We start from the raw sequence: 144,179 nt of genomic DNA on the forward strand, positions 1-144,179 counted from the left end.
ACTCACCACAGTCCTTTGCCCATTCACACAGTATGGTCACAAGACTAAAATCATTAATAATAGTAATAGTAAATAAAACAATACTAATTACAATAGCTAACATTTATTGAGCATTTCCGCTGAACCAGATATGTTCTTAGTGCTTATGTTTGTTAACTCACTTAACTTTTCCAACGAACTTTTGAGGGAGGTACTCTTATTTTCTCCATTTTACAATTGAGGAGATTAAGAAAAAGGAAGGACATTATGTAATTTTCCCCAGGGTTACACAGCTAGGAATGGCAGAGATAGAATTCAAACCCAGGCTTTCTGCCTTCAAGCTGTGTGCCACTTCATTTCTTCCCTCAAGAGGCAAGAATAAGTTTTGAAAAGAAGTGACACAATTGGCCAATAAATGTATGCAATACTCAACCTTATTAATAAACTAAAAAATGAAAGTAAAACAATAAGGACACGTCGGGAATTCCCTGGTGGTGCAGTGGTTAAGAATCCGCCTACCAATACAGGGGACATGGGTTCGAGCCCTGGTCGGGGAGATCTCACATGCTGTGGAGCAACTAAGCCCATGTGCCACAACTACTGAGCCTGCGCTCTAGAGCCCGTGAACCACAACTACTGAGGCTGCGTGCCACAACTACTGAAGCCCATGCACCTAGAACCCATGCTCCGCAACACGAGAAGCCACAAAAATGAGAAACCCACGCACCACGACGAAGAGCATCCCCCACTCACTGCAACTAGAGAAAGCCTGAGTGCAGCAACAAAGACCCAACACAGCCAAAAATAAATAAGTAAATAAATTTATAAAAAAAAAATAAGGACATGTCATCTTTGCGAAATGGACAAGATTCTAAAAAAATGATACCAGTGAAAGCAAGAAAGTAAGGAAATGCTTCACAATGAACATAAACAAGTTCAGTTTATAAATATCTACAATAAGCCTTAAAGTTGAGCATATCTTTTTACAAAATTTTTGATTTAAAAATTTAAGACAATATTCAATGATTTACATAAAAATACATGTTCAAGGATAGTCATCCCAGTTGTTTTTTTGTTTCTAGAATATTTAATAACTTTTTGTTTCCAGAATGCTTTATCATATAATACACAGAAAGTATAGAAAATTAAATAACAAAAGCCACCCAACTGAACATTCTTATTGAGTCTGTTTTTCATTCTTTAAAAAATGTTATGTACAAGGAGTCAAGATGGTGGTGTGGAAAGATGCAGAGTTAGTGTCTCCCCACAACTAGGGCACCTGCCGGCCGTTGGTGGGGGACTCTGATGCCCAAGGAGATGGGAGGAACCCCAAAGTGAACAGGTAGGATGTGGGGGGACAGAGAGGAGAGGAGAAGTGGAGGTCAGACAGGATTGGCACCACCGAGGCTGGGGAGATCAGGAGAGGCAGGCGGGAGGGACTCTCTGGGAAAAGCTGGAGAGGAGCAGAGGGCGTTTGCCCTGCCCACTCCAGCACGGGGAGCCTGATGAGCTCCCAGGCCGGTCCCCTGCCCTCCAAGGCCGCCCCTCCTCCCTGGCCGCATTGGTCCTGGGCGTATAGGAGGGAGGCCGGAGAGATCAGGAGAGGCAGGTGGAAAGCGCCCTCTGGGAGGAGCAGGAGAGGAGAGGAGGGCATTTTCCCTGCCCACTTGAGCCCAGGAAACCTGCTGGGCTCCCAGGTGAGGTCCCCTGCCCTCTGAGACCAGGGGTAGGGGGCATGCCTGGGCCCCTTCTGTTCCTTGAGCCTAACTCCCCCTCCTCCCAGCCCCCCAGGGCATTTTCCAGCCCTGTGGGTCCTAAGCATAGGCCCTGCCCACCACCTAAACCTCGCCATTGCTTAGGCCTCGCCCTCCACAGCTGAGGCCTTTCCTCCCATTTTTTTCCTTTTCCCTCCTCCTCTTTTTTACTATTGTGGTACTGATGTACCTTCCATTTGTTGATTCATCTATATTTTTATTTTTGTATTCTTTCTAACACATCTGTTAGTTTCCTAGTCTAATTTTATTTTTTACTTTGTTATTGTTCTCTCTCTCTCTCTCTCTCTCTTTTTTTTTTTTTTTTGTAGCCCCATGCAGCTGCAGGATCTTGGTTTATGAGCTGGGGGTTAGGCTGAAGCTCCTGTGGTGGGAGCTCTGAGTCTGAACTGCTGGAGCCTTAGACAGAGAACCTCAGACCCCAGGGAATATGCATTGGAGTGAGGTCTCATGGAGTTCCTCATCTCAGCACCAAGACCTAACTCTACCCAACAGCCTACAAACTCCAGTGTTGGAAGCCTCAAGCCAAACAACCAGTAAGGCAGGAAGAAAATCCCACTCATTAAATAAATAAATAAAATGAGAAAAAAATATGTCACAGATGAAGGAGTAAGGTAACCTACAAGACCAAATAAATGAAGAGGAAATAGGCAATTTACCTGAAAAAGAATTCAGAGTAACGATAGTAAAGATGATCCAGAATCATGGAAATAGAATGGAGGCATGGACTGAGAAAATACAAGAAGTGTTTAACAAAGATCTAGAAGAACTAAAGAACAAACAAACAGAGATGAACAAAACAACAACTGAAATGAAAAATACACTAGAAGGAATCAATAACAGAATAACTGAGGCAGAAGAATGAATAAGTGAGCTGGAAGACAAAATGGTGGAAATAACTGCCGTGGAGCAGAATAAAGAATGAAACGAATTGAAGACAATCTCAGAGACTGCTGGGACAACACTAAATGCACCAACATTCAAATTATAGGGGTCGCACAGGAAGAAGTGAAAAAGAAAGGGTCTAAGAAAATATTTGAAGAGATTATAGTTAAAAATTCCCTAACATGGGAAAGGAAATAGTCACCCAAGTCCAGGAAGCACAGAGAGTCCAATACAGGATAAACCCTAGGAAAAACACACCAAGATACATATTAATCAAACTAACAAAAATTAAATTCAAAGAAAAAATATTAAAAGAAGGAAGGGAAAACCAAAAAATAACATACAAAGGAATCCCCATAAGGTTATCATCTGATTTTTCAGCTGAAGCTCTGCAGGCCAGAAGGAAGTGGCAGGATATACTTAAAGTGATAAAAGAGAAAAAACCTACAATCAAGATTACTCTACCTAGCAAGGATCTCATTCAGATTTGATGGGGAAGTCAAAAGCTTTTCAGACAAGCAAAAGCTAAGAGAATTCAGCACCACCAAACCAGCTTTACAACAAATGCTAAAGAAACTTCTCTAGGTGGAAAACACAAGAGATGAAAAAGACCCACAAAAACAAACCCAAAACAATTAAGAAAATGGTAATACATACATATCGATAATAACCTTAAATGTAAATGGATTAAATGACCCAACCAAAAGACACAGACTGGCTGAATGGATACAAAAACAAGACCCATATATATGCTGTCTACAAGAGACCCACTTCAGACCTAGGGACACATACAGACTGAAAGTGAAGGGGTGGAAAAAGATATTCCATGAAAATGGAAATCAAAAGAAAGCTGGAGTAGCAATACTCATATCAGATAAAATAGTCTTTAACGTAAAGACTGTCACAAGAGATAAGGAGGAACACTACATAATAATCAAAAGATCAATCCAAGAAGATACAAAATTATAAATGTTTATGCACCCAAAAGAGGAGCACCTCAATACGTAAGGCAAATGCTAACAACCATGAAAGGGGAAATCGACAGTAACACAATAATAGTAGGGGACTTTAACACCCCACTTACATCAATAGACAGATCATCCAAACAGAAAATAAGTAAGGAAGCACAAGCTTTAAATGGCACAATAGACCAGATAGATTTAATTGATATTTATAGAACATTTCACCCAAAAGTGGCAGAATACACTTTCTTCTCAAGTGCACCTGGAACATTCTCCAGGATAGATCACATCTTGGGTCACAAATCAAGACTCAGAAAATTTTATCCAAGAGATCACTGAAGAAATCAAAGAAGAAATTTAAAAAATACATAGAAAAAAATGACAATGAAAACAAAATGACCCAAAACCTATGGGATGCAGCAAAAGCAGTTCTAAGAGGGAAGTTTATAGCAATTCAACCTCACCTCAAGAAACAAGAAAAATCTCAAATAAGCAATCTAACCCTACACTTAACACAGCTAGAGAAAGAAGAACAAAGAAAACCCAAAGTCAGGAGAAGGAAAGAAATCATAAAGTTCATAAAGATCAGAGCAGAAATCATAAAGATCAGAGCAGAAATAAATGAAATAGAAATGAAGAAAACAATAGCAGAGATCAACAAAATTAAAAGTTGGTTCTTTCAGAAGGTAAACCCAATTCATAAACCCTTAGCCAGACTCATCAAGAAAAAAAGGGAGAGGACTCAAATCAATAAAATTAGAAATGGAAAAGGAGAAATCATAACTGACACTGCAGAAATACAAAGGATTATAAGAGACTACTACAAACAACTATATACCAATAAAATGGACAACCATGAAGAAATGGAGAAATTCTTGGAAAGGTACAATTTTCTTGGAAAGGTACAATTTTTCCTGAACCAGGAAGAATTAGCAAATATAAACAGACCTATCACAAGTAATGAAATTGAAACTATAATTTAAAATCTTCCAACAAACAGAAGTGCAGGACCAGATGCTTCACAGGTGAATTCTATCAAACATTTAGAGAAGAGCTAACACCCATACTTCTCAAACTCTTCTAAAAAATTGCAGAGGGAGAAACACTCCCAAATTCATTCTATGAAGCCACCATCACCCTGATGCCAAAACCAGAAAAAGATATCACAGAAAAAGAAAATATAGACCAATATCACTGATGAACATAGATGCAAAAATCCTGAACAAAATACTAGCAAACAGAATCCAACAACACATTAAAAGGATCATACACCATGATCAAGCAGGATTTATCTCAGGGATGCAAAGATTCTTCAATATACACAAATCAATCAATGTGATACAGCACATTAACAAATTAAGGAATAAAAACCATATGATCATCTCAATAGATGCAGAAAAGCTTTTACCAAAATTCAACACCCATTTATGATAAAAACTCTCCAGAAAATGGACATAGAGGGAACTTACCTCAACATAATAAAGGTCATATATGACAAACCCACAGCAAAAATCATACTCAATGGTGAAAAACTTAAAGCATTTCCACTGAGATCAGGAACAAGACAAGGATGTCCACTCTATCCACTCTTATTCAACATAGTTTTGGAAGCCCTAGCCACAGCAATCAGAGAAGAAAAAGAAATAAAAGGAATACAAATTGGAAAATAAGAAGTAAAACTGTCACTGCTGATGACATGATACTATACATAGAGAGTCCTAAAGATGCCACCAGAAAACTATTAGAACTAATCAATGAATTTGGTAAGGTTGCAGGATACAAAATTAATGCACAGAAATCTCTGACATTCGTATACATCAACAATGAAAAATCAGAAAGAGAAATTAAGAAAACACTCCCATTTACCACTGCAACAAAAAGAATACATTACCTAGGAATAAACTTGCTTAAGGAGGCAAAAGACTTGTAGTCAGAAAACTATAAAACACTGATGAAAGAAATCAAAGATGACATAAACAGATGGAGAAATATACCATGTTCCTGGATTGGAAGAATCGATATTGTGAAAATGACTATACTACACAAAGCAATCTACAGATTCAGTGCAATCCCTATCAAGCTACCAATGGCATTCTTCATAGAATTAGAACAAAAAATTTTATAATTCTTATGGAAACACAAAAGACCCCAAATAGCCAAAGCAATCTTGAGAACGAAAAACAGAGTTGGAGGAATCAGGCTCCCTGACTTCAAACTATACCACCAAGGTACAGTAATCAAGACAGTTTGGTACTGGCACAAAAACAGAAATATAGATCAATGGAACAGGATAGAAAGCCCAGAGATAAACCCACGCATAAATGCTGGAGAGGGTGTGGAGAAAAGGGAACCCTCTTGCACTGTTGGTGGGAATGTAAATTGCCACAGTGACTATGGAGGACAGTATGGAAGTTCCTTAAAAAAATAAAAATAGAACTACCATATGACCCAGCAATCCCACTACTGGGCATATACCCTGAGAAACCTGTAATTCAGAAAGAGTCATGTACCACAGTATTCACTGCAGCACTGTTTACAATAGCCAGAACATGGAACCAACCTAAATGTCCATCCACAGATGAATGGATAAAGAAGATGTGGCACGTATATACAATGGAATATTACTCAGCCATAAAAAGAAACGAAATTGAGTTATTTGTAGTGAGGTGGATGGACCTAGACTCTGTCATACAGAGTGAAGTAAATCAGAAAGAGAAAAACAAATATTGTATGCTAACACAAATATATGGAATCTAAAAAAAAAAAAAGGTTCTGAAGAACCTAGAGGCAGGACAGGAATGCAGACGTAGAGAATGGATTTGAGGACACGGGGAGGGGGAAGGGTAAACTGGGACAAAGTGAGAGAGTGGCATTGACACATATACAAGAGGTAAAACAGATAGCTAGTGGGAAGCAGCCCCATAGCACGGGGAGATCAGCTCCATGCTTTGTGACCACCTAGAGGGGTGGGATAGGGCGGGTGGGAGGGAGACGCAAGAGGGAGGAGATATAGGGACATGTGTATACATATGGCTGATTTGCTTTGTTGTGCAACAGAAACTAACACAGTATTGTGAAGCAATTATACTCCAGTAAAGATCTATTAAAAAAAAATGGTATGTACAGTACAAGGCCAATCTTAATTCAAAATAATTATGAGTAGACAAAAGATTAGGTAGAGAAATTTGTTTGGATTTTATTTTCCTCTGTGTGACTTTATGCATTTGCAAAATTTTCTCTTCGAATATGTATTATAATAAAAAATGTGACTAAGAATTTTTAAATATATCTTTCCCTTGAGTTTCCAAAAAAAGTGAACAGAGAAGATACATTTATTTGTACTCCCTGTTTAAATCACTATTGAAATGAAAGGAAATGCATATAATGCGAGCGATGGGGAGCAGCAGATGAAGCTTCCATCACTCACCAGCCGCTCACCTCCTGCTGTGCTGCCAGGTTCCTAACAGGCCGCTGACCGCTATCGGTCCGCAGCCCCGGGGGTTGAGCACCCCTTATTTAGATCTTGCTACTTTCAAAAAGCACATGAAATTGTTTATAATAAATATCTGTACTATAAACAATAAAAATAGAGATAGGAGTGAACTTTTTCAGACATAGAATTAGAAATAAAAGTCATTTATTTCTCCTGTTTTAGACCTGGCCAGTCATTAGTTATCTGTTTTAAAAACAAACCCAGTTTTCACTTTGGCACTCAAATGAAAACCAATGGTGACAAATGTCAAATCCGAGGAGGTGAGGGAATTTTTGTGTTTCATCTATGGGACTCATTCCTTCCCAACTGTATCAGATCCTCGGAGACTGTATATTCTTCAACTCAATGTCTGTGAAGCAAGGTCTCTGGCACCTTGATGATTATGCCTGTAAGAAAAATAAAGAAAAAGACTTTGTGTCAAACGAAGGCGTTCACACACAAAAAACTGTTAAAGAATATTAAATAGTTGTCTTTTTTTTAAATGCATGGATCCAAAATATAAAACGATCCCCAAATGTTTCGACCCAGAGATTTCTGCTGGAGCAAAATCTTTTTCTCTCTCTCCTTCATTCACAGACAGACGCACGCACGCACGCACAGTATTATTACAGTGGTTAAGAGAACGGCAATCAGAGAACTTTAGCGCTGTAGAGACTGCTGAGCCCAGAGCCCTGGATGGAGAATGCGCCTGGCCTCGGAAACCTTTAACCACACTGTCCAGGTCGCGGTGGCTAGTGGTCAGCGCGCGTCTGGACAGGAGGGAACTTTCGGACTCTCCCCGACGACCCAGGGCTTCCCTAGAGACAGGGCGTTGGAACCTGGGACAGAGTGGAGGGAGGAAGAGACAGTGTGAGTCGGCGGTGACGGCAGCAGCGCTCTGGATCTGTCGCCCTCGATACCCCGGGCTGCGGGACAGAGAGACTCGGAAGAGGAGCGCGAGCGCCTCCCCGCCGCCCCTGCAGCCACTCCGGGCGCGCACGGATCCACTGGGCGCTGGAGCCGCGAGTCAAGGCCGGGACTCGAGCAGCTCTCCCCGGAAGTAGCAACCAAGGCGCGAGCCTCCGCGCGGCAGAACGGAGACCGAAAGGCACGGGGCTCGGACAGCCTGGCCCCGGGCATCCCCGACTAGTAGCCTCGAGCCCGACACCCCAGCTGCGCCGCGCTCCCGGCCACAAGTTTGCCTCGCGCCGGCCAAGTTGCGAGTGTGAATCTTTCTTCGGGCTTCGGGAAGAGTGTCCCTGTTCCTCGCTCGGGCTGGCTCGGGTATGGCCGGACCCCACCTCTGGGGGTGGCTGCTGCTCGGCGGCTGCCTCCTCGCCAGAGCCCAGGTAAGAGCCCCTGTTCCACGGCACCTGCTTCCCGGAGCCTCCGGCCGGTGTTCAACGTTAGGGCGGCCGAGACCAAGGCGCGCGCGGGCGCTGACGCTTACACATTCACGCACTAACACACTCAGAGAGAGACAGACACACACACAAGTACACCCGGCAAGGTTTGACAGGCATTCATTTAGTGGAGCTAGGATATTTATTAACAACGGGGTTCTGGGTCAGGAGGGTTGAGAGGTGAAGAACTTTTCTTACTTTTAGTCTCCTTGATCCCCGTTTAATTAATTCAAATTATTTTTTGTCTGCTGGCAATTTACCGTCCCCCCCCTTTTTTTTTTTTTTTGCGGTACGCGGGCCTCTCACTGTTGTGGCCTCTCCCGTTGCGGGGCACAGGCTCCGGACGCGCAGGCTCAGCGGCCATGGCTCACGAGCCCAGCCGCTCCGCTGCTTGTGGGAATCTTCCCGTACCGGGGCACGAACCCGTGTCTCCTGCATCGGCAGGCGGACTCTCAACCACTGCGCCACCAGGGAAGCCCTACCGTCACTTTTGAGAACTTAAATTTCTAGGATTGTTTGTGACCACTGTCTGAAAGGATAATTGACTCTTCCTGTTACAGAATCACGTTTCATTAAAGCGAGGAGACTAGATAGAAAAATACATATAACTTGTTAAAGCTGAGTTATGTTTAGACTAAATGGTAGTTGTCATTTTCGTACTGCTAATATCGTTTAGAGATTTTCTGGGTGATCTTTCACAATGGACCCTTTCTAATGCGCAATTCATCCTCACATTTTTTTGAGTCAAATAAAATGTAGGATTTACACTCAGCTTTTTAGATGAGCTAGACAGAGTTGCTTGTAGTGTAATGCAGTTTAAGAGCCCTGTAACTTTAAATGGAAATCAACGTTATTTCTCTTTTCTGTTCGGGAGGGGGCGCACTTTGACCGTCAAATAAAGCCCCAAATTAGGTTTTTTAAATTCTTTCCCCATGAGAAAATTAAGGCATTAATTTATGTACTGGTACTGTCTAAACTTAATACTATGTTCTTGGCTTTCAAATGGCCAGTTTAAATTTGTTATTCTAAACGTGCAGGTTTTTTTGTTTTGTTTTTTTAACCACATAGCTACATACGTTAATAGAAATAGGTGTTCTCCTAAATACTGGGCTTTATGTAATATGACCAGGATATTTCAAGTGAACTTAATATGTTAAAAAAATCAAACGATGTGTGTTATACATTGACTAATAAGATGGTCAGTGAATGCTCAAAAGTAGAGTATGCTCTAACCTGAACAATTTCACCAAGGTAACAGAAGGAATTATGAATGAATGGAAAAACTCTTAAGAATTTGGTGACAGTTATAGAGCTCGGGTGATCTCTAATGTATTTCCTGCATTTCTCTCTCATAAGATATTTGGATAATATGCTTGAAAACTCCCCTTCCTTGTATAAGGGACAAGTGACCTCTAGCCATTTATTTTATTCAGCGTTCCAGATTACTTTTTCTAAGGAAATAGAGAGACATTGTTTAGTACAATGGAGAAGAAAATCACTGTGCGATTATGGGAAGAATATTTAGCTTTCAAAAAAACAATCAGGACATTGAACGCTTTTTCTATGATTTTAAACCAAGGTTTCTCAACATTTTGGGCCACATAATTCTTTGTTATGGGTGCTGACTTGTACATTGCAGGATATTTAGCAGCATTCCTGTCCTCTCCACTAGAAACCAGCAGCAGCTCCCAACCCCTGCCTTGTGGTAACCAAAAACGTCTCCAGCTATTGCCAAACGTCCCTTGGGAGGCAAAATCGCCTCTGGTTAAGGCCCATTGCTTAAAACCCATTTCCATTTATATTTATAGATTAAGAATTATGTGAAATGAGTTTGTGATAATACGTTAGATTTCTGGCACTCTAAACAAAATCTGAAGGTTACATTAAAGTGATTTACGTTGACACGCTGACACCTTCTTTGATCTTCAGTTTCTTCATTCCCAGCAAAGACACATATTAAAAAATGTAATATATTGATAGAACAACAAAGGAAACTCGTCCAAGCAGAATGAGCTTGTGTAGAATAAATGTTTACTATCTGGCAAACGTTGGATTACATTACACAATAGGCAACATAGGCTAGTACTTGGAATTGTTTTAAATATCCCTGTGGTTTTTGGTTGGTGAAGATGCTGCCTTTGCCTCAGTGCACAGTTCAAAAGCCATGAATTCATGCGTCAGGCATCATTGAAGAGCCCAGCAATGCAGTTCCTAGAGTCAGAGTGAGGACAACTGTGTGAATATGTGTAGTATTTTCTTTATTGGAGGGTAAAACCTGAGAAAGGTAACAGGGTGAGGAAGCAGGATTGGACAAGGAGAGCCTCAGACTGGGCTGCAAACCTGACAAAGTCTTGGCCAGCCCCATGGAGAGCTCGGGGGCAAAGGTTGCCCATCATAGGCATCCCACATGGTGAAGAAATGGCCACGTCCTGGTTCTTCCACTGTGCTCAGTCATCGGCTAGGGTTTTTTGTATGATTGTTGACTGAGATCCAGAGCTGAGACAGATGCTTGAAAGCACGGCAGCTGGAGGCTGTCAGCCAACTGCACTCCTTCCAGACAGGTAGCTGGTTCCTTCTAGAAGGACTGTCTCAGGGGTGTACCTCCATGGCTGTTCCCTCCCTTACAAAGTTATCCAGGAACAGCACTGGTTTTGCTGGGTTTGAGAATGGGCTGACGCCACGCGATGCAGGCACCTTCTCCAGGCTCCAGGGCTGCAGATCAGTGTGGCTGTCAGACAGTGTGTGAGAGGAAGTGAGTACAAATCCACCACCACAACTGGAAAAAGTTCCCAGGAGCTCGTGACATACTGAGTGGAAGTACCTCAGTTCCATAGAGTACCAGGTGTGAGCAGATGCCAACGCAGGGCAGGTTTCGTTTTCTAGTTATTACTCATTTTTGCCTGAGTGGAATCCCAGCGCCACCGTGGACATTCTGGTACAGGGGAAGGAACACTGGCCTGGGGGCCGGGAAAGCTGCATTCAGATCCCTCCTCTGATAACATACAGCCTCCTCAGGCATGAAACTTGATCTCTCCATTCTTCCTCTGTGCAGTTAGGAGGATGGGCTTTACTGACCTTCCAGTGTGGCAATTCAGGGTCTCCTGGAAAGTCAGAAATCTCTTACTGGGTGGGAAGAAAATGATGACCACATACCACATACTGTGGTAGGCACTTTATCATTATTTCCTTTAATTCTCACAGTAACTTTATGAGCTAGGCACTGTAAATTGTTCACGCTTTATAAATGAGAAAATGGGGCTAAGAGATGTTAGGTAGCATTCTTGGATCACACAGCTAACAAGTAGAGTAGCCATGAGTCACACGGGGCCTTCTGCTCCTGAACCCACCCCTCAGACTGATGCCCTCATTGTGGAGATCAGCTGGGCACTGACTAGCTGGATTATGTGTACACACATGCTCTTTCTCAGCAATATCCACCCTGGGTCTATTTCCCCAAGAATTTCTCACACAAGTCCATAATGGTTATTGCAGTAATTCTGTGGTGTTAGAGAGCTGGGAACAATCTGGGTGTTCAGTGGGGTAACAGGCAGCAATAAAAAGCAATGGATTCAATGTACACAAAGCAGCATGAATGAGATCCTTAAAATAGGCTGAGATACAGCACAGAAACAATGAGATGTATATCACCATTTACGTACATTCAAATACATGCACATAAAACAGCAATACATATTATAGCAACATATTTAGTTAATATTTTGTATATATATTTCACGTAAATGGTTGTGTATGGGAAGGTAGAGAAGGAGGAGTGGGGTATAGAGATGCAAGGGGATAGATAATCAATCAATCAAATAAACCAACATGCTGTATTGGAAATTGTGGTGATAATAAATGGAATTACCAACAAGCCATTATTGGTAGACTTAACAATGAAGACATAGGGCTTCCCTGGTGGTGCAGTGGTTAAGAATCCGCCTGCCAATGCAGGGGACACGGGTTCGAGCCCTGGGCTGGGAAGATCCCACATGCCACGGAGCAGCTAAGCCCGTGCGCCACAACTACTGAGCCTGTGCTCTAGTGCCCACGAGCCACAACTACTGAGCCCACGTGCCACAACTACTGAAGCCCTTACACGTAAAGCTGGTGCTCCCCAGCAAGGGAAGCCACTGCTCCGCAACAAGGGAAGCCACTGCAACGAGAAGCCCGTGCACCGCAACAAAGAGTAGGCCTCGCTCGCCACAACTACAGAAAGCCCATGCACAGCAACACAGACCCAACTCTGCCAAAAATAAATAAACAAATAAATAAATAAATAAAATGGGGGCAATAATGACATTTATCTCATAGAATGTGAGAGTATTAAAATTAAAAACATATAAACAACAAAAGCCTTAAGGTGTCTGATAATGAAAATGTCAGCTCTTTCCTTCTATCAGCCAATTAGTAAAGAGCTTTTTAATGGAATGATTATTAGATTGAGATAGTTTCTAAACAAGATTGGGGGTAAGTGAAGGCTTTTCAAAGGTGTGTGTGTGTGTGTGTGTGTGTGTGTATGTGAATTTTGCAAGGCTATTCCCTCTGCCTGCAACACTCTTCCGTCTATTCCTTATGCTTTCTTTTTCAGAACCCAACTCCTTCAGATAGCAATAGGACATTTTATTCATAATGCTGATAGATTTTATAGTTTGCCATTTATTAATGAGTCCTTGATTAACATCTATCTCCTCCTTTGAAGAAGTCGTTCTGAAGACAGTACAGCTAATCATAAGGCAGTTGCAGCAGTCTTATAATCACTGGTGTGTCCTTGTAGAAGTGGAGATGCAGGGAGGCAGATGGATTCGAGAGGTAGAAGGTACATTCAGCTGAAGGAAGAGTGGGTTGGGGCAGGTATCATCGATGAGTTAGATTTTTAGATAAGCTGAGTTGGTGGAGCCTGTGAGATATTTAGGAGATGGTTGGATATTGGATTATGGAGTTTAAGAGAAGCTCTGGATTTAGCATCATCCCTTTTTAAATAGGGAGTACTTGAAACCACATGAAAGAATGATATTCTCAGTGAGAGTATCGTGGAATTAAAAGGGTTGGCTAACTAGTTTGAAAAAAGACATGCAGATTGGTTTTCTATAAGATTACCCCTGAATTGTAAATTCACAGGGGAAAAGGGGCTAATAAGCAATTTGGAACCCTCTGTGACAATTAGCATGGTGCCTTTGAGTGGTAGCTCTCCATAAATGTTTGATTAAGGTAATTTGTATTTCTTTTATTCATCTTCTTTGATCCCACTTGGTACTCAAGTCTCTGATCATTTACTCCAGTTTTTTTTGTTTTTTTTTTTGCGGTATGCGGGCCTCTCACTGTTGTGGCCTCTCCCGTTGCGGAGCACAGGCTCCAGACGCGCAGGCTCAGCGGCCATGGCTCACGGGCCCAGCCGCTCCGCGGCATGTGGGATCTTCCCGGACCGGGGCATGAACCCGTGTCCCCTGCATCGGCAGGCAGACTCTCAACCACTGTGCCACCAGGGAAGCCCTACTCCAATTTTAATTGAAAAAATGTCATTCTATTCTAAGGATCAGAGATGACTGCCCTGGGTACCAATGATGCAGTGGAACCTATATCTGGTCACAAAGATGGAGGAAAGAGAGCTGCTGGTAAAGCAACCCTGAGGGAGTTGGGTGTTTCCAGAGATCTCTTGTCTTAATAACTGACAAACTAGCAGGCTAAATGTTGAGCTTGCCAGTTAGTCCACTGGATGATAGAATTTTATAGACTCTCAAAGAAAGTAAATCATGGCTTTCTGGAGGAAGAGGGAACTACACAAAACGGTCAGGATTATGGACCTTCTAATCGGAACTGAATTTGGAATCTGTGTTTCCTATTCTCATGCTATTACTTATCTCAAAAACTCAGTTTCTTCTTCCCAAAAAATGGGGTGAAAAATAGGAAAAAAATGGGATGACCTAATGCAAGTTATTTTTTTTTGACATGTGTATTACATGAAAACCTCAGGAGAAGCATTTAATGTAGTGCCTGTAACAGAGTTTGCTCACTGTACGTGTCAGCCATCAGTGTTGTCGTCATCATCATCATTACCATAATTTCTATCACATTTTAAATTAGTTATTGTTGGTATAGAGAATCTCTATTATTTTTATTTATTGATTCATACCTATGAAGTTTATTCCTGAACAGTAACAATTTTCTCCAATATCTGTATCTGTTCTTTCTTTTTTTTAGAGATAACTTCTATTTACAATAATAACATTAATAACAAACAGTTACTGAGCACTTCATCTGTGACTGTGTTTTACCGTCATATTATTTATCTCAGATTATAGCCCAATAGTGTAGATTTTATTTTGTTCACTTTGTATAGATCAGGACTATGAGAACTAGTATTTCATGAATTTCTAGAAGGTACATCTTTTTTGTTTTGAATACTTTATTTATTTTATTTTTTTGTAATTTTTATTGGGGTATAGTTGATTTACAATGTTGTCTTAGTTTCAGGTGTACAGAAAAATGAGTCTGTTATACATATACATATATCCACTCTTTTTTAGATTCTTTTCCCATATAGGCCATTACAGAGTATTGAGTAGAGTTCCCTGTGCTATACAGTAGGTCCTTATTAGTTACCTATTTTATATATAATAGTGTGTATGTGTCAATCCCAATCTTCCAATTTATCCCTCCCCCCCTTTACCCCTTGGTAACCGTAAGTTTATTTTCTACATCTGTAACTCTGTTTCTATTTTGTAGATAAGTTTATTTGTAGCCTTTATCTGTTATTTCTTTTTATCTTTTTTCTTACATTACATTAGCTAGAAATTCCATATAAAGTTGAACGATAACAGTAATTATTGTGGGCATCTTACCTTGCTTATTACTTCAGTGGGATGCTTCTAAAGATTTATCATTAAGTATGATAGTTGCTCTAGGTTTTTAATAGAAGTAACATCATTGCTAATTTTGTTAAGTTGTTAAATGTAAGGCTAGTATAGAACTTTTGAATGACAACATGTATAATTTTTAAGTCACAAATGATACGTTATTTCTTTAAAAACTGTCATATTTGTTGTATTGAGCTCCTGTCACAGGTATTGGACTACTTGAGGGCAGGAACTGATTCTTAATCATTTTTCTAGAGTGAATGGTACCAGTAGATGCTCATTAAATATTGGTAAGTGTTTTCATAATCATAGGTAGAAGGATTATTATATATTGCTTCTTAAATTAGCAACTAAGTCAAATACTTTTGTTATTATGAGATACAGGATAACAAATTCAAATGTCTAGCAAACAAACAAAAATGTTGTTATTTGGCCAACTTTTCAGTCCCTTGTCTGCCCTCTCTCAAGAATTTCCCTGGATTCTTTCCCCTGTGTGCATCACCAAGTTAATTTCCAGTTTGTCTTCTAGATATCAGCTCATGTGTACCTTATTCAGGAAAGCCTGGCTTACCCAGTAAGGCAAAAATGTCCTTACAATAAGCTCTCAGAACCCTGTATATCTTACTTTCTCTTGTAGCATTTTTCAGAGTTGTAACTTAACATTTTCTGTGATCATGGTGTAATTACTCTTTCTCCTTTTCTAGACTGCACTTTTCATGAAGGCAAAGGCTGTACTTGTTTTTGCTCCTTTTTGTATCCCAAATGGCCAGCACAGAGCAAGGAATCATAAACACCACTTGAATAAATGAACATTTAGTCAAGTAAAATAAACATTTCTCTGTAATAAAATGTAGTTCCCAAGTTTTCTTGGTCCTGCAGAGATTATGAATATTTTGGTTGATTGAAATGGCATTAATTACACATTAAAAATTGTGTTCTGATTTTAAATTAAAAAATACTATTTGGCCAAATATTTATATGAGAAGATTGGAAGAAACTTATATGTATAATTAAGGTAATTAAGGTAAAACTGCCTCTCTTTTATGAAACCATTTACATCAAATTGCAAACTGGCTGAAATTTCCGAGATGAGAATAGTTTATACTGCTTGTTACTTTCCTTACTTTTATAATCAGGTTAGTTCTGTTTCCCGTGATAAAAAGTTTCTCAGTGGGCTTCCCTGGTGGCGCAGTGGTTGAGAGTCCACCTGCCGACGCAGGGGACGCGGGTTTGTGCCCCGGTCTGGGAGGATCCCACATGCCGCGGAGCGGCTGGGCCCATGAGCCATGGCCGCTGAGCCTGCACGTCCGGAGCCTGCGCTCCGCAACGGGAGAGGCCACAACAGTGAGAGGCCCGCGTAGTGGAAAAAAAAAAAAAAAAAAAAAGTTTCTCAGTTATTTTTTAAAATACATTTTTTTTGACAGCAGAGACTGTATTTAACAATGCAATTTTGTGGCCATGAGATATGCCTAAGCTTGAATATTCTTCTGTTTACACTGTAATAGAGTCTGCCTTTAGCAAGCCACTCGTGCATGTAATGAGTACCAAGGCAGGACGTCTCCTCTCAACATATATTCTGGCATCTCATTTCTTAGATGAATAAAGTCTGTAAGACACAATATTCAGAAGCTTTTGGTAGTTATCTAAACAAAACTTAAGCACAATTTCATGTTGATTAATTGAGCTTAGAGATACCTAAAAACTGGAAGAAATCGTGAGTAGATACGTGGGGCTTTCCTGCATCCTCAAGAATGCCTTTTAAAATCATTCCAAAGACACAGCATACTCTGTTTCCCATCAGATTGGTAATATTTAGTTATAACATTTTGTTTGTGAGTTTATTGCATTTCTTACCACTCATGGTTATAGTGTAGTCTGAGAGCCACATTGTACCCCTTGACCTACCCCCAGGCAAGATCCATGGCTTGAATTTCTTTTATGTCTACCTTTTGCCACAGTATCTTGCCCTTGGGAGGATTCAACGAATACTGTTGAAATAAATACTCTCAACACTCCTCAGTGCTAAACCAGAACAATCAGTGTAGAATGAGTAGATGACTGGCCGAAGGCATTTCTGTGAATTTGAGGAGTTGCCCCCAGTGAAAATTCGTTTTCCCCAGGACTTTTTTTTTTTGCGGTACGCGGGCCTCTCCCGTTGCGGAGCACACCGAACGCGCAGGCTCAGCGGCCATTGCTCATGGGCCCAGCCGCCCCACGGCATGTGGGATCTTCCCGGACTGGGGCACGAACCCGTGTCCCCTGCATCAGCAGGCGGACCCTCAACCACTGCGCCACCAGGGAAGCCCCAGACTTCTCATTTTTAATTCAATAAAATTGCACTGCATTACTAAGTATTATGTTCATTGTGCAGGTTCTGAAAGTGGTTAAGAGATGGCTTTGTTCTCCAAGGAGCTTTCACTCTATGGGAGGAGACAAGATTGCCACTACTGCAAAAAGGAGCTCTTGGCCTCTGCTCGTGACTTCTGTCTCCCCTCCCTGCAGGATCTGTTCCTTTTCCTTCTTTCTAATATATCTTGTCTGTCTTTGACTTCCACATTTTTGCAGTGTGAATGGTAGATACTCAACTAGAGCTGGGAAAACCTCTGCCAAAGGTTTCTTATGTTCAGCCTTTTTTTTTTTTTCTTTTTCTTTTTCCTTCACTAAGTTTATTTTGGTCGAATATATTTAGAATGTAATAAAAGTATAGGCTTGGTGATAATAGCAGTAGTAATAGTTAACATTTTTACAGTGTTCACTATATAAAGGTATTTAATTAGGCATCTCTATGCATTATTTTCTTTAATCCTCACAACAATCTTATGAGGAAGGTAATGAGCACTTTTATTGCCTCTCCAAAATCCACTCCATTTCTTACCAATTTTGTGGCAAACAAGGACAAGTGGTAGAGTAAGTGAAAAAAAAATGCAAAACTGAAAATCCCTGCCCTCATGAATTTTACGTTCTCCCATTCTCCTGAAGCCTGCTCTACCTATGGAGTCAGATATGTGCACCAAGAAATTTCCTTATGTTATCTAGTTAAGCATATTGTTGGCACAGTCTTATGCTGAAATTACATAAGATCTGTGCTTTAATTCTGTAGATATGGGAAAACAAAGAATAACTTACCTATTAACGTCTTCTCATTAAAATTTCAGCCATGCTAGATGACTAAGTTCTAGAGATTGGCTATTCAACACAAGGCCCATGGTTAGCAATATGGTGCACTTTTTTGTCCCCCTTAGCTTTCTTAGTTTTTTTTTTCTTGACACTTAGTGCACCTAAAATTTGTTTAGAGGGTAGATCTCATGTTAACTGTTCTTACTACAAAAAACCGAAAACTAACAAAAGGGTCAGAAGTACACTTTGGGAGATGTTGGCTACATCTTTTATTTTGATCATGGTGATGGTACTAGGAGTATTTGCACATGTCCAGACTCATCAAATTGCACACATTAAATATGTGCAGCTCTTTGTATATCAATTATACCTCAAAAAAGCTGTCTAAAAAAAAGGTATCCTAGGGCTTCCCTGGTGGTGCAGTGGTTGAGAGTCTGCCTGCCGCTGCAGGGGACGCGGGTTCATGCCCCGGTCTGGGAGGATCCCACATGCCGCGGGTTGGCTCGGCCCGTGAGCCATGGCCGCTGAGCCTGTGCGTCCGGAGCCTGTGCTCCGCGACGGGAGAGGCCACAGCAGTAAGAGGCCCGCGTACCGCAAAAAAAAAAAAAAAGTATCCTATCTAATTAAAAAAAACAAAAACCGAAACAAAAAACCCCATAACTTTTTATTCATGACAGTTCCAATCGGCAAGTATTGATACTTTGATGGTCTCTCATGCACCAGACAATGTGATAGTCACTGGAAATATAAATATAGTGAAATACGTGCTCACGTTTACAAGCAGAGCACGTTCAGCATTTTCGTAAATGTTTCTAAATTTGAGTTAATGTTTAAACCAGCCTTTGAGTGATGATGGTTCCTTTGGGAGAGGAAATCAACTTGACAAAACATCTTATTGTTGAATTGTAACCTCTTGTGTCTCTCCCCCTAGTCTCTCCAAGGTTTGTGTCCCAAGTTACCCTGATCTCTCACAATGTTATCAAATATAGTACCCCCCTTTTTGCCCTTAGTGGGTTAAGTTTTGTTGGTTCAAAACCTCAGGAGCTCCCCCAGTAAAATGTGAAACTGGCTCCTGTACACAGAGGGCAAGGAGAGATGGAAGAAAGAGGCAGATCACTCCACATTGGTAGGTGGCAGGTTTAATAAGCAAGGGAACTTAATATGAAGCTTGTCTTGGGCAGCAGCAAGATGAGGAGATCTCCACACTCACCTGCCACCATCTTTTAAGTTGATATGGAGGCCTTACCTAGGTTCAGTCACGTGTACCATCCAGATGGTCTCAACAACATGTTCTCTCAAGGCTGCGTCCATGAAAACAGCTCTCACTGTGGGAACAGTGGACAGAGTGTGCATTCCAAGGGCAGGGGAGGGGGTGAGGAGCCTCTGATTGCCTGGGTCCAGCCCTCGGCTCTACCTGTGGTCATGTCCTCTCGATGACCTCCCCCAGCAGTTTTACTTTACCTACAGTAAGACCATAGACTTTCACTTCTTACTTGTTCAGAACCCCTTTATCATTCCCAATCTATTAACTAAACTGCTCAATACAGCCTACCTTTTCCTCCTTTTTTCTCCTATTATTCACTCAGCTATCTAAGAACTGTTACATCTTGGCCTCCTCTTTTTCGTTCATAAAACTAGCTGTTGTCTGATGGAAAACTAGCTGTTTCTGATATCATTATATCAGAAATTAGGGAAACCAAAGTTTTATTCACACCTTTTTTGAGAGGCCTTAGAACATTGTATAATTTACAAGTTCTCATTGTAATTTTTCTTTATTCGCTTAATAAACATGCACAATTTTTATAGCTAATGAGTGCACAGTGTTTCTACTATGTGAAACTTTACCTTATAGTTTGTTGACCTATTAATGGTGATTTTACTTCATTGCTTTTGCTCAAAATTATTCTCTTCACTGCTGATGATATAATACCAAACATGTTAATTTTCCAAGCCACTACTCTTTCCCAGGATCCTACAACTGTGCCACATGACAGATGTGTTGCCTGGGGTGGTAACACCAATTATAAATGGCATATTGGACACTGCAGTTTGGCCTGTAGTGTGATTTTTCTGTAACTCAAATTCTGGTTGCCTACTGCCTGAAGGAAATGATCTTCTTGATGATTTGTTATGTCCCCACAAAGGTCAACACTGTGTGTGTGTGTGAGGAGTGGCTTATTTATTTATTATTTTATTCTTTTTTATATTATATAATGTGATTTGCAAAAAGGTGTACAACTTGGTGATTTAATATCTCTATATATCGTGAAATGATTACCACTGTCAAGTAACCCATTCGTCACCTCACATAGTTATCTTTTGTGTGTGTGTGTGTGTGTGTGTGTGTGTGTGTGTGTGTGTGTGATGAGACCACTTAAGATCTACTCTTAGTGGGAATTCCCTGGCGGTCCAGTGGTTAGGACTTCTGGGTTCAATCCCTGGTCAGGGAACTAAGATCCACAAGCTGTGCAGTGTGGCAAAAACAAACAAACAAAAACTACTCTCTTAGCAAAATTCAAGTATACATACAGTATTTAACTCTAGTCACCATGCTCTAGGTTAGCTCCCCAGAGCTTATTCATCCTATAACTGGAAATTTGTACCCTTTGACCGGCAGCTCCACATTTTCCCCACCCCACAGCCCCTGGTAACCACCATTCTAGTCTCTGGTTCCATGAGTTTGACTTTTTAGGTTCCACATATAAGTGAGATCATATACTATTTGTCTTTCTGTCAACACAGTTTTGATAGTGCTAATTATTGTCTGCTTTCCTTTCCACATGAGATGGACTCTGTCATAGTGCAGCACATTATCGAACAGGCTTGAATGACAGAATCAGTCCTGTGTGAGAACATTTCCTTGGGAGACAGGAAACTTGGCTTTTAGTGCACATTTTACTATAACTGAGCTGGGTGACCATAGATAAGTGGCTAAACTCTGGGTTTCATTTTTTATTTGTAAAGAGTAGAAGGTTTTGATCTTTAATATATTAGGGATTCAGACTTCTTCAAATTATCAATATAGTTTTAACTTTTAGAAAGAACTTTATTGAAATTAGTATGTAAACATAATAGGAATCCAAGACAAAATCTGCCTACATTCTCATTTAGTCTTTGGCTATGCACATATCCAATGAATACATACTTTCAGTTATGTTATAAATGAAACTTTATATGTTACTTTTTCATTTGACATACAGTATATATTTTTCCAAAAAATGACTTTTTTTTCTGTTTGACACACACTTTTCCTCCTTCTTTCCTCTCACCACCATTCCACCGTCCCCATCCCACTCAGGTAATATGTGTCCTTCCACCTTTTTCTCCATAACTCATTTGATTGTATAAAATATAAACATATATGTAGGGGTGAAATAGCATTTTGTTGATGGTTTCCTTTGCTGTACAGAAGCTTTTTAGTTTGATGTAGTCCTACTTGTTTATTTTTGCTTTTGTTGCCTTTGTTTTTGGTGTCAAATTAACAAAACAAAACAAAACAAAAACACCTGCCAAGACTGATGTAAAGGAGCTGACTTTGTATATTTTCTTCTAGGAATTTTATGGTTTCAGGTCTTGCCTTCAAGACCTTAATCCATTTTGAGTTTATTTTTGTATATGGTGTAAGATAGTGGTCCATTTTCATTCTTTTGCATGTCCAGTTTTCCCAACACCATTTATTGAGGACACTATCCTTGAAAATTAGTTGACCATATATATGTGGGTTTATTTCTGGGCTCTGTTCTGTTCCATTGATCTTGTATCTGTTTTTCTTCCAGTACCATACTTTTTTGATTACTATAACTTTGTAATATAGTTTTAGATCAGGACGTGTGATGTCTCCAACTTTGTACTTCTTTCTTGAGACTGGTTTAGCTATGTAGGGTCTTTTGTGATTCCATACAAATTTTAGAAAAATTTTTTCTATTTCTATGAAAAATGCCATTGAAATTTTGATAGGGATTGCGTTGAATCTGTAGATTATTTGGGTAGTATGGACATTTTAACAATATTAATTCTTCTGATCCATCAGCATGAAATATCTTTCCATTTATATGTGTTTTCTTCAATGTCTTTCATTAATGTCTTATAGTTTTCAGTGTAGAGGTTTTTCATATCCTTTGTTAAATTTATTTCTAAGTATTTTATTATTTTTGATGCAATTGTAAATGAGATTAAAAAATATTTTTCTTTCTGATAATCCATTATTAGTGTATAGAAATGCAACAGATTTTTGTGTATTAATTTTGTATCCTACAACTTTATTGAATTTGTTTATTAATTCTAACAGTTTTTTTGGTGGAGTCATTAGGGTTTGCTATATATAATATGTCATTTGAAAATAGAGACAGTTTTACTTCTTCCTTTCTGATTTGTATGCCTTTCCTTTCTTTTCTTTCCTAATTGCTCTGGCTAGGAATTCCAGTAGTATGTTGAATAAAAGTGGCAAGAGTGGCCATTCTTGACCTTAGAGGAAGAGCTTTCAGCTTTTCACCTTTGTTTTGTTTTTAGCAAGTAATTAGGTTTATTTTTTTCAGGTTTCTATTGACTTTATTTTTTAAATTTTTTATTTTATATTGGAGCATAGTTGATTAAAAATGTTGTGTTAGTTTCAGGTGTACAACAAAGTGATTCAGTTATACATAAACATGTATCTGTTCTTTTTCAAATTCTTTTCCCATTTAGGTTCCCTGTGCAGTGTTCCCTGTGTTATACAGTAGGTTCTTATTGGTTATCTATTTTAAATATACCAGTTTTCCACCTTTGGGTATAATGTTAGCTGTGGGCTTGTCATATATGGTCTTTATTATGTTGAGGTACGTTCTCTCTGTACCCATTTTGTTTAGAGTTTTTATCATGAATGGATGTTGAATTTTGTCAAATGCTTTTTCTGAATCTATTGAGATGATCACATATGACTTTTGTCCTTCATTTTGTTAGTGTGATGTATCTCATTGATTGATTTGCAGATACTGAACCATCCTTGTATCCTTGGAATAAATCCTTTGATCATGATGTATGACCCTTTTAATATATTGTTTAATTCAGTTTGCTAATATTTTGTTGAGGATATTTACATATATGTTCATCAAGGATGTTGGCCTGTAATTTTCTTTTCTTGTAGTGTTCTTATCTAGTTTTGACATAAGGGTAATGCTGGTCTCGTAAAATGAGTTTGGAAGTATTTCCTCATCTTCTGTTTTTTGAAAGAGTTTGAGAAGGATTGGTATTAATTTTTCTTTAATGCTTGGTAGAAGCCACCGAGTCCTGGACTATTGTTTGTTGGGAGGTTTTTAATTACTGATTCAATCTCCTTACTAAAATTGGTCATTTCAGATTTTCTATTTCTTCCTAATCCAGTAGTGGTCAGTTGTATGTTTCTAGGAACTTATTCATTTCTTCTAGGCTGTTTAATTTGTTGGCATATAACTGTTCATCATTTAAGTGTAGTTTCAATCAAAGCCAACAGATTTCTTTTTCCTAATTGGACTAAAATTTAATCTTTAGTAATCAATATGGAAAAATTGCATAAATAAGGGACTTTTGCTCAACTAGCTGTTAAAACTTACGTATGGCAGAAATAAATACTTGGGTGTAGACAAAACTTGAGAGAGAGTAAAAGTGTACCAGTTTCCTCATTTTCCAGAAAGGTTAAGGTCAAAGGGCTAACTAAACATTTACCCTGGAAACTTAATCAGGAAGAAAGTTAAATGTTAGAATTGTATAGTGGTAAATCCAAGATTAAAAAAATACCAAAGAGGAAGGTATAATTTACAATAAATACACAACTGATATACAATTGTATATGACTAATAACAGTACTAATATTTAAAGACAAGTAAAGGACAAATCCAATTAAAATACTACTACCCAAAGCAATCTACAGATTCAATGCAATCCCTATCAAATTACCAATGGCATTTTTTACAAAACTAGAAAAAAACTCTTAAAATTTGTATGGAGACACAAAAGACCCCAAATAGCCAAAGCAGTGTTGAGGGAAAAAAACGGAGCTGGAGGAATCAGGCTCCCTGACTTCAGACTATACTACAAAGCTACAGTAATCAAGACAATATGGTACTGGCACAAATACAGAAATATAGATCAATGGAACAGTATAGAAAGCCCAGAGATAAACCCATGCACCTCTGGTCAACTAATCTATAACAAAGGAGGCAAGGATATACAATGGAGAAAAGACAGTCTCTTCAATAAGTGGTGCTGGGAAAACTGGACAGCTACATGTAAAAGAATGAAATTAGAACACTCCCTAACACCATACACAAAAATAAACTCAAAATGGATTAGAGACCTAAATGTAAGACTGGACACTATAAAACTCTTAGAGGAAAACATAGGAAGAACACCCTTTGACATAAATCACAGCAAGATCTTTTTTGATCCATCTCCTAGAGTAATGGAAATAAAAACAAAAATAAACAAATGGGACCTAATGAAACTTAAAAGCTTTTGCAAAGCAAAGGAAACTACAAACAAGACGAAAAGACCACCCTCAGAATGGGAGAAAATATTTGCAAACGAATCAATGGACAAAGGATTAGTCTCCAAAATATATAAACAGCTTAATGCAGCTCAATATTAAAAAAAACAAACAACCCAATCCAAAAATGGGCAGAAGATCTAAATAGACATTTCTCTAAAGAAGACATACAGATGGCCAAGAAGCACATGAAAAGCTGCTCAACATATCACAAATTATTAGAGAAATGCAAATCAAAACTACAGTGAGGTATCACCTCACACCAGTTAGAATGGGCATCATCAGAAAATCTACAAACAACAAATGGTGATGAGGGTGTGGAGAAAAGGGAACCCTCTTGCACTGTTGGTGGGAATGTAAATTGATACAGCCGCTATGGAGAACAGTATGGAGGTTCCTTAAAAACTAAAAATAGAACTACCATATGACCCAGCTATACCACTACTGGGCATATACCCTGAGAACACCATAATTCAAAAAGACACATGCACCCCAATGTTCATTGCAGCATTACTTACAATAGCCAGCTCATGGAGGCAACCTAAATGCCCCTTGACAGATGAATGGATAAAGAAGATATGGTACATATATACAAAGGAATATTACTCAGCCATAAAAAGGAACAAAATTAGGTCATTTGTAGAGACATGGATGGATAAGAGACTGTCATACAGAGTGAAGTATGTCAGAAAGAGGAAAACAAATATTATATATTAATGCATATATGTGGAACCTAGAAAAATGGTGCAGATGAACCAGTTTGCAGGGCAGAAACTGAGACACAGATGTAGAGAACAAACGTGTGGACATCAAGGGGGGAAAGTGGCAGGGGTTGGGGTGGTGGTGTGATGAACTGGGAGATTGGGATTGATATATATACACTAATATGTATAAAATGGATAGCTAATAAGAACCTGCTGTATAAAAAAGTAAATAAAATAAAATTCAAAAATTAAAAAAAAAAGAGGGCTTCCCTGGTGGCTCAGTGGTTGAGAGTCTGCTTGCCGATGCAGGGGATGCGGGTTTGTGTCCCGGTCCAGGAGGATCCCACGTGCCACAGAGCAGCTGGGTCTACGAGCCATGGCCATTGGGCCTGTGTGTCCAGAGCCGGTGCTCTGCAACGGGAGAGGCCACAGCCGTGAGAGGCCTGCATACTGCAAAAAAAAAAAAAAAGAAAGAAAAGAAGTAATACAGAGATATTGTATACCTTTCACACATTTTCTCCCGTTGGTAACGTCTGTCATAACTGCAGTGCAATATCCCAAGCAGGAAATTGACATTGATATAATCCACCTACTTTATGCAGATCTCACTGGGTTTACATATACTCATTTATTTGTGTATTTTGTTTTATGCAGTTTTATTACATGTTGATGCACGTGACCACCACCACAGCTAAGATATAGAACAGTTTCAGTACAGGAATCCCTCCTGCTACCCTTTTATGGCCACAACCACTTCCCTCTCCTCTCTTGCCTCCCATGCTCCCCCAATAACTGGCAACCACTAATCTGTTCTCCATTTCTATAATCATTATATGACTCTTAAAAGAATTAACTGTGCTTTGATTCTAATTATTAATTGGAGGTCTATAAATACCTACAATAAATTCATGTGGTTGAAATGAAAGAGAAAGAATGAATAATAGGTGTGCAGGATGACAGCTCTATGTGATCGCATTCCGAATGCTGTCATCTTAACTGTTACTGAGCCATGGTGTAGATAGACACATTTTATTCTTTAAAGAAATTCTTTTTTATTAAAATTTAAAAAAAAAATTTGTATTGTAGTTGATTTACAATGTTGTGTTAGTTTCAGGTGTACAGCAGATTCATTTCCCATATAGGTTAATACTGAATATTGAGTAGAGTTCCCTGTTCTATACAGTAGGTCCTTGTTGATTATTTTATATATAATAGTGTGTATATGTTAATCCCAACCTCCTAATTTATCCCTCCCCACCACTTTCCCCTTTGGTAACGATAAGTTTGTTTTCTATGTCTGTGAGTCTGTTTCTGTTTTATAAAAAAATTCATTTAGATACATTTTATTCTTAAACTGCTTTTAATTTGCTTCTCATATGAACAGGGTCATGGGGAATTTTATACAGCCAAATGTGCAAAATGGCCTGGTCTTCAGATTTAGTTCTGGGTTAGAGGTCAGTTTGTGAAAGGATTATAAAACTTGAGAAGTATGGACACTTTTGTGGTTTTTATGGTATTTATGCTTGTATTTTATACATATTGCTTGTTTTTCTTTGAATTAAAAAAAGGACAAATTGGGGGAACACTTCCATAGTTGGTGATTGAATTAAAGGTGGGTGGTTCAATAATATTTTCCCCCAAACTATCAGTTTATTATGGCAGATTCCTGTCTCTATTCTAACTGAATATTACAGACAATACATTCTAAATAATTAAAAACATGTTTCATTTTCAAACTCCCTTTACAATATGAAAACTTTGGCCACTCTCAAGGGAATCATACTCTTGAGAGTGACAGCAGCATTTAAGAATGTAAAATAAAACATTAATAGGTATATATGAACTCTTTTGAGGCCTGTGTGAAAACATGGATTAGAGAGTTAATAAAATGGATTTATTATTTGGCAATCAATTCTAGAGTATACGAGAAACCCTAAATTACAAGCAAAATACTTTATATTAGGCCAGCTCATCCTTCTCATGGACTATGGAAAATAGAATGTCGCCTCCAAGGGAATTCATTCTCTTTAAACGTATTCTTTTTTAAAATGTATGTCCTATGAGCTGATTATCAGCCTTGCTCTGAGGGTCAGCAGCTGTCCAGATCCCATTCCTCAGCAGAATTCAATAAACATATTCTTCTAATCCTTTCCAAATTATAGTCTAATTTGATATATGAATGTTATAGTAACTTTCTAAGAGGACTTTTAAACATTAAAGAAACTTCACTTTATGAGAAATGTTTTTGCAAAATTATAAAATAATCATATTTGAACAATTCTCACTTACCTTTGTTTTTTACAACCACCTTGTGGCAAATCTTCATTTACTAGAATGAGGTAATGTTTTTACATATTGTGTTTTTTAAAATTAGGACAAAATAATTCTTTTTTGAAAAATTAACTTTTGAGATAATTGTAGATTCACATGCAGTTGTAAAAAAAAAATGCAAAGAGAACTGTGTATCCTTTACCCAGGTTCCCCCAGGGTAACATCTTATAAAGCTATAGCACAATACACAGATAACACATTAACATTGATATAGTCAAGATACAGAACATTTCCATCCCAACAAGGATCCTTCCTGTTGCTCTTTTATAGCCACACCCACCTCCTTTCCACTCCTCACTCCTCCTCAACCCCTGGCAACCGCTAATCTGTTCTCCATTTCTATAATTTAATATGTCTGCTCTTTTTCTTCTTTGTCTGCTTGCTAGAAGTTTATCAACTTTATTGCCTTCTCAAAGAACCAGCTCTTTGTTTCATTGATAATCTATATTGTTTTGCTGTTTCAATTTCACTGATTTCTGTTTTTATCTTTATTGTGTCCTTCCTTTTATTTTCTTTGGTTTTATTTTATTCTTGAGGTGGGAGATTATGTTGTTGATATATGACTTTTCTTCTTTTGTAATATAGGTATTTAGTGCTATAAATTTCTCTCAGCATTGCTTTATCTGTGTCCTATACATTTTGATATGTTGTATTTTCATTTCCATTCAGTTCAATGCATTAAAAAAAAATTTCCCTTAAGCCTTTCTTTTGACCCAAGGATTATTTAAAAGTGTGTTTAGTTTCCAATGTTCGGAGATTTTCCTGGTATTTTTCTCTTATTGATTTCTAGTTTGATTCCACTGCGGGCTGAGATCATATTCTGTATGATTTCAGTTCTAAACTTGTTGAGATCTGTTTTATGGCCCAGGATATGGTCTGCTTTGGTATCTATTCTGTGAGCACTTGGAAAGAATATGTATTCTGCATTGTCGAGTGAAGTGTTCTATAAACGTTTATTAGATCCTCTTGGTTGAGTTGTATCTTTGTTGATCTTCTGTCTAGTTCTATCAGTTGAGAGAGGAGTATTGAAGTTTCCAACTATAATTGTGGAATTGTCTGTTACTTCTGTCACTTCTATCAGTTTTTGCTTCACATGTTTTTCTCTTTTTTGATGTGTACGCATTTAGGATAGCTATGTCTTGGGGGAATGACCCTTTTATTATTATATAATGTCCCTCTTGGTCTCTGGTAGTTTGCTCAGAAGTCAACTATCTGGTATTAATATAACTGAGGAAATGGGGGCATCTCTTCGTTACCGCTCAGTGGAGGTAGAAGTTGAGGTTCCCCAGCCAGCATCTGTTGCACTCAAGTTGGAGAGTTCCTTGTTACTGCTGGGTGGGGGTGTGAATTCTGCTCCCCACGTGGTCTTCACCAACACTACAGTGGGGTAGCCTCATTGTTACTAGACTGACTCTCCACTAGGTCTTCTCTGACACCACCCCAGTGCAGGGGATGTAGGGGCATCTCGTTACTGCCAGCTCGGGGTGAAAGTCTAGGCTCCCCATGTAATCTCCACTGATACCAGGGATGTGAAGGGCCTTGTTACAGACCACTGTGGGTAGGAGTACCGACCCTCTACTTTGCTCTGAAACCACTCTGGGGAGGGTGTAGGGACCCCTCCTTACAGCCTGGCAAGGATGGAAGTCTAGGCTCTCCACTTGGCCTTGGTAGGTATGGGTTGGGGTAGGACTGCAGTTTTTCTGTGGTGTTTGGCTTGGATTAAGCTGTTATTGTCTAAAAGTTTTCTGTCTTGTCAGGCTGCCCCTTTCCTTTCTTTGCTATAGAGAGCAGGGTTTTCTTGAGGCCTGTTTTTTTTTTTTTGGCCAGCACTTGTTGATATTTCAGAGTTGCCCACTTTCTCCAACTCCAAGTTGGGAATATATGAGATAAAAAGAAAACCCAGAGCATTTACCACAGTATTGTTCTTCAGGATCTGAGGTCTTTAGCTGGTCTATATTTTGCTCTCCACTTTTCAGATTCATCTTATGTTCATTTTATATATAATGTCCAGAGTTTTTAGTTGTACTCATTGGGAGGAATAGAAGGAAATGCATATACTCCATCAATGCCAGAAGTAGAAATTCCAGAATGCTTCTTTTTGTATACTACATCTAATTTATGGATTCATGGTTGTTTGAAAATGGAACATATGTGAATATTGTAATTATGAAGATTCACATGTACTGGCAGTAACAATTAATATATATAAAGATAACTACGTACTTTTAATAAAATATACATGATCAAATTACGGCTTCTTTTAGTCGTCAAATATGTGACAGATTGAAATTTAACATTTACTTTCAAATTGTAAATGATCACTTGCCCAGGAAAAATTGCTAACATCTGTTTTTCTAAATGTACCACTTTGTTTTGGATGCAATTTTGCTTTTGGAGTAATAGACATTGAATATGAAGACTGTTCTTCTCTTTTAAGTACACTGTGATTTTAATGTCCCTCTATGGTAAAGAACACTTGTTTCTGTAACAAAGGCAGAAGAGAAAACAATATAAAGGAAACAGTTTCTTACTCTCATTTGAAATGACTAAAAATCAATTTAACAGGTCATCAATTAGCACACGCTAATCAAACTTGCTCCTGGTTAAACTGGCCACATTTTTTAGAACAAAATTATCTTTAGAAGCTGTAGTTTATTTGATGATTATGTGCCTGAAAAGGTTAGCCCAGTAAAAAGGCTACATCTGCACAAAAGGAAACAAAAATGAATTTGTTCAGGTAAAAATGGTACAAGGGGTGATTTGAAATGTTCATGTTTAATATTTGAGGTCAGATTTCTCTGAATCAAATTTATAGTTCTGAAACTTGGTCACAGATTACCCAGTGTTTTCTGGGATTGAAGTAAAAGAAAGTAACTATTGAACTGAAAAAACAGCCAGAAAAAATTAAAATAAAATAAAAATAAAGCCAACCGATTTGAATGGTGCCTGACTGTTTCTAGAAAATAGATGGGAAGAAGTCAGTTTTTCCTCCTGGCCCATTCACTTGGCTTGTCTCTTTCCATTTTGTTCTCCCTTTTTGATAAGTGAGACTTTTTTTTTTTTTTTTTTTTTTTTTTTGCGGTACGCAGGCCTCTCACTGTTGTGGCCTCTCCCGTTGCGGAGCACAGGCTCTGGACGCACAGGCTCAGCGGCCATGGCTCACGGGCCCAGCCGCTCCGCGGCATGTGGGATCCTCCCGGACCGGGGCACGAACCCGTGTCCCCTGCATCGGCAGGCAGACTCTCAACCCCTGCGCCACCAGGGAAGCCCGATAAGTGAGATTTTTATGGCTCACTTTTAATGTAGCTGCTTTTAACTCAGAATCTGCATTGTGTTAGCCTGATACCTAAATTATGGTGTGTATTCCAATCCCCAAAACTAGTTTTATTTTCTCCTTTCACATTAAAATAAATATGGGCATTGAACTATGACTACTATCCAGAAATCTTTAAACTACATACCTTTTTACTGATCTACTCTTTGTATTACAAATACATTAGAAAATAATAAATAATAAATTCATAATTTTCAGGAATAAGGCAATTTTTTGATGCTAAAACTAGTTCTTATGATAGATATTCTTTCTGTATCCTTCATTTCAGTTTAACCTGCCAGTCTATAATTTTATGTAATTTAAAATCATAATGATCAATAATCTCTAAGTGTACTTCCTATAGCTAGTAGTGTAAACATCTTTCTATTTCTAATGTTCAGTCCATAATGTCTTATTGCACAACATTAAAAGATTCGTTTTCCCACTTTCCTTAAAGAACAATTCTAGAGGATAATTTTATTTGCAGCCTGATATTAAAGATTTGGGGTTGGCAAAGGATTGTATCATTGAGAGGCTATCAATTTAGGTAAATTGATAGGTTTTATTATCATATTTGATTAAAGAATCTCTAAGTCCCTAACAGAAAACAGAAATTCAAAGCTCTGGACCCTATTATTGTTAACAAATCCACAGAAAACATAATTTTCAGTATTCTCTTTCTAGAAAACAGATGACCACCTGCAGAAAATTGTGATTGTTTAAAAATATCTTGCCATTTGTGACATCACAGACCTTGAGGGTATTATGCTAAATGAAATAAGTCAGACAGAGAAAGATAAATACCTTTTGATTTTGCTCATATGTGGAAAATAAAAAGAAAAAAAAATCAAACCAAACAAAAACAAATACATGGCTACAAAGAACAGAGTAGTGGTTATCAAGGGGAAGTGGCAGGGAGAGGGCAAAATGGATAAAGGGGATCAACTGGAGACTTCCCTGGTGGTGCAGTGGTCAAGAATCTGCCTGCCAATGCAGGGAACACATGTTCAATCCCTGGCCCAGGAAGATCCCACATGCCGCGGAGCAACTAAGCCCATGAACCACAACTACTGAGCCTGTGCTCTAGAGCCCGTGAGCCACAACTACTGAGCCCGTGCATGCACAACTACTGAAGCCTGCACACCCAGAGCCCGTGCACCACAACTACTGAGCCCGCATGCCGCAACTACTGAAGCCCACGCACCTCAGCGCCTGCGTGCCACAACTACTGAGCCCATGTGCCGCAACTACTGAAGCCAACACGCCTAGAGGCCATGCTCTGCAACAAGAGAAGCCACCACAATGAGAAGCCTGTGCACCACAACAAAGAGTAGCCCTCACTCACCACAACCAGAGAGAAAGCCCATGTGCAGCAACGAAGACCCAATGCAGCCAAAAAAAAAAAAAAGGATCAACTGTATGGTGACAGATGAAAAGTAAATTTTTGGTGGTGAACACATTATAGGATATACAGAATTAGAAATATAATGTTGTACACATGAAACATATAATGTTATAAACCAATATTATCTCAATAAAAATTTTTATATTACCTCAAAAATTTTTTTTAAAGAAAGAAAAAATATATTTATAGATATTTTGATACCTTTCTTTAAGAGGTAGAGATTAATTCCTCTCCCCTGGAATGAAAGTTGGTGACTTGCTTTTAACCAGTAGAATCTGATGGGACTGACTGTAAGTGATATCTGAGACTGGATCATAACAGTCATCGAAGCTTTCTCCTTTTTTCTCTCTAGAATCACTTACTCTGTAGGAAGCCAGTTGTCATGTTGTAGACACTCAAGCACTCAAATGGAGAGAAGCATCAGCTACTGAGGAACTGAGGCCCCCTGACAATAGCCATGTGAGTGTGCCATCTTGGAGGTGGATCCTTCAGTCCTAGTCAAGTCTTTAGTTAATAGCATCTATGGGTAAATTCTTGACTGAAACCTCATAAGAGACTCTAAGCTAGAAGCACCCAGCTAATCCTCTCCTAAACTGTGAGATAAACAATGTTTGGTGTTTTATGCCACACAGTTTTGGGTTAATTTGTTACACAGCTATAGATGACAAATACAGATTTTTCCCTCCTTAAAATTCTGTCCCTCTGGAATCACTCTTGGTACCAAATGAATTGTATCGTGTTAGATGGAAGCATGACTTTGTTATGGAGTTTTCTGGAAATTGTGTGGTTTAAAGAGCTGTTTATGGGTGCCAAGTTGACAGATGTGGATTTTGGCGGCTTTGTAATGTCAACTTGGCTATGTTAAACTGTATTACCCAGAATTCCCTTCCCTTCATATTTTTGGCTAAGATGAGCCACAAGAGACATTTTTTCATGAGTGTTTGAGGGCAAAGGTGAAGCAGCAGCTATTTTGTTTTTTACACTCAGATAGTCAAAGCAGGCACTTCTGTATCTCATGGACATTGTTGCTTGTCTGCTGGCTGATCTCATGGGAGAGGGATAGCAGCCAGGCCTGCAACTATGTCATCTTTCTCTGGGTCCTCCTTTAACTCACCTGATTCCTTGGCAAAGTATATATTTAGGTCCATGATGAGAGTGCTGGCTTCTTCTGCTTGGCACCCCCATCATGAAGGTTGGAGGCACCAAGAATTCCCATGGATTCCAGTGTGTCCTCATGGTTTCTAGCTCATGCTGATGGTTCCAGCTTGTTTTCACTCTCCTTCTCTTTACACTCATCTTCTCTTTTTGACTCCTGACCTACAGATTTCTAGCTTCAGCATCAGACAAAAATATTAGCCTTCTGGAGACTGTTAAACCAGCTCCCACAACTGTATAGGTCAAATCTCTGTAACACATACTTTATTCTATTTCTAGCTTTATTTCTATTTCTACCTCTATCTTTTTATCTATAATCTATTTCAATCTCTTAATAGTTCTGCTCCTCTGAATGAACCTTGACTAATAGCGTGATCTTCATCATCAACTTGTACCTTCAAATATGTTTGTTCTCAAACCCATTAAAGTAAGTTTAAGAATCAGGGGTTCCTGTGAAACATGAAAATTACCAGCCTCTACCTCCAGAAAAAAATTCTGATTCACTGGGTGGGTGTGCAGCCTAAGAATCTACATTTTACATAGGCATCAGATTCAGGTGGTCCAGGCACCATACTTTGAACACATGCTTATGAATGTTTTATCATATTTAAAAGATATTTCTTTGAAATTGAAGTTTTCCAATAATAGAATTTCTTTTTAATGCTAGTAGTGTTAAAACCAAATCTAGGTGAATTCATCCAACAAACATTTATTATTCGTGTGTTATATGTTAGAAACATGCTCCAGGGTGGGAAAATGTATGATGGTATCTAGTGAAAGATACCCAGTAGAAAGAAGCATTGTGTTGGAGTCCTATAAAATGTTGTTATACATCTTTCTATTCCTATTGATAGTGATTTTTTCTGACAATGCTTTAAAAAGCCCTGTGGTTTTTCAGAGCAAGTTCAGGTATAAAGGAAGGTACAGATTAGTGAGACAGTGTGATTCTGCAGTTGCCTCTTCCTAGGTTTAGGCCAGGGAAGTACTGTTATTTTACACACACACACACACACACACACACACACACACACACGAGGTTTTCTCATGAGGTATTTTATTTGAAGAAAATGTACTACATAAAAATAATTGAAAATGAAAATCTTTACTATAAAATATTAAGCGTATTATTTTTCACATTAAAAAGTATTTAACAAATATTGATTAAATGGATAATGGATATGTTGATGCATTTTACCATTATAGAGTCACAGTATTAATGCAAAAAGGACAAACCATAGCTAACATCATATGCAATGATGAAGTGTTGAAAGTTTTCCCTCTAAGACCAGGAACAAGACAAAAGTGCCCACTCTCACCATTCCTATTCAACATAGTACTGGAAGTCCTAGCCAGAGCAATTAGTCAAGAAAAAGAAATAAAAGGCATCTAACTCAGAAAGGAAGAAGTAAAATTGTCTTTAATGGAACATGCTATGATCATGTATTTAGAGAACCCTAAAGATGCTATCAAAACTAATAAATGAGTTCAGTAAAGTTTCAGAATACAAAATCAACATACAAAAATCAGTTGTGTTTGTATACACTAACAGCAAACTTCTGAAAAAGAAATAAGGAAAACAGTTCCACTTACAGTAGAATAAAAGATAATGAATAAATTTAACCAAAATGGGTAAATATCTGTACACTGAAAATTCCAAGACATTGATGAAATAAACTGAAGAAAACAGAAATTAAGGGGAAGATATCCCATGTCCATGGATCAGAAAAATTAATATAGTTAAAATGTCCATACTACCAAATGCCATCTAGAGATTCAGTGAAATCCTTATAAAAATTACAATGGCATTTTTTTACAGAAATAGAACAAATAATCTTAAAATTCATGTGAAATCACAAAAGTCTCTGAAGAGCCAAAGCAATCCGGAGAAAGAAGAGCAAAGCTAGAAGCATCACAATTCCTGATTTCAAACTTTATTACAAAACTATAGTAATCAAAACTGCACAGTTCTGGCATAAAAACACACATAGACCAATGGAAAAGAATCAGGAGCCCAGAAATAAACTCACACATACATGGTCAACTAATCTGTCACAAGAGAGCCATGAATATCTACTGGAGAAAGGACAGTCTCTTCAATAAATGGTTTTAGGAAAACTGGGTAGTCACATACAAATGAATGAAATTGGACCCCTATTTTATACCACTCACAAAAATTAACTCAAAATGGGTTAAAGACTTAAATGTAAGTCTCAAAACTGTAAACCCACCCGAAGAAAACAGGGAAAAAGCTTCTTGACATTGGTCTTGGCAATGATTTTTTTGGATATGACACCAAAAACACAAGCAACAAAAGCAAAAATAAACAATTGAGACTACCTCAATCTAAAAAGCTTCTGCACATCAAAAGAGACAATCAGCAAAATTAGAAGGCAACCTATGGAATGGGAGAAAATATTTGCAAACCATCTATCTAATAAAGGGTTAATATCCACAATATATAAGGAACTCATACAACTCAACAGCAAAAATTAACAATCCAATTAAAAAATGGGAAAAGGACTTGGATAGATATTTTTCCAAGGAAGACATACAGATGGTCAATAGATACATCACTAATCATCAGGGAAGTGTAACTCAAAACCACAGTGAGATATCACCTCACATTTGTTAGAATAGCTATCATCAAAAAGATGAGACAACAGATGTTGGCAAGGATGTGAAGAAAAGGGAACCCTTGTGCACTGTTGGTGGGAATGTAAATTGGTACAGCCACTCTGGAAAAAAGTATGGAGTTTCTCAAAAAATTAAAAACACAACTACCATATTATCCAGCAACCTCACTTCTGGATAATATCCAAAGGAAATGAAATCACTATCTCAGAGTTTAGATATCTGTACCCTCTTGTTTATTGCAGCATTGTTCACAATTGCCAAGACATGGAAACAACCTAAGTGTCCATGGATGGGTGAATGGATAAAGAAAATGTGACACACACACACACACACACACAGAGGAATATTATTCATCTGTAAAGAAGAAGGAAATCCTGCCTTTTGTGCAAAATGGATTGACTCTGAGCATATTAGGCTAAGTGAAATAAGTCAGAGAAAGACAAATACTGTATGTTCTCACTTGTTTGGAACCCAAAAAGGCTGAACTCATAGAAATAAGAGAGTAGAATGGTGGCTGCCAGGGTCTGGGAGGTGGGCGAAATAGGGAGACGTTGGTCAAAGCATTCAGACTTCTAGCTATAGGATGACTAAGTTCTGGGGATTTAGTGTATAACATGGTAACTATAATTAACAGTACTTTATTATATACTTGAAAGTTAAGAGAGTAGATCTAAAATATTATCATCACACACACACACAAAAGGTAATTATGTGGGGAAGGAGGTGTTAACTAACTTTATTGTGGTAGTCATTTCACAATATATAAATGTATCAGGTCATTACATAGTACACCTTAAACTCACTTATGTTATCTGTCAATAATATCTCAATAGAAAAAAGTTAACTAGAGACCATTTGGTGTAACCCTCTTATTTCATAGATGAGTAAACCAAAGCCCCAAAACATGGAATGATTTGTTTCACTGGTAAATTTTCAGTAGAGCTAAGCATAGTCTTCTAGTCCATTTCTCCTTTCTATGTGCCATAACTGACATATTGTAAGAGGATTAATAAATATTGGTCTTTGTAACATTTCAGGAAATTTTCAATATGTTTATTATTTTTTCTGATTATATTATGTCTATTAGACTTACCTAATTAAATTAAAAATTTCTGGAGTTTTTTAACAAAGGGGATTTTTTTCCTTTAGGCTAATCAGGGTAAAAGTATGATTATTCTAAAATCTTATGCATTGATGGATTTTTGAATTTTGATTCAGATAAAGAACTATTTCAGATAGCTTCACATCAAAACTAATTTTTAATTATATTAGAAGATGAAATAATGAAAGATTGTATCGTGGCTTTAAACAAAAGTAACAGGCATGTTTTTCTCTGCTTGTATTTTGTTCATGTCTACAGCTGGATTCTGATGGCACCATTACTATAGAAGAGCAGATTGTCCTTGTGCTGAAAGCTAAAGTGCAGTGTGAACTCAACATCACAGCCCAGCTCCAGGAAGGAGGTAAAGATGCTGAGAACACTGGTCTTCACAAAAAATGCAAATTTCCTCCTTAGTGAGTATTAGGGAGTTCCTCATCAATCATTCCATGTTTCCATGTGGAGAGCTGCGTAGCAGAATAACGCTCTTTTCATCTCCTTAACCTACCAGCTCTTCGCTCCCTGTGGATGAGTGACTTGCCTGGTTTGTGAGTTTGAGAATGACCGGGCACGTGCACATCAGTGTCTCCCTCAGACCTGTCTTTGGGATCTGTCTGTCTGCAGAGAGCATGCATATTGTTTTGCCCTTGACTGTGCAGTAAGCTTGGAGGAGCAGGCTCTGTACTTGTGGGTATCACCTGCAGTTTTAGGTAGTATGTAAAACTCAAAGGAGCCCATAAGCAAGCCCATTGATACATACATAGACCATGTTCTCCAAAAAACTTTCTGCTTAATAAAATGATTATTTTATCTTCATCTGCCTGACTCCTTATGTAATTTCTCAGTTAGCTCCAAGTTCAAGTGGGAAACTACAAAAACAAAACTACAAAGCTGCAGATGAGCTTGTGGTAGTGTTGGTGCTCTTGTGCGCCTCTACTGTTGCAGCTGCACAGGGACCTGTGGCTTGTGTTCCTTGGGGTCTGATGGTCACTCACAGTCCTAAATGGGGCCACTGAGTAAAGTCATTTATTGAATTGGAGTAGTGGGAAGATTATAATGTTTTATATAGTGAAATGCCTTGATAGTTGAATATATTCAAAGACATTTTTTAAAAAGAGGGAGGTGCTACTTACTGAATGCTTTAAATTCCCAACAATCTGAATGAAGTAGATAATGTCCTTAAAGCTATGCTTTAAAAAAAAATTGTGATTGATTTCTCAGTTGGTTATGATCAGAGAATGTGGTCTGCATGATACTAATTTTTAAAAGTATGTTGAGACTTAATGGCTTATATTGGGGTCAGTTTTGATAAATATCCTATATGGTCTTCAAGAGAATGTGTACTGTCCAGTTTCTGAGTACAGTGTTTTATAGTGTCCACTAGGTTAAGCTTATTGGATGTGTGGTTCATGTATTCTGTGTCTATGATTTTTCATCTATTTGACCTATTCTTTCCTGATATATATATATATATCTTAAAATATCCCACTCTGAGGATGAATTTTCTTGCTTCATATATTTTGAAAATATGTTATTGAGTATATACAAGTTTATAAATGTTATACTTCCTAGTAAATCAAACATTCCATTGATATGAAGCAGCCTTCTTTATTTCTAGTTTACTTTTGTTTTAAATATTAACTAATAAACATCCCAATCCAAAAATGGGCAGAAGACCTGAATAGACATTTCTCCAAAGAAGATATACAGACTGCCAACAAACACATGAAAGAATGCTCAACATCACTAATCATTAGAGAAATGCAAGTCAAAACTACAATGAGGTATCACCTCACACCAGTCAGAATGGCCATCAAAAAATCTACGAACAATAAATGCTGGAGAGGGTGTGGAGAAAAGGGAACTCTCTTGTACTGTTGATGGGAATGTAAATTGATACAGCCACTATGGAGAACAGTATGGAGGTTCCTTAAAAAACTAAAAATAGAACTACCATACAACCCAGCAATCCCACTACTGGGCATATGCCCTGAGAAAACCATAATTCAGAAAGAGTCATGTACCACAATGTTCATTGAAGCTCTATTTACAATAGCCAAGGCATGGAAGCAACCTAAGTGTCCATTGACAGATGAATGGATAAAGAAGATATTGCACATATATACAATGGAATATTACTCAGCCATAAAAAGAAATGAAATTGAGTTGTTTGTAGTGAGGTGGATGGACCTAGAGCCTGTCATACAGAGTGAAGTAAGTCAGAAAGAGAAAAACAAATACCGTATGCTAACACATATATATGGAATCTAAAAAAAAAAAAAAAAAAAAAAGGGTTATGAAGAACCTAGTGGCAGGACAGGAATAAAGATGCAGACGTTGAGAATGGACTTGAGGACACGGGAGGGGGAAAGGTAAGCTGGGAGAAAGTGAGAGAGTGGCATGGACTTATATATACTACCAAATGTAAAATAGATAGCTAGTGGGAAGCAGCTGCATAGCACAGGGAGATCAGCTCGGTGCTTTGTGTCCACCTAGAGGGGTGAGATAGGGAGGGTGGGAGGGAGACGCAAGAGGGAGGGGATATGGGGATATATGTATATGTATAGCTGATTCAATTTCTTTTTTTTTTATGTAAACACATACAGTGTATTGAGACCATTTGGGCAGGAATTAGTCTCACTCTACATATAATGGACAAAGTGATCATTATTTCATTAGTCATTGTTGATTCAATTTCTTATAAAGCAGAAACTAACACACAATTGTAAAGCAATTATACTCCAATAAAGCTGTTAAAAATATTAACTAATATATAATATAAATTATTATATTAAAATAATAATATTTAATAAACAACATTAGTTCTTTCTTCTTTGGTATTTGCCTTGCACATCTTTTCCCATCCTTAAAAAACCTTTAATTATTATACAATACACATAATATTAAATTAATCATACTAAATGTTTTTAGATGTACAGTTCAGTAGTGTTAAGTGTATTCACATTGTTGTGCAAACCAATCGCCAGAAAATTTTCATTTTCATTTCATTTCATGTTAAACTTTTCTGTTTACTTATGTTTGGGGAGTATCTTTTATAAAGGAGACACAGGTGGACTTCTTGTTATTCTGTTAGGCTTTGTCTATTAACTGAAGAGTTTAACTAGTTACATTAATTATGGTAATGAATATACAGTATTTGAATTTAATTTTACCATCTTATTTGGGCTTTTAATTTCACCAGCTCTTCCTGTGTGTCCCTTCTACTCCCCACTTCCACCTTCTGTTGGCTTCTTTTGAATTGATTGAAACTTCTTTCCTTATTTTATCCTCCCTCCCCCTACTAGTTTGGAAGATATATGTTATATTTAATTCTTTAGTGATTAACCTAGAATTTTTTCATGTATATTTAAGAAAGTTTAATGTTATCAATAACTTCCCTCTCTCAAATAATGAAAGCATTTTGAAATACTTTGCTGCCAAATTATGTGCTATTATCATATAGTTTTATCTTAATTGTATGTTTTTATAATTTTTCTTCCTCCTGAAATCCATCTTTTTTTAATAGTATTTTATTTAATTAATTAATTTTTTTAACATCTTTCTTAGAGTACAATTGCTTTACAATGGTGTGTTAGCTTCTGCTTTATAACAAAGTGAATCAGTTATACATATACATATGTTTCCATATCTCTTCCCTCTTGCATCTCCCTCCCTCCCACTCTCGCTATCCCACCCCTCTAGGTGGTCACAAAACACCGAGCTGATCTCTGTGTGCTATGCGGCTGCTTCCCACTAGCTATCTATTTTATGTTTGGTAGTGTAGTGTATATATGTCCATGCCACTCTCTCAATTTGTCCCAGCATACCCTTCCCCCTCCCCGTACCCTCAAGTCCATTCTCTAGTAGATCTGCATCTTTATTACTGTCTTGCCCCTGGGTTCTTCTGACCATTTTTTTTTCTGTTTTTAGATTCCATATAAATGTGTTAACATACGGTATTTGTTTTTCTCTTTCTGACTTACTTCACTCTGTATGACAGTCTCTAGGTCCATCCACCTCACTACAAATAACTCAGTTTCATTCCTTGTTATAGCTGAGTAATATTCCATTGTATATATGTACCACTACTTCTTTATCCATTCATCTGTCAGTGGACACTTAGGTTGCTTCCATGTCCAGGCTATTGTAAATAGAGCTGCAGTGAACATTGTGGTACATGACTCTTTTTGAATTACGGTTTTCTCAGGGTATATGCCCAGTAGTGGGATTGCTGGGTCGTACGGTAGTTCTATTTTTAGTTTTTTAAGGAACCTCCATACTGTTCTTCATAGTGGCTGTATCAATTTACATTCCCACCAACAGTACAAGAGGGTTCCCTTTTCTCACACCCGCTCCAGCATTTATTGTTGGTAGATTTTCTGATGATGGCCATTCTGACCAGTGTGAGATGATATCTCATTGTAGTTTTGATTTGCATTTCTCTAATGATTAATGATGTTGAACATTCTTTCATGTGTTTGTTGGCAATCTGTATATTTTCTTTGGAGAAATGTATGTTTAGGTCTTCAGCCCATTTTTGGATTGCATTGTTTGTTTTTTTGATATTGAGCAGCATGAGTTGCTTGTATGTTTTTGAGATTAATCCTTTGTCAGTTGCTTCATTTGCAAATTTTTTCTCCCATTCTGAGGGTTGTCTTTTCGTCTTGTTTATGGTTTCCTTTGCTGTGCAAAAGCTTTGAAGTTTCATTAGGTCCCATTTGTTTATTTTTGTTTTTATTCCCTTTTCTCTAGGAGGTGCGTCAAAAAGGATCTTGCTGTGATTTATGTCATAGAGCATTCTGCCTGTGATTTCCTCTAAGAGTTTGATGGTGTCTGACCTTACATTTAGGTCTTTAATCCATTTTGAGTTTATTTTTGTGTATGGTGTTAGGGAGTGTTCTAGTTTCATTCTTTTACATGTAGCTGTCCAGTTTTCCCAGCACCACTTATTGAAGAGGCTGTCTTTTCTCCACTGTATATTCTCCTTTATTAAAGGTAAGGTGACCATATGTGTGTGTGTTTCTCTCTGGGCTATCTGTCCTGTTCCGTTGATGTATATTTCTGTTTCTGTGCCAGTGCCATATTGTCTTGATTACTGTAGCTTTGTAGTATAGTCTGAAATCAGGGAGCCTGATTTCTCCAGCTCCGTTTTTCTTTCTCAAGATTGCTTTGGATATTCTGTGTCTTTTGTGTTTCTAAACAAATTGTGAATTTTTTTTGTTTTAGTTCTGTGAAAAACGCCAGTGGTAGTTGGTAGGGATTGCATTGAATCTGTAGATTGCTTTGGGTAGTATAGTCATTTTCACAATGTCGATTCTTCCAATTCAAGACCATGGTATATCTCTCTATCTATTTGTATCACCTTTAATTTCTTTCATCAGTGTCTTATAATTTTCTGAATACAGGTCTTTTGTCTCTTAGGTAGGTTTATTCCTAGATATTTTATTCGTTTTGTTGCAGTGGTAAATGGGAGTGTTTTCTTGATTTCACTTTCAGATTTTTCATCATTAGTGTATAGTAGTAATGCAAGAGATTTCTGTGCATTAATTTTGTATCCTGCTACTTTACCCAATTCATTGATTAGCTCTAGTAGTTTCCTCGTAGCATCTTTAGCTTTCTGTATGTATAGTATCATGTCATCTCCAAACAGTGAGAGCTTTACTCCTTTTCCAATTTGGATTCCTTTTATTTCCTTTCCTTCTTCTCGGATTGCTGTGACTAAAACTTCCAAAACTATGTTGAATAATAATGGTGAGAGTGGGCAACCTTGTCTTGTTCCTGATCATAGTGGAAATGGTTTCAGATTTTCATCGTTGAGGATGATGTTGGCTGTGGGTTTGTCATATATGGCCTTTATTATGTTGAGGAAAGTTCCCTCTATGCCTAGTTTCTGGAGGGTTTTTATCATAAATGGGTGTTGAATTTTGTCGAAAGCTTTCTCTGCATCTATTGAGGTGATCATATGGTTTTTTCCTTCAATTTTTTAATATGGTGTATCACGTTGATTGATTTGCATATATTGGAGAATCCTTGCATTCCTGGGATAAACCCCACTTGATCATGGTGTATGATCCTTTTAATGTGCTGTTGGAATCTGTTTGCTAGTATTTTGTTGAGGATTTTTGCATCTATGTTCATCAGTGATATTGGCCTGGAGTTTTCTTTCTTTGTGACATCTTTGTCTGAGTTTTGTATCAGAGTGATGGTGGCCTCGTAGAATGAGTTTGGGAGTGTTCCTCCCTCTGCTATATTTTGGAAGAGTTTGAGAAGGATAGGTGTTAGCTCTTCTCTAAATGCTTGATAGAATTCTCCTGTGAAGCCATCTGGTCCTGGGCTTTTGTTTTTTGGAAGATTTTTAATCACAGTTTCAATTTCAGTGCTTGTGATTGGTATGTTCATATTTTCTATTTCTTCCTGGTTCAGTCTCAGAAGGTTGTGCATTTCTAAGAATTTGTCCATTTCTTCTAGGTTGTCCATTTTATTGGCATATAGTTGCTTGTAGTAATCTTTCATGATCCTTTGTATTTCTGCAATGCCAGTTGTTACTTCTCCTTTTTCATTTGAAATTCTATTGATTTGAGTCTTCTCCCTTGTTTTCTTTATAAGTCTGGCTAATGCGTTTTCAATTTTGTTTATCTTCTCAAAAAACCAGCTTTTAGTTTTATTGATCTTTGCTATCATTTCCTTCATTTCTTTTTCATTTATTTCTTATCTGATATTTATGATTTCTTTCCTTCTGCTACATTTGGGATTTTTTTTTTTTTTGTTCTTCTTTCTCTAATTGCTTTAGGTGTAAGTTTAGGTTGTTTATTTGAGATGTGTCCTATTTCTTAAGGTAGGCTTGTATAGCTATAAACTTCTCTCTTAGAACTGCTTTTGCTGCATCCCATAGGTTTTGGGTCATTGTGTTTTCATTGTCATTTGTTTCTAGGTATTTTTTGATTTCCTCTTTGATTTCTTCAGTGATCACTTCGTTATTAAGTAGTGTATTGTTTAGCCTCCATGTGTTTGTATTTCTTACAGATTTTTTCCTGTAATTGCTATCTAGTCTCATAGCTTTGTGGTTGGAAAAGATACTTGATACAATTTCAATTTTCTTAAATTTACCAAGGCTTGATTTGTCACTCAAGATATGATCTATCCTGGAGAATGTTCCATGAGCACTTGAGAAGAATGTGTATTCTGTTGTTTTTGGATGGAATGTCCTATAAATATCAATTAAGTCCATGTTGTTTAATGTATCATTTAAAGCTTGTGTTTCCTTATTTATTATAATTTTGGATGAGGTGTCCATTGGTGAAAGTGGCGTGTTCAGGTCCCCTACTATGATTGTGTTACTGATTTCCCCTTTTATGGCTGGTAGTATTTGCCTATATATTGAGGTGCTCCTATGTTGGGTGCATAAATATTTACAATTGTTATATCTTCTTCTTTGATCGATCCCTTGATCATTATGTAGTGTCCTTGTCTTTTGTAATAGTCTTTGTTTTAAAGTCTATTTTGTCTGATATGAGATTTGCTACTCCAGCTTTCTTTTGATTTCCATTTGTATGGAATATCTTTTTCCATCACCTCACTTTCAGTCTGTATGTGTCCCTAGGTCTGAAGTGGTCTCTCATAGACAGCATATATACAGGTCTTGTTTTTGTATCCGTTCAGCCAGTCTATGTCGTTTGGTCAGAGCATTTAATCCATTTACATTTAAGGTAATTATCGATATGTATGTTCCTATTACCATTTTCTTAATTGTTTTAGGTTTATTATTGTAGGTCTTTTCCTTCTCTGTGTTTCCTGCGTAGAGAAGTTCCTTTAGCATTTGTTGTAAAGCTAGTTTGGTGGTGGTGAATTCTGTTAGCTTTTGCTTGTCTGTAAAGCTTTTAATTTCTCCATCAAATCTGAATGAGATCCTTGCTGGATAGAGTAATCTTGGTTGTAGGTTTTTCTCCTTCATCACTGTAAATATTTCCTGCCACTCCCTTCTGGCTTGCAGAATTTCTGCTGAAAGATCAGCTGTTATCCTTATGGGGATTCCCTTATGCGTTATTTGTTGTTTTTCCCTTGCTGCTTTTAATATTTGTTCTTTGTATTTAATTTTTGATAGTTTGATTAATATGTGTCTTGGCATGTTTCTCCTTGGATTTATCCTGTATTGGACTCTGTGCTTCCTGGACTTGATTAACTATTTCCGTTCCCATATTAGGGAAATTTTCAACTATAATCTCTTCAAATATTTTCTCAATCCCTTTCTTTTTCTCTTCTTCTTTTGGACCCCTATAATTTGAATGTTGGTGCATTTAATGTTGTCCCAGAGGTCTCTGAGACTGTCCTCTATTCTTTTCATTCTCTTTTCTTTATTCTGCTCTGCAGTAGTTATTTCCACTATTTTATCTTCCAGGTCACTTATCCGTTCTTCTGCCTCATTTATTCTGCTATTGATCCCTTCTAGAGAATTTTTAATTTCATTTATTGTGTTGTTCATCACTCTTTGCTTGCTCTTTAGTTCTTCTAGGTCCTTGTTAAACGTTTCTTTATTTTCTCCCTTCTATTTCCAAGATTTTGGATCATCTTTACTCTCATTATTCTGAATTCTTTTTTTGGAAAACTGCATATTTGCTCTTCATTTGTTAGGTCTGGTGGGTTTTTGCCTTGCTCCTTCATCTGCTGTGTGTTCTCTGTGTTCTCATTTTTCTTAACTTTCTGTGTTTGGGGTCTCCTTTTTGCAGGCTGCAGGTTTGTAGTTTCCGTTGTTTTTGGTGTCTGTCCCCAGTGGCTAAGGTTGTTTTAGTGGGTTATGTAGGCTTCCTGGTGGAGGGGACTAGTGCCTGTGTTCTGGTGGATGAGGCTGGATCTTGTCTTTCTGGTGGGCAGGTCTACGTCTGGTGGTATGTTTTGGGGTGTCTGTTGCCTTATTATGATATTAGGCAGCCACTGTGCTAATGGATGCAGTTGTGTTCCTATCTTGATAGTTGTTTGGCATAGGGTATCCTGCAGTGTCGCTTTCTGGTCGTTGAGTGGAGCTGGGTCTTGGCGTTAAGATGGAGATCTCTGGGACATTTTCGCCATTTGATATTACGTGGAGCTGGGAGGCCTCTTGTGGACCCTTGTCCTAAACTTGGCTCTCCCATCTCAGTGGCACAGCCCTGATGCCTGGCTCGAGCACCAAGAGCCTGTCCTCCACACGGCTCAGAATAAAAGGGAGAAAAAAAAAGAAAAAAAGAAAGAAGAAGATAAAATAAAGTAAAATAAAATAATGTTATTAAAATAAAAATAAACAATAATTATTAAGAAAAAAAATTTTTTAAGTGAATGAAAAAGAAAAAAAAAACGGACAGACAGAATCCTAGGACAGATGGTAAAAGCAAAGCTATGCAGGCAAAATCACACACAGAAGCATACACATACACACTCACAAAAAGAGAAAAAGGGGAAAAAAATATATATCGTTGCTCCCAAATTCCACCTCCTCAATTTGGCATGATTCGTTGTCTATTCAGGTATTCCACAGATGCAGGGTACATCAACTTGATTGTGGACATTTAATCCGTTGCTCCTGAGGCTGCTGGGAGAGATTTCCCTTCCTCTTCTTTGTTCGCACAGCTCCCAGGGTTCAGATTTGGATTTGGATCCACCTCTGCATGTAGGTCTTCTGAGGGCGTCTGTTCTTCGCTCAGACAGGACGGGGTTAAAGGAGCCACTGATTCGGGGGCTCTGACTCAGTCAGGCCGGGGGGAGGGAGGGGTATGGATGTGGGGTGAGCCTGCAGCGGCAGACGCCAGCGTGATGTTGCACCAGCCTTAGGCATGCCGTACGTTCTCCCGGAGAAGTTGTCCCTGGATCACAGGACCCTGGCAGTGGCAGGCTGCACAGGCTCCCGGGAGGGGCGGTGTGGAGAGTGACCTGTGCTCGCACACAGGCTTCTTGGTGGCTTCAGCAGCAGCCTTAGCGTCTCATGCCCGTCTCTGGGGTCCACGCTGATAGCTGCGACTCGCGCTTGTCTCTGGAGCTCCTTTAAGCGGCGCTCTTAATCCCCTCTCCTCACGCACCAGGAAACAAAGAGGCAAGAAAAAGTCTCTTGTCTCTTAAGCAGCGCCAGACTTTTTCCCGTACTCCCTCCCGGTTAGCTGTGGCGCACTAGCCCCCTTCAGGCTGTGTTCACGCAGCCAACCCCTGTCCTCTCCCTGGAATCCGACCTCCGAAGCCCGAGCCTCAGCTCCCAGCCCCCACCCTTCCCGGCAGCTGAGCAGACGAGCCTCTCGGGCTGGTGAGTTCCGGGAACCGATCCTCTGTGCGGGAATCTCTCTGCTTTGCCCTCCACACCCCTGTTGCTGTGCTCTCCTCCGTGGCTCTGAAGCTTCCCCTCTCTGCCACCCACCGTCTCCACCCGCGAAGGGGCTTCCCTAGTGTGCGGAAACCTTTCCTCCTTCACACTGGTGCAGACCTCACACTGGTGCAGGTCTCGTCCCTCTTCTTTTGTCTCTGTGTTTTCTTTTTTCTTTTGCCCTACCCAGGTACGTGGGGAGTTTCTTGCCTTTTGGGAGGTCTGAGGCCTTCTGCCAGTGTTCAGTTGGTGTTCTGTAGTGGTTGTTCCACATGTAGATGTATTTCTGATGTATTTGTGTGGAGGAAGGTGATCTCTGCGTCTTACTCTTCTGCCATCTTGAAGCCGTTCCCGAAATACATCTTTTTAAAGGATTTCTTTACATTGGAATCTACTTATAGTGAATTCTCTCAGTTTTTGTTTGTCTGAAAAGGTATTTATTTCGGTCTCAATCTTCAGAGATACTTTTTCTGGATTTATGATCCTTGGATGAGAATTGTTTACTTTTATCTCCTAAGGATATTGTTTTACTTTTCCACCCTGGCTTCTATTGTTGTTGTTGACAAATCAGTTCTCAGTCTTTGTTGGTGATTTGTTTTTCTCATTGGCTCGTTTTAAGAGTTTCTCTTTGACTTTGATGTTCTGCAGTTTCATTCTGTATCTAGGTATGAGTTCATTTGATTTCTGGAGTCTAAGGTTCTGTGTCTTTTTGCAGTGGTGGGAATGTTTTGCTGTTTTGTCTTTGAAAATTTGCTCTCCCCTATTCTCCTATTCTCTGTTTCTGGAACTTTAAGTAGACAAGTATGGGAACTTCTCACATTACCCTTTGTATCTTTATGTCTTATATGATTCTTTGTTTTTCTACTGCTGTTTTGTTAATTTCTGCAAATATATTTTCCAGTTCACCAACTCTTTGTTCAGCTTTGTCTAATGGCTCTTTACTCCATCCATTAAGCTAATTTTGATTATTCTATTTTTCAGTTTTTTGGGATCTTCCTATTTAATTTTGATAGTTTCCTTATCTTAAATATTTTAATCTCTTTTCTTTTTCCTTCTTAGACACATTTTATATTCTGCATTTGCTATTAAAAGAACCACAGACTTTGCTTGTCAATACTGACTACCACACATGGGGGCTTATTTCCTTGTGTGTCTAATGACTTATGATAAAGAACTTATAAGGTATTCATGTAATGAGGTACTCTTCCAAAATTTCTGTTTTCTGCAAGGTGCCTAGTGGAACTGTTGATCTATTTCCAGTTTAAACTAAGACCACATATTAGACCACACATGAATGTGAGCTTGTGGTTAGAAATTGACAGAGAAGAATCGTTTTCTCCATTGTTTCCTAGTCCAACTCTAAATGCAGCCAGGAGTGAAACAAGCCAATCTCTTTCTGAAAGATACTTTTGTTTCTTGTTCACTCACTAAGGCGTTCATATTTTGGGGATCCTGGAGTTATACAGGAGTTTCCAGTCCAGTTTCCCACTTCATCAGGTCTCAGACTCATCTTTTGTTACCAGAATACAATCAAAATCCAGGCTCTTAGCCAATAAGTCAGTAGAGGCCTCTAATGTAAGCCCCAAATGCAGTGCCTACTGATCCTACGGAATAATTTCTGGTCTCAGATTTATTCCTTTAATTTGTAGCCAGCTAAGCCATGTTTTAACAAAGAAGGTTTTTATATTAATTCAGCCTTTGTAGGTGTCTTATACTAGGAAAGAGTTCTCTGAATGGCTAGACTAATAATGTCAGGAAAGGGAATCACTTACATTACCTTTAAAGAACACTGACCCTGATATCTCAAACATGTAGGTCTACTAACAAAGAGCAACACTGTCATGAAGGAATTTATAAAGATTGTTATCTAGGAGGGCTAAATGAACTATTTTCTATGAAGTCTCATGTAATTTTGAGCTGGAAGACATCTTAGAGACTATCTAGTCCAACATTGTCATCTTTATTGTCCCTTTAACAGTTCAGCAAAGACATTATGTGCCTACAGTGTGGTGCTTCTGTAGTAAGCACTGGAAAAAATGAATCAAAGTCTGTCCTTACCCCATGGGAATGATGATCTAATAAGGGAAGTAGACACCTTTCAGATGGTGTGTAAGTGTAACAACAGAGGTATCACAACTATGGAACCACTGAAAAAGCATCTTAATTCATCAGGGAGGAATCAGAGAAAGCTTTCTGGAGGAGCAATCTTGAAATTAAAGGAGTAGGATTTAGATGTGTACAGGAGGAAGTAAAAAGACATTCCTGGCAGAGGGAATAGGGTCGGCAAAGACAAGCAACTGGGAATCAGTCACACACCACAAGAGTTAAAAAGAGTAAGAGATCTGGATGTAAACTTATGTAACATCTAAAATTTGTGATGGTGCAACTCATGTGAAATGTGTAGATGAATAAATATTAAAAGAGAAAAGGCACTTTCTTTGAGATCTTTCTCCATACAATAGGATAGAATTAAATCTGGACGAACTTTGGTCTCCCTTTCAATGAAAAATGTCTATATATGTAAATTGACTTAGCATTTCTTCACTTTACAAGTGTGAAAAGATAAATGACATTTTGAATTCACTAGTTAATTTAAGAAGTTTTCATTTTAAAATTCTTCTAAAATTGAGAGATGCATATCAGAATATTTAGGAGTGAGCTGTTATGCTGCCTGCAACTTACTTTAAAATACCATAGCATTCATTTAGATGAAATAAATATGGTAAAATATTACCAACTGTAAATTCTAGATTGTGGGTATATAATATCCTCTGTTTTATTTCTGAAAAAATTTTATAATAAAAATAAAATATAATTTTTCTTCTTATCTATGAAAGAAAGAAAAGAAAACGTAAATGCAAATACCTCGTTATACAACTATTTAGGTATTTAAGAACAAAACCCAAAATATTAATGATCCCAGTTTTATTTCACAATTGTATGGTTGTATTATGTTTTGGGTAACTGTAGAACTGAAAAGAGTCAAAGTTATATTCTCCAAATTTTAGTTTGCTCTGTGTAAATTTCATGGTTTGACAAGTTTCACTAATGGTCAGTTTGTCCTGGCACACACAGAAGATTACAGGGAGTGTAATTAATGGTGTTAATTTATAAAGGGAGTTTGGTGACTCATTAGGAAATTAATTAGTTTCTTGCTAAATAATGAAAGTATTTACTCGCATAGAATGTGAAATGATGATCAAAGAGATGTTATTTAAGATCTCTGTATTAGCTGTATGAGGGCATGGCTTTCACAATCTTTTCAACCTTTTGTGAATATTGATTATTCTCTTTGTCAAAGAGCCACCAGAGAGATGATTACAATCTACAGAAACATTATTCTGGGGGAGTGTTGGTTTTCTGAATTTTGAAATATGTCTGTTTGTGGCATGGTATTTTTTTTTTTTAAAGGACATGCTATTCTATTTTACTTTTTAAAATTTCTTAAAATTGAAGTATAGTTAACTTACAATGTTGTGTTCGTTTCAAGTATACAGCAAAGTGATTCAGTTTTATATATATATCTATGTTATATATGTTGTTTCCATTATAGGTTATTACAAGATATTGAGTATAGTTTCCTGTGCTCTACAGTAGGTCCTTGTTGTTTACCTATTTTATATATAGTAGTGTGTATATGTTAATCCTAAACTCCTAATTTATCTCCCACCCCCACCTCACTATCCCCCTTGGTAACCAATAAGCCCCTTTGGTAACCAATAAGCTTGTTTTCTATGTCTGTGGGTCTATTTCTGTTTTGTAAATAAGTTCATTTGTATCATCTTTTTAGATTCCACATATAAGGGATATCATATGATACTTGTCTTTCTCTGTCAGACTTACTTCACTTAGTATGATAATCTCTAGGTCCATCCATGTTGCTGCAAATGGCATTATTTTATTCTTTTTTATGGCTGAGTAATATTACATTTTATATATATATATCACATCTTCTTTATCCATTCCTCTGTCGATGGACATTTAGGTTGCTTCCATGTCTTGGCTATTGTAAACAGTGCTGCAGTGAACATTGGGGTGCGTGCATCCAGGAGTGGGATTGCTGGGTCATATGGTAGTTCTATTTTTAGTTTTTTAAGGAACCTCCATACTGTTCTCCATAGTGGCTGAACCAATTTACATTCCCACCAACAGTGTAGGACGTTCCCTTTTCTCCACACCGTCTCCAGCATTTATTATTTGTAGACTTTTTGATAGCCATTCTGATAGGTGTAAGGTGATACCTAATTGTGGTTTTGATTTGCATTTCTCCAATAATTAGTGATATTGAGCATCTTTTCCTGTGCCTGTTGGCCATCTGTGTATCTTCTTTGGAGAAATGTCTATCTAAGTCTTATGCCCATTTTTTGATTGGGTTGTTTTTTTAGATATTTAACTGTATGTATATTTGGACTGGTATCTTTTAGGGAACAAAAACACGATTCCTTTTAAAGCATAAGGAAAATATCAGCAGTGTTCTTTATTGCAATTTAAAAACTACATAATTATAGAATAAACTGATCATTGACTTTTAGACTTCTGTGAAGACCTTAGTCCATCACATGATCAACTCTTGTCAGAAAATCTCACACGACATTGCAGCATACATTTTAGAGGGACAACTAGTTACAAGAACACAGGAATATGTGTCTGGGTCCATTTTATGTAGATTGCACCATAGATACTGTATCTGGTAAAGGATTGGATCCAGATAAATAAGGATGCATGACTTATTAAAGTTAAAGTGAATGGATGGGAAGCCATATGGAATGCTATCAAGACGTAGAAGAGTATCTAGTGCAAAGTTTATGGAAGAGATTGATTCATTATACTCTGTTTAAACAAGAAGGAAGATAAACACACACAAAGCATGTCATGGTGGAAAGAAGTAGGTGAAGCCATATACCAGAAACAGGAGCCAGCGTAATGAGTTCCCGGATTACTTGCAATATGTAAAGCCCAGGCTTTTATTATGAGAGCAAAGTGAGGCTGTTTCCAAGAAACATTCTCTTCTACGAGAACAATGTGGTGAGGGAAGATATTTTCTTTTTCTTATTGCTTCAGCAATTCACAAAGCAAATCAAGTACTTGTTTCCATGTGATATGGTGGACACTAGCAAGTTAATTTCAGGTTTGTGCTGAATTCTTTTCTGTAGAAATCGGTGTTTGCATGAGGTTCTATCATGCTGACTATTCAAAACTGAACAACTCGACATAACGAATGTTAGCTATAACAAAAATGCTCAGCTACAGTTAGTGTAGTTGGTAACTAAAAAATTGAGAGAGCTGTAATGGTACTTGTGGTAGCAGAATAATGTCCCCTCAAAGATGTCCAAACCCTAATATCTGGTGTTCTGCCTGTGTATGTTATATTACAGGGCAAAAGGGCATTGCAGACGGAATTAAGGTTGTGGACCTTAAAATAGGAAGATTATTCTGGATTATTTGGATGGGACTAATGTAATCACATGGGTTCTTAAAAGTGAAAGAGGAAGGCGGAATAGTCAGTAATGGAAAAAAAGAATGGAAGAGAGACTTGAAATGTGAGAAGGACTTGATCTCCCTTGCTGACTTTGAAGATGGAGGAAGGGGGCCATGAGCCACGGAATGCAAGTGGCTTTCAGAAGTTGGGAATAGCCCTCAGCTGACAGCCAGGAAGGAGATGGGAACCTCAGTCTTATCACTACAAGGAAGTAAATTCTACCAACAACTGGAATGAGTAAGGAAATGGATTTTCCCCCAGAGCCTCAGAAAGCATCACAGTGCTGCCCAGCCGTTGATTCAGCCTTGTGAATCTATAAGCAGAGGTCTGGCTGAGCTCACCGGACTTCTGACCTATAGAAAGAGTGAGATATAAATTTGGGGTATTTGAAGCTGCTAAGTTTGTGCTAATTTGTTATGGAAGCAATGGAAAATGAATACAGCACTCATGAAAAATAGTCTCTTTTGGGTAAGTTGGAATATGACATGGCTGATAGGCTCTCTTCTTGAAAGTTTCATACACAACTAATGGAGGGGAGTCCTGAAAAACAGAGTGGCAAACGCATGAAACAAAACAGGAGAAAATATTTGCAAAGGAACCAACTGACAAAGGATTAATCTCCAAAATATACAAATAGTTCATGCAGCTCAGTACCATAAAACAAACAACCCAATCAAAAAATGGGTGGAAGACCTAAATAGACATTTCTCCAAAGAAGACATACCGATGGCCAAGAGGCACATGAAAAGATGCTCAACATCACTAATCATTAGAGAAATGCAAATCAAAACTACAATGATGTATCACCTCACACCAGTTAGAATGGGCATCATCAGAAAATCTACAAACAATAAATGCTGGAGAGGGTGTGGAGAAAAGGGAACCCTCTTGCACTGTTGGTGGGAATGTAAATTGATGCAGCCACTATGGAGAACAGTATGGAGGTTCCTTAAAAAACTGAAAATAGAATTACCATATGACCCAGCAATCCTCTTCCTGGGCATATACTGAGAGAAAACCATAATTGAAAAAGAGTCATGTACCACAATGTTCATTGCAGCACTGTTTACAATAGCCAGGACAAGGAAGCAACCTAAATGTCCATCAACAAAGGAATGGATAGAGAAGATGTGGTATATTATATACAATAGGATATTACTCAACCATAAAAAGGAATGAAATTGGGCCATTTGTAGAGATGTGGATGGACCTAGAGACTGTCATATAGAGTGAAGTAAGCCAGAAAGAGAAAAACAAATATCACGTATTAATGCATATATGTGACACCTAGAAAAATGGTATAGATGATCTTATTTGCAAAGCAGAAATGGAGACACAGATGTAGAGAACAAACATATGGATACCAAGGGGCAAGCGGGGGTGGGATGAATTGGGAGATTGGGATTGACATATATACACTATTGATACTATGTATAAAATAGGTAACTAATAAGAACCTAAAATATAGCACAGGGAACTCTACTCAGTGCTCTGTGGTGACCTAAATGGGAATGAAATCCAAACAAGAGGGGTATATGTATATGTATAGCTGATTCACTTTGCTGTACAGTAGAAGCTGTCACAGCATTGTAAAGCAGCTATTCCAATAAAAATTAATTTAAAAAAACAGACAAAATTCCTCACCCTCAAGCTCCTTAAATCCTATGGTTTAAGAAAATGATAATAAAATAACACTTAATAGTGGAAGGTGATGAGAGCTCAGGTGAAAACTATAGTAGGAAAGGGGATAAGGAGTATGGGCTGGGGTGGGTGAGTGGGGAATAAGCCAGGGGAGAGAGAAGATCCTGAGGGGCCATTAGGCCTTGGAAAGACTCGGCTTCTGCTCAGAGTGAGATGGGAAGCCTTTGGAGGATTTGGGGCTATTGTATGAAGAATAAATGAGAGGAGAGCAAGAATGGAATTAAGAAGACCCATTGGGGGCCACTGCAGTAATTCAGTCTGGAGATATGGTGGCTTGGACCAGGGGTTTGACAGTGGACATTGTGAGAAGTAATAAGGTTCTGGATTCATCTCGAGGAGAGTAGAGTTTCTGAGAATTTTGTGTAAGATGAGTGTGAGACTCAAAGAAATTACTAGTAATTGGTAAAAGGGCAAACCCAAATCTTGGAGCTTACCTGTGAAGCTCAATCTATTTCATGTGTCACATGTTTTAACAGCAGTTAAAAAAAAGTCTAGGGTAAAAAATGTAGCTACAACTATGATAGACTTTTACGAACAGAAATTGTTCTTATCTCCCGATTCATCCCACCCCGCCCCCTTCCCCCCTTAGTATCCATACGTTTGTTCTCTACATCTGTGTCTCTATTTCTGCTTTGCAAATAAGTTCATTTGTACCCTTTTTCTAGATTCCACATATAAGCGATATTATCCGATAGATAACTAATGAGAACCTACTGTACAGCACAGGGAACTCTACTCAGTGCTCTGTGGTGACCTAAATGGGAAGGAAGTCTAAAAAAAGGGGATATACATATAGGTGTAGCTGATTCACTTTGCTGTACAGCAGAAACTAACACACCATTGTAAGCAACTATACTCCAATAAAAATTAATAAAAAAGAAATTGTTCTCAATGAATTCTGATGTTTCTTTTTTTAAACATCTTTATTGCAGTATAATTGCTTTACAATGGTGTGTTAGTTTCTGCTGTATAACAAAGTGAATCAGTTATACATATACATATGTTCCCATATCTCTTCCCTCTTGCATCTCCCTCCCACCCTCCCTATCCCACCCCTCTAGGTGGTCACAAACCACCGAGCTGATCTCCCTGTGCTATGCGGCTGCTTCCCACTAGCTATCTATTTTACATTTGGTAGTGTATATATGTCCATGCCACTCTCTCACTTTGTCACAGCTTACCCTTCCCCCTCCCCATATCCTCAAGTCCATTCTCTAGTAGGTCTGTGTCTTTCTTATATATTAATTGCTATAACTCATATATATTGGAGTCACTAAAATATGTTTAATTTATGCAAATCAAATGTTCCTATCAATGGGCCTTTGATGAGGCTAGGTGGATGAGTTTTGGGGTATTTGCATCAAATCTACCCCATTCTAGTTTCCAAAACTACCGATTTGTTTTACAGTGCCTGTGTTTTACATAGGCAGTGACCTGAAATTTTGTATTTTGAATGCATTCATTCTCTGCTTCTAACTGCATCTTTGTTTATTTGCTTTCTAATTTTTTTCCTTATCAGAGGGAAATTGTTTCCCAGAATGGGATGGACTCATCTGTTGGCCTAGAGGAACAGTGGGGAAAATGTTGGCTGTCCCATGCCCTCCTTATATTTATGACTTCAATCATAAAGGTATTGAATTTTTCTGAAATGATTAATTTGGAATAGAAATATATTTTTTTTTATAATGGACTCTACAAGAACTGAGCAGTCTCAGTGTTTTTCTTCATGTCTTCACAGGAGTTGCTTTCCGACACTGTAACCCCAATGGAACATGGGATTTTATGCACAGTTTAAATAAAACATGGGCTAATTATTCAGACTGCCTTCGCTTTCTGCAGCCAGATATCAGCATAGGAAAGGTAATGGTATCTTTGTATTTGTGAACCCCTAAGGGAAAGCAAAAGTCTTTATACAATTCTTGATTGTCAACCACTATTATAAAAATCCTTATATTATATGACACAAAGATCAAAAAAGATAAAAGCAAGTTTGGAATCTTTTCAGATACCTAGTTAAGGAAAGGTCTAGGATCTGAAACATTTTTTTTTCCTGTTTTAAGAAGTTAGTATTTTATTTTATTTTTTAAAAGTTAATTTTTATTGGAGTATAGTTGGTTTACAAGGTGTTAGTTTCTACTGTACAGCAAAGTGAATCAGCTATACATGTACATATATCCCCTCTTATTTGGATTTCCTTCCCATTTAGGTCACCACAGAGCATTGAGTAGAGTTTCCTGAGCTATACAGTAGGTTCTCATTCATTATCTATTTTAGGACCTGAAACATTTTGATATTTTCTTTAGGTTAGAGTGACCTGGCTGAGATATATGCATATATACTTATAAATATGTGTCTGTTGTATTATATTATGTTTACATTACACTATATGATGCTACATTATTTATGTATAAAAATTCAAATTGGTAGTCAGCAACATGATGCATGATTTTTTTCTTGGTTACCTATGAATGGCTACATCTCATCTCACTCTGTTCCTGGAGGAGCTTTGTATTTTTGAGATGTATTTTCCATATCATAAGATTTGCCAGCAGGTGATTTCATTAGTATATGAACGATTAGAGTTTCAGAATTAAAGAGGAGCAAGGGGTGTCTTATAGGTCTTCTCACACAATACCTTAATTTTACACGTGTGAGGCAATTCAGAACCAAAAGTTAAGTGTTGGTCAAAGTGACACAGCTGGATCATGGCAGGGTCAGTGCTGTTTCCGGTATGGTAATCATATGTAAATTTCAAAAACTTCTAGATAGTTACTTTTAGGTTATATGTGGTGGATTAAAAGTTATGCCTAGGGGCTTCCCTGGTGGCGCAGTGGTTGAGAGTCCGCCTGCCGATGCAGGGGACACGGGTTCGTGTCCCGATCCGGGAAGATCCCACATGCCATGGAGCGGCTGGGCCCGTGAGCCATAGCCGCTGAGCCTGTGCATCCAGAGCCTGTGCTCTGCAACGGGAGAGGCCACAACAGTGAGAGGCCCGCGTTCCGCAAAAAAAAAAAAAAAAAAAAAGTTATGCCTAAATTCCTATCACGCAGACCTCGTCAGTAAAATGCATGATGCTATAAGCATATGATGCTAGGAATGAACATGGTAAGTTGATGTATAAATGATTTTATGAGGATCCTAAGAACAGTCATAATACATAACTCTCCTAACATTAGACATTTTTCTTTATGCTTGATGACATTTATTTTTTGGTGGGGAGGGAAGGAGAGCAGTGGCAGAAGTGGTAAGTTGGAGTTTTCTTCGTTTGATTCATTTATTTTTGGCCGTGCTGAGCGGCATGTCGGATCTTAATTTTCTGACCAGGGATCAGACCCACGCCCCCTGCATTGGAAGTGCAGAGTCTTACCCAATGGACTGCCAGGAAAGTCCCTGTTTGATTTTGCATTAATAGTCAGAACTTCTTTTCTTAACTTTTTTTCTAGCACAAATCACTACCACCTTAATGACTCTTTAGTAAATTGCCAAAAGACCTCAGTTTTATATTTCATTGTTGATATGCTTCTTAGATAAAATTAGTCAATGTGAGGAGACAATTATGTACTCTACAATGGAACCAAAGCCAACAATGAGTTAATATAAACTACTTCAAAATAATTTCAATTTCATTGATATAAATAAACATTCACAATAGTTAGTATACTCAGCTATGAATTTGTGCATTAAATGATAAGGGCAAGTCTTCACAGCTTTTAAATGGCCATTAAATTATATCATGATTTTATTTACACTTAACTCTATTCAGAATATTACAACCATTCTTTTTAATTACTATGTATTCCAAGAATCAAAATAGCTAAGGATGGTGAAATACCCAAAATATATACTATTTTATATAAACATGATTTAAAAGTTAACTGAAAAATTTGATTTTGTTAGTGTAAGTAATTTATCTCCTTAATCAAAAATATAAAGAGTGTTTTCTATTGTTTACAACCCTTAAGCAATAACTTGAGAAAACTTAAGAATGTAAATATCTTTTAATAAGAAAACTGGATACCTTCTAAAGTTTTGATATAGTGTAGGGCAAAATGATATTACTTATGAGATATTAATTATTAATGGTTATAATCAGAGTTTTTGCATAAAAAAAGGTAAAAATGAAAAAGTGCATTTAGAATAAATGCCACATCTTTATAGGGGACAGAAGGTAAAGATTTTTAAAACATCTATTGTTTTGTTCTTTAAATAATTTCCATATCATTGACTTGACAAAATGAGCTAATTACTTTCAATAAAAAAAGCAAGAAAATTCTTATGCTGGGCCATGAGGTTGTTAAATTCTTTAGAGTATGATATTTTAAATAGTAGCATACTGTAGAAATTACCATATATCTCATGTCTAAAGGTTATATGGACTTTTGGACAGTAATTTAACAAGATATATTAAGAAATTTCAAGGGGGTCATATCCTTTGATCTTAAAATTATACTTCTAAGATTCAAGCATAAAGATTTGAAGTGGGGGGAACTGAATGGAATAATGTTCATTGAACCATTAATTATTATAGTGAATATTCTGAAGAATTTAAATTTCCAATGAAGAAATGGTTAAATAAGCTCAAATATATATTTTGTATAAAGAGTTTGTGGTCTTGGGAAATTCCTTTGTTATACAGTTACCTGGAAAAAAAAATCAGATAATAAATTTGTATATAAATTGGGAATGCAAATATTCAAAACAGTAGGAAATGATACATAGAAATAGAGTGAAAAGAAATACATGAAATACAGTGTTTCTTTTTGCTTGGTGGGAATTAGGGAATTTTTTTCCTTCTCTTTTTTGTATTTTACACATTTTCCAGATATGTTCTATAAAAAGTTTAACATTTTATTAAGAGAAAATAATATGTAATAAATGTTTTAAAAAAGAAACAAGAGACAAAGTCAGGATGTGGGAAGTTGCAACAATAAGAATAAGTTGAGTAAGATACAAAATTAATAATCTGTAAAAACCTATCAGTAAGCTGAGGATGCCAAGAAATCTAAATGAACCTAATTGCAGAAGTGGGAAAGCCCTTCTTATGAGAGAAAAGACCTATGGCTGCATTTATCCCTGGCTCTGCGCCAGAATAGGAGCAACCAGGCTATGGAAGGGGGTAAAAAGAAAAGAACCAGACTTTTAAAACAACTTTTATCAGACAAGGACTGGAATAAGGGCTTAGAATTCCAAGGAATGAACCCCAGTCACAGTGAGCTATTACCCATCATCCAATTCTTTCCCATAAGCCTTCACTGAGTGTCTAGAGCCAGTGTGCCAAAGGCTGGGGTGTAGCAGGTGGGCCAAGAGAAATTTCCCAAGATGTGCGTAGGACCCTCACAGAATGAGAGTGAGATGAGATGTAGCCATTCATAGGTAACCAAGAAAAAAATCATGCATCACGTTACTGACTACCAATTTGAATTTTTATACATAAATAATGTAGCATCATATAGTGTAATGTAAACATAATATAACAGACACATATTTATAAGTATATATGCATATATCTCAGCCAGGTCACTCTAACCTAAAGAAAATATCAAAATGTTTCAGGCCCTAAAATAGATAATGAATGAGAACCTACTGTATAGCTCAGGGAACTCTACTCAATGCTCTGTGGTGACCTAAATGGGAAGGAAATCCAAATAAGAGGGGATATATGTACATGTATAGTTGATTCACTTTGCTGTACAGTAGAAACTAACACCTTGTAAAGCAACTATACTCCAATAAAAATGAGTTGTAAGCTGAAGGCATGGCATGGAACAGAGGAGCTAAGAGACATCTCTTGGGGTATCTGTGGCTCTCTTTAAGTGCATGACTGCTGCAGCTCATAGACCGGGGGGAGGGCAGGAAAGCTGAGACAGACCCCCAAGATGACAAATCTCACTAAGTGAAAGACAGCAGCCTGACAAAATAGAACTGAGAAAGATCTTTCCTAGGCACATGATGTCGTCATCCAAAGCAAGGCAGTGGCTAGCTGAGAACTAGAGCAGAGCAGCATAATGGAGTGACATCTTCTGAGATGCAGAAAGCCCAGGGCAGAGCTGGAGAGCAAAGTGAAATTTCCAGCAGCTCCAAAGCTGATGGATGGTTCAAAAAGCAGAAAGAGTCCTTCTGTGGCTTGGAAAACTGTCAGATGGACTAAAACCCATATACTGGCCACTAGAGGCTGCTGGTGCTCAGATCCCACAATCTGCTGAAGGAAAAGTCTTGAATCTGCTCTCAAAACCTAAAATCAGGATAAAGGGAATCATAAAAACAAAAAAACCAAAGCACTACAGCAAACCCAATCCCAGTTTAAAAACAAAGTAATCCATCCTCCCAACCCAAGAAGCCTGGTAGAGGAAGAGGACTGCCCTTTTCAGGCTGTTAATATTACATACTCCAGTCCTTACTCTTCTTTTACCTACAATGCCTGTAGTGTAATAAAAAATTACAAGGTAAGGACCCAAAATCTAGAGTAAAAACAAAAGCAGGAAGAAACAGATGATCCAGATGTTGTAATTTGCAGATGAGGACTTGATAATTATTATAACTATGTTAGATGATTTAGTGAAAAAGGTGCATAAAACAGGTGGGAAAATCAGCAGAGAAATGAAAACTTAAAGAAAAAGGAAATTGTAGAATTGAAATATTCAATTAAAAAATGAAGAAGTTATTTGATATGCTCAACAGCAAACTGGACACAGCATGATAAAGATCAGTGAACCTAAAGAGAGGTCAGTAAAAATTATCCAACTGAAGCATTAGGAGAAAAAATAAATTAAAAAAACAGAACCATCTGAGACTGTGAGATAATATGTAATTGTCTTAACATATGTGAAATTAGAGGTAAAGAGAGAGGGAAAGAATAGGACAAAATAAATATCTGAGAAGGCAATAGCCCATAATTTTCTAAAGTGGATGAAATAAATCAATCCACAGGTTCCAGAGATTCAGCAAACCCTATGCAGGGTAAATAAAAAGAAAACCATACTTAAACACATCATAGTTAAACTGCTGTGAATCAAAGTAAAAAGAAAATCTTAAAAGCAGTGAGAGAAAAAGGGCACATTATATTCAGGGGAGCAACAACTAAAAAGATGCTGTGTTTTAGTAATAAACAGTGGAGGCCAGAATACAATGGAATGATATCTTTAAAGTGAAAATATTCATTAAGACAGAGGCAAAATAATGATATTTTTCAGACAGAAAATATCCGAGACAGGTTATCTTCATCAGCCTTTCAGTATAAGAAATGCTCAAAAGAATTCTCTAGGCAGGAGAGAAATATACCAGATGGAAGCATAGATTGTCAGAAAGGCATGAGGAGTACCAGAACAGGTGTATATGTGGATAAAAATAGCAGACTAAAATAATAAACAAAACTATATACCTATCCTTATTTATTGCTATGTTTATATCTATCGTTATATCTATAATTTAATTCATTTAAAATTTGTTGACTGCTTAAAGCAAACATAATAGCCTCTTATTGGGGTTTATAAATTATGCAGAACAAAATCTAAAAGGGACAAAGGCTAGGGGAGCAAAATTGAGTACATGATTGTAAAGTTCTATTTATATGGTGAAATAGTTCAATATTACTTAAATGTAAGCTCTAATAAGTTCAGATGCATAACCAAGTCTCTATAGTAACTGCTAAAAAATAACACAAGTTTTGGAATTCCCCGGCATTCCAGTGGTTAGGATTCCAAGCTTTCACTGCCAAGGGCCAGGGTTCAACCCCTGGTCAGGGAACTAAGATCCCTTAAGCTGCCCCCCACCCCAAAACAAAACAAGACAAACCCACATGTGAAATACTAAGAAATACTTGATTGATTTCCCCATCCCCTACCCCCCAATAAAAGGTAAGGAAGTAGGTACAGAGGAACAAAGAAGAGATAGGACATTTAGAATGCAAATACCTGTATGTTAGATTTAAACCCAGCCATAGGAATGATTGTATTCAAGGTAAGTGAACTGAACATTTTGCTTAAAAGGCAGAGGTTGTCAGAATGGATAATAAAAGTATGAATCAGTAGTTTGCTGTCTTTGAGAAATGTACTCTAACTATAAAGATACAGATAAATGTAATTACCAAGACGGAGGGACATTTCAAATTATAAAGAATCAATTTACCAAGAGGAAATAATCCTAAATATACATGCATTTAGGAGCTTCAGATTACATGAAGCAAAATTTGTCAGAGCTAAAGGGAGAAATAACCAAATTACAGCATGTTGACATTTTAAAGAATGCCATTTTCTTAGTAATTGATAGAACAATTGGACAAAACCTTCTATAGAATATATTTCAAACAATTTGAATAAATTGACATTTATAGATTAGTATTCACAATAACTGCAAAATTTACGTTCTTTTAAAGTACTCACCAAAGTTTTATCAAGACAGAACATATGCTGGGCTATAAAACAAGTTTCAGTAAATCTCAAGATTAAAATCTTATGGAGTATGTTCTCTGACCACAAAAGAATTAATTGAAAATAAATTAAAATATGTATACAATTCATAAATAGTTGGAAATTATGTGACCAATGGCAAAAGTTTGAACTGAATAAATATGAAAGCTCAATATATATAAAAAATTGTGGGAAACAGCAAAAGCAGAGTGTAGAGAAAGATTTATACTTTTCAATGTTTAATTAGAATAGAAGAAAGGTGAAAATTCAATGATCAAATCTTCCACATTAAGCTACATAATGTAATACCGAGAGCCACCACCGAAAGCACTATACAAAAATATAAATCAAAATGGAATTCTACAAAATGTTCAAGTAACCAGGGATGGCAGGAAAAGCAAAACACAGAAATGAAAAACATAACAGAAAATAAAAATATAAAATGATGGACTTAGCCTTAACATATCAATATTATATTAAAAGCAAATGGTCTTAATATACCAATTAACAGAGATTGAAAGAGTCTATAAAAAACATGACCCAACTTTGTATGTTATCTACAAAGTTTGAAACTCTTTTCAAATATGGTATATGTAGGTCACATGCATACCATGCAGTACTATGCAGCAATAGAAAAGAACAAACTTGGTATGTGTAACAACTTGAATGCATCTTGAGGTTATTACTCTGAGTGAAAAAAACCAATCTCAAAGATCATGTTCTGTATGATTTCATTTCTATAACATTTATGAAATGACAAAATTATCGAGATAGAAAACAGATTAATGTTTGGCAGGTGATAAGGATGGTGGAGAGGAACAGGGTAGGCATGACTGTAAAGGAAACAGCACAAGGAACATCTTTGTGATGATGGAATAGTTCTGTATCTTGATTGCAGAGAAGGTTACAAAAATTTTCATATGTAATAAAATGACACAAAACTGTAAACACATGAACTGCACCAATGCCAAATTCCTGGTTTGATATTTTAGTGAACTTATGTAAGATGTAAGCATTGGAGGATACTGCGTGAAGGGTACATAGGACCCTTTTTACTATCTTTTCCACTTCTTTTGAATCTAGAGTTATTTTAAAATACAAAAAAAAAAAAAAAGGAATGAACCATTGATTAATGCAACAATATCAGTGAATATCAAAACAGTATATTGACAAAAAGAGTATATACTATGTAATTCTAAGAAATATAAGAACAGTTGAGAAATATATGAAGTACGTGAACAGATAAAGCCAATTTGTGGTGACAGAAATTGGAACAGTAGTTACCTGGGGGTGGATGGTGGGTGGATTTTTGACTAGCAAGTGGCACAACGAACTTGGTTTGTCAAAACCCATCAAACTGCTCATTTTAAATCTGCACATTTTGTTTCATGTAAACTACAGCTCAATAAAAAAGCTAAAGAAAACTAGAAGTAATATTCCAAAAGTGACATATTTTTTTTACCAGTTTTAAAATAGTCTGTAATATGTGTTTTATTTACTCCAAATATCACATGTTAGATATACAGTTCCAATTAGTTAAAATGAACACTGTAAAAATACATGAAGTAAATTTTGTAACATTGAATTTGGCCTCACTTAAGCAAGAAGAAATGCCAAATATTTTAATTATATCTTTAACCCTGACTTGAATTTAGGGAGTAAAAGGAAGGCCAGAAAAATAACCTGTATATTATACGAATGTGGTCACACGTTGCCTATCTTTAAAGAGGTTAAAAGCATGATTTTTAAGTTTATCTACATCAAATTATTTGTTCAAACCTGCTTTTCTGATTAAATCTGTTGCCCTCCAGCAAGAATTCTTTGAACGCCTCTATGTCATGTACACTATTGGTTACTCTGTCTCCTTTGGATCTCTGGCTGTGGCTATTCTCATCATTGGTTACTTCAGGTGAGTGATTCCCAGTCACTTTCTCCATGAAAGGGTAGTTCTGTTCTTATTCATCAAAGACACAGACCTCTCATAATCTGTACCTCCAAATACTTTTCCCAAACACAAGTTTCTGAATTCAGCCTAGTGTAAAATTATTTGACTTTGTAGTGTAAAATTATTTGACTTTGACAATTTATTTTTGATGAAAAATTCAGGGTTCTTCTTTGTTGTTTGTTTGTTTAAAAACTTAAAGCATCAAAGCAGTATGAAACCATTAAGCCAATAGATCTGCATTGTAGTATAGTTTTGCAAAGTGACGTAGACTATTGTCAAGTGAGTTACAAAAATTTTCACTCATGATGTAAAGACTTATTTCACTTTTCCCAAGTGATTTTGGTGCCATAGGGCAGAAATTCATTTTAAATAATCTCTAATTGATTTGAGATCATATATAAAGAAATAGTATTTATTGCTTTTGCTGTGGTTTAATTTTTATCCACTTAAACTTTTGTCTAATTCAATTCAACTTAATCTAAGTCAACACAGAATTTTGAAAGCCAATATGGTGATAAAACAGTGAACTACGTGTATAGGCTGATGCTTGCAGCTGATTTATGACACAAATAGCTGAGAAAACAATGAGTTTACAGTTTGAGAAGTGCTGTGATTCAGGTGGCTTATAGTGATTTGGGAGGACAGAGGAGGGACAAGAGAGAAGACTTCCCAAATGACACATGAGTATACACAAAATTTAACCAAAAGAGGAAACTGAGGAGAGAGTTCCAAACCTAAGTTTAGATCAAGAAAAAACATGGAATATCTGAGAATTGAGAATTTTGCTGTAGGCAGGTGATGGACACAGAGGCTAGAGAGGCAGCCTGGGAAGGTATTGAGACCTGTATATGGAATCTGAACTTCACCCTAAGAGCCAGAGAGGAGCCATGAAGGATTTTAAGCAGAGGAGTGACATGGAACGTGCATTGTAAGGTGGAGTGTGAACTGGTGGTAGGAAGCCCATTTGGAAGATGCTAGTAGAGTCATCAGGACAAGAAGACTGTTGCCTGGCCTAGGGCAGTGGCCTTGGGGATTGGATAGAAATGGACAGTTCTGAGACATATTAAATTAAGATTGTACAACTGAAAAAATTTAGTGCTAAATTATATGCAGGAAAAGAAGGAGTGAGGTTAGATGATACATTAGAAAATGGAAATAGAGGATTTAGAAATTAACAGAAACTATAACTAAAAGAAAAATTTTATATTTTGTTTCCTATTATCTTACAATCCTGTCTTCCTTGAAACTTCTCATACCTATTTCCTAGTTTACTTTTCTCCTCTGATTTATAGCTGTCTAATGTATTATCTGATGTTTTACTTATTTATCTTTTTATTTTTTGTCTCTCCCTCTAGAATGTAAAGCCACACAGAGTAGGCATTTATTTTTTTCTGTTTGCTCATTGCTGCACTCTCAGTAGTACTTGATATGTCCTGGTGCTCAGTAAATGTTTGTTGAATTAATAAATAATGACTAGTTGTAATATTCCAACCACTTCCAGCAGTTTCTCATATAGTAGTGGTATAGTGGTGTAGTTTATATATCCAAAGCATTTGCTTTATTGATTTACTAGTCCATTGGTTCAACAAGCGTTTTTCTCTATCATGTGATAGTCCCTTTTTGGTATTGATGGAGGCCAAGTTAAGATATGTTGAAGACCAGAAAAGTAGTATATACACCATTGAGAGACACTGACACATTAGATGATTATCAATTAAAATACTATTAGTACTGTAATGCAGGTTTCATAAAGGGCTTTGGGAATACTAAGGAACTAGTCTAAAACTAACAAGATAAGGGAGAGAGATTTCCCAGAACAACTGGTGTGTGAGCTGATACTGAATGATGAGAAGGAATTTGGCACATTCCAAATGATGGGAACAGAATGTACAAAGGTCAGAGGCACAAAGGAGCAGAGTATACACAGGGAATATAGAAGGGTCCCATGTGAATGCAGCATTTGATGCGTAGGGAGGAGTGGCCATATGGGAATGGCCAGGGAGAAACTAGATTTTGTAGCATTAGGTTTTACAGGCTCTTGTCAAGGGCTTTGAATTTTGTCTTATAAGGTAGTGTACAGGGAGCCAATGAAGTTTTTAACTAGAAGGGTAACACGATCACATTTCTGGGGTTGTAGAGGGGTTCCTCAAAATAACCTCGTGAAGTTGGCTTGGCAGGGATGATCTCATTTGAGAGACAAGAAACTGAAGCTCAGTGTTCAAACTCACAAGGTCATAGGTGGTCCAGCTGGAAACAGAACCTTCATCTTCTGACTCGGATCCAGAGTTCATTCCATTACATCAAAGTTAGCTGTGGTTGTTCAAAATAATAGATAGATATTTATGAGAATAAGAGTTACATGAAATTTCAGGAGGATACAAATGACTAAGTAATAATTCCTCAGTTTACATAATAGTTTATCAGAGTATTTAACAGTAGATTCTTTCTATATTATGAAATATAAAAATATATTACTGGATTAAAACATTTCTTCTTTTTCTTCTGGATTAAAACATTTCTTACTTCCTTATACTTGAGTACTTTGTCTTTTCAGGAAGAGACGTAGTATCAGTGTGTTCATTGTACACGAAAGCTCAGCTTTTTTCATAGTCAAGCAATGGTAGAGCTGGGCCTTTTGACCAGATTATACATCCCTTTTCCTGGTGTTTTTGATTTTGTTTTAATCAAACTTAAAAGAAATCTTTTTTTTTTGGAGTTACCTTTCTGTACTAGTTGATGCTGCTATATCTACTCCTGTGTATGTTACTGACTTAACTTGTGTCTAAGATCCTTTTATAATTCCAAAGCTTTTTATATTAAAGGAAGCTTGTTTTCTCTCTAACATTCCTAGGAAATAAAACTGTGTAATTCTATCAAAATATCTTACTTTTTCATATAGAGAATATATTGAAAATGTGAACATTCCAGTTTTAATAAGGCTTATCCCTGTTCAAGGTGGTTCTCCATCGATTATTTATGACCTTAATATATAGTATAATGTAATGCTATAGTATAATGTAGCATAATATTTAACACTGCATAATCTGGATAACCATGGTAGCTGATCAGGATAAATTTGTAATTAAGTCTCAAAAAGCTACATTTTAGTTTTTGACCCCAATTGTTTCTGTCTTTGTTCAGGTTTATTTCTTCTTTTTGGGAGGAGTTTGAGCTCATTTATGTATTTTCTTTCTCCATTTCTAATTTTATTCAAATCTAAATACTGAATATTTTCTCTCCATAGACGATTGCATTGTACTAGGAACTATATCCACATGCATTTATTTGTGTCTTTCATGCTGAGAGCTGCGAGCATCTTTGTCAAGGACAGAGTGGTCCATGCTCACATAGGAGTAAAGGAGCTGCAGTCCCTGATAATGCAAGATGACCTACAGAGTTCCATAGAAGTGCCTTCTGTGGACAAATCACAATATGTAAGTGTTTTCACCATGAGCCCTTGCATGGCTCACCACTTTCAAAAGTAAAAAGCCCACCTGCAAGACCAGGAGCTTGGGATTTAAAAACCCAGGGCATTTAGTTCCTTTATTGTAGCCTCAAAGACTTGTTCCCAAATAAGATTCCATGGTACTTGATTCTGCTCTTAAATGTCCTGTTGTTATTTAGTAAGTAGAATCACCCAATAATTCAGTTAATGAGAAGCATTATCACCATTGAAGCAATATATCTGGAAATTAGGTAGAATAGATTGATTGTATTGATGGTGTGAATTAATGCTGTTGGTATCTTTGCCCTTTGCCCTGTAGATCGTTGTTGTCTCTGCTGATTCTAATTCTGGATTGGCTTTGTGACTTTTTAAATGAACTAGAATGAAGTAGGTGTGATGGTGTGTCAGTTGCGGGTAGACCTCTATGAGTGAGCCTAGCCAAGATTAGCTGAGCTTTGCCCAAATCAGCAGAATCATCTAGCCAATCAATCGATTCATAAGACATATTAAATGTTTATCATTTTAAGCCATTAACTTTTGGGGCATAAAAAAGACCAGAATAAAATAAATTCATGGTAGAATGATGGTTAAGTTTTCCTCTTTATGCTTTTCTTTACTTTCCTAATTTTCTCTGATGATCAGGTATTTTTATAAACAAGAAAACTTAAGGAAAAGTGATTTCTTATAACTCCTAAAGGAATAAAAATCTTATTTTAAAAATAGAATCAAGCCAGCAGTCTTAGAAATGCTATGTTAAAATAACTTTGTTCTGGTCTCTTTCAAAAGTCTTGGCCTTCCCAGGTATAAGAGATATTAGATTATAAAAAAATAAATGGAGGAACTGCTTTTTAGTGGTCTAATGTTGGAACCGGTACGATTAGGAATTCTAATATGGTGCAATGTTGGTTTATTTGTAACAGATTGGGTGCAAGATTGCTGTTGTGATGTTTATTTACTTCTTGGCTACAAACTACTATTGGATCTTGGTGGAAGGCCTCTATCTGCATAGTTTAATCTTTGTGGCGTTCTTTTCGGACACCAAGTACCTGTGGGGCTTCACCTTGATAGGCTGGGGTAAGGCATTTCTGTCTCCTTTCCTTTTCAACTGGATTATGGGTTGTAGGGCTTTCTGTCTTGCCTGTCATTAGCATTCTTTCTGTCATTTTCCCGAAAGAATCCCTCCCTATTCTATCTTTATCCTTTCTTTCTCTTTAATTATTCAGGAAATGTATTAAGATCAAGTCTATAATCCTCCTAGTGGTAACAAACTTTTCACTTTTAACTTAGGGTTAGTGTTCTTAGGCCAGATTCTTGAGAGGATTCTTTGGGGGAAATACCTTGTTAGCCATGCACATTTAGAACTGCTGTGCTCATCGTATCTTATGTCAATATCTTGATTTAACAATAATTTCATCCTAAAAATTTTGATTTTTGAATTTCTAAGCTATAATGATGCACCTTTGATTTGTAATTCTAGGTCATATGATGAGAATGCCAGAAAGGAATTTATAGGACCATCTTGACTGCATTTAACAATGCAAATTACAAACTAATTACGTGGATGTCTTTTGGAAGGAAATAATTCAAATTACTTGCGGCATAAATAATTTTAAAAAAAGGATATTCAGCTCACATTCCAAAAATGCCTTGTCAGTACTAGAGGGATTACTGAATTAGGCACTAACTTAATGTGATGTGGAGAAAGGATGTTGTTTGTTTGTTATAATTTAAGAAAAATTAAAACTCATACGTGGTTAAAATTATGAAGTGTCAATATTAACAATTGCTATTTTAATATCCAAATTATGACGTGCTCAGCACAGGGAAAAAAATCAACTAAGTGGCTCAAGATTAAATTTGAAGGTTTTTTTCACATCAAAATAAGAATTTTTTGGCCTGTTTTGTCTTAATATTGTCTTAACATTTGAAAACATGAAGTAAAGGATATTGAATTTCCTGTTAGTTAATAACCTTTAAGAAGACAAAGGGTCAATTTACTGTCAAGCGATATTTATTATGAAATAATAATTGTTGTGAATAAAAATTTATGAAAGCGGTTTGTTTTTAGGCTCTCCCTTATCTTTGACTAACAGTTACTAAAATAAAAAAAGATACACTTTATTTGTTTAGGGTACTTTGGAAATTTTTTCAACAGTTTTTGGTAGTTTGCGTTCAAGGCAAAATTATATCTGTGTACCCACATAATTACTAGAAGTTAGTAAAGATGTTGATAGAAAATTCAACAATGAATTTGTCTGAGTTCCATTTTATTTTTTGGTTTTCTATGACATTGGTCACACTGGTAATAAACTTGTTTTTCTTTATTTACATATTGATTTGATAGCAAATTCCCCTGTCAGCTCTTATTTGGGCTGTATCACTCAGTCTGTCGCTCTGTAAAATCAGGAGTTTGCCTCACTGAAACCCAGGAAACTAGTTTTCAAATCTGTCTTTGAAAATGAGAATTAAAAAAACAGTGAGGGTTCCAGTGAGCTTCTATGCAAGTATGAGGTTCTCACCTTCCTTTACAACTTTAATTATTTGTCCACAAAATTTTGTCATAAGAGTGACAATTACAGTAGAGAAGCATCACAACTTGAAATCTTCATTTCACCAAATGGTTTAAGAACATGCATGAAAGCAAGTAGTATCTACATGGAAGATCACGTTACAAAAAGCATCTTACATGCAATATTATGTAATTAACCACAATTAAAACAGTAACAAGTAATATTTACAGAGTTATGGTGCTATAGTTGGTCTGTCTTCTGGCTTCTCTCTTTGCAACTCCAAAAAAATAAATGCTCTAGGCTAGGGCATATATAATTAAAAAATAGTAATATTCTTTTTTTTTTTTTTTTTTGCGGTACACGGGCCTCTCACTGTTGTGGCTTCTCCTGTTGCGGAGCACAGGCTCTGGATGCGCAGGCTCAGCGGCCATGGCTCACGGGCCCAGCCGCTCCGCAGCATGTGGGATCTTCCCGGACCGGGGCACGAACCCGCGGCCCCCGCATCGGCAGGCGGACACCAGGGCAGCCCCCCAAAATAGTAATATTCTTTTAAGAATTTCTCTCTGCTACTGAAGTAAATATCCAAGTCTATTTGATTAATAGACTCTTTTCTCTTATCTCAACACTGAGAGTATGATTTTAGAATATCATTTTTATTTCAAACTCATTTTTCCAACTTTCTATAAGAAAAATAAATATCAAAACATTATAGCTGCTTTGGAGGATCCTTTGCTAGACTAATCCATAGTGAACCCAGTTTCAGACTTTCTTCCAGTGATTTATTGGCTTCACTAGAGAAGTGAATTTGCTTGGATTCCTTTGTTGTTCATTTGGACCCAATTATTATAACTTTAAGCTCTCTTCAGCTAGGTAAATACTCAGCACTTTATTACTCACTTTGTAATGATATGTGGAGTTGCATTATTTACATTGATTTTGCTGGTTCTTAATAATAAGTTGGCAGGAACTTATTATTAAGTAAGGAAGGAAAGGAAGGAAGGAAGGAAATTACCATCTAAAGAGGAACATATGCCATGTCTGCCTTAGTAAATTGAAGGCAGATATTTAAAATGACCTTTTTGTATATCTTTATCACAAAACAAGATGTATAGAGGAGTAAAGGCAAATTCTAATGATGACTATGCTTCTTTTCTTTCAACTAACCATTTTCTTAATTTTTCCTATCCCTGCTCAATTTTCTCATGAATAAGGCACTTTATTCTTGGTTCCAACTACATATTTAAAAAATATATTTAATTCTATATTTAAAAGGTCAGTCAAAAGGTAACAAACTTCCAGTTATAAGGTAAATAAGTACTGGGGATATAATATACAACATAATAGGAAAAAAAGTGTCATTCTTGCTTCTTTATCCTTATTGAATGTGGTAATTTACCTCTGTATTAGCAGCCATTCTTAATTTTCACCTGTCAGGTGAGATGCCAGAATGTATGTATTATCATATAAAAACACCTATCCTGGTTATACCACGTAGTCACGTCCCTGTTGCCAAGCTTTCTTGTAGAATATTTTCATATTTTGTATTATCTTAAAATAATCAGGAGAAAAATAATCAGAAAACACTTCCGGTTTTATTATCTCTGTATAAAATTATTTCAATCCAGCAAACGTTTTTTGATCATCCATTTGGCAGCATATATAATTGAAATACAAGGTATATGTTAAAGTCCCAGCACACAAGAAGCATGGAGTCTGACCCTTTAGGTTATTTTATTTTTTGTAGGCCTATTCTCATCATATGTATTATATTCAAAATATTTAATTTATAAAATCTGTTCTTCATAAAATTATTTATGATAGTCAATGTGACACCTTTATACAATTAAAAATCTTTGTTGTTTGCTTTAAGCTGAATTTAAAAATCTAGAAAAACTGTTTCTCCCTTGCCCTATGATTTTTAATGCCACTATTAATTCTACCTTAAAGTTATCTTAAAGTTAAAATTATATTTAACCATTAGAGTCAATAAGAGATCTATATTTTGGCCCTACTTTATGAAAGATAAGGAATTTGGTTCTCCCTGCTTATTACTTTTTCCAGACCTTCAAGATGTAATTTTGGGTTTTACTACTTATCATTAAAAAATTCTACAGGTTATTATCTGTTTAAAAGAAAATAAATTATAGTCAAATTTATATTTGTAACCATTATGTAGATTTATCTCTGTGGGTTCACCCGGTTTCAAGATTCCACCTCCTCTCCACCAATTGATCTTCTACAGTTTCTGCCCACTGGCAATATTTAATTCAGTAAACATTTTCTTTTCTATTGTAGCTCTTCTGTTTTAGATTGGTCCTTTTTCATAATGCCTTACTCTTCTTCTAGAGCAGATTTTAGACTATGAATTAGATATATTTTTTAAAGATTTCTTTTGTTTACTGTAGTAATTCCATCTCAGGGGAGGGTAACTCTTCTGAAGTTTCATAAATAGACACTCACCTTTGTAACAATGGAAAACTTTAAAGGCTCTGCAGTTTTCCTTACAGAGAGGAAAGACTCATTCAGTATTGGCCTTAGAGTCCTATGAGACTTGAGAACAATTCTATCAAAATTATATAGACGAATTTCTAGGTTCCTCAAAGAATGAATCAGCAAGTGATAGATACTAAATTCTAGCATCCTGCAGTGAGTAGAGAGGGAACTGAATACATAGCTTGGAGCTTCATGTCTGACCAGTCAACATAGACTGGATTCCCAGGGGAATCAAGGTTTCTGGTAAGACATTGTATGTCTGTAGCAAATCTGGGAATCCCCATGTCATGATGGGTTTCTAATTTTTAGGGTTAACTCTACACTTTATGATCAAGCTATGACTTTGCAATGCCACAGTAGCATTTCAGGAGGATGGTAAGGCTGAGGTTGGGTTCTATGAAGACTCTGAAGTGTCCAAAACAAGATAAAATTACATGGGCCAATATGGCAAGACCCTTTTACCCCACTTTGGCTTCAAGGCATCTCTGGCTTATGCAGTGGGCTGCAGAATAAGTTTTTATTTGAAGAAAGTGTTGAATTGCTAAAGTTTTTTTGACTACTATTAGTCCAAACCTTCATTTTAAGGGAGAATAGTAATGAAGCCACACCAAAGCTCGAGTCTACTTATTCTGAGACCAGAGATTGCCTCCCTCTCAGAATCACTTATTTATACTGATGTATTTTATGAAAATAACTCAGCTCTTAAGATAAATGCAAATATAGAATAACATTCCAATTTACATTAAATTTACTTAAAGTAACACTTAAATTGAAAATAACGTCTAGATTTCAAAGATTTTTCCCTTTGTTTATATGTTCTTAATTACATAATAATGTGATACTAAGATTGGTGACCAAAAATTCTTAGAAAGCCTCAAGGTGGTTTCTATTCTTTATTCCTCTATGGTTGTCTCTGTGCTCATCTTGTGAATGAGGGTCTTCCAAGAGGATGAGAAAAGCAATTTCATTAAGACATGGTGTCTGATATAAAGTATTTGCTATAATTATCATTTAAGACACAATTCCAAATCCAGCACCATTAATCAATGTTCTATATATAGAACATCATTCAGGAAATTGCCTGATCAGGAGATTGTAAAGGAAGCAGAAGATGAAGACCTGCAAATGAGAAAATGTGAACATTTTGATCAAAGGCAGACATTTTTTAAAGATAACCAAGGCAGTAGAACAGCAAAGGGATCCATGTCAGACCTTTTTGAACCATTCTGTCAGAAGGAGCCATGCTCTCTCCATTACATAGTTATCATTCTTGTTTTTTCTTCATAGCGCTAATTGATAACTGAAGTTGTGTTATTAATTTTGCCTCCCATACCAGGATATAAGTTTCAGGAAAATGGAGATATTGTTTATTCTGTTCTTTTTTTTAATCTTCTGAGACTATAACAGTTCTTAACAAATGAAAAGGCATTTAATAAGTGCTTAGTGGATATATGTTTATACAGATGGATGGATAGGTGGACTAGATAGATAGATAGAATAGCAAGCTGAACCTAAGAATTAAACAGAATTGGGTAGATCTCTTTTGACAAAAATTTCCTAGAACATAGAATTCGAGCAGAATTTTTTAAAAAGGAGTTATATAAAAACAATAAATAAAATTGGAATATAGAGTCATAAAATTAAATAGCCACACAGGCAGGCTGAGGTTAAATTCAATTAGATCACTAAGGAGAACAAAGAAATTCCCTTTTGTGGGATATCACCTTATTTTAATTTTTTTTTCATCTGAATCTATTTTTATGTTTACATTTTTGCTTAGAAAATATATCTGAAAATTTAAAAATGTGTTTTTTAAAAGGTAAAGAATATTGTGTTAAAAAAATGTTCTGAGTTCAATTTTTTTTCTCTCTTTGTAAAGTGCTTCCTATGGTTTCTCTTCCTTTTTTTAAAACTTCTTTCTAAAAGGCCACATAATGAAGAGTTATCCATTAAATCCTTTGATCTTCTATTGCAGTGCTGCATAAAAGTTATGGTTTGTGATTTTTTGTGATGTCAGAGTCCGGGTATAGCGTGAACTGAGCAGTCAACCTTTACTGGGGGCAAAGGACTCATGGAAAGTCAGTATAATAGAGTTGATGTTGCAAGCTCATAGGTGTTTATTGTTTATGAAGGACAAATATGTCATGCTCAAATCATCAAACTAATATAGCACCACCCTTTGCTAAGCTTTCAGTGCCTGCAAATGCTTCTGTCTGGAGCCGATACGAACAAAAAAAGAAGGGCTAAACTGATCAAAACTTCCTAATTTTGTAACTTGCAGTATAGCCTCTCTATGCCTTCAACTTTTAGAATGAGAAAATTTGAGTATTTTAGAACAACAGCCCTCCTGCCACTTCTCATGAGTCCCTCTTGTTGCTTCACTCCTCTTGGAAAGCATGTGGCTTTCGGCATTTCAAGAGGCAAAGTTGGATGCACCGACCACCGCCTGCCTTTGACCCCGGGAGCTTCAGTCCCCTCCATACATGGCTTAACCTTACACCCTTCAAAGGAAAATAGAGCCAGTCTTCATCTTCAGACTTTTGAGAACGAATAACATCAGTGTACCACTACCTTCTCAAACGGACAAGATGAAAATTAAGTGGACTTTTCATATTCACATAGCAACATTTTTCATGCCTGTGTTTCTCTCTCACCTTTTAATAGTATATTTTTATGTGATGAATATAAGAAAAAATCCCTTAATCTCAAATGAAATATGGTCTCTGAATCCTTTTCTGATTGTCTGAATCCTTTTCTGATTGCAGGGTTCCCAGCGGCATTTGTTACAGCCTGGGCTGTGGCACGAGCAACTCTGGCTGATGCAAGGTGAGTGGAAACAAGAAGAGGTAAAGCAAGAGCCTGGGATTTTCTCAAGACTTGCTGCTGTTCTTGATGACATTGCCCTTTAGGGACGTTATGTGGGAAATTACCTTGTAGCCTCTGATACATTACCAGCAAGCTATCCATCCCAGAGTCATGGGACAGAAAGACTCACAGACCCGATTAGGATGGTCATAAACTCCATGGTTTATGAAATCAATTTGAAACATACAGTGAGAAGCAAAGGGAAAGAGATGGGTAAGTTAACACACTTAGGATACCATGCACACAGGTGAAAGGACTGCACTACCTGAGTCCTGGGATAGGCAGTGCTCACATCTCCTCTCGGTCTCTCTCTCACTCTCTCTGCCACATCAGCCTTCCCCACTGATGGTGTGGTTATGAGGACCAGAAATGTGGTTGCAACAAGGGGACCCACAGACAGAAGGTGCCTTGGGCCGGAGACACACACTTGCTGTCTCAGAGAGATATAAGGGCGAGTTCACCTGGCCATGGCTCTAGCTTGCCACTTAGCCTGCTGAGCAGCTCTGGGTTTTTTTTGCATTCTTTGGGCAAAGGATATGTGGCCATGGGTTCCACCAATCAGTGGCTGAATTAAGACATCAAGACTATCAAGTACTTCCTGCATATTTGGGGATACTTTGTGCCTCTTATATATTTAGCGCATCGTGAATATTTAGTGCTCAGTTGCCCCAGATATTTAGTACCTGTGCTTAACATGCATGTGCTCTACATTTAATGCAAACTGTAGGTTTAATCCACCCCATTTGTTCTCTTGTCTTCTATAGCGTAATTAAATATTCTTAAATGATAAAACAAATGCACATTAGAAGTGGAATCCATCCTAGGGAATCACTAGCCCCCCAGTTGTCTGTTTCTCTTTGGATGCTACATGATGAATGGAGACTGAAACATTCATTTTTTCATATTATTTCTGTTTTTAGTAATGGTGAGTCAAACAAAGAAAAGGAGAACATGGAGAAGCATTCAGTGCCTGCTCTTTGCTTTCATGGTCAAACTTATTGCTTGGAATGAATTGTGTCTCCCCAAAATTCATATGTGGGAAGCCCTAATCCCCAGTGTGACTGTATTTGGAGATACGGCCCTTAAGGAGGTAATTAAGGTTAAATGAAATCCTAAGGGTATGGCCCTGATATGATAGGATTAGTGTCTTCATGAGAAGAGACGTGAGGGAGCTCCTTCTCTCTGTGTCTGCACATGAAGTAAAGGTTTTATGAGTACACAGCAAGATGACAGTGCCTTGCATTTTGACCTCAGACTTTAGCCTCCAACTGTGAGAAAATAAATGTCTGCTGTTTAAGCCCTCAGTCTATACTACATCGTTATGGCAGCCCGAGCAGACTAATACACTTATGATACATGAAAAGGCGATTTAAGAGAGACACTTTTAACTTATAGATGTAGTAATGCTGAGCATTCTTCCCTGTTAACAGAATACAGTTTAATATCCACAGATCGTGTACATTTCCTGACAGCAACTCCTTTTTGTTTGCTTCTTTTTTTCATTGAGCCCATACCTTTGTTTTGAGTCACTGAGTATTTCCTTCAGAAGCATTTTGTCAGTTGTGCAGTGAAAAAAATGCCACATTATGTGAGCACCTGAATTCTACAAAGAACTACCACTGTTCCACAAATCTGAAGTCTACAGATCATTATCTTTAGGTGCAGCCTTGCTCCAGAACTCCCCATTCATCAGCTTTCCCTCAGTTCTAGAACTTAACTGGCTTTGCTCTTTTTTTTTTAACATCTTTATTGGAGTATAATTGCTTTACAATGGTGTGTTAGTTTCTGCTTTATAACAAAGTGAATCAGCTGTACATATGCATATATCCCCATATCTCTTCCCTCTTGCGTCTCCCTCCCTCCCACCATCCCTATCTTACCCCTCTAGGTGGTCACAAAGCACCGAGCTGATCTCCCTGTGCTATGTGGCTGCTTCCCACTAGCTAGCTATTTTACATTTGGTAGTATATATAAGTCCATGCCACTCTCTCACTTCATCCCAGCTTACCCTTCCCCCTCCCCGTGTCCTCAAGTTCATTCACTATGTCTGAGTCTTTATTCCTGTCCTGCCTCTAGGTTCTTCATACCATTTTTTTTTAAGATTCCATATATATGTGTTAGCATATGGTATTTGTTTTTCTCTTTCTGACTTACTTCACTCTGTATGATAGTCTCTAGGTCCATCCACCTCACTACAAATAACTCAATTTCGTTTCTTTTTATGGCTGAGTAATATTCCATTGTATATATGTGCCACATCTCCTTTATCCATTCATCTGTCGGTGGACACTTAGGTTGCAGCTTTGCATTATTTTTACTGAGCTGAACTTTGGGTTCACTCACCCGATGAGCAGCAAAGCGAATCTACTGACACTGGATTGTAGTGAGGAAAAGTACAGCTTTTATTTGCAGGACGCAAAGCAAGGAGAATGGGCAACTAATGCTCAAAAGACCTTAACTCCCTGTTGCTTTGGAGCAAGGGTTTTTAAAGGCAACATTAGGAGTGAGAGTCATAGGTGCATGGTTAGCTCATGGACATTCTTCTGACTGGTTGGTGGTGAAGTAACCAGGTGATGTTTTAGGAATCTTAATCATCAGTTTTCTGGTTCCAATCAGTCCAGGGTCTACATGCTTGTGGTCAGCATGTAGTCAACATCCTCCACAGGGTAGGGGTCTTAGTTTCTGCAGAACAATGCAAGATATGCATCAGATTGTTACCTGTATCCCTTCAGGAGGAACTAGGAGTCCTGTGACTCTGCTCTTCAAGCTACTATTACTTTTCTTGCTTGACTGCTTTTCCTTTGTTTCTGCATTTTCTCACTTCACTAATTAGTAACTGTTTGAGTCTGCTCTTTGGAACTTGGGGAAACCCTTGGAGACTAAAGCTTTTTTCTACAAACAAGAAGTGGGGACACAGAGGGGCTTGTACCCAGTAGGGTCCCGCAGGGTTTTATTTTTACTTGCTTTATCTCTTTATGCCATTTGGATTTGTTGACAATTGGGGGTTAACGTTATCTACATTGTTATCATTATTGTTCCATTTACACAGCGATATTGGAAATCTCAAAGAAAACTTGCAGCATTGCTGTTTGATTTCTTAGAGGAGGGAGGGAGGTTGAGTCAGTAAAGAGGTGCTAAATAATGCTAAATAATTTTACCCTGAGATGTGTAACCAAATCACTTAGATTTGGAATTTTAGAGAAGGTAGAACGGAAGGCATTGTTTGGTCCAATCCCCACATTTGAGAGATGCATAGAATGAGACCCAGAGATACCAGGTTACATCTCCAAAGCCTACAGCTAGCCTGGAGCAATTTTGACGCATTCATCCATTCAACAGCTATTCTAGGCCTTGAGCAAGGAAAGAAAGCAAATATATTCATAGTACATTTTATATTGAATTAATTAGTTTTCTTAGTTATCTTGCATTTTTAAAAAAATCATAAACTAGATATTAAGTCATTAATAATCATAAGTCTTTTTGCTGAAAAAATAAGAAATACATGTTTATCATTTTTGAGAAAAAATCCATTAGGTACGTAATACTTTGAAAAATACAGCTGATACTAAATATTGCTCTAAACCAGCTGTATTAATGTAAAAATATTAAATATAAGTTAGATCATGTGACTCTTTTGCATAAAATATTTATTCCTACCTTACTTAGAATAAAATCTTGAATTCTATAGTGCCCTGATCTGAGTGCGATAATTGGGTTAAGGGGTCATTTTATATTTATTTTGCATAGAAAATAAAACTGTATTACCACATTCATGGCATGATTTTATAATTGCCAGATTTGATTTTTCATGAAATTCAGCTTGTCTAAGTTAAAAAGTTTTTGTGGGTTTTCTTGAGTGTCGTCATCTGACCTATGTATAGTGCCATGTCACAAAGTTCAAGTGGAGAGAGCAGACTTGGAGCACCTCCAAAGGACAGATGGGGCCCCTGCTCATGTCTCTTATAGTTGCGATTTATCTTTTTCTGATCTGGCCTTTCAAAGCTAGAACTCTGATTTTCTCTGTATCTTGGACATTTAGAGATAAGCAGATAAGACCCAGTTTTAGAAGGTACTCTAAACTCTATAGAATATACAAAAGAAGTCTCTTCCAGTTCTAAAATTCTATCAAAGTGTTATTTGACTAAGGTAGGGTAAGATAGTTGGGTAGTTTAGATGGGACAAATGATTTAAAAAGTGAATAATTTTGTTTTTACTTACAAAAGCAAAAGCACCTTACAAGATACCTTATTACCTTTTCCCTGCTCATTCAAAGGAGGTAAGAGATGCCAGCAGGAACCTTAGGGCTTGCAATTGAAAGGACCAAGAAAAGATACACTCCATCATTCCTAGGAAATCTGCATGGCTCTCAGGGAACTTCACTTCCTCTACTCTTATCAGAGTGTGAGTTGTGGAGACAATGCAGTATTCAATCAATATAATTCCCTGGATCCCTCTGGTGGAACAATGCATTTCCTGTTTCCAGTCCTGGCTGCAGGAAATCCTACTTTCTAGTCTGTCAGCATACCATTCAGCATACAGACTACTGTGTTTCATGCTCTACCATTCAGAACTACGTTTTTACCGACATTTAGTCCTGCATTTCCTAGAGTGTTAAAATTTATTTTAAAAAAATCTGGACAGAGGGTAGTTTCTCAGCCATGTTAACAAACACGGTGTGAGCTGGGACATTGAACAATTAATGAAAAATAAGGATTAATAGCATTTTCTTTAAAATATCTGAAACCTCAGTTGCCTCTTATCAAAGGGCAAATTTGAAACTTTGACATTGAAAATGATCAGAGTCAAGTTTTTCCTGTATTTAGAAGTAGCTGGTTTGACCTTCTTCCAGATAAAAGTATTTTGTAGAGCTGAAATTGTGTAATTGAATTCCAGTGTGTTAGGAGACACCACGATGAAATGTCATTGAAACAAAGAGGGAAGATTATGAAGATATTACCAGATGTCAAAGCTGAAAAGAAAATTTATGAAATCCAAATTTATGAAATCCAGAATTTAGTGAATCAATGTTCAATTTATATTCTCACAATATGTACCACTTTCCTTACAGTGGGAAGCCTTTTTAGCGTAGTGTGATAGATGTTTTGCACGACTCTAACACTTTTATCTTTCTTGTCTGGCTGAACAATGTGGAAAATAGATGCATACAAATAATATGGGCAATGTTCAATAATGTGTAAACAAGTAAGGTGTATGCAAGTATGAAATGTCCCTGTGTTTGATTTCCATTCTTATTCAGTCTTCAAGCCCATTGACTTTGCAGATTTCAGTGTGGCTGGACCAGAATTACACTTTGGTCTAGGGGTCTGTTTGATTTAACTGTGGTACCTCTTTCCAATGGAATGCTGGGCTACTAAGCTCTTCTTGGTACTGATATGGAAAGAAATTAAAAATATACTATTAAAAGGAAAGGGCAAGTTACAGAACAGAGTGTACATTGCATTTTTGTAAGATGGGGAAAATAAGATTATAATATTTGTATGTGTTTGTATATGCATAAAGAAATACTGAAAGCATATACAATAAAGTAATAAAAGATGTTACCTGTAAGGAGAAAGGCAAGGTCAGAGGTATACAGGAACATGGGGAGGACTGAGATGTCTCAATGTCTATCTTTTTATATAGTTTGTTTTTTGAAATGAGAATGTATTGCCTATGTACAAAATTATATTTAAAAAATATGTTGTTATTACATGTGTACTGAAAATGTTTTACCTTCAAGGAATAGTTGAAATAGCTTTTTATTATCCATAATTTGTTCATTAATTTAAAAGTAACTTTCTTAATAAGTTTATTATCCAGAAATTAAAAATTATATCATTAAAATTTCTTTATAAAATTTCATTTACTGTTGCCACAATCAATGCTAGGTTTTGTCTAAGGAGAAAGAAACTGAAGGCTTTTATTTATGTATCTTTAATTTAAAAAAACCATTTAAAGTGCTACATTAAAGTTTCAAGTGGAACTAGTTTTTCTCAACTCTGTTCCATTTATTCTAGTGTAAGACCTTTACCACAAACCAGATTGGGTGAGGTTGGGTCTAACTTACTTTGAATTCAATTCAATTCAACAAATGTTTATTGACCTCCTACATGCTATGTACTGTTCTAGGCACTTGTAACAGAAAACAAAAACAACAATGATCCCTGCCTATGTAAACTTAAATTCTAGTTGGAGTGAGCAGGAAGCAGAAAATAAATATAACAAATAAGTAAATCAAATAGTGTTTTTATTAAGTACTGTTAAAAACTAACTTTTTAAAATAGAAGATAAAATCATGATCTAATGCAAATATAAAATGAGCACCTATCAAGATTTTTTTAACTCACTAATTAATGAGGAAACCAGTAAGATGTTGTAACTTGTTCAAAGGAGAAATAAAAGAATTACATGTTTATATCTAGTAATATGTACACTGAAATAATTTTACAAATAAATGTAAAAACTGGTCAATATTCACAGATCACTGAGCAATTACATTCCACCAAACACAGCTAATTTTCCTTTCTATGGACAAAAATCATTTGCATTCACTTTTCTTCTACATTCCTATCAACAAGAATCATTTGCATGATTGTCAGTTTTCTGTTGCATTTCTGTGGATAAGAATGTACTAATGTCAATGTTCTACAACCAATGGAGTAACTTCTGAAAGTGAGAGGACTTTCTCTATCAACAAGGTTTAATTGTTATGGATCTTTCCAGTGATAACAAAAATAAAGAATCAGTGGTACCACATTTAGAAGACTAATTTTTTTGTGGCTCTAGAAACATAGTTTTGACTCTTTCATAAAAATAATAAACCACTATTTATAATACTTTACTTATCCCCAAGTAGTAGCTAATAGTATGGAAACCAGGACTGTTACACTTTTTTTTTTTTTTTTTTTTTTTACTGCTTTGGGTGTTTTAGGAGATTTTTTTTTTTCCCTGTCTACTTGTTTCTTAATCAAAAACCTGGGTCTGGAATTTTTGGTAAAACAAAATGTTACCTCTCACTGCTTATTTGCTTTGCTGATTCTTTAATGGAAGTTCTTTTTCATGTCTCAGATGCTGGGAACTTAGTGCTGGAGACATCAAGTGGATTTATCAAGCCCCAATCTTAGCAGCTATCGGGGTAAGTTTAAAAACCTGTATAGTTTAAATAAAGAAGAAAAAGATGCATAATTAAACTACTGCTAAAACCCAGAGAAAGTTTGTCTGTCACTTTGTTTCCTAAACCTCACATTACAGCAATAGCTGTTGGGAAAGTCTGGATTGGGGATCAGACCCTTATTCATGGCTGACACTGCGATCCATGAAGAAAGCGCATACCCTCCCTTTAATCTGCCAACATGTAGGGAAAATTCCGGGACTTCAAAATATCTATGAGCATTTATAGGTTCAAGCAGTTGGGGCGGTCCTTAAACTCTTCCCCCTTTTCAGCCATTATTTTATAAAGTTCTGACCACCTGATCACCTGGTAATAGGTAGGAGGAGGGCACGAAGATGTAATAGCAAGAGAACAGAGGAATTATCGAGAGAGAAAAATGATAGTGTGATTTATTATAAAACATTGCCTAAAGCTTTTATTTCACATACTTTCCCCAAGGAGTTAAGAGGATTCCATACTCTTTTGGACTGTCTAGTCCAAAAAAGACTAGAGTTCGCAGTCGTATTGCATGGGACTTATCTGCCTGTATATTATGTCTGTGTTACAAAAGAAAACAAAATCACACACTTTGTGTCTAACAAAACTCACCAAAATGCTCAATATTCTGTAATAACCTAAATGGGAAAAGAATTTGAAAAAGAATAGATACGTGTATATGTATAACTGAATCACTTTCCTCTGCACCTGAAACTAACAACATTGTTAATCAACTATGCTCCAATATAAAATAAAAATTAAAAAAAAAAAGAAATGTTTACTCTTGACCTTCCCTGAAGAGTTTATGGTATTAGCTTCTCTGTGGTTTGATGAAGAAATTATACCACCTTGTGTTTTCCTGGTTTTCATGTATTAACCCAAGATTATATACATCTTTAAAAAAGGACTGATGTCCCAATATTAAATGTTAAATAATTTGAAAGTAATATAGCAGCCTGATTTTTTCTGTCTATTTTTTAATTGAAGTATAGTTGATTTACAATGTTATGTTAGTTTCAGGTGTACAGCAAAGTGATTCAGTAATACATATCTATCTATATCTATCTGTCTATCTAGCTATCTATTCTTTTTCAGATTCTTTTCCATTATAGTTTATTACAAGATATTGAATATAGTCCCCTGTGCTATACAGTAGGTCCTTGTTGTTTATCCATTATATATATAGTAGTGTGTATATGTTAATCCCAAACTCCTAATTTATGCCCCCCCAACCTTTCCCTTTTGGTAACCATAAGTTTGTTTCTATGCCTGTGAGTCTATTTCAGTTTTGTAAATATTTTCATTTGTATCATTTTTTTAGATTCCACGTATAAGTGATATCCTATGATACTTGTCTTTCTCTGTCTGACTTACTTCACTTAGTATGACAATCTCTAGGTCCATCCATGTTGCTGCAAATGGCATTATTTCATTCTTTTTTATGGCTGGATAGTATTCCATTGTGTGTGTGTGTATACATATATATATATATACATATATGTATACACACACACACACACACACACACACACACACACACACACACATATATACACACACACACACACCACATCTTCTTTATCCATTCATCTGTTCATGGACATTTAGGTTGCTTCCATGTCTTGGCTGTTGTAAATAGTAGCAGCCTGATTTTTAACCAATTTTTTCAGTCTTTCTTTGTTCTCCAGTTTCTTACTTTTCTCATTTTGTTTTCTTTTGGACAAGGTGTGTCAGCATGTTGGCATGATGGATCCAGAAGGACAGCCATTAATGTGGTTGAGGTTTTGTAAGATCTATCCAGATAGTCAGGTAAAAACTTATTTATCTCATAGGAAAAATGCAGATAGCAAGGTAGAAGAGATTGAAGAGGAATCTTCACTTCAGAAGCTCATTGATGTAAATATTTAGAGGGGAAAATAAAGTATAGAAGTTTTAGAGAAGCCAGTTTGTACCCTTGCTACAGCAGCCTGTTATCAAATTAGACCCAATTCTAAGTCTTAGGGGAAGCTCAAAAATGGATTGTGGAAATGAACATATCTACAAAACAAAAACAGACTCACAAATATACAGAACAGACTTGTGGTTGCCAAGGGGGAGGGGGTGGGGGAGGGAAGGATTGGGAGTTTGGGATTAACAGATGCAAACTATTGTATATAGGATGGATAAACAACAAGGTGCCTACTGTATAGCCCAGGGAACTATATTCAACATCTTATGATAAACCATAATGGATAAGAATATGAAAAAGAAGATATATGTATAACTGAGTCACGTTGCTATACAGCAGAAATTAACACAACGTTGTAAATCAACTATACTTCAATAAAATTTAAAAAAATGGATTGTGGATAAATGAATGAATGAATGACTTCAGTTTAGAAACTCATATTAATTTTAATGAAGTGCTGCTGTATTAATGTAGTGATAAACCATCCCATCAAACCTAGTGATAAACTAGATCCCTGAGAGATTATCAATAAACTTAAAGAAGATAATTAACTTTATAAATTAACTGGGGTTTACTACTCTGATTTCCCTTTTATGCCCTGATATGCTAACCTTATCTGCATTTCCAGGCCTTTAACTTTCCTTTCTCTCTCTTCCTCCTTTATTATGTTTGCTCCTCCATCTCTTACTACCATCTTTTTAAAGGGATAACCCATGTCTTAATACTTTTTGTGTCTTCAGTACCTTGTACTTGAATTGATAAATAAGAGGTAATTAAATATTATAAAAATGAGGCAAATTTAAGAACATTAAGTTTGTGTTTTCTTTTGATGAAAAGGAAGGGCTTATTAAAATCTAAGGGATCCTTGTAAAATTATTAGGAATTGAAGCAAAGAACAGTGGAGAAAAAAGTAAATCATAGGACATTTTCCACTGAAATAGTTGAATTTTATCCAAAGCTTTGTTGTTTATTTACAGATCTTAGTTACTCACATCAGCAGTGTGGATGAGAAATTTATTTGCTGAGGTTTCTAAATTGCAATGTGAAACAGTACAGTTAGGTGATTATAGAGGTTCTGAAAGATTCACCATTGATGAAAGAGAACCAGAAATGATGATACACTCAATACATTTTGAAGGAAACTTAGGTGGGATGCCATTTTCGTCTTCTAGGACTAATATTATGAGCAATGCAAAGCAAGAATTCTTAAATATTTTCCCAATATCATAACATCCATTTAATCTCAAAAATCAGAGAAGAGATTCAAGAGCACCTTTCTGTTCACTTAAAGTTACCTTTTTGTTTCTTTATTACAATTCAGGGTTATCTCAGTTCCTTTTAAGGTTTCCTCACTTTACTGTGGAAACAGCCTGTATGGGAAGAGATGCACCTGGAGCCCTGGTCTCAGCACCTGGAGTGTAGTACTCCTTCCTCTGAGCTCTTCTGTGTCCTGAAGCCAGGAAGAATGATGCTAATAATAACAACATACACAGCAAAGTGCTTACCACCATTGGGCACTGTTTTAAACACTTCATTTACATTGATTGAGCTAATCCTCCCAATAACTCTAAATGAGGAAACTGCCCAAGGTCACTCAGCTAGTAAGTGGTGGAGCTCAGATTCTAATTTCAGGGTCAATGTCCCTACCTAGTAAGCTCACAGTAAATAATGTGAGCTCTTATAATAAAAAGCTTACATCCCGCACTTATAATAAAAGCCAACATCCCTGATAGTCCAGAGGAGACCCTGTCACTCTTGCCTGCACCCCTTTATGCTCTCTGCCTTAGCCTCGTTGTTTCCCTTTCGGTTCCTTGAACTTGTCCATGTCTGCCCCTCTCAAGACTATTCTTCATTTTGCCCTGTACCCCTGGAAGGCTGGGATATGCTTCCTTCTACTCCTCACTTTAAATGTCACTTCTTCATTGTGGCTTCCTTGTTGCCCCCAATCAAAATTAGGTCACCTATTATAATCTGCAGAGCACGGTGAGGTTTTTATTTCTCAAGATCATCATCAAGTATAATGCTTCTGATTGTTTGTTGAATGTCCATCTTGTCCACTAAACTGAAAGGCTTTTGTGAACAAGAACCATATTTTTCTCAACTTCTATATTCTAATGCCTTGTAATTTTCCTGGCACAGAGTGGACACTCAATAAACACTTGCTGAAAGAATAAAACATGCGTACAAAGTAAATATTCTGGGACACGGTAAGAGGGAAGAAGTGAAATAAGAGCAGAAAGCCAGTATAATTACAGAACTTTTGAGTCCATTTTACCAACCTTTTTATTTTCTAGAGAAGGAAACTAAAGCCCACACAGATAAAGGTCACACAGCCAGTGTAACAAAACAAAGACTATAACCTGCATTTTTGGACCATGTTCTTTTCACTTAACATTCCAAAGCATGTCAAAATTTTTTCTTGAAGTTATGGGAAAATAATCTTTTCAATTTTATGGCTACATTGATAATTTTTTATATGTTAACTTTAGAATAAAAGGTTTGTGTGTTTTTTAATCTTGCATTTCGTAGTATGGATGAGCGTTCATAGGTTCTAACTTGAAGAAATCATATCAAGAGAATTGAATTTCAGAGATAATCACAGACTTTAGTACAAATTTGGAAGGAACAACTTGATTTTGGAATCATAGAATCTAAAATTGTAGCACGATGGTTTTCTGTGTTTTGTTCATATGTGGTAAAATTATGTTTAAGAGAATTAGGGTAATTTGAAACATTAATTTTTGTTCTGAAAATAAATGTCTCTAAATATAATTAATTATTCACCCTCAACATCTTGCTGTTGATTTGAAGATGATTTTAAGTTCTATATAGCATTAAAATATGAAAGGAATGGGCTTCCCTCGTGGTACAGCGGTTAAGAATCTGCCTGCCTAGGGGACACGGGTTTGATCCCTGGTCCGTGAAGATCACAGATGCCGTGGAGCAACTAAGCCCGTGCACCACAACTACTGAGCCCGCGTGCCACAACTACTGAAGCCCGCATGCCTAGAGCCCGTGCTCTGCAACAAGAGAAGCCACCACAATGAGAAGCCTGCACACCACAGCGGAAGAGTAGCCCCTGCTCACCGCAACTAGAGAAAGCCTGTGGCAGCAATGAAGACCCAACGTATCCAAAAATAAATAAATTTATTAAAAAAATATGAAAGGAATATTTCCTAATTGACAATGGGACATGAAGCATTGTTTTGGTCCTGGGCCTCCCAGAGCAGCATTAGGAGGAACAGTGTGCTTGGCCCACAGAGCAGGAGAAGCCACAGGCAGGGCAGAATGGATTAGAAGTGGTGAAGGTGAAGTTGGCAGAGGTGATAAATCCCGACCAAGCGGGACACTGCCCCCTGACACCCGAGAACCTACGTTTTCACTGGTGTCAACCAGAAGAGACTATAATAGCTGAAGAGAAATAAAACCACAGACATAAAAATACAGATTGTAAAATTGAGCAGATTTGCTCCTGAGCATTTACAAGATGGTCTTTGAAGAGGCCAGTAATACGGGGTGGAGAGAGCTTTGGTCTTAGTAGAAATCTGAGATCTTGGAATTACAGGTTAGGGAAAAGAAAAACAGAAACTCTGTGGTATTTGTCTTTACTTGTTTCCTTCATCCTGTATTAGTCGCCTTCATCCCTCCATCCTTTCATTTATCATCCTCTGATGTGGGATCAAATGGTCTTTCTAGTCCCTGCTCAATTTCATTTTTACCAAAGTGTCTTTTCTTTTGTCCCTTGACAGAGTTAAATCTCTTTCTATTTATCATTTGATGAATAAATATTTTGGAGTGCATTTTTTGCTTCATGTTTTATCTCAAAACATTTTCTTCATTAACCCTCAAACAACTTTGAGATTGGTATTTTCATTATTCTTGGTTTGAGTCCAAGAGCAGTTATGCAACTAGCTTAGGTATATACATTTAGAAAGTGCTGTAGTCGGAGTCAGGTTCAGGCAGCGTAGTTCCAGAGCCCCCAGTTTTCCCTGTTTGTGGTAATTGAATTTAAGCTCTGCCAGTGTTTGTCAGGGTGAGAGCACATACCCTGGTGCATACGTGCAAGGTTATAAAGTAAAATCAATTAACATTGAGAATATTGGTCCCTCTCCAACCCTTCTGAACACATCTTGGAGGTCTCATTTTGATACTGGTCTTTAACACTTTTCTAATGTGTGTGGTGTCTTCCTTTGGGGGATGGAGGTGGGGGACAGGCAACCCAGTCTAGGTAAAATTTCATATGACTTGTTTCCATTGTATTTTTACAGTTGCCTCTTGCTTGTAGCAGCTTCTGTTGGTTTTCCACTGATGGTAATGATATGAAATTTAAATTTTAATAATTTAATAAAATGGATTGCTTGAAGAAGGGTATTAAGTAAATAATAGTAGATGAATAATATTGATATGGCCAAAATCATGGTGGTGACACCCTAAGCCACTTGGAAAACGCTGAACTAGATCAGTTCCTTTGACAATGAAATTTGGAGTTACTGAAAAAGGCCTGACCAGTGCAACCAGTGAGTGTCCACATGGTTGTGGGAGGACAGACATGTGTCATGTGTTCAGGAACGTTAAGGGTGTAAATGGACAGGTCATGTTTTCTGTGGCTGGAAGGATGCGTGCATCTGTGGAAAATGCAAGAGATCAGACTGGAAGTGGATGGGGGTTGAATCATGATTGGACTCGTATTCTGTGCTATAAGGACATTGGAATTTTCCTTAAAATTATAAGACATTGAAAGATTTTAAGCAGGATAGTGATCTGATTAGATTTGGGTTTTGGCCTTATGGGGATGGTGCCCCAGGCACAAGATGCTCCTAACCCTGGAGATGCTGCAGAGAAAATCTGTTCACCGCAAGCTCCCAAGATGAAGAAGGATAGGCTGAGTCAAGCAAACTCGGTATTCTTCCCACATTCACTCATCAAATACGTCAACCCATCCTCTCCAGGGATGGAGACAGTATGGGGGACTGAGGAGCACAGACATGCACATCAGTTGAGCTGCCTTCCCTGGAAGGAAAAATCAGGAACAGGGATTAAATGAACTAGTCTGGAGGTATGGCAATCTATCTAAGAGAGCTATTGGCTATTCACTTTTTTAAAAAAATTTATTTATTTATTTTTGGCTGCATTGGGTCTTCATTGCTGCATGCGGGCTTTCTCTAGTTGCAGTGAGCAGGGGCTGCTCTTTGTTGCGATGTGCAGGCTTCTCATTGCGGTGGCTTCTCGTTGTGGAGCACAGGCTATAGCGCGCAGGCTTCAGTGGTTGTGACACGTGGGCTCAGTAGTTGTGGCTCGCGGGCTGTAGAGCGCAGGTTCAGTAGTTGTGGCGCACGGGCTTAGTTGCTCCACGACACGTGGGATCTTCCCAGACCAGGGCTCGAACCCATGTCCCCTGCATTGGCAGGCGGATTCTTAACCACTGCACCACCAGGGAAGTCCTGGCTATTCACTTTTAAGTACGTAATTCTATCTGACTGACTCTGACATCAATTATGATATTTTAAAGGTCCTCAGATTTCTATATGAGAGGTCATTTTCTTGATGCAGGCTTCCAAAGAAAGATACAGGAATTAAAGAGTTGCATTAAAATTGGAACAACCAGGACTTCCCTGTAGTCCAGTGGTTAAGACTTTGCTCTCCCAGTGCAGAGGGTCCAGGTTCGATCCCTGATGAGGGCAGTAGATCCCGTATGCCACACCTGAAAGATCCCGCATGCTGCAGCTAAAGACCCCGCACGCCACAACAAAGATCCCACGTGCCACAACTAAGACCCAGCACAGCCAAATAAATAAATATTTAAATTTGGAACAACCATAAACAGTGTTAAACTAAGGTGAGCAACAAAAGGACATCAGTGCTTCAGCAGTTGGTGACCATGAGCAGGGTGACAGCAATCCATGTTTTTTTTTTCTTTTGATAGGAGTCAAGCCCATATCTTCAATTCATATAAATCCATTCCTTTGGAGAGACCACAAACTCCCAAAATATTTCTCTATACAATGTGTTGCTTCATCTTAGCTGAACTAAAATGCAAATGTGCAGTAAGAACTATTTTTTAAAGGTGCCAAGAAAAGGTAAATATCATCAATAAAAATGTAAATGTATTACTAATTTAATTACTAATTTTAAAGTATTACTATTTAATAATATATCTTTTATACTTGGAGGGTCGAAATTTCTTCCAGTTACTTTTCTTACGGTACATACATCTAAGCAATGTTTATACCGTGGGAGTGGTAAAATAGAAAATCCAAGATTCAGTCTTAAATCAACCCAAAACTTTTATTTATTAAAGACACTGAAATTGGAAATCAGGGCCAGTCACTCATGGAGACGTTAGAATTTATGTACTTGTTTTTCTATAGACAGTAGTTCATTTTCTGGTAACTCCTCAAAAGTAAGCCATAGAATCAAAAAATGTCCATGTTGGCAAGCATTCTGGGGGGGCTCTTGCCTGATGTTGATCTGGCAACACTATTGCAGAGATTTTTGAGCTTTAAATAACCCTACAGAGAACTTATAACTGTGAGAGTTTATAGTTTGCTTTATATGTGTTGATGGATTTTAGGAAAATACAGGGCAATAGTCTGTCCCTCCTTCCCTCTCCCCTCCCCTCCTTTCCTCCCTCCCTTCCTCCCTACCTTTCTCTTTCTTTTCCTTCTTTCCCTCCCTCCCTACCCCTTCCCTTTTTCTTTCCCTTCCTTCCTTCCTTCTTCCCTTTCTTTCTTTCTCTTTCTCTTCCTTCCTTCCTTCCTTCCTTCCTTCCTTTCCTTCCTTCCTTCCTTCCTTCCTTCCTTCCTTCCTTCCTTCCTTCCTTCCTTCCTTCCTTCCTTCCTTCCTTCCTTCCTTGTTATTGGTATATTTGCTTGTTTTTAGATGTCTACCATGGCTTACAGCACCACTGTGTACCCAAGCTAAGGACTAATGTCTGTGGTCAACAAGTAGTTTGTGGTGTTTGTCATGGGCTTGCTCATTCTATGAATAATGATCTAATTTGAATGACTAACTAAGTAGTGGCCCCTGAGGAGACTGCATGCTACTCAGAGTGCATTAAATGGAGAGCTCCAGACTTTCAATTTTTTTCTTATACATGTTTTGTTCCATGTACCTGTCAAAGGATATCTCAGGGAATTCTGGCAGATGGAATAAGATGGTACTTCTAATAAATTCCTTTAAGAAGAATTCTAAAGCGATATGTTTAAAAAATCATATCCAGTGCATTTTATAAAATATGAAAAGAAGGGGACAAACAGAACATAAGCTTCTCAGCTGCTGTTGAGTCAGTGATTCATTTCCACCCAGTTGTTATTAAAGGAGGCTCGATCATGAAGCACAAGAAGGGAGCATGAGAGGGATGACTGGTAAGGGAGAAGTTTTAAGTAAAATGGATAAAATTTAATCTCTGATCTTTGATGGAATTACAAATACAATTTTTTTTTTTTACCCAGAGGAAAATCTCTGCTCCATAATCTCTTTCCTCTTCTAAATCAGTCAACTATAGAACCTTGAGTGAAATGAAAGCTCTAGCATTTACCCCTAAGTTATAAATTGAATTCCAACGGATAAGAAGTGAACTACATATTTTGTCTTCATATCTATTATACAGATAATCAAATTATAGTAGCTGATATAGATTAAGGAGTTTATTATCTATCACTTAAATGTTCAACATTTAGAATTGATACACATATAAACAAAGCAAAAATGTTTCTCATGTTCATGATATTGAAAAAGAAACCAATATATGGGGTGAGATGTGATGTATTCAGAGAATCTCTGAGGGCAGCTAATACATAGCATCCCTCTTTGCTGCTCAGATTCTCAATAAGTCGAGATATAAAACAAAGGAGGAGAGAGAGAAACAAAGTAAAACCCTTATAGCTGTTAGAGTCTGGGTTGGAAGTTGTGATCTTCGGTCTGTTAGCCAAGTGGGCCAGTTGAAGAACCCCATAATTAGGCAGGATCTGCCCACCCAGGCACATATTGCTGAGGGGCAGGCTCCTAAGCCTGGAGATGCTGCAGATAAAGTCTGCTCACTGCAAGCTCCCAAAGAAAAGAAGGATGGGCTGAGTTAAGCAAACTCAGTATTTATCCCATTTTCACTCATCAAATACTTCAATCCATCTTCTCCAGGGTTGGAGACAGTAAGAGGGAGTAGGGAGAACAGAAGTGCACATCAGTTGACCTACCTTCCCTGGGAGGAAACATCAGGAAAGGGGAGATAGCAAATCTTCCCCATCGTGTATCCAAAGGCATTGATGAAATTTTTAAGTGTAAATAGATAGTTTTAAATATATTTTATAACAGTGGAATTTCTTGTACATAAATTTTGACTTCTTTCTCTACTTATGTCTTTCGTGATAAACACCTAGAAGTGAAAATTCTACCTTGAAGGGGGATATGCTGATTTACCTCAATATAAGTAGGGTTTAGAGAGTGCACATTTCATTCACTCATTTATTCATTCACTCATTTAACAAATCTTGATTAAACACCAAGAACATGGCAGGTGCTGTGTGAGGCAGTGGGGATGAGATGGGGGAAACAGGCATCAATTTCTCCTTAAACTTAAGCATAGTGGGTGAGACAGACATTGAAATGTGACGAGTGCTGTGGTGGGGCTTGGGTGTGGGGAATAGCTTTTGAGAAGTGACATTCAGCTTAAATCCTGAGAATGAGCTGTCCTAGTAAGGGTGAGAGAGTGGAGGGAGTAGGGCGAATGATCCAGGCAAAGCTGATTCTAGGAGCAGTCTCTGAGATGGCCTGAGGAGCCAGAGGTTTCATGGCTGAAATTTTGACTTTGAAATTCATCTGTGGTTCACTTTGAATAAATCTTTAAAAATTTAATTGACAGAGACTCTAATGTTTATATTTGCATTATTTTAAAACCACACTTGCATAAAATTTATTCTATGCACTACTGGCTTATTAAAACCACCCTTGCATAAAATTTATTCTATGTGCTACTGGCTTATTAACAGCTTTAAGCAAAATTTTTCCTCCAAGAAGATTACTTGAGATATGCAAGGACTCTCTAAATGATTTTTTTCTCTTTGAATGATATTTCACTTAAAATTTTTAAAAAAATCTCACGAGAATGTGTTCTTTTTCATTCCATTTACCCATATATAGAGTCATTTTTCCTCCTGCAGACTTGGATCTTTCTTTAGAGCAGGATTTTTTCTTTTATGTCTTCATTGATTTGTTCTATTTATCACTTCCTTCAGAAAGAGAAATAATCTTCATAATGACTCTGAATTCCATGCTCTCCATGTAAGCATCTATCCCTCATCACAGAGGTCTTTGTTCTTCATCCCTTCATTTGGGAAGATTCTTCAAGTGTCTTCTAAATTGCTAAATCCACTTTCCTACTCTGTTAGACCTAATGTTTAGGTTTCTAATACTGACTTTAAAACTGGGTTATAAGTTAGATTCTTTACAATCTTTTCTTAACCCATCCTGCTCTTTAAAAACTTTCTGTCTCCATCTCAATCTGCTATTAACTCTATTTTATGGGCAGTTTGGTGCAGTGGTTAAGAGTCCATGCTATGCATCCAGGCTGCATGGGACTAATTAGGGCTCTGACGCTTGCTGGCTCTGTGATCATGCATAATTTGTGTAAGCTGTGACTCAGATTCCTCATTTGTATAATGGGGGCAATACGCCAATCTCATAGAGCTGCTGTGAAGACTAAGCGTCAATTCACCTAAAACACTTAGAATAGTAAGTAAGTAGTAAATAGCTTAGTTTCTAGTTAACCTATATTCTATACTTTCCTAAATTATTTATAATAATTTTTTGGAAATTCATTCAACTGTTACTGCGTGTATCAATATGTGTGTGTGCATGTGTGTGTGTGTATGTGTGTATTTTGTTTACCTATCTTTTAAGGCAGCAAGGTCTATTTTTCTTAATTCTTAATTCTTTCCATAATCCACTTTGCTGTCCTTTGAGTTACAAAACCTATGGACTAATTGGTTTGTATCTTCTTTAATAAGTTTCTGGGAGTTTGCAGTATTTACTTAGTATGGTCTACTGACTTGAGTACAGAGTCCCTGGTCATGGGCATTTTAATATGGACGGAGTTTAAGGTTGGCCCATCTGAAGCCATTTGTAATTCTTTATTTTTTCCAGGAATAAGGAATGGCAAATGACAATACCCAGCTAACATTGCTTCCACAGCGCTGCCAGCTTCAGCTCCTAGCACTTGGTCCTTCACACAGTAGTTACACAGCATCACTCCCCACTATTTTCACTCCCAGCTGCATTTGTATTGCCAGGGAGTATAGTCTTAGGGAGAGAGGAATTAATGAAGCATGAAATAAGTTTGGCCATATAGAAAGTAGCACTCATGTGATAGACAAGTAGTAGTTTCTCACCTTCTTATTGAAAAAGATTATGTGGACATCAATCAGGTGTTGTAGTGGGTGAGGATGAATGAAAATCCTCAACTCTCATGTTTTTATCCTCCTGAAACGAAAGTATAAGATAGTGGTTAAGAGTGACATCAGCATCATGGCAGTGTGTGTCACTCTCTTTGCCTTTCCCCTTCAATCTACAACCAGTAAAAACATCCATAACTCAACAAAGGTGCCCTTTCCCCTTCGATCTACAACCAGTAAAAACATCCATAACTCAACAAAGGTGCCTTTGCTCAACACAGCAGGACATCAGAGAATCCCACACATCTAAAGGTGGGTGGGCTGAAACACATGGAAGAGGCAGAACTGGGCAGAACAGCAGAGGTGGTGCCTATGATCCTGGACCCTCAGCCATGGTAACTGAGCCTGCAGCCCCAGAGAACCTGGTAATATCAGGGGAAGCAGAACATATGACTCCAGCCCTCCAGCCAAAGTGGTGCCCCTGGCCAAAGAGATCCAGGCAACAGTGACAGTGGCCCTATGACCCTGTCCTTCCAGTTATGGAGATGCCTATTACTCTGGCTCCCCCTGCCTGCCCCTATCCACAGTGGCAGTGCCTATGAGCCTGACAACCCTGGACATGGTAAGGACACCTGGGACCCTGGCTACCTACCCTCCCCACCCTGCCGGGGGTAGTGGAGCATGAGCCCATGGACATAGCAGAAGTACCCACCAACCCAATGTCCCAGGTAGTGATGCCAGTAGCAGCAATGCATTAATGACCCCAGAGGCACAAGCAGCGACAACCAGGGCAATGGATGACACCTCTGACAGAGGTGGTGGAGAGTGGAAAATGCTGATGCTCAAATATAACCAGAAGCAGCTCAGATAAGTGACCAAAAATTTGTGCTATATCACCCCTACTGGAAAACAAGAGAGGCCTCTAGTTACTAATCTGTTGAATCTTTTGAATCAAGTTTTTTTTTTTTAAAAAGCTTTACCTAAAGAAGAAAGGTGTCCTCTACTTCAAATATGCTGGTAGAAGAACAACTCATCAAGCTCAATGAAGAACCATGGTAACACTGTATCACAAAAAGAAAGTGACAGTTCTCCAAAAACCAAACTTAGAGCCACAGAATATTGCAATCTTACTGATAGAGAATTCAAAGTAGCTGTCATAAAGAAACTCAGTGAACTAAAGGAAAATACAGGAAGGCAGTTCGATAAGCTCAGGAATAAAATTGATGAACAGAAGGAATATTTTTCCAAAGAGACTGAAACTCTAAGAAAGAACCAAAGAGAAACTCTGGACCTGAAGGACTTGATAAATGAGATGAAGAAAGCACTGGAAATAGAGCAGATGATATGGAAGAGAGACTAGTGAGCTTGAAGATAGGAATCTAGAAATGATACGGACAGAAGGAAGAGAGAATTAAAATCTTAAAAAAAGAAGACATTCTTTGAGAACTATTTGACTCTATTAGGAAGAGCAGCATTATGTTAATGGGTATCCCAGAAGGAGAAGAGTGGAAGAAGGGAGGAGAAAGTTTATTTAAAGAAATAAGAGCAGAGAATTTTCCAAACCTGAGGAAGGAACTGGATATAGAAGTCCATGAAGCTGGGAGAACAACTAATTACTTCAATGTGAAAAAACCTTCTCCACAACACATTATATTAAAGCTGTCAAAATAAATGACAAAGAATTTTAAAGGCAGCCAGAGGAAAAGACTGGCAACCTACAAAGGAACCCCAGTTAGGCTATCAGCAGATTTCTCAGCAGAAACTCTACAAGCCAAGAGAGAGTGGAATGATGTACTCAAAATATTGAAAGATAAAAACTATCAGCCAGAAATACTCTTTCTGGCAAAGTTATCATTTAGATATGAAGGAGAAATAAAATTTCTCAGACAAACAAAAGCTGAGGGAGTGCATTTGTATCAGATTTGCCTCATAAGAAATGTTGAAAGGGGCTGTTCTTCCTAAACGAAAAGGTAAAAGTGTGCAAAACTTTGAGTAAAGTGATCAGTAGAATCAGAAAATTGCAACTCTATGTCAGAATAACGCAGAGGTTAAAGGGGAAAAAAGCAGTAAAAACAACTATAGCTATTGCAAGTTGGTCACAAACTCACAACATATAAAGGGATAATTTGAGATGACAGAAACATAAAAATGGAAGAGGAAAGTACAGAAGTCATGTAGTCAAATGACGATAAGATGCTATCGGCAGAAAAAGAACAATTTTATCTATGAGAATTTTAAACAAACATTATGGTAACCAGAAAGCATAAATCTAGAGCAGAGACATGAAACATAAAAAACAGGAAACTGAGAAAATATCATAGAAAACCATCAAACTAAAATGGCAGTCAGAAACACAAGGAAAAAGAAATAATGGAGATACAGAGCAACTAGAAAATAAAAGATAAAATGGCAGTGCTAAGTCCTCATTTATCAATAATCACTCAAAATGAAAATGGATTCAGTTCACCAATCAAAAGACACAAAGTGGCCGGATGGATTAAAAAAACATGACCCAATGAAATGCTGTCTCCAGGAGACTTATGTCAGCTTTAAAGACAAACATAAACTCTAGTGAAGGGATGGAAGATGATACTCCAAGTAAATGGCAGCCAAGCGAAAGTGGATGTAGCCATACTCATAACAGACAAAATAGATTTCCAGCCAAAAGAGGTAACAAAAGACAAAGATGGACATTATATAATGATAAAGGGGACAACACCAACATGCACCTAACATATGATCACCAAAATATATAAAGAAATTAACAGACCAAAAGGAAAAAAGTGACAGCAACACAGTGATAGTTGGGGACTTTAACACCCCACTTACATCAATGGATAGATCATCCAGACAGAAACTTAACAAGCAAACAGCAGCTGTAAAACATTAGACCAGGTAGACTTAGTAGATTTATACAGAACATTCCACCCAAATGTAGCAGAATACACATTCTTCTCAAGTGCACATGGAACACTTTCAAGGACAGACCAAAAGTTGGGACCCAAACCAGTCTCAATAAATTTAAGAAGATTGAAAAAAATAACAGCACTCTTTCTGATGAAACTAGAAATCAACTACAAGAAGAAAGCTGGAAAAATCTTAAATATGTGGAGACTAAACAGCATGCAACTGAACAAATATTGAGTCAAAGAAGAAATCAAAGTAGAAATTTAAAAATACCTTAAGACAAATGAAAGTGAAAATACAACATGCCAAAATCCATGAGATGCAGCAAAAGAGGTACAAAGAGGGACGTTTATAGCAATACAGGCCTACCTCAAGAAAGAAGAAAAATCTCATATAAACAATCTAACTTTACACCTAAAAGAACTAGAAAAGAAAAACAAATGAAGCCCAAATTCAGCTGAAGGAAGGAGATAGTAAACATTAGAGTGGAAAGAAATGAATAGAAACTAAAAAGGTAACAGAAGAGATTAATGAACCTAAGAGCTGTTTCTTTGAAAATGTTTAAAAAAATTAACAAATCTTTAGCTAGATTCACTTAGAAAAAGAGAGAAGGCTCTGATAAATAAAATCACAAATGAAAGAGAAGAAATAATAATGGATGTCACAGAAATGCAAAGGATTAAAATAGAATATTATGAACAGGTATATGCCAACAAATTGGACAATATAGAATAAATGGACAAATTTTTAGAATTATACAACCTTCCAAGGCTGAATCATGAATAAATAGAAAAATTGTAATAGACTGATCACTATTAAGGATATTGGAACAGTAATCAAAACCTCTCCAAAATCAAAAGTCCAGAACCAGACGGTTTCACAGGTGAAATCTAGCGAACACTCAGAAGATTTATTACCTATCCTTCTCAAGCTCTTCCAAAATATTGAAGAGGAGAGAATGCTTTCTAACTCATTTTATGAGGACATTACCCTGACACCAAGGACAACACACAAAAACAAAACTTATACGCCAATATCTTTGATGAACCTAGATGCAAAAATCCTCAACAAAGTATTAGCAAGCTGAATGCAATAGTACATTAAGATTATCATATCTTATAATCAAGCGAGATTTATTCCAGGGATTCAAGGATGATTCGATGGCTGCAAATCAGTCATGATACACCACATTAACAAAATAAAAGATAAAAATCATATGATCATCTCAGTAGATGCAGGAAAAGCAACTGATAAGATTCAGCACCCATTTGTGATAAAAATTCTCAATAAAATAAGTATAAAAGGAACATACCTCAACATAATAAAGACCATATATGACAATATCATAATCCCAGCTAACACATCCAACAGGGAAGAACTGGAAGCTATCTAAGATCAGGAACAAGACAAGGATGCTCACTCTTACCACTTTTATTTAACATAGTATTGGAAGTCCTAGTCAGAGGAATTAGGCAAGAAAAAGAAATAAAAGGCATCCAAATTAAAAAGGAAGAAGTCAAACTGATGCTACTTGCAGATGACATGATTTTATATATAAAAACCCATGAAGACCCCACAAAAAACCCTGTTAGAACTAATAAACAAATTCAGTACAGTTGCAGGATACAAATCAACATACAAAAATCTGTTGCATTTCTATACACTAACAATGGACTAGCAGAAAGAGAAATTAAGAAAACAATCCCATTTACAATTGCAACAAAAAGAATAAAATACCTAGGAATAAATTTAACCAAGGAGGTGAAAAACATGTACACTGAAAACTATAAGACAGCCTGAAAGAAACTGAAGGCTATGCAAAGAAATGGAAAGATGTTCTATGCTCATGGATTGGAAGAAGTAACATTGTTAAAATGTCTACATTACCTAAAGCAATATACATATTCAGTGCAATACCCATCAAAATCCCAAGGACATTGTTCAAAGAACTAGAATATAAAAATCCAAATATTTGTATAGAGCAACAAAAGACCCCTGAATAGCCAAAGAAATCCCAAGAGAAAAGAACAAAGCTGGTGATGTCACACTCCCTGATTTCAAACTGTATTACAAAGCTATAGTAATCAAAACAGCATGGTATTGGCAGAAAAAGCGTCACACAGATAAATGGAACAGAATTGAGAGACCAGAAATAAAACCACACATATATGGACAATTAATTTAAAACAAAGGGGCAAAGAATATACAATGGAGAAAGGATGGTCCCTTCAATAAATGGTGTTGGGCAAACTGAACAGCCACATGCCAAAGAATGAAAGTGGACCACTATCTCACACAACACACAAAAATCAACTCGAAATGGATTAGACTTAAATGTAAGACCTGAAACCACAAACTCCTGGAAGAAAACATATGCAACATACTCTTTGGCATTGGTCTTAGTAATATCTTTCTGAATACGTGTCCTCAGGCAAGGGAAACAAAAGCAAAAATAAACAAATGGGACTACAGCAAACTAAAAAGCTTCTGTATAGCAAAGGAAACTATCAACAATAAAAAAGACAACCTACCAAATGGGAGAAGATATTTGCAAATCTTGTACCCAATAATGGGATTAATATCCACAATATATAAAGAACTTGCACAACTCAACAACAAAAGTTGGGTAGAGGAGCTGAATAGACATACAGGTGGCAAACGAGCACACAAAAAGATGTTGAATATCACTAATTATTTGGTAAATGCAAATTAAAACCACAATGAGAGGGCTTCCCTGGTGGCGCAGTGGTTGAGAGTCTGCCTGCCGATGCAGGGGACACGGGTTCGTGCCCCGGTCCGGGAAGATCACACATGCCGTGGAGCGGCTGGGCCCGTGAGCCATGGCCGCTGAGCCTGCGCGTCCGGAGCCTGTGCTCCACAACGGGGGAGGCCACAACAATGAGAGGCCCGCGTACAGCAAAAAAAAAAAAAAAAAAAAAAACCACAATGAGATATCATTCCATGCCCATTGGAATGGCTATTATTAAGAAAAATGAGAAATAACGGGTGTTGGAGAGGATGTGGAGGAAAGAGAACTCTACATATTGTTGGTGGGAATGTGAATTGGTGTAGCTATTATGGAAAACAATATAGAGATTCCTCAGAAAATTAAGAACAGAACTACCATATGACCTAGCTATTCCACTTCTAGGTATTTATATGAAGAATACAAAGACACTAATTCGAAGTATATGCACCCCTATATTCATCACAGCACTTTTTACAATAGCCAAGATATGGAGATAACCTAAGTGCCCATTGAATGGGTATAGAAGATATGATATCCATATCTATATCTGTATCTATATATCTATATCTGTATCTATCTATCTATCTATCTATCTATCTATCTATCTATCTATCTATCTATCATCTATTCAGACACAATGAAATACTACTCAGCCATAAAAAGAAGAAATCTTGCCATTTGTGACAACACTGATGGACCTTGAGGGTATTATGCTAACTGAAATAAATCAGAAAGACAAATATTGTATGATTTCACTTACATGTGGAATATAAAAACAAAAACAATATCTCCCCAAAACAAAATAAATGAACAAACCGAATAAAAACAAACACCTAGATATAGAGAACACAGGAGTGTTTACCAGAAGGGAAAGGTGTGGGGAGGACGAAATGGGTAAAGGGGATGGATAGAAACTACCTTTTGGTAGTGAGCACGCTGTAGTATATACAGAAGTCTAAATGTTGTACACATGAAACATACAATGTTATAAACTAATGTTACCTCAATAAATAAAAAGTTAAATTTAATTAAAAAATAAAGGTAGTGGTTAAGAATTCACAATACAGACTCACATAGGCCTGGTTCAAATTCCAGCTGATAGCTGGGTAGTCTAGGTCAAATCAATTAATCTCTTTGAGCTAGAGTTTCTTCATTCATAATGAATAGGCATAATAAAAATTCCTGTATCATATTTATGTGAGCGTTTACACTAGGCAGTGTTCAATAACTAGTAGCTCTTATTAACCTGAAAACATCCTTCTTCCACAATTTCACAGCACAGCTCTGTCCTTCCCCTAGGGTATGGGGCTCAAGACCCAGCCCCCAGTTCTTTTTTTTTTTTTAGTCTTTATTGGAGTATAATTGCTTTATATTTTTGTGTTAGTTTCTGCTGTTTAATAAACTGAATCAGCTATATATATATATACATATATCCCCATATCCCCCTCTCTTGCGTCTCCTTCCCACCCTCCCTATCTACCCCTCTAGGTGGTTACAAAGCACCGAGCTGATCTCCCTGTGCTATGCGGCTGCTTCCCACTAGCTATCTGTTTTACATCTGGTAGTGTATATATGTCAATGCCACTCTCTCACTTCGTCCCAGCTTACCCTTCCCCCTCCCCGTGTCCTCAAGTCCATTCTCTATGTCTGCGTCTTTATTCCTGTCCTGCCTCTATGTTCGTCAGAACCATTTTCTTTTTTTCTTTTTAGATTCCACATATATGTGTTAGCATACGGTATTTGTGTTTCCCTTTCTGACTTACTTCACTCTGTATGACAGTCTCTAGGTCCATCCACCTCGCTACAAACAACTCAATTTCATTTCTTTTTATGGCTGAGTTATATTCCATTATATATATGTGCCACATCTTCTTTATCCATTCGTCTGTTGATGGACACTTAGGTTGCTTCCATGTGCTGGCTATTGTAAATAGTGCTGCAATGAACATTGTGGTACATGACTCTTTTTGAATTATGGTTTTCTCAGGGTATATGCCCAATAGTGGGATTGCTGGGTCATATGGTAGTTCTATTTTTAGTTTTTTAAGTAACCTCCATACTGTTCTCCATAGTGGCTGTATCAATTTACATTCCTACCAACAGTGCAAGAGAGTTCCCTTTTCTCCACACCCTCTCCAGCATTTATTGTTTGTAGATTTTGTGATGATGGCCATTCCGACTGGTGTGAGATGATATCTCATTGTAGTTTTGATTTGCATTTCTCTAATGATTAATGATGTTGAGCATCCTTTCATGTGTTTGTTGGCAATCTGTATATCTTCTTTGGAGAAATGTCTATTTAGGTCTTCTGCCCATTTTTGGATTGGGTTGTTTGTTTTTCTGATATTGAGCTGCATGAGCTACTTGTATATTTTGGAGGTTAATCCTTTGTCAGTTGCTTTGTTTGCAAATATTTTTTCTGATTCTGAGGGTAGTCTTTTCATCTTGTTTATGGTTTCCTTTGCTGTGCAAAAGCTTTTATGTTTCATTAGGTCTCATTTGTTTATTTTGGTTTTTATTTCCATTTCTCTAGGAGGTGGGTCAAAAAGGATCTTGCTGTGATTTATGTCATAGAGTGTTCTGCCTATGTTTTCCTCTAAGAGTTTTTTAGTGTCTGGCATTGCATTTAGGTCTTTAATCCATTTTGGGTTTATTTTTGTGTATGGTGTTAGGGAGTGTTCTAATTTCATTCTTTTACATGTAGCTGTCTAGTTTTCCCAGCACCACTTATTGAAAAGCCAGCCCCCAGTTCTTATAGGAGGCTGTGAGATTGGTGAGAGTTGCCTATGGGGTAGTCAGTGGTAGGATGGCCAAGAAGGTGGTTGGAATTAAGGGCTGATGCAGATAATCAACTAGTTTGGGCAGTGGGGCACATGAATCACCCAATACCAAAATTCTCCAAATTCCAGAAATGATTGGAGACTCTGCAGGATAATTTATCCCCAGGAATGCAGAGTTTGATGGGTCCTCTCTTCTAGCTGTTGCTCTGGCATTAACAGAAAGCCACTCTTGGCAATCCACAATTCCATTATTCCTAAGTACTAGCGCTTCCTGGACTGTAGACATCTCCCTGGATTAAGGGACCCAAGGGGTTCGGGCTTCTACCTCCTTATGACCCCTGACCTGGAGATCTTTTTTTCCTCTTCATTTTGGACCTCTTCACTGATCCTTGAGACCCTTGGACATAAAATGTCTTATCCCACCAATACTTTCCCTTCCCTCCCCCCACCTTTTTTTTTGTTTTTTTTTTTTGTTTGTGGTACGCGGGCCTCTCACTGTTGTGGCCTCTCCCGTTGCGGAGCACAGGCTCCGGATGCGCAGGCTCAGCGGCCATGGCTCACGGGCCTAGCCGCTCCACAGCATGTGGGATCCTCCCGGACCGGGGCACAAACCTGTGTCCCCTGCATCGGCAGGCGGACTCTCAACCACTGCGCCACCAGGGAAGCCCTCCCTCCCCCTTTTTAAAGCCAGAATGTGATTGTCTGGTGGTTCCCACACCTCAATTTAATTGCCTACACTGAGACTATTTCTTATACAGCATCTTACCTGGCTTTTTTTTTTAACCTTGTATACTTCACCCAGTGCTTTTCATACATCATAATAGAGACATCATCCCCAAAGCAACCCTATTATTCTTCTCCCTAAAATAGATACAGAAGTTGGGAATTCATTTCAAAAAGGGCTGTCAATTACATTTGTATAATAACTATTATCCTTTATCCAGCAAGTCTGCCACAGAAGTTCATCTAAACTTTGGTTTGGAAATTCCCCATGGATTCTGGCAGATTATCCTCTGGTATTTCTAGTTTCTAGTGCTGTTGAACTTTTATCTCTGTGTTTTCATGAGGGCAAATCCAGAATCCCTATCTTTCCAATATCTTACCTCAGATTTCCTCATTCACATTTACAGAATGGGTAATGTTCAGTCTTTGAATACAAAGAGGTGCAATTTATGTAAATTTTTACAAACAACTTGAAGACTAACTTAATAATTCTTTGAAATATTATCTTCTCTTTCAGCTGAATTTTATTCTGTTTCTGAATACTGTTAGAGTTCTGGCTACCAAAATTTGGGAGACGAATGCGGTTGGGCATGACACAAGAAAACAATACAGGTAATTCCAGGACATACATCCATCAGAGGAAATATTTTGGTTACTATTTAGAGTAAAGGACAGATATCAGTTGATCTGAAATGTTTCTAAGAGACTAAATTGTGAACGTGTATTTTCGTTTGGTTTAACTGTGCTTGTGCTATTTATCAGAAAAGTATATATATTTTAGGAAAATATAAATAACAACAAACCTTCCCAATATGCTTAAATTCTAAGTATATTTTTAAAAATCTGTTCTTAGCAGAGGGGATTTTACCATTAACTATGTAACCTATGTAACTATGTAATCTCTTGTTGATGATCTTGGCTGACAATTTCACTTGCCTTCTTAAAATAATGTCATAACTGAAAAAAATCAAGAAAGTGTATTTGCTATATTGTTTCCAATCTTCCCATCAAATTGGTACCTCCCAAATATTGATTTTTAAGAACTTTCAAATGTACTGATTGAAGGAGGTCTGTTATTCAGTCTTTGCTGAAGAAAAGGACAAATTAAGTATTTATAATCATTATCAAACTGTCTTAAGAATGTGTCCATTTCTCCCAATGATCATTTTGGAAGTTCTGAATCGTTTTGGAAGTGGCTTCTATCCACCTGAACATATGCACCACTAGTCAGGTGCATGTGGATTAGTTTTTGTAATCCCCAAACAAGAATCTATTTCTTTCTGCCTCACATTGTCATGAAATGCTATCACAGACACAGAAAGGAAGAAATCATAGTCAACATTTCGATCTTCTCTCACAAACGTTCTCTAAGTCCTTTGTGGAATCATTCCTGTGCACCGTGTAGGCAGCATTTACTGTCAGGGAGAAAAGAGTACAGATACAGATGGACTGAAGTCTAGAATAGGATGCACAGTATGAACAAACCATCAGCTGCTAGCTCCAGTCATTTTCAATATGCTGCAAGTGGTAGTATTAAAATCATGCCTGTGTTTACAGTGAAGGGTCTGTGCTATACTAGAATAGCTTGTCTCATGTCACATTCCATTGGTGAAGACAAAGGTCAAAGGATGATAAAAAATGGAAAATATAAGTAGCCTTTCATTCTTCATAAAATGAAAAAGTGCAGTGGTGTTTGAAAGCTAATTATTTGTCTAGTTCTGAATCAAGGCTACTTATTTCTCTCATTCTGAATAAAAGCTACTTATTTCTATAGTTCTGAATAAAAGCTACTAATTTCTAGAATATCCGAATGATGTGAAATTATACTTTCAGTAGAAAGTTGCTCAAGAGATTTGAGAAACTCTGGAGAGAACAGAGTGGATTATCTTTAAACCAAGACAGAATAGACAGCTTATTTGCAAAAAAAAAAAATAATAAGTAAGTAGGGAAAGAAAGAAAGAAAGAAAGAGAGAGAGAGAGAGAAGGAAAGAAAAAGAAAGAAAGAAAGAAAGAAAGAAAAGAAAGAAAGAAAGAAAGAAAGAAAGAAAGAGAAAGAAAGAAAGAAAAAGGGAAAGAGAGGGAGAGAGGGAGGGAGGGGGAAAGGAAGAAAGAAACTGAAAGAAAGACTAGTGAGGAAAGGAAGAAGATTATAATCATTTGAGATTACTGGGGCATTAATGATTCTTAGAAAAAGAGGGATATTTGAGAAATAAAGAAGAAGCCTGATTTGGCTGTTTCTTGGATAAAAAATGCAAAAAAAACAAAACCTAACTAGAAAATGATGTGCTTGCGTCATAGACTAGCTCTTTATTGCTGCAAAATGAATTACCACAAACTTAGTGGCTTTAAAACAACACACTGGCTATTTCATGGTTTGTTTGTCAGAAATCTGGGCGTGGCTTAGCTGGGTCCTCAGCTTCTGGGTCTCTTTACAAGGATATAATTGGGATGTCAGTTGGTTGGACTGGGGAAAAATCCACTCTTAAGCTCACGTGATTGTTGACAGGATTTATGTTCTTGCTGGGTTGGTCAGATGCCACCTCTCCTTGCCACATGGGCCTCTCAGTAGAGCAGCTCACAACTTGCTTCACTGAATCAAACAAGGGAGAGAGTCTGCTACTAAAATGTATGTTACACTCTCGGACAACATAGTCACAGAAGCGGCATCCCACCATCTTGGCCATAACTGATTGGTTAGAAGTAAGTCCCAAGTCCTGCCCACACTCAAGCAGAGAGGATTAACAAGGATGTAAATACCAGAAGGTTGGGAATCATTAGGGGCCATGTTAAAGTCAATCCATTATATTGGAAACTGGGATTCCTCTAAATACACAAGAAAATGTGTATGAAGAAGCAGTTAAAGGAAATAAAGGTCACATTGCTTAGTTTGTAAACAAACAAACAAACAAACCTACAACTATAGATAATTTGAGACAGAATATTTGACAGAGAATATTTAGGGAAGGCAAGAGGTATTGACCACATGTAGCTCATAAGAAAATATGAAATGATAAATGAAGATCCAAGTGTAAGAAGAGACCAGGGAGTAGTTGGTTCTAAATGAACAGAACAAGCCAAAATGCTGCCTGTGAAAGTAAAGACAGTTATTGAGGATGGAGGTGGTACCTCTTTAAGTCTCAAACATAGAAGTTAAAGAAGACTTAGGACAGAGAAAAAAAAAAGGCATTTTACAATTTTATGAAAATAGTATCCTTTAAGCAAGAAGAGTGGAAATGAGATTAAAGAGACTTAGGGGATAGTAATCATGGGAAGTGAGAATAAACTACCTGATTTAGTATAGAAGTGACAGGAAGAAGAGGGAGAGGAAAAAAAAACTAGCAGAAGCAGTGGATCCAAAGAGATGGGGGAACGTCAGACCCTGGTAGCTCTGCTAAATAAGCTTTATGTTTTCCAGCAAGCTGTCTCTATGGAAAGGCACTCTACATTGACTAATTAAAAGGCTTGCCATTCTCTTCCAGGAAACTCGCCAAATCAACGCTGGTGCTGGTGCTGGTCTTTGGAGTGCATTACATCGTGTTCGTGTGCCTGCCCCACTCCTTTGCTGGGCTTGGGTGGGAGATCCGGATGCACTGTGAGCTCTTTTTCAACTCCTTTCAGGTAGAGAGTGCTACTAGTAATTTGATTCCTGTATTTTGCTTTTTTCCTTCCTCTGCCCCTCCCTCTGGCTTTCACGCACCTGTCTCCCAAGGGCCAGGAAAGGGGCTATTTTCTGGCACCTGCGCATTTCTGTCCTGCAGTGGTCAGTCAGGTTAACCTCCGACCACAGCAGGAGCTGTTTCTCACAGACAAGCTTGGGCTATGAGACAAGAAAGCACATTGTTGTAAAATACGTGACACCTACAAAGCAGGAATCTGTGTGTGTGTGTGTGTGTGTGTGTGTGTGTGTGTGTGCGCGCGTGTGCGTGTGCGTGTGCGTGTGTGTGTGTGTGTGTGTGTGTGTATGGAAAGTCAATGAAAGCAAAAGAAGGGATAGGCAGGGGAGAGGAAAAAAGAGAAAGGGAGACAAGTAAGAGGAAGAGGTTGCTTCCTTATATTTGATCTCATTTGAAAGCATGATACCATTTCCCTCACGTGGAGGCTACAGGCGCCTCCTAACTCTTCCTCCTGCTACTCCTTTGCTGCCACCTCCTGCCTTCAACTAGTCTCCATACAATAGTCTGAAGAATCTTAAAAATAAATCTGATAGGGCTTCCCTGGTGGCGCAGTGGTTGAGAGTCCGCCTGCCGATGCAGGGGACACGGATTCGTGCCCTGGTCTGGGAAGATCCCACATGCTGCGGAGCGGCTGGGCCCGTGAGCCATGGCCGCTGGGCCTGCGCGTCCGGAGCCTGTGCTCCGCAACGGGAGAGGCCACAACAGTGAGAGGCCCGCCTACCGCAAAAAAATAAAAAATAAAATAAAAATAAAAAAATAAATCTGATAATGTCACTGAACTGCTGAACATATCCAGAGGCTTCTCATTCCAGTCAGAATAAAATCCAAACGCAGCTTCCTGGTGTGCACAGCCCTCCCTGGCGGGGAGCCTGCCCGGCTGTGACCTCACCTCACACCATGCTCCCTGATGCCCACTAAGTTTGAGCCACACTAGCTCTTCCACAATTTCTGTACCTCAAGTTCATTTCTGCCTCAGGGGTTTGTACTTGCTGTTTCCTTTGCCTGGAATGCTCTTCCCTCTAATATTCACATGGCCTGGCTTCTTCTTCTCACTCAAACCAGCTTAAATGTCTCCCCCTCAGGGAGGTCTTCATTGAGTTCCCCCTTTGATAGATCTTCTCCATCTTCTTTTTCAATACCACTTGTTTTGCCTGCATGGCCTTTATCTTATCATCTTACATTTTTCTCCTGTGGCTATTTGTTTATATTTTAATTAATTCATTTATTTTTACTGTGTTGGGTCTTCGTTTCTGTGCGAGGGCTTTCTCTAGTTGTGGCAAGCAGGGGCCACTCTTCATCGCGGTGCGCGGGCCTCTCACTATCACGGCCTCTCTTGTTGCCGAGCACAGGCTCCAGACGCGCAGGCTCAGTAGTTGTGGCTCACAGGCCTAGTTGCTCCGCGGCATGTGAGATCCTCCCAGACCAGGGCTTGAACCCGTGTCCCCTGCATTAGCAGGCAGACTCCCAACCACTGCTCCACCAGGGAAGCCCCTATTTGTTTATATTTTATCCATCCGTATTTCCTACTAGGATGTAAGCCCTAAGAGAACAGGGACTTTGTCTGTCTTGATTAAGTTGTTTATCCCTGTCATGCTGAGCATTTCACACTGTATAAACTCAATAAATATTTTTGAACGAGTGAAAAAAAAGTTTCTGTGTGTTTTCACCTGATAAGACCCTATGTCTGTAGTTTCCAGCATTCACAGTGTAAAAATTTCACTTACTGACTGGGGGATGTTCTGTGGTCCTGGGGTGGCAACACATGAAACAAATGTAACAAAAACCAGTTCTTCATGTATCTTGGCGTGTTTTATTTAGTTATTTGGTTCAGTTCATACCAAGGAAAGATCTCAGACAAATTTCATGTATATTTAAGGATTTCGAAATATTAGGAGAGATAACTTGCATAATTTTCTGGAGGAATCATTAAAAAAGAACCCAGTTTTTCAACTTACGCATTGTGGCACAAGACACTTTAGTGCTGTGATCTTTATAATTAAAATTAATTAATTAAAACATTCTATTTTCTCCTCCAGGGTTTCTTTGTGTCTATCATCTACTGCTACTGCAATGGAGAGGTAAGTTTGAAGGAACCTCATACCTCCTGCAGGTCTAGCTCCGAGTAAGCTCATAAATGGCCATCGCAATGTGACCGGAATCTCTTTAGAATCCTCAGGGGTTACAGGACAAAGTGGACACAGAGAAGGGAGATATTTTAATCATAAATTATTTTGAGAAAGGAAGAATTCATGTAAATAAGCCAAGGTCTTCCTCTTCCAGCACTTTTCAATGTCAATTCAGTTGCAACCCTTGATATCAAAAACCCAACTTAACTGGAATGCAGATTGATACTTGGAAGGACCGTGAACTTCATATTCCAGTCAATGCTTCAACTTATATTTTATTTCAAGTTCTATAAGAAACTCAAATATAACTTTCCCTGGGAATAATCCATTAGAACATTTTGACATTTTTTAAACTACAAGATGGTGATGGGACAATTTCAGTTCATTTAGGAGTTGGCTGGAGAGAAAGAATGGTACCGATCTTTTAGATGACATCAGCTTACCAGGTTTCCACTGCTTCCAATGGAACTTTCAAAAAGCTCCCTTCTGGAAAGTTGCAATAGCAAAATTGAATCTTCAGCAGCAAGAATGGAAACAAGAGCCCTACCCTACAACGAATGCCCTTGCAGCACCCACTTTTCACCATCCAATCCTTTTCTCAATTTCCCTCCTTCAGTATGCCCATGCAGAAGCGATGGTGTTACAGTTACATTTCCAGCTGAGTACCTTCCATGCCCTTCCACAGCCTTAGCTGGCACTATTTATCCCATTTTCTCCTCCAACCCCATGTCCTCTTTTCCTCTCCCATGAGTCCGATATATGTATTGGCTGCATTTCAATATGTACTACAGTACTGCACCATCTGGGGTTGGTTGAATCCACCAATGCAGAACCCCAGATATAGAAGGCCAATTGTGAAGTCATAGGGGATTTCAGGCCTGTGTTCTTCAAGGGTCAACTGTATATATAAAGTCCCTGGCGCACAGTGGAACCTTAGTGATTATTACTATCATTGAAATCAGGCAGACATCCATCTAACAAGGTTCCAGGATCTCTGATGGTTTCTGATGCACAATATGGTCCTTGCGGTTTAGGTTCAGTCTGAGGTGAAGAAGATGTGGAGTCGGTGGAATCTCTCTGTGGACTGGAAAAGGACGCCCCCATGCGGCGGCCACAGATACGGCTCCGTGCTCACTACCGTGACGCCCAGCACCAGCAGCCAGTCGCAGACGGCGGCCAGCACACGCATGGTGCTCATCTCCCGCAAAGCGGCCGAGACGGCCAGCCGGCAGCCCGACAACCACGTGACTTTACCCGGCTACGTCTGGAGTAACTCGGAGCAGGACTGCTTGCCACACTTGATCCATGCAGAGACCAAGGAAAGCGACAGGAGGCAGGGAGATGCGATTCCAATGGAGGAGTCGTCCACGCCATTAGAATTTAACCCAGACCCTGAAGGAAGCAAAGGAGAAACCGAGGATGCGCTGTGAATCAACATTTGTGTCTTGAAGGAGCTGATCCATCTGGCTGTGGCAGAGGAGCTTGGCTAGCGTCCCTCTGCTTGAGCCCCAGAGCTGAACAGTCAGGATTCAAGTGTTCACAGCCTTTTTAGGCTGTATGAATTGGCTCCTGTAAATACTAAAGCCACAAAAGGAGAACTGTCAGTGGAATAATTACCTTATTTTGGCATCACATTCTCTTCTGAATTGATGTGTAGTACCTGTAGTACTTGCTCTGTGATTGTTCATTTTTCTGCTACTTTTGGGTAGAACAAACCGTTTCAGTTGCTCGACTCTAGTTTTCTCTCATAAATATCACTCGAAATATGATAGAGATCATTTAGTATGTGTCATTTTCTTTTTAACAAATTAGTATTCTCTTTCTCACTTTAAGGGACCTCTATCATTGCATTCATTTAGCCTGTTCATCGGAGCAATTAGGATCTGAAAATACGTTGAAAGATGAAAGATCTCGGAACAAGTACACACTGGAAAATAAGCTGGCTGGACTTTGTTAAAATAATAACTGTGTGAGAAACTTGTTTCTAGGAATAAGGAAAATTAGTCAAAAAAGAATACTGCACATATTCCTCTTTTTGAATGTCCCCTCTGTGACCAGCCAAATCTCAAGTCTTCACTCTTTTGTAAACCTTGACATGTCACAAGGTTTTCTTAGTCAGTGAGCTTGTGTCTGCAAGCTGATTTTGTTTATAATCATTTATAGTGATAGTCACACTGCTTCTATGTTTTTTTTCTTTGTTCTGTTACTCTATTCCAGATGGCATGTGGGATAAATTAAAAGTTTGTTTTAAAAATATATTTTGGGTCACTTTTTTAAATGTTCTCTTAGCACCTACCTTTGTTTTTGGGAATCAACCAAATGTCTCTTCTCCACATCTACAGAGATCAGCATGTAGCCCCAGAACTTCACTGAGCTTGAAATTTCAGTGTATTGCAGTATTGAAACATTTACTGAGTGCATGTTAGGTACCCAGCATCCTGCTAGGTTTTTACAAGCATTAAGTTATTTAATCCTCACCACAAAGTTATGGAGTAAGTCTTATCACCGTCCCCCTTTTTACAGATAACAGCGTGACTCACAGAGGTGGAATGACTTGCCCAAAGTCACACAGCTAGTGATTGAGAGAACACGGTTTCAGACACAGATCTGACTTTAAGTCCCATGTTCTTAGCCATATGCATACTGTTGCCAATGTATATATTGCCCATTCACAAAAAAATAAATGAATTCCTTCTGGGTAGAGAATGCTTTAGGAACTCTTATTGTGGTATGGTCTAGCCTCTGACCCTCATGAAGTTTCCACTCTAATGGGAGAGCCAAATACACATAGGAAATGAAAACATCACAGAGTAATGTGTTTTTAGGTGAAATGACACAGGTCAAGCTGGTCCATCTTACTTTGCTGAATGGTTTAAATATACAAATAGTGTTATGATGAAAAAGGTACTCTGATGTCTACATGCCCTCTTGAAAACTATTGCACTTTTCTCCCATGTTCATTCTTTCCTTCCTCCCCTGTGACAGACAGAGGTCATTTCCTTCCCATCCTGTTTACGAAGGTGCCATGGTGCATACTTAATTCATTTGATTCAATGCTATATTGAATGCACAGGTTTTGATAATGTTTGCATCCAATTAGACAGCTAGGACTGTAAGTTATACCTGTGCATTGATTTTATCAAGTAAAATATCGAGTACTTACCAAGGATTGTCATTGAACTAGTACTCTTTTTTTTGTAATTTTTATTCTTTTATTAAAGTGTGGTTGATTTACAATGTTTCAGGTGTGCAGCAAAGTGATTCAGTTATACATATACATATATATGTGTATATATATTTTCAGATTCTTTCCCATTATAGATCATTAGTATATTGTCACATATTAATGCTACCTCCCTGTTAGGAGAACCATCATGGGCTGAGCCAGAGATTAAGTTCAGTTCCATTGCTACTTTTGTGCAAGGCTTTATAAATCACTTACTTTTCTTTGTAGTTCAAGTTCTCTATCTTTAAAATGAAGATATCTGACTACCTTAGAGAAATGTTCAGGTGATAAGAGAAATCACATATTGAAAGCACTTTGTAAAATAAAAATTCCATACAAATATTGATACTTGGTTTAGGTTGTTTACTGTTTAAATTCCATTTTGCCCCATTGTATTATAAAAGGACTCATTGGTCATTGCAACATAATAATTATAAGAATATATATATTTTGATAATATGGAGAACATTCTAAGCCACCCCCAAATTCCAAGGCTAGACCACTATTTCTTTACAATAACAAGTAAGAATAAAGCCCTCAGACTCACCAAAGTTTAAGTGAGTCACCAAGTGACTCAAAGTTTAGTCATTCACAAATTGAGTGAACATTTACTTAGAGCCTATTATGTGACAGATACTATGCTATGTGCTAGGGACATAACAAAAAGTAAGGCGTAATCTACTCCTTCAAGGAACAAACAACCCCTCAGTTGCTAGGAGTCTTTATCTCAACTGTGTACACACATTTTTTCTTCTAGGTTTTGATAATGTTTGCATCCAATTAGACAGCTAGGACTGTAAGTTATACCTGTGCATTGATTTTATCAAGTAAAATATTGAGCACTTATCAAGGATTGCCATTAAACTAGTACTCTTTTTTTGTAATTTTTATTCTTTTATTAAAGTGTGGTTGATTTACAATGTTTCAGGTGTGCAGCAAAGTGATTCAGTTATACATATACATATATATGTGTATATATATTTTCAGATTCTTTTCCATTATAGGTCATTGCAAGATATTGAATATAGCTCCCTGTGTTATACAGTAGGTCCTTGTTGTTTATCTATTTTATATGTAGTAGCCTGTATCTGTTAATCCCAAATTCCTAATTTATCCCTCCACCACTTTCCCCTTTGGTAACCATAAGTTTGCTTTCTATGTCTGTGAGTCTATTTCTGTTTTGTAAATAAGTTCATTTGTCTCATTTTTTTTTAGATTCCACATATAAGCAATACCATAAGATATTTGTCTTTCTCTGACTTTTACTTCACTTAGTATGATAATCTCTAGGACCATCTATGTTGCTGCAAATGGCATTATTTCATTCATTTTTTATGGCTGAGTAATGTTCCATTGTGTGTGTATGTGTGTGTGTGTGTGTGTACACACACACACACACACACATATATATATGACATTTTCTTTATCCATTCATCTGTTGATGGACATTTAAGTTGCTTCCATGTCTTTGCTATTGTAAATAGTGCTGCAATGAACATTGGGGTGCATGTATCTTTTCGAGTTAAGAGTTTTCTCCAGATATATGTCCAGGAGTGGGATTGCTGGATCATATGGTAACTCTATTTTTAGTTTTTTAAGGAAACTCCATACTGTTTTCCATAGTGGCTGCACCAATTTACATTCCCACCAATAGTGTAGCAGGGTTCCCTTTTCTCCACACCCTCTCCAGCATTTATTATTTGTAGACTTTTTAATGTTGGCCATTCTGACTGGTGTGACGTGATGCTGCATTGCAGTTTGATTGCATTTCTGTAATAATTAGTGACACTGAGCATCTTTTCCTGTGCCTTTTGGCCACCTGTATGTCTTCTTTGGAGAACTGTCTATTTAGGTCTTCTGCCCATTTTTTGATTGGTTTTTTTTTTCTTTTTGATATTGAGCTGTATGAGCTGTTTGTATATTTTGGAAATTAGTCCCTTGTTGGTTGTATCACTTGCAAATATTTTCTTCCATTCCACAGGTTGTCTTTTAATTTTTTTTATAGTGTCCTTTGCTGTGCAAAAGCTTTTAAGTTTAATTAGGTCCCATTTGTTTATTTTTGTTTTCATTGCTCTAGGAGACATCCAAAATATATTGCTATGATTTATGTCAAAGAGTGTCCTGCCTATGTTTTCCTCTAGGAGTTTTATAGTATTCAGTCTTACATTTAGGTCTTTAATCCATTTTGAGTTTAGTTTTGTGTATGGTGTTAGAGAATGTTCTGGTTTCATTCTTTTACATGTAGCTGTCCAGTTTTCCCAGCACGACTTATTGAAGATTCTGTCTTTTCTCCATTGTATATTCTTGCCTTGTTTGTCATAAGTGACCATAGGTGTGTGGTTTTATTTCTGGGTTTTCTATCCTGTTCCATTGATCTCTGTGTCTGTTTTTGTGCCAGTACCATACTATTTTGATTACTGTAGCTTTGTAGTATAGTCTGAAGTCAGGGACCGTGATTCCTCCAGCTCTGTTCTTCTTAATTTTAAGATTGTTTTGGCTATTTGGGGTCTTTTGTGTTTCCATATAAATTTTAAATTATTTTGTTCTAGTTCTGTGAAAAATGCCATTGGTAGTTTGATAGGGATTGCATTGAATCCATAGATTGTCTTGGGTAGTATGGACATTAGAACTCACTTTCTTACCAGCGATTATTTCATTTTAGAAAAGTAAATATTTATATGGTTGAGTTTATTCAAAAATCTGTGGAGGACAGTCTCATTTTTTCTAATGAGTTATTAAATATTTTAGTTCATTTTTTCTCTCTTTAGACCTGTTCTGCCTATGTCCTCCACTCTTGGACCCTCTCCCTAAGACACACAGGGAAGCAATTGCTCAGTAAATCTCTAACCTGCTCTTCCCAGAAGTTCTATGCTGAACAGATGGGCAGTTTAGAAATCGCATAGATAAACAATCAATATACATTGGCGTTGTTTTAAGAACTGAGCTCAGTATTTTCAGTATATTTTATCATATAATCTTCGTCACACACTATGATGCAGTTATCACCATTTCAAAAATGTCATGATAATCAGAAGTTAAATGATTTGCTCCAGATCAAAGTAGCTGAGTCAGGATTTGAACCCAGTTCAGTTTGACTCCAAGGCCCCTGATTGTTCTCTCACCCATGTGGCCCTTTTTTACTTTCTTTATCGAGAGCTTGATAGTATGGCAAGTCAATGAGGAAATAAAAAAGATTTAGTTTCAACTATTTTGATGGTAGAATTAGCAATAGTTACAAGAATGTAAAAAAGAAATAATAACATGATTATGGTTTTTAATAAAAGCATTTTTATCTCCCAGTATTTCATGACTATCAAAATAGAAAAAAAACTTTTGACTCTAAGCTCTTTTTAAAATTTCACCCAAAATATCTAACTTAAGTTTATAAAGGTCTAAATCCTATTTTTTAAGAACATATGCATACTGTGTTTATTGACAGTCGGTATGTAAAGTAGTATTTTGTTAACTTTTTAATTTGATGTACAGTAAACAAGGTAAGTTTCCCTTAATGCCCCACAGAAGAAAACATAAGAACTGAATTTTATTAAGGTCTTTTTCAGAAACAATTTGTATAACAAGTATCAGCATATATTTTGAAGTAAAGTGGATTTCAAAGTGACAATTTTATTTACTAACCAAATAGCTGATCCCTGTTTTCCTAAAGTCTTCCTTTGGAATTAATAGTTAAAAGTTATTAATATATTCAATCACTTTGATTCACAATAATGACAATTTTATATTGTTAAACTATATTGTTAGGGAAGGTAGTAATAAATATTACAATAAAGTCAAATTATTAAATGATAAATTCAACATTGTGTAAGTATAAAATTTTTTCTCTTTGGTCCCTTCTAAAAACTTACTGACCTTAATGTAGGAGCTAATATTTACATTATAAACAGTAAGGAGGGATAAAAAAAAAGAGAAGGTCATATAATTAAAGGCACAGAATGCAGAAGAGCGTCTCTAAAAGCTCTGACTCCTAAGGAATTCAGTTATTCTTCACCAGTTAACATGCAATACTCCAATCTTTGCACATGATCTGTTCTTAGTTACTTATTTTACAAATGAAATCCCAGTTTTCTACCCAGAGAAAGGCCACAAATCATGTTTTGTTTTGGATTCTTCAATCCTGGTAAAAATAAAGTATTATTATTATAAAAAATTAGGTGCAACATCAATGACTCGTTATTAAAGGAAATGTAGTTTCAGTAAATATGTAAAGAGGAGGATCTGCTTCCCATGATGTATTTCTTTTCTGAACATACAATATATTTTTAAACATAAGGAACATTCTTTTTACTTTCATATTTGACACATAGATTACCAAGCCATTAAATAAGTGTTTCTGTCCTGTGTATATAGCTAAAGAATCTTGATAATATCTAAGTCCTATTCTTAAGCTGCCTAATGAGGCCATGGAAAATTTGTCCCCGTATTGTTGCAAAAATGACTTTAAACAACTTTACCTTTAAATTACTCATCTCTCTGGCATTTAAAGAGAACTTTTATGTAGGGCTTCTATTTATTCACTATTATAAAAATCACTCACAGCAATGGAAGTATCTGTAAATGGTGTAGAGCCAGGCAAAATGGTAAATGTCCTTATCTCTCACCGACTCTTAATTTAATGCTGTTAGCATTTAAATTCAGCCCCTACTTAGATCCTTAATCTCTTTCAAAACCACATTCATTTGGGTGGCTTACGTGGCTCATTTGATTAATGATTTAAATGGCTAAATAGGAAAACAAATTTAGTAGATGAAGCTCTGAATTTGTATAACATTTTTCCTGCAACTCTAGCACATACAGCAGATTCTTGATGACCAAAGACATTTCCAGAGTCTGATCTTGACCCCCCCAGAGCATGGCAATAGGGTTCAGTGCCTCAGAAAAATGCCAACCTGAGCTGGCAAAAGGCGGGCACCCCCAATTCAGCTTAATTGAGGGGCGCTGGCAGCACTCCCAATTCCATTCCAATTGACAACCAGAACATCTAACATTTTCAAAGCTACTGTAACTTGGAAAGAGTGCCTGAATAAATCATAACAACTGTTTAAAATAAAAAATGGCAATTGTGATTTAATCTTGCTGGATCTTATTTTGGGGTCTGACTAGGGGCTGAATAAACTAAGAAGGATTTCACAGGCTTTTATGGCACACAAAGAAAAGGGCTTCTAAAAATGACTATTTAAGCAAGTGCTAGTTCCCTGAAAAATCTCATTTTGTCTCAGTTTAGTCATTAGAAACAGACGAACCTAGATTGGGGAACATTTTACAGAGTACGTGCCTAATATTTCTCAAGACTGTCAGTCATGAAAAGAGAATAGACTGAGGAAACTGTCATGATCAGAGGGGACAGAGAGACAGGACAATTCAATGCAATGTGTGCATGTCAATCCCAAACTCCCTAACTATCCCTCGCCACCACCCTTCCCCCCTGGTAACCATAAGTTCATTCTCTAAGTCTGTGAGTCTGAATTCTGTTTTGTAAATAAGTTCATTTCTATCATTTTTTTTTAAGATTCTGCATATAAGCAATATCATATAATATTTCTCTTTCTCTGTCTGACTCACTTCACTCAGTATACACTGCTATATTTAAAATGGATAACCAACAAGGACCTACTGTATAGCACAGGGAACTCTGCTCAATATTCTATAACAATCTAATTGGGAAAATAATTTGAATAAGAATAAAAAAAATGTTCTCACCACAAAAAAGGCATGATAATTACATGATGAGATGGAGGTGTTAGCTAATGCTATGGTGGTAATCATTTTGCAATGTAGAAGTGTATTAAATCTACACATTGTACACCTTAAACTTATATAATGTTATATGTCAACTACATCTAAATAAAGCTAGTAAGATACTTAAAAAATAAAAATGCAATGTATCACCCTGAATGGGATCATGGAACAGAAAGAAGAGTCTAAGGTCAAAAACTGGTCAAATCCAAATAAAGTCTGAAATTTTGTTAATAGTAAATGTGACAATATTAGTTTCTGAGGTTTGACAAGTATACAATGGTAATATAAAATGTTAACAAACGAGGAAACACAAAGTGAGATGAGGGGTGCACTGGAACTCTCTGTATTATCTTTGCAACTTTTCTGTAAATACAACACTATTCCAAAATAAAAAGTCTTAAAAAAATCTCATTTTAGCAAGTTAGAAATAAATTTAGGAAATCAGTATAAGTACCATAGTCTAACTCCACTTGAATTTTTTTGAACATCGTTATTGGAATATAATTGCTTTACAATGGTGTGTTAGTTTCTGCTTTATAACAAAGTGAATCAGTTATACATATACATATGTCCCCATATCTCTTCCCTCTTGCATCTCCCTCCCTCCAACACTCCCTATCCCACCCCTCTAGGTGGTCACAAAGCACCAAGCTGATCTCCCTGTGCTATGCGGCTGCTTCCCACTAGCTATCTATTTTACGTTTGGTAGTGTATATATGTCCAGGCCACTCTCTCACTTTGTCCCAGCTTACCCTTCCCCCTCCCCGTATCCTCAAGACCATTCTCCAGTAGGTCTGCGTCTTTATTCCCGTCTTGCCCCTAGGTTCTTCATGACCTTTGTTCCTTTCTTCTTAGATTCCATATATATGGGTTAGCATACGGTATTTGCTTTTCTCTTTCTGACTTACTTCACTGTATGACAGACTCTAGGTCCATCCACCTCACTACAAATAACTCCATTTCATTTCCTTTTATGGCTGAGTAATATTCCATTGTATATGTGTGTCACATCTTCTTTATTCATTCATCTGTTGATGGACACTTAGGTTGCTTCCATGTCCTAGCGATTGTAAATAGAGCTGCAATGAACATTTTGGTACATGACTCTTTCTGAATTATGGCTTTCTCGGGGTACATGCCCAGTAGTGGGGTTGCTGGGTCATACGGTAGTTCTATTTTTAGTTTCTTAAGGAACATCCATACTGTTCTCCATAGTGGCTGTATCAATTTACATCCCCACCAACAGTGCAAGAGGGTTCCCTTTTCTCCACACTCTCTCCAGCATTTATTGTTTGTAGATTTTGTGATGATGGCCATTCGGACTGGTGTGAGATGATATCTCATTGTAGTTTTGATTTGCATTGCTCTAATGATTAATGATGTTGAGCATTCTTTCAGGTGTCTTTAGGCAATCTGTGTATCTTCTTTGGAGAAATGTCTATTTAGGTCTTTGGCCCATTTCTGGATTGAGTTGTTTGTTGTTTTGATATTGAGCTGCATGAGCTGCTTGTAATTTTTGGAGATTAATCCTTTGTCAGTTGCTTCATTTGAAAATATTACCTCCCATTCTGAGGGTTGTCTTTTCGTCTTATTTATGGTTTCCTTTGCTGTGCAAAAGCTTTCAAGTTTCATTAGGTCCCATTTGTTTATTTTTCCATTTCTCTAGGAGGTGGGTCAAAAAGGATCTTTCTGTGATTTATGTCATAGAGCATTCTGTCTATGTTTTCCTCTAAGAGTTTGATGGTGTCTGGCTTTACATTTAGGTCTTTAATTAATTTTGAGTTTATTTTTTGTGTATGGTGTTAGGGAGTGTTCTAGTTTCATTCTTTTACATGTAGCTGTCCAGTTTTCCCAGCACCACTTATTGAAGGGACTGTCTTTTCTCCACTGTATATTCTTGCCTCCTTTATCAATGATAAGGTGACCATAGGTGTGTGGGTTTAATCTCTGGGCTTTCTATCCTGTTCCATTGATCTATATTTCTGTTTCTGTGCCAGTACCATACTGTCTTGATTATTGTGGCTTTGCAATATAGTCTGAAGTCAGGGAGCCTGATTCCTCCAGCTCCATTTTTCTTTCTCAAGATTGCTTTGGCCATTCAGGGTCTTTTGTGTTTAAATACAAATTGTGGAATTTTTTGTCTAGTTCTGTGAAAAATGTCAGTGGTAGTTTGATAGGGATTGCATTGAGTCTGTAGATTGCTTAAGGTAGTAGAGTCATTTTCACAATGCTGATTCTTCCAATCCAAGAACATGGTATATGTCTCCATCTATTTGTATCATCTTTAATTTCTTTCATCAGTGTCTTATAATTTTCTGCATACAGGTCTTTTGTTTCCTTAGGTAGGTTTATTCCTAGATATTTTATTCTTTTTGTTGCAATGGTAAATGGGCATGTTTTCTTAATTTCACTTTCAGATTTTTCATCATTAGTGTATAGGAATGCAAGAGATTTCTGTGCATTAATTTTATATCTTGCTACTTTACCAAATTCATTGATTAGCTCTAGTAGTTTTCTGGTAGCATCTTTAGGATTCTCTATGTATAGTATCATGTCATCTGCAAACAGTGAGAGCTTTACTCCTTCTTTTCCAATTTGGATTCCTTTCATTTCATTTTCTTCTCTGATTGCTGTGGCTAAAACTTCCAAAATTATATTGAATAATAGTGGTGAGAGTGAGCAACCTTGTCTTGTTCCTGATCTTAGTGGAAATGGTTTCAGTTTTTCACCATTGAGGACGATGTTGGCTGTGGGGTTGTCATATATGGCCTTTATTATGTTGAAGAAAGTTCCCTCTCTGCCTACTTTCTGGAGGGTTTTTATCTTAAATGGGCGTTGAATTGTGTGAAAAGCTTTCTCTGACTCTATTGAGATGATCATATGGTTTTTCTCCTTCAATATGTTAAAATGGTGTATCACGTTGATTGACTTGTGTATATTGAAGAATCCTTGCATTCCTGGGATAAACCCCACTTGAACATGGTGTATGATCCTTTTAATGTGTTGTTGGATTCTGTTTGCTAGTATTTTGTTGAGGATTTTTACATCTATGTTCATCAGTGATAGTGGCGTGTAGTTTTCTTTCTTCGTGACATCTTTTTTTGTTTTGGTATCAGAATGATGGTGGCCTCGTAGAATGAGTTTGGGAGTGTTCCTCCCTCTGCTATATTTTGGAAGAGTTCAAGAAGGATAGGTGCTAGCTCTTCTCTAAATGTTTGATAGAATTCACCTGTGAATCCATCTGGTCCTGGGCTTTTGCTTGTTGGAAGATTTTTAATAACAGTTTCAATTTCAGTGCTTGTGATTGGTCTGTTCATATATTCTATTTCTTCCTGGTACAGTCTCAAAACATTGTGCATTTCAAAGAATTTGTCCATTTCTTCCAGGTAGTCCATTTTATTGGCATAGAGTTGCTTGTAGTAATCTCTCATGATCCTTTGTATTTCTGCAGTGTCAGTTGTTACATCTCCTGTTTCATTTCTAATTCTACTGATTTGAGTCTTCTCCCTTTTTTTCTTGATAAGGCTGGCTAATGGTTTATCAATTTTGTTTATCTTCTCAAAGAACCAGCTTTTAGTTTTATTGATCTTTGCTATCGTTTCCTTCATTTCTTTTTCATTTATTTCTGATCTGATCCTTATGATTTCTTTCCTTGGCTAACTTTGGGGTTTTTTTGTTCTTCTTTCTCTAATTGCTTTAGGTGTAACGTTAGGTTGTTTATTTGAGATGTTTCTTGTTTCTTAAGGTAGGATTGTATTGGTATAAACTTCCCTCTTAGAACTGCTTTTGCTGTATCCCATAGGTTTTGGGTCGTCGTGTTTTCATTGTCATTTGTTTCTGGGGATTTTTTGATTCCTTCTTTGATTACTTCAGTGGTCTCTTGGTTATTAAGTAGTGTGTTTTTTAGCCTCCATGTGTTTGTATTTCTTACAGATTTTTTCCTGTAATTGATATCTAGTCTCATAGCGTTGTGGTCAGAAAAGATACTTGATACGACTTCAATTTTCTTAAATTTACCAAGGCTTGATTTGTCATCCAAGATATGATGTATCCTGGAGAATGTTCCATGAGCACTTGAGAAGAATGTGTATTCTCTTGTTTTTGGATGGAATGTCCTATAAATATCAATTAAGTCCATGTTGTTTAATGTATCATTTAAAGCTTGTGTTTCTTTCTTTATTTCCATTTTGGATGATGTGTCCATTGGTGAAGGTGGGGTGTTATAGTCTCCTACTATGATTGTGTTACTGTCGATTTCCCCTTTTTCGGTTGTTAGTATTTGCCTTATGTATTGGGGTGCTCCTACGTTGGGTGCATAAATATTTACAATTGTTATATCTTCTTCTTGGATTGATCCCTTGATCATTATGTAGTGTCCTTGTCTCTTTTAATAGTCTTTGTTTTACAGTCTATTTTGTCTGATATGAAAATTGCTACTGCAGCTTTCTTTTGACTTCCACTTGCATGGTATATCCTTTTCCATCCCCTCACTTTCAGTCTGTATGTGTCCCTAGGTCTGAAGTGGGTCCTGTAGACAGCATATATACAGGTCTTGTGTTTGTATCCATTGAGCCAATCTGTATCTTTTGGTTGGAGCATTTAGTCCATTTACATTTAAGGTAATTATTGATATGTATGTTCCTATTACTATTTTCTTAATTGTTTTGGGTTTATTATTGTAGGTTTTTTCCTTCTCTTGTGTTTCCTGCCTAGAGAAGTTCCTTTAGCATTTGTTGTAAAGCTGGTTTGGCGGTGCTGAATTCTCTTAGCCTTTGCTTGTCTGTAAAGGTTTTAATTTCTCCGTCAAATCTGAATGAGATCCTTGCTGGGTAGAGTCATCTTGGTTGTAGGTTTTTCTCCTTCATCACTTTAAATATGTCCTGCCACTCCCTTCTGGTTTGCAGAGTTTCTGCTGAAAGATCAGCTGTTAACCTTATGGGGATTCCCTTATGTGTTACTTGTTGTTTTTCCCTTGCTGCTTTTAATATTTTTTCTTTGTATTTAATTTTTGATAGTTTGATTAACATGTGTATGGCATGTTTCTCCTTGGATTTATCCTGTATTGGACTCTCTGTGCTTTCTCGACTTGATTAACTATTTCCGTTCCCAAATTAGGTAAGTTTTCAACTATAATCTCTTCAAATATTTTCACCGTCCCTTTCTTTTGCTCTTCTTTTTTCTGGGACCCCTATAATTCGAATGTTGTTGTGTTTAATGTTGTTCCAGAGGTCTCTGAGACTGTCCTCAATACTTTTCATTCTTTTTTTTTTATTCTGCTCTGCAGTAATTATTTCCACTATTTTATCCCCCAGGTCACTTATCCGTTCTTCTGCCCCATTTTTCTGCTATTGATCCCTTCTAGAGAATTTTTAATTTCATTTATTGTGTTGTTCATCACTGTTTGTTTGCTGTTTAGTTCCTCTAGGTCCTTGTTAAATGTTTCTTGTATTTTCTCCATTCTATTTCCAAGATTTTGGATCATCTTTACTATCATTATTCTGAATTTTTCAGGTAGACTCCCTATTTCCTCTTCATTTGTTAGGTCTAGTGGGGTTTTGCCTTGCTCCTTCATCTACTGTGTGTTTCTCTGTCTTCTCATTTTACTTAACTTATTGTGTTTGGGGTCTCTTTTTCGCAGGGTGCACGCTCATAGTTCCCGTTGTTTTGGTGTCTGTCCCCAGTGGTTAAGGTTGGTTCAGTGGATTGTGTAGGTCTCCTGGTGGAGGGGAGTAGTGCCTGTGTTCTGGGGGATGAGGCTGGATCCTGTCTTTCTGGTGGGCAGGTCCACGTCTGGTGGTGTGTTCTGGAGTGTCTGTGGCCTTATTATGATTTTAGGCAGCCTCCCTGGTAATGTATGGGGTTGTGTTCCTGTCTTGCTAATTGTTTGGCATAGGGTGTCTAGCACTGTAGCTTGCTGGTCATTGAGTGGAGCTGCGTCTTGGTTTTGAGATGGAGATCTCCGGGAGATTTTCACCGTTTGATATTACGTCGAGCTGGGAGGTCTCTTGTGGACCAGTGTCCTAAACTTGGCTCTCCTACCTCAGAGGCACAGCCCTGATGCCTGGCTAGAGCACCAAGAGCCTGTCCTCCACTTGGCTAAGAATAAAAGGGAGAAAAAAAAGAATGAAAGAAGAAGATAAAATAAATTAAAGTAAAATAAAATAAAGTTATTAAAATAAAAAAAATTATTAAGAAAAAAATTTTTAAGTAAAAAAAAGAAAACCAAAAACGGACAGACAGATAGAACCCTAGGAGAAATGGTAAAAGCAAAGCTATACAGACAAAATCTCACACAGAAGCATACACATATACACTCAGAAAAAGAGAATTGGGGGGGGGGGATATATATCATTGCTCCCAAAGTCCACCTCCTCAATTTGGGATGATTTGCTGTCTATTCAAGTATTCCACAGATGCAGGGTACATCAAGTTGATTGTGGACGTTTAATCTGCTGCTCCTGAGGCTGCTGGGAGAAATTTCCCTTTCTCTTCTTTGTTCGCAGAGCTCCCGGGGTTCAGATTTGGATTTTGATCCACCTCTGCGTATAGGTCGCCTGAAGGTGTGTGTTCTTCGCTCAGAGAGGACGGGGTTAACGGAGCCTCTGATCCGGGGACTCTGGTTCACTCAGGCCGGGGTGTTGGATGGGTACGGATGCGGGGCGGAGCCTGCGGCGGCAGACGCCGGCGTGACGTTGCGGCATGACGTTGCACCATCCTGAGGCGCGCCGTGCGTTCTCCCGGGGAAGTTGTCCCTGGATCACGGGAGCCCGGCGGTGGCGGGCTGCACAGGCTCCCGGGAGGGGCGGTGTGGATAGTGACCTGTGCTCGCACACAGGCTTTCTGGTGGCGCAGCAGCAGCCTTAGCCTCATGCCCGTCTCTGGGGTCCGCGCTGATAGCCGCGGCTCGCGCCCGTCTCTGGAGCTCCTTTAAGTAGCGCTCTTAATCCCCTCTCCTCACGCACCAGGAAACAAAGAGGCAAGAAAAAGTCTCTTGCCTCTTCGGCAGGTCCAGTCTTTTTCCAGGACTCCCTCCCGGCTACCCGTGGCGCACTAACCCCTTCAGGCTGTATTCACGCCGCCAGTCCTCTCTCTGCGCTCCGACCGAAGCGCAAGCCTCAGTTCCCAGCCCCGCCCGTCCTGGCGGGTGAGCGGACAAGCCTCTCAGGCTGGTGAGTGCTGGTCAGCCCTGATCCTCTGTGCGGGAATTTCTCTGCTTTGCCCTCCGCACCCCTGTTGCTGTGCATACCTCCGCGGCTCCGAAACTTTCCCCCTCCGCCACCCGCAGTCTCTGCCAGCGAAGGGGCTTCCTAGTGTGTGGAAACCGTTCCACCTTCACAGCTCCCTCCCACTGGGGCAGGTCCCATCCCTATTCTTTTGTCTCTGTTTTTTCTTTTTTCTTTTGCCCTACCCAGGTACATTGCGGGGGGTGGTTCTTGCCTTTTGGGAGGTCTGAGGTCTTCTGCCAGCGGTCAGCAGGTGTTCTGTAGGAGTTGTTCCACGTGTAGATGTATTTCTGATGTATTTGTGGGGAGGAAGGTGATCTCCGCGTGTTACTCTTCCGCCATCTTGAAGCTCCTCCTTGAATTTTTAATATAAGTTGACATATAACAAAAATCACACACCAGGATCCTTTGGCTTATAAATATATATCTAATATTAATCCCGCTTTTGTGAATAATTAATAATTACTGAATGCCTTTATCTTAAAATGTTAAATGTTTGTTTTTAGCTGTTCCCATCACAAACCTTTTACCTCTTTCACATTCAGTTATTACAATGTAAAATTTCTAGTTACGATCGAACCTTAAGGTTTTTGAAAGCTTTGGAAAGAAACAGTAAATTCTGAAAGTGTGGTCTGGAGGCCTTATCTTTTGGAGTTGTTATTTTGTCACCATTCCTTCTCTGGTAAGGCCTCTCCTCCCATCTTTTGAATGCTGTTTTTATTCTAGTTGAATTTCTGTTACACTGAAGAGAGTTGCTAAAAGGTCAGACTTGGAGCTCAAATCCGGTAGTTTTATTATATTAGCTGTGACACCATCCAGCACATAATATGTGCTCTTCTGCATGTTTCCTTTTGGCAATTTCCCTTTTATGAAAGTATCAGTTTCTATAATGCAATCTAGATTACATATTTCCCTTTGTAATGAAATAGTCACAATAATTCCATGTTTTCCTTTCATCATAATTGTTATACATATATACATTGATTGACTAGAGTTGGAGTTAAGTAATGTGTGGAATTTCATCTTTGTCGAGTTTTAGGCTGTGCCCTTACAATCTTGGAAACTTCCAACTGAGCAACAGTGATTGTCAACTCTTTTGTTTGACCAACATCTATTGAACTCTGATTAAAAACCCTAAGTGTAAGATACAGAAATAACAGGTTCTATTCCTACTCTCAGGAAGCTCACAGTCAAATGTAAAGACTGTTATGAGAGAAGATAGTTATGGGGCCACACAGAGGAGGCCCTTGGTTCAGACACAGAGTGAAAAGGAGGCTTCCTGGGAGGTAAAGTAGAATCTCTAAAGAAGAGTAGAAGTGAGCAGTCAGAGAAGGAAGGAAGGTGTCCTAGGCAGTTGAAACCGCAGGTGAAAAGCCACAAAAGTGTGGGAAAATGCGGTACCTCCAGGGAGATTCCAGGGTTTCATGATCACGTGTGAGCTGTGAAGGAGTAGCTGTAAGAGTTGAGGCTGGAGAGAGAGACAGGGCAGATACTTGGAAGGGCTTTTATCCTTTACTATAATCTAAAGGGAGTAAGGCATCTCTAACAGATACAAGCAGGAAAGAAGCAGGTGTGTATTTTTGAAATAACTCTCAAACTGTCTGAGAATGAGCTAGAAAAGGTTAAGTAGGAGCAAAGAAAGCAGTTAGGAGGTGACTCAATGACACAGATGAGATACAATATGAGTCTAAAGTATGACAAGGGCAGTGAAAATAGAGAGAAGGTACTGGTATTCCCCCACCCCCTTCGAAAGTTCGCTATAGGCCATTTCGCTATTAGGAAAGACCTACATTGGCATGTACTGTTTTCGTTAACTGAAAGAAATTTAAACAGAATTTTCACTTTTATGGAAAAAGGCGAAAAGCAAAAATAGCGTTCAACCTTTGTTTTCCAGCCAGAGGCAGCGCACACCCTGAGCAGTGAAAGTGGGACCGCCAAGCTGCTTTACCTGGAACTACACTCAGCATCACAGCATCAAGTCACCAGAGCTTTGAACTGGGTTTGAGCGTCTGTGTTTTATCTCATTTCATTGTGTGCATCCCTTAGCAAGATGTGTCCTAAGGTACGTGCTTCCTTGCTTTCTACCATTTTATGAAAGGTTTCATAAAAACACTCTACTTTTGTATAGCGGGGGGAAAACCTGTATTTAGAACGTAGAAGGCAGGCAGAAGTACTACTGAGAGAAGCTGGTAGTTCCAGTGTTAGACATGCTGAATTTGAGAGCTCTTTAAATCGAGGTAGCCTGAGGATGGGAGCAGAAAGAAAGGCAGACGAAATTTCCTCTGAGGCAAAGGAATTACTGTCTGCCATGGCTCTAGCAACCAGAGCTTTGCAGGCTGTACCACTGAGACTTTCCTAAGTATTATATATCGGGTTTCAGCTAAAAGAAAAGAGTCATGGTCCCATAATTTAAGGCTGATAAAGGATGGAATGAGCCTCTATGGGGATGGTGATCTCCCTCCCTGTGGAGGTGTTAGGGCAGAGTGGTAACCTGCTGTTAGGAGCTGTAGAAATATTCATGAACAATGAAAGGAATATTAAGTAACATAGCCTCTGCCCTCCTTTCTGTTTTCCTTATTCTGATCAGAAATAGCAGCACTGTGTAAAACTGAATAACATTCAAATAAAATGCTAGGTTTGAATCTAGCTATCATTGATGTCAATTAAAGGATTCAAAGAAAGGTACTGTACAGAGCATCTTGTGTTTGCTGCCCAGCATCTGTTCTCTTTCATTCTGGTAATAATACTCCAAATTTCCTTTGGGAAACCACCCCTCCGCCATTCTCAGCCATGTGATTTGGGTGGGATTGCTGCCACTTGTGACTTCCAAGAACCACCTGTTAGGTTTCAGTTAAGCAACCTCTTTCTTCTGGCCGGTTATTGGGTTGGTGACAAGGGTGTAACGAAGAAGAAATAGGTTGGGCTCTTGGGGAAAAGAAGCTCACTCCCTTATTGAAGCCGCCATCATACAGAGCTTGACAACGGAGCTGGCCCCAAAGAGGCAAAGCTGACGCATGCGTCCTGGTGACATTGTTTTGTGGTAAGAATCCCTTCACTTCATGTATGAGCTCTTTAATGATGAAACCAATGCATTCCTTATTTTTCTGCCACTTGAGGTTTTTCTGCCTTTTCAGCCCAAAGTATATTGATATAAAAAGTCACACTTTATTCAGAAGTTTATTTGTTCAACAAATATTTCACATGTGCCATGTGTTCAGGGAGTTGGGATTAAAGCAGTGAACAAGATTGACGGGGTCTTTATTCTCAAGGTGATTATATTCTTTGGGAAAAGAGCATAGACAGTAAACAAATGAGGTCTTACATAGATGAGGTAATTTCAGATTAAGTTAGCTGCTATAAAGAAAATTAATAGAGTGATGTGACAGAGAGTAATACTGGGGAAGATGCTTAAGATACAGTAGGTCAGGGAAGGTCTTTTTCTGAGGATATGGCTTCTGAGTTGAAACCAAAAAGCCAGCTACGGAAATATGTTTGAGGAAGATGGCACAGCAAGAGCAAATTCTTCAGCAAGGAAGACCTTTGAGTATTCTAAAAATGCAATGAAAATCAGTATTATTTGAAGATAATGAGTAAGAAAGAAACATGTGACTACAGAGGTGAGCTTGGTGCCCCCCCCCACCCAAGAAACAAATCCTACCCCTTATTTTAACCCAAATGGATTTCTACTTCATTCACATATTATTCATTCAACTAACACTTAGGCCTTTTATGTGCCAGGCTCTGTGGTAGATACAGCAAATAAAGGGATGAAAACCTCAGAATTCCTATTCCAGAGGATCTCACAGTCTTTGAGAGTTCTTTTCACTCACAGCCTCTAGAATTTCATGCACCTTCCTGGTTCTGTGTTGACATCGCAGTGTTCTGAGCTTGAAGTCTACCTCCTCACATTCGTCACCAGTTCAACCAAGCATTGTCTTCTTGCCCTGTATCCCATCCTATCTTTCATGTTACTGTCTCAGACCTAAATGTCTTTGCTTACCTCTGAGCTCCCCACTTTCTGGGCTGTAAGTAGTTTTCTAAAGCAAAGCTGTATGTGCTATTAAATAGCACAAATGTCATCAAATTTGGTATATAATTTGTTGTAGTTGCTGTGGTCTTATCACATGCATGCTTGCTAATGTAAATTTTTATAATATATCTTTTAAGACAGCCTCATTTGCAATAATAAATTCAGGAATTCTGTACAGAATCTAAGACTATTCTAATGATGTTAATGAAGACTATATGTTTATGAGGTTTTCAAACGGAAAGCCAGACTAGCAGATAGGTGATGAAAAATAACTAGAGAAGTTTGCACACACACAAAAATCTGCCCTCTAAATTAGGAGACTCAGGAGAAGTAGGCTTAAATATTTATCATCCAGAAGATACTTCATATATTAATAACAAAGAGAATACCAGAAAAGCAATGATAAAGGCAAACAAGATAATTTTCATTGGCAAATATTTATCAAGTTATTTTATACAAAACACTGAAGCAAGATTGACATTGGACTATTCAATGGACATAATTTTGTAACTATGAAAATAATATTTGAAGGCAAAATGATGAGGAATCATAAGACAGTTTCAAATATTGAAAAGTTTGAAAGCTTAGACATACCAAATTTTATTTCAGGCAGTCATTCAGAATGCTAAGACAGGTATTTCACACCAACCTCTAATCACTGTCCTAGTGGGAAAATGAGTATAATTTAATTAGCTTCACCTTACTTTCCCTCCTTTATTATTTAATTTTCCTTAGGTTTCTAAGAAACTGTCATCAAGTAGTAGTATGCATATAGATATATAACTATGAATTTTATGTGTGTAGATAGATACATTTAACTTAAGTGCCACCTCTTTTATTGTTTTTTTCTTGTAGAAAGCATGAGAAAATGAAAAGCATATCACAAACAGGCACATCACAATGAAAAATAGTGATGTTCAAAAGAAAGAAATAACATGTAACTCTCCAAAAGGTGATTAAGCATGAAATACTGCATATAAAATGAATCATGTAAATCATGAAACATAAGCTAAAGTTGGATAGCTACTGAATTTGTGTGTACATTAAAAATGTGTGTCGAGTTAGAAAGAAAAAAGAAAGATAAATCAAAATATGCCAGCTCATAGCATGACCTATCAATACTGCTTCAGATATGTGGTCTGTGCCTCTAGGATGATAGACTTGCTTGTTTGGTTGGGGATGGGACATATGCTAATAGGATGAGGGAAGAACTTGGTGATCTGAACCCCCCACTATTAATGAGATACTACAGTCTATTTTCTTTATGATCAAATTGTTATTCTCTCCAAAGGATACCATTGTGATTGAAACATCATTTTACTTAAAAGCATTTGTCTCTGTATTATTGTAAACAAAAGCAGACATTATTACAGAAGTAACAGTGAAAATTCACATTTTTCATGCTAAATTTTCCAGTGACTCTACTTCCTTAAAAAAGACAATAAAGTGTTAAAATAAAACGTACCTGTTTTAAAGGTACATTAGTTTTTAATACTTTTATACAATTTTTAAACATTACTTTCCATTTATAGTTATTACAAAATATGGGCTATATTCCCCATGTTGTACAATACATCCTTGAGCCTGTCTTATGCCCAGTAGTTTATAGCTCCCACACCCCCCCATGTTGCCCCTTCCCCCACTGCTAACCACTAGTTGGTTCTCTATATCTGTTAGTCTTCTTCTTTTATGTTATGTTCACTAGTTTGCTATACTTTTTAGATTCCACATATAAGCAATATCATACAGTATTTGTCTTTCTCTGTCTGACTTATTTCACTTAGCATAATGCCCTCCAAGTCCATCCATGTTGCTGCAAATGGCAAAATTTCATTCTTTTTTATGGTTGAGTAGTATTCCATTCTATATATATAGCACATCTTTTTTTTTTTAAACAAGATTGTATTTATTTATTTATTGATGTGGACCGTTTTTAAAGTCTTTATTGAATTTGTTGCAATACTGCTTCTGTTTTATGTTTTGGTTTTTTGGCCCCGAGGCATGTGGGGTCTTAACTCCTTGACCAGGGATCAAACCCATACTCTCTGCATTGGAAGGTGCAGTCTTAACCACTGGACCACCAGGGAGGTCCCCTACATCTTCTTTATCCATTCATCTGTTGATGGACACTTAGGTTGCTTCCATATCTTGGCAATTGTAAATAATGCTGCTATGAACATTGGGGTGCATGTATCTTTTTGAATTAGTGTTTTTGCTTTTCTTGGATATATTCCCACCACGTATTCTACCGCAGAGTGGAATGGCTGGGTCATATGGTAGTTCTATTTTTAGTTTTTAAAGAAACTTCCATACTGTTTTCCACAGTGGCTGCACCAATTTACATTCCCACCAACAGTATACAAGCGTTTCCTTTTCTCCACATCCTTGCCAACATTTGTTATTTGTGTTCTTTCAAATGAGCCATTCTGATAGGTGTGAGGTGATGCTTCATTGTGGTTTTGATTTGCATTTCCCTGATTATTAGCGATGTTGAGCATCTTTTCATGTGCCTGTTGGCCATCTGTATTTCCTCTTTGGAAAAATATATATTCAGTTCTTCTGCCCATTTTTTTTGTTTGTTTGTTTGTTTTTGTGGTACGCGGGCCTCTCACTGTTGTGACCTCTCCCGTTGCAGAGCACAGGCTCCGGACACGCAGGCTCAGTGGCCATGGCTCACGGGCCCAGCCGCTCCGTGGCATGTGGGATCTTCCCGGACCGGGGCATGAACCCGTGTCCCTGCATCGGCAGGTGGACTCTCAACCACTGCGCCACCAGGGAAGCCCTGCCCATTTTTTAATAGGGTTGCTTTTTTGATGTTGAATTGTATGAGCTGTTTATATATGTTGAATATTAATCCCTTATCAATCTTATCATTTGCCTATTTTATGTACCTATTAATGTACCTATTTTAAATACCTATTTTAAGTAGACTGTGCAGTGAGTTTTGATAAAAGCGTATACCTGTGTACTACCACCACAGGTTATGGAGACTTATTTTATGGAGCATTAAATGGCCTATATTTGTTAATGCTCCACATCCACTTGAAAAGAATGTATAGTCTGTTGTTAAAAAGTCAATTACAGGGATTATAGAGTTATATCAAAATTTGTATCATTAGTCATAGAATATGGTAATATTAGTCACTGAGGCACACATTAACACTGTTGACGGGAGTTTTGAGGATCTCACAGGAAAATACTTTTTAACGTTAAAATACACCCATCCCTTAATTAATAATCCACGTGGTATTCATCTGGAAATGATTAAGGAAGCAGGTGTGGTAGAATTTTTGAAGAGCAGTATAGTCACACTCAGTTTGCACCTGAATCTTCCATAGCTGCTAAAAATGGTTCAGTTCTTAATTAAATTTTTATTTTGAATGGGAGCAGGTTTTCCCACCAGTCAGGGAAAAGCCAGGACCATATGCTTGGAACTTGTGAGAGTGGCTTTTATCTTATGCATCAATAGGATAAACAGTCTCGGGTGGCAAATGCATTAATATAAATCACATAAAATATATAAAAAACAACAGAATCAGAGCAGTGCTCTGGGGGAGGGGAGACTGACCGGAAGTGGATATGAAGGAATTTTGGGGGGTCATGGAAATGTTTTAGTGCATGATAAGGGTATAGGTTACATAGGTGTATATACTTGTTGAAATTGTACACATAAGATTTCTTTAAATCCTATTTGATGGTTAAAGCACAAAATAATATATTGTGAGATTTATGACATGTGGAATTTTACTTAAAAAATCCATAAAAATTTGTTTTTAAAAAACCCTTAGTGTGCATATTAATTTTCTGGACATTTGTTAAATATTTTATTTAGATTACCATGTTCCACAGCAGAAGTTCTAGTTAATTAGGCCTAGGGTGAAACTTAGGAATTGGCATAATTAGCAACCATACCAGGCACTTCTTAAGAGAAAGTGACACCCTTTGAGAAATAATGGACAGAAAAAATTCCAAAGAGGGTTCCAGGGAAAGACATACTGTGTTTCTAGTAGTTGGGAAGAACTTTCTGAGAGTAGGACTTAGGCATTGTAGAATAGAAATAGTTAAGTAAACAGCAAGCAGTTATATCCATTTTGTAAAGAAAGAGTCGTTGCCTAAAAATTCTAAATTGTGAGGATCCATCAACTTTGTAAATTTCAGTCCTATTTGGTTTATAGCAAGTTAAAAAAAAAAAAACAGGCTGGCTACTGACTCATGTGTAACCATAGTTACCTTTTTAAAAGCATAATTTTCCTGAAAAGGAAGTAGCAAAAATGACAATGTAACCAGTAAAATATCTCTTTTAAACATTCAAATGAAAACTAGTTGAAGAGAGGAATTGATTGTTAGTGAGGCATGCAATTGCAAATCAAGAAAATACATGATACCACGGTTCGTACTAATCTCTCACACAACCTTCACTCAGAGATAATAAGCAAGATAAGGCAAGTTTTATTTTTTTCTTCAAATATACTGTCACGGTGATTGATTAGTAGTAAGTTAGGTGTCCTGACCTACATTAAAGTGAAGAATTTAACTTTGTACAGGTGCCTTTAGAATTTGAAGATGAACATGGATATATAATTCACATACAAACGATGTATAATTCATATTAGAGTAGGTACATCATATATTAAAACTGAATGGTGATTTCAATATCAACTAGGAACTTGGGTGATGAAGAGGTTTTGGGAAATGTCAAGGAGCACCACTTTATTCTCCATATCTAGTGATGTCGCATATTCAAAATCCATGCACTTAGTTGTGAGTAATAGAAAAAGAGCACATAATCATTATAATAGTGGAAAGAAGCCATGACCCCAAATTAATAAAAACTAAACTCAGATACTAAGGAAACAGGCATAAAACATTTCCCTCTTCCTCGTTTTAACTGTGTGTGTGTGTGTGTGTGTGTGTGTGTGTGTGTGTGTGTGTGTGTGTAGGTATCAGAGTGTGTGTCTGTATTTGTATGCTTTTGAATAAAGGTGGTGGGAGAGATATGGGTACAGATAATAACGTTGACATAATTTATTAAATTCGGTATCAATTAGATAAACATGGTAAATACATAGTGATTTTATTAAAAGTTGAAAATTGAAAAATAACCAAAGAAAGCTCAATTAACACAAAAATATATTTGAATTAATTTATGAGCTGTCACATTCAGAGAGAATATTTCCATAGTAAGGGTGATTAGTTTTAAAATTTCTGCTTAGATTTAAACATCTGAAGCACCTGGAACATATTACAATGATAGTAGATTGGAAAATGAAATGTCCTCACCAAATAATGTGCATGATGGTGAGTTAATGGCTTATTGAAAGATGCCATTAAAATATAAAAAGGAAATTAAAGTAGAATACAAGAACATATGTTCATGTTCATACTCAGGGATGTTAAGAATCTATAAAAAAATGGAGTCATTATCCCTGAATAATAGTAATGGGATTTAATCAAGACATTTCAGAATAATGAGGATATAGTAAGAGCTGGTCAGTTACTTCTTTTCATGTTGCCCTTTCATTCCAGAAAACGATGAAACCTTGGTGAAATGAAGTGCCTGAACGTGAATAGGGAATAAAATATAAAATATATTTAAATATAAGAGATATGACCAATGAGTGCCTCATGCAGAAAGTCCCTAAATCAGAGAGTATGTCTATATGGAAAGGGAAAATAATATTTTTATCATCTTTCTTTAATCTGTCCTTATTGGATCCTCAGTGGGTTCAGAGTTCTACACTAGACATAAAAGCTCAAGGCTTTAAGGAGCAGCTGCTGAGACATGAAATATTGCCTTCTTTAACATCGTTTACATGAGTTACCACTGGATCTTATCTATAGCTTGAAGAAAATATTTCTTTTGTAAACAATAAATAATACCACTTATTGAGAAATTACCTTGTGCCAGGTGCTTTGTGTTTTACCCGTGTTAATCCTCACCACAGCCCTGCTTTACCATAATGAAATTGGTGCCCACAGAGTGACCAGGCAGGATTTAAAGTTCATTATCCACAGGTTATTAATAACGTTCACATTGATCGTTGATTTGCTGTCATTGCTAATTCCTTTTTCAATGGGAATTCAACCAGAAAAGAAAGAACTAACCTCATTTAAGTGGAAGTTATTCAGGGCTGGGATTCACAGGACTTGTTCTATTTCAGCCCTGGAGCAATTTGGCCCTGCAGCCCCCATAAGATTGCAAGATATTCTGTTTTAAAACAGGTGGGCCAATATTCCAACTTTCCATCTGAAATCTTTCATGTCTAAAAATATTCTATCTGGATAATACTTAATCTTTCCATTTAGAAAACAATTTGAGAAAATCCCAAATTGAGCAGTGTGTTTTTTTGTCAGCACTGTTATGGTGTTATGTCATGACCCCTGTTAGACTAGTCCAACTCCCCGCCCTGATTTTTCACTACTGGTTACCACAGTGGGGAACTGCTGGGTGAAATCAGAGTCCTCCAGAGGAGGCATTCCCATGTAGCACAGTCTGCTGCACACCTGGGCAGCAACCAAGGGCACTTTGACTCTGTCAGGCAGTGGCAATCTCACAATAGCCCGGGAGGTTTGAAACATTTTGGTTTGCTCCCCTGTAGTCATTAGTCTAGTTTTTAGATTACCCCAGTGTTCCATATATAAGTAATAATTAAACTCTTTGTCAGATATAGTTGGTTGCCTTAATTTAAAAATTAATAAAATGCAAATATAATGAGAACATTTCTTGATACAAAGATCAGTGATAATGTTTAAGGTATGAATGTGATATTAGTGCATAGAATTGATACATTTTCTATTGAAGCAGTGAATCTCTTCTTTTGATACTAACATGTCGAAAAAGTGATTTCCTTTTGAAAACTCACTGAAAAAACCTCTGACACCACTTCCTAGAATACGGGGATGTCAAGATTCCATTTCGAAGCAAAGTGGTCATGTTTAATACTAGGTTCAAGGGGGTGAAGATATGGTTGGTTTCCCTTATCTTTGCTGTAAATTTTAGTAATAACTTCGATTAGCTCTTTATTTGGTCCTTGGTGAAAAAAAAAAAAAGCTTAGTATTTTGTAAATGGATTAATAAGACCAAGTTATAGGTGTGTATAATTATATGTGTCCTCTATCATAAATAAAGCCATTTGTCTTTTGGTGTTGCTCTCCTCAGTAATATTTTATTGTAAAAATGAAGGAAAGCTAAACGTGGTCTCTATTTTTTTATATCACTTTTTTTTTGTTGTGGCCTCTCCCGTTGCGTAGCACAGGCTCCGGACGCGCAGGCTCAGCGGCCATGGCTCACGGGCCCAGCCACTCCGCGGCATGTAAGATCTTCCCGGACCGGGGCACGAACCCGTGCCACCTGCATCGACAGGCAGACTCTCAATCACTGGGCCACCAGGGAAGCCCCTAGTCTCTATTTTTTAAAAGCTTCATGTTTTAAAAGCTTGTTAAATCAAGGAAGAATGTGATTTTAAAGTGTGAGGGAAAATGGGAAGTCCCTCAGGAAATTAGGATGCAGGCTTTTAGTGCACTTTTTCTAAGCATTTGTCAATATTTTAATTTTTCTTCTTACTATGAATCAGCTAAAGAACTCTTAGGGAGAGTTCATTATAACCCTCTCAGCAGAAGCTGCGTTACAAAGGTGAAGTTGTGATAGTATGAGGGCTGGAAATATCTACGTTTCAGCATACACCTACTACAATATTTTATCATGCTCCTAAATGCACTTTCTCTAACGAGTAAAATTGCCCCAAAATTCAATTTTTAGATTATATTTACCCGTCTGTGGTTTGTTTTGTTTCGGTGCACTTTCTCTTCATCAATTTCTCTTCATATAGGTGCAACAACATTGCTTCCCATTACTGTGAAAGTTAATGAAACGAAAAAGCATATGTTTTAGTCAGCTACTCCCCTCTTTCAGCAGGCATTTTACTAAAAGGGCAGGAATTATGCAAACATTGCTCCCACCTACCACTACAATGTGGGCAAATACAGGCCTTCTAATTTTTCTGTCAGTAACACAATTTGCCACTCAAACGAGAATTTGAAATGGTTAGTCAGAACTCCAGGTACGGAAAACATTCTTTATTTTTGTATCACAGGGGTAACTCCTCCATTTCAGCTGTTTGGTCTGCTTTAGAATGACTCTTCTCAAGGTGTGTTTCCAGGACCACCAGAGCATCCCCACGACTTTTCTCAGGGCCCACGAGGTTCTTCTTTTTCCAATTACGTATCTAAGTGAGGCCATAGTTTCTTTGTGTACCGCAATCAAAAATAGCACACCACAACAAATTGGATATAAAAGCAGATATGAAAATCCAGCTGTCTTCTGTTAAACCAGACATTGAATACATTTTACAAAAATGTAAGACAATGCTACTCTCACTCTTTTTTTTTTTGGTTTTGGAAAATATAGTTATTTTTCATTAAAATGTTTACTATTATGCATACTATAGAGACTATGTATACTACCATTATTTTCAATGCGTTTAAATAAATATTTTTAAATGCCACAGTATTAATTTCTAGTATGGTAAATATTGATGGATAATAACTGACACAAACAAAAGCTCTTTGGTGTTCTCAGCTTTTAATAGTGTAAAGGGGTCCCAAGATCAAAAGGTTTGAGGTCTGAATCTTTACAGCATGTCTTCTATCAATTAAAGCAGAAGGAAAAATTATTTTTCTCTTTAAAATAAAAATCCATGTAAATACAATTCTGGGTTTATTGTCTCAAGCATATATTTTAAAGTAATCTTCATGGCATTAAATGGTATGAAGTTCTGAGAATATCATTGTTAAAAATCAACAAATGAAAATATTTTGAACCTAAAGTATATCTTTTTATCCTAGTTGTCTAACTTAAACTTCTATATAAGTGAAATTAACACTGCATGTGTACAACATCATATTTCTACTTCCGTATACCCTACAGCGTGCTCACCACCAAAAATTTAGTTTTCATCTGTCACCAGACAGTTGATTCCCATCACCCATTTAGCATTCCCACCTCTGCCTCATCTCCTCTGGTAACCACTACTTGCTCTCTATCTATGTCTTTGTTTGTTTTGACTTGTTCCTTTATTTTGTTTTGTGTGTTTGTTGCATACGAGTGAAATCATACGATACTTGTCTCTCTCCATCAGAATTATTTCACTTAGCATAATACTCTCAAGGTCCATCCATACTGCTGCAAATGGCAAGATTTTATCTTTTTTTTTTAATAGCTGAGTGGTATATCATTGTATATAGATACTACATCTTCTCTATCCATTTATTGGTTGATGGGCACTTAGGTTGTATCCATATCTTGGCTATTGTAAATAATGCTGCAATGAACATAAGGGTGCATATATCTTTTCAAATGACTGTTTTTGAATTCTTCAGATAAATACCAGAAGTTTAATACAAGAATATTTTAATTCTTTGAGGAATCTCCATACTGTCTTCCATGGTAGCTGCACCAATTTACATTCCCACCAACAGTGTATGAAGGTTTCCTTTTCTCCACATCCTTGCCAACACTTGTTAATTCTCACCTTTTTGATTACAGCCATTCTTATGGGCATAAAGTGATACCTCATTGTGGTTCTCTTTCAGGTCTTGTAGTTTCTTTTTGTCTGGAACTAATTTATTTTTATTTTATTTTTTAGCATCTCTATTGGAGTATAATTGCTTTTCAATGGTGTCTTCTTGTAGTTTCTTGAAGCCTGAGATAGTCATATTTTGGGTCCCATTTTCTCTTGGAAACAGATGTTAGGACTCTTCTCCTCATTTGCCTCCTTTCTTATTTTCCTCGAATCTTTAACTTGATGTCTGATGTAAAGGGTTTAGAAATATTGCTGGTCCACAGTAGAACTTTCATTGGAAACCTGCTCTGAAGGATGTGATCCTAAAAATTTTCAAAGGTTATGTTTGCGAAATATTGAGTGAGTTTCTAAATCTTCTCTGCCATCTGAAATTTGGTTGCTGTCTCTTTAGCAACAGAAAAATTTCATTCTTCCCCATAAGAATCATTTCTTGTCAAACTCATCAAGACCCTATGTCAAAGAAAGTGTAAGCAGTTGAAGCAATGCTGTTATGACCAAAGAACAAACTCCTATCCCTACACAAATTCTAAATAGATTTAATCCCCTCATGTAAGAAGCAGAGGGACATTTTCTAGTATGTTAACTGATTTCCTCTACAGATGAAAAACACTTTGGACTGCTTATTTCTCCAGAGCAAATGTCTAAACTACATTAATAATTTCTGGATTACTAAAGATCAGATTAAAAAAAATGCTCTTAGAAATTTGTTTGAATTTCTATGACTTCTTCTATGAATAATATTTCCAAAAGAGATGGTAGTACATCCCCATGGGTAGTTTCTTATAACACAGGCACATAGTAGTAGTCTAATTCTTTATGTTTACTTATTTTTATGTTTATGACTCTTTTAGAATGATGAATTTCTCAGAGTATATGCCCAGTAGTGGGATTGCTGGGTCATATGGTAGTTCTATTTTTAGTTTATTGAGGAACCTCCATACTGTTCTCCATAGTGGCTGTATCAATTTACATTCCCACCAACAGTGTAACAGGATTCCCTTTTCTCCAAAACCTCTCCAGCATTTATTGTTTGTAGATTTTTTGATGATGGCCATTCTGACTGGTGTGAGAAGATACGTCATTGTACTTTTGATTTGCATTTCTCTAATGATTAGTGATGTTGAGCATCTTTTCATGTGTTTGTTGGCAATCTGTATATCTTCTTTGGAGAAATGTCTATTTAGGTTTTCTGCCCATTTCTGATTGGGTTCTTTGTTTTTTTGATATTGAGCTGCATGAGCTGCTTGTAAATTTTGGAGATGAATCATTTGTCAGTTGCTTCATTTGAAAATATTTTCTCCCATTCTGAGGGTTGTCTTTTCGTCTTGTTTATGGTTTCCTTTGCTGTGCAAAAGCTTTCAAGTTTCACTAGGTCCCACTTGTTTATTTTTGTTTTTATTTCCCTTACTCTAGGAGGTGGGTCAAAAAGGATCTTGCTGTGATTTATGTCATAGAGTGTTCTGCCTATGTATTCCTTTAGGAGTTTTACAGTGTCTGGCCTTACATTTAGGTCTAATCCATTTTGAGTTTATTTTTGTGTATGGTGTTAGGGAGTGTTCTAATCTCATACTTTTACATTTATACGTCCAACTCTCCCAACAGCACTTATTGAAGAGGCTGTCTTTTCTCCATTGTATATACTTGCCTCCTTTATCAAAGAAAAGGTGACCATATGTGCATGGTTTTATCTCTGGGCGTTCTATCCTGTTCCATTGATCTCTATTTCTGTTTTTGTGCCAGTATCATACTGTCTTGATTACTGTAGCTTTGTAGTATAGTCTGAAGTCCGGGACCCCAATTCCTCCAGCTCTGTTTTTCTTTCTCAAGATTGCTTTGGCTATTCAGGGTCTTTTGTATTTCCATACAAATTGTGAATCTTTTGTTCTAGTTCTGTGAAAAATGCCATTGGTAATTTGATAGGAATTGCATTGAGTCTGTAGATTGCTTTGGGTAGTAGAGTCATTTTCACAATGTTGATTCATCCAATCCAAGAACATGGTATATCTCTACATCTGTTTGTATCATCTTTAATTCCTTTTATCAGTGTCTTATAGTTTTCTACATACAGGTCTTTTGTCTCCTTAGGTATGTTTATTCCTAGGTAATTTATTCTTTTTGTTGCCATGGTAAATAGGAGTGTTTCCTTAATTTCTCTTTCAGATTTTTCATCATTAGTTTATAGGAATGCAAGAGATTTCTGTGCATTAATTTTGTATCCTGCTACTTTACCAAATTCATTGATTAGCTCTAGTAGTTTTCTGGTAGCAACTTTAGCATCTGCAAAGACTGACAGCTTTACTTCTTCGCTTCCAATTTGGATTCCTTTTATTTCTTTTTCTTCTCTGATTGCTGTGGCTAAAACTTCCAAAACTATGTTGAATAATAGTGGTGAGAGTGGGCAGCCTTGTCTTGTTCCTGATCTTATTGGAAATGGTTTCACTTTTTCACCATTGAGAATGATGTTGGCTGTGGGTGTGCCATATATGGCCTTTATTATGTTGAGGTAAGTTCCCTCTATGCCTACTTTTTGGAGAGTTTTTATCATAAATTGGTGCTGAATTTTCTCGAAAGCTTCTTCTGCATCTATTGAGATGATCATATGGTTTTTCTCCTTCAATTTGTTAATATAGTTTATTGCATTGATTTGTTTGAGTATATTGAAGAATCCTTGCATTTTGCTAGTATTTTGTTGAGGATTTTTGCATCTATGTTCATCAGTGATATTGGCCTGTAGTTTTCTTTGTTTGTGACATCTTTGTCTGGTTTTGATGTCAGGGTGATGGTGGCCTCATAGAATGAGTTTGGGAGTGTTCCTCCCTCTGCTATATTTTGGAAGAGTTTGAGAAGGATAGGTGTTAGCTCTTCTCTAAATGTTTGATAGAATTTGCCTGTGAAGCCATCTGGTCCTGGGCTTTTGTTTTGTTGGAAGATTTTTAATCACAGTTTTAATTTCAGTGTTTATGATTGGTCTGTTCATATTTTCTATTTATTCCTGGTTCAGTCTCAGAAGGTTGTGCATTTCTAAGAATTTGTCCATTTCTTCCAGATTGTCCATTTTATTGGCATATAGCTGCTTGTAGTAATATCTCATGATCCTTTGTATTTCTGCAGTGTTGGTTGTTATATCTCCTGTTTCATTTCTAATTCTATTGATTTGAGTCTTCTCCCTTTTTTTCTTGAT

The 144,179-nt window shown here is 37.4% G+C and overlaps 1 protein-coding gene across 1 annotated transcript; it reads left to right on the plus strand.

Annotated features, from left to right (window-relative positions):
• Positions 1–7,576: 7,576 nt before the first annotated feature.
• PTH2R (parathyroid hormone 2 receptor) lies at positions 7,577–113,274 on the plus strand (the record flags this gene model as incomplete). Its single annotated transcript, XM_079924364.1, has 14 exons — positions 7,577–8,130; positions 8,323–8,419; positions 37,846–37,948; positions 56,602–56,712; positions 56,821–56,942; positions 65,299–65,396; positions 68,677–68,866; positions 69,798–69,951; positions 76,646–76,706; positions 83,814–83,880; positions 105,902–105,996; positions 108,864–109,002; positions 111,095–111,136; positions 112,219–113,274. The coding sequence occupies 14 exons, from the start codon at positions 7,577–7,579 to the stop codon at positions 112,612–112,614; spliced, it is 2,229 nt and encodes a 742-aa protein (XP_079780490.1). The 3' UTR covers positions 112,615–113,274.
• Between the last annotated feature and the right edge of the window lie 30,905 nt (positions 113,275–144,179).

This window comes from Stenella coeruleoalba (genome assembly GCF_951394435.1).
Source record: "Stenella coeruleoalba genome assembly, chromosome: 6".
In the NCBI taxonomy this organism is placed as follows: Eukaryota; Metazoa; Chordata; class Mammalia; order Artiodactyla; family Delphinidae; genus Stenella; species Stenella coeruleoalba.